The following is a 110,196-nucleotide window of genomic DNA, read 5'->3' on the forward strand; positions in this document are numbered from 1 at the left end:
GTGTGTTGATAAGTTGACTAATTTAAGATTTATTCATAGAGAATATTTTCATTCGTATAATAGGCTATCACCTAGTATGTTCTTATAATTCTTTATGAATAGATATAATCTATCTATGTATCGTTTTTGTTAACATATGAGTTTTTGGTCTAATCCCCATATTTTTGTATTTTTTTTTAATAATATTTTTTTTTCAAGTGATGGTAAATGATTGTTATTACTTGAGTGTCAACACAGTTGAGATGTCAAGTTGCATATTGATGTATAATATGAAAACATTTTAAAAATAAAATAAAATTATTTCAATTAATTTTTTAAAGACTAATTTAGAATCTCAAAAATATTAATAGCTAAAACCTCGATAATTAAGTTAAATATCAATTTAAAAATTGTTTTATAAATTTTAATAGTAGAAATCACTTTAGATACCAATAATATTTTAATCTATAAAATAATATTTAATTTAATTAATATGGTGACTAGTTAGTTATTGTTTTAATCTAAATTTAGTTGTTATTTAATTATTTTATTATAATGAGTGAAAAAAAAACCCTACAAACAACACAGTACATATTACACAAGAAAATAAAAAAACTACCAATAATTCCTTCCAACCATTAACCAAAACAAAACCATTTGTAATTGTACAACTAAATTACATTGAAAGCGTGTTCTGATATCAAGTTAATTAGAGTTACATATTAAGTTCAATTTAGTTATGTTATTTGGTTGTTAGAAATTTATAAAAAATTAACTAATATAGTTATGTTATTAAAAAATATTTTATTTAACTTGTTAGTTGAAATAATTATATTAATTTAGTTATTATATATAATATTAAATTTGGATGTTACACATAACATGATTAGAAAAGAAAGCAAAGGAAAACAACGATTTGAGTGCCCTCAATAACCTACCAACTAAAACAACTATAGAGAAGCACGTGTTTGACATTTCCACAAAATTTGATGTTTTTGTTGTCTTTTTTTCCAATGAAGTAGTTGATTTGGTTTGTAAATTATGAAACAAGTAAGAGAGATTTCGATTATAGATAAAAGTATTTATAATATATAAATGGGTAAATTTGATTTTATAAGTTGATGTTATAAATTTGTAAAGAGGGTTTAGATAGTATTTGAAATTGGTTGTACAATTGTTGAGCAATGATTCTCTTGTCCTTTCCTGTGAGTTTCTTTCCATAAATGTTCTGAAAAAGCTACTCCAAGGATAAGTAAGTACTATTTGTATTGTTGATTATGAGTCCTTGTTGTGATGGGTTGGACATCAATTATTCACTAACATGCATCGTGATTATTCATTTGTAGGGATATATATAGATAAAAGTATTTTATAATTTATAAATGGGTAAATTTGATTTTATAAATTTGTAAAGAGAGTTTAAATAATATCTAAAACTGGTTGTACAATTGTTGAGCAGTGATTCTCTTGCTCCTTCATTTGAGTCTCTTTTCACAAATGTTATGAAAAAGCTACTCCAACAATCAAGTAATTACTGTGTAAAGAGTGTATATTTGTAATTGATAAAACATACCCTACACCTTCGCGGAAGATTTATTTGTATTGTTGAATTATGAGTCCTTGTTGTGATGGATTAGAGATCAGTTATTCACTAACCTGCATCGTGATCACTCATTTGTAGGGATATATATATATATTAGTATATAAGTATATTTTTTGACTCGATCGGTCATCAAGTCCGAGACTGACTCGTATGATATAGATTGATACAATAACATAGAGTTAAATTTAAAATTTATATTTTATTAATAAAAAAATAAAAAAAAATAATTAAAGAGAAAAGTGAAAGAGTTTCAAATGAAGAGCCATCTTCTTGACCATCCCGATACAATGGACGCACTACTTTTCAACATGATGCACACGAGACAAGCTCCTTCATCATCACGTGCTATCACTTTACTACCTAATTTTCAACATTTAACAAATTCTTCAACTTATATACCTTTTTTATACATTTTTTTTTTCTGGAAAAAACCAACACAAACTCATATTTCTCTTCCCATGCTCTCAAATGTGATTTTATTCCATAAACTGAAAGAGATTCTAAAAATTTCAAATCACTATTTTTCATTCTTTAAATAAAATAATTATAATTTTTGGTTTTGTAAAATAAATTATTTGATTTTCATCCAATCAAAATGCAAAATAAATTTTTAAAAATATGTTTGTATACTTTTAAATATAGACAAACAATATTCATTTGAAAATTTTAAAATAGTATAAAAAAATATATGTTGACGGAATATAATAGAGCTAAACTTAAACTTATTTAATATTTTCTCCATATTCAATTATAAGAAAAGAAAAAGACACTGTAAATTTTTTTTACTTACTTTAACCATATTTAAAGATATCATAAAAAAAATACGCTTAAATTAAATGAAATTTTATTTAAAATATTTTTTAATTTTTTATATCATGTTTCAACAAATAGCACTTTAGAAAAAAATTACTTCCTTCCAAACTCAAAATATAAATGAAATTTTACCATGATTAAGAAAACTAGTAGATATTACTGATTACATTTTTTTTCTAAAGTTTCCTTCACTTAAAATTTAATATTAATAATTGGAAATAGAATCATAATTAATAGAAAGATATAGTTGAAAAAAAAAATATATAATAATATATAAATAAAGCGAAAACAGTTAAAATTTATCTATAGATTACCTTTAGAAAATTCTTTCTTGTAATTGAGTTGAGAGGAAATGTTTTTTAAATATAATCACTATTGAAAAATTATTAAATAATAATCAAATTTAGAGATAAAAAATAACTAGTCACTATATTAACTAAATTAGTTACTAATTTAGAGATAAAAAATTATTCATATCTAAAGTGATTTTTCTATTATTAATAAAAAATTATAAAATAGTTTCTAAATTTGTATTTAAATTAACTTTTTAAATTGTAGTGATTAATATTTTATATTTTAAATTAGTTTTTAAAAAACTAATAGAGATTGATCTAGAATATAAATGAGTAAGGAGTGAAATCTTCATAGATACTAATTTATAATTTTTTATTAATAATATAAACTACTTTAGATATAATAGTATTTTTAGTTTATAAAATAATCTTTAATTTAATTAAATAGTAATTAATTATTTTAATATCTAAAATTAGTTTTTATTTAATATTTTTTGTTTGAGTGAAGTAATATAAAATTAGATGATATATAAAGTAATTTGTAACTAATAAATAAATGAAGTAATTTTGTTTATATTTAGGTTACATAGAGTTTTGAAATATTGAGGGTGTTGTGGAGGTAGGTTCCATAGTTGTTTGCACATGTCACAGTGACACATGGTTAGAAATAATGCATATGCATATATATAGTTTTTAAAGATAGCAAGGTTGGAGAGAAGGAAGAAGAAGAGCATATGATGAATGAAGAGGGCTCAAAGGGAAAGAGCAAGGATGAAGAAGAGCATGTAAAGTACAGAGGGGTACGTAGGAGGCCATGGGGAAAATATGCAGCAGAGATTCGTGACTCAATGAGACATGGTCAAAGGTTGTGGTTGGGAACATTCACCACAGCAGAAGAAGCTGCTAGAGCCTATGACAGAGCTGCATATGCCATGAGGGGTCCCTTTGCAGTCCTCAATTTTCCTGATCAATACCCTCCTTCACCAGCTGCTTCTTCTTCTTCTTCTTCTTCTGTCAATGCTTCTTCTTCATCTTCTTCTGTACCCTCTTCTTCAAGCCATGGAAGAGGAAGAGGAAGAGGAAGGAGTGAAGAAGCAAGTGAAGTGTTTGAGTTTGAGTACTTTGATGACAAATTGTTGGAGGAGCTTCTTGGTTATGATGACAAAAATGAGCACGGCAAGTGAAATATGATGCATGTAGTTTTTTAGCAGATACAAGGTGTTCTTACCTTTTGCTGATATTAGTTTTTTCTGTCATAAGTACTGGGTTTTAATTCTTATTAATTTAATTTTTTCTGATAAAAATATATTTACTTTTTCTCCAAATCTCAATGTCCAAAATGTTTCGGGTATGTACTAATGATTTATTTCTCATGATTTATTTCTGGTTAGTAGTGCATTTACTGCTAGGGCTAAGGTTATGTGGATATTTAGTGATCAGTGGAACACTTGCCTTAATTACTATAAAAAAAATAAGATTTAAGGTTATTCATATTTTTCGTGAAGAAAATGCGTGTGCGGATAAATTGACTAACTTAGGATTTATTCATAGAGAATAATTTAATTAGTAGGTTTATATCTAATTTATTCTTAGAGTTCTTTATGAAAATATATAATCTACTTATGTATCGTTTTTGTTAACATATAGGGTTTGATATAATTTTTCTATATTTTTTTGTATTTTTTTAATAATAATTTTTCATGCGATGACAGATGATTGTTGTTACTCGAAGTGTCAGCCTAACTAAGATGTGAAGTTATAATAGTGTCTAACATAATTTTTATTTATTTATATATATATATATATATATATATAAAGTATGTACTAATGAAATGAGACACTCTTTATGGTATCATTCTTTTATGCTTTCACCCTTGAATAAGAAATGGATACCTTAAATATTTAAATAAAATAATTTAAAAAATTCATGTACTAGAATAAAGAAATTATGAAGAGCGGAATAGAAAATAAATTATCAAAGACTAAAAAAAATGTAAATTTTTTATTAAAGAAAGCATACACATGTTAAATTTACTAAGATGTTATTTAATAGAGAAATTATCTTTTAACAAATATGTGTAAATAACAGAGATTAAAATAGAAATAATTTTTTTTATCCAAGAGTAAAACTAAAAAAAAAGTATCGTGGATTATATGAGAACTTTACATGATGAACTGAAAAGTTGTTTAAGCTTATTGTATTAACCTGATTTGGTAGCTAAATAGTTCAGCTGGTTCACTACTTATGCCAAGCAAAGCTGGTGATATAATAGAAAATAATTAAAATAAATAAATAATTAAAATAAATAAATAATTAAAATAAATAATCTAAGTATGTGGAAGAATATCCTTCTAATTTTTTTTACCTGCATGAGTTTTTTTTTTTTTAAGTTGGAAAATCATACCAACATGACCCGATCTTATTGTGAAAAATAAAAAATCATATCACTCTGACACAATTTTTGTATAATTATTTTGAACTAAAGCTATGTTATATTAATACGATTTCATTTTAATATGATAAAAATATCTCATTTTGGCATATTTTTTCACAATAAGATAATATTACATTGATTCGATTTCTTTAATTTTATAATATTTTAAAAGTGATTACTTGATAATAAAGTGTAAAAATTGTCTAAGATTATACCTGATCTCATAATATTTAAAAAAAAACGATTCTATAATTTCCTAAAATAATAACTAAATATATATATTTTTTTAAAAAAATAACGATAAATTAATGTATTAACACAATATTAAGTGACAACCAATGTACTGATACAAAAATCAATACGTCCATATTATCATAATAATATTTATTATTTTTAAATAAATTGAGTGTACTTGAACAAGAGTTCACTAAAAAACTTTATGTTGTAATATTTGTTTTTCATATTGAATTATGTTGTTGACATATATTAAAGTTCTTCCACATTTCAATTGAATTACATTATTTTTTAATGTGTGATTCATCATTGTTTCCTTCTTCATCTATTTTTTAACTTTTTTTTTTTTTTACAGTTTACTATGTTATCGTTTTATTGTTTGTGTTGTAGACTAGTAAGTTTATTTGAATTATTCCAAAATATATTTTTACTTTTTTTAAAAAATATCAAATGGAACTAAAAGGGAACATTGGAAAATAATTTGCAGAAAAAACAAATACTATTGAAATTAAATAAATTTTTTTAAAAATAAGGGTTAAAACACTTTTTATCCATTAAGTCATTTCTAATTTTGAGGTTTGTTTAATCAGAATGCCTTAGTTATCTTTCTGTTGTGTTTTATTAAAACACATTCTGTATTCATGAAGATTAATATAACTGTCTTAAGATTTCCTTGTAGTGAACTTAAATTTCTTGATTTTTTTGCACCACTAATAATAAATTGATTAGAATTAAAAGTGAGAAATTAATAATAAATTGATTAAAATTAAAACTGAAAAAATTAATAAGCCCCTAATTGAATACTCAAATGATTTTTCATCATAAATAATAAATATTCTATCAACATTCTTCATTTTTCCATTTCACTTTTCCTTTCACATTTTGTCATCACTCACTATACTTGCATTTTTTTTAGCAACAAAGAATAAATAAAATAAAAAGAGACAATTCAGGGTGTCTCAACCCTTATACAAAATCCCAAATTACAAGATCCTAGAACCCTACCAATCAAGGATCTGACAAGCATTGTACAACATATCAAGGTAAAAACCAGACCAAAATATAGAAACCCACCAGATACCGTTGTCTCACCCCACCAAAGCGGTCACACCCTTAAATAAAGACATGCATCCAACAACAAAACAAGATCATTGTCATCAAGCTGAAAGACCTTACCCAAACTCACTATACTTGCATATTTCTCCAATTTCTCTTTCTCCATGTTCAAGAGCCACTTTTATATCAACTTAAATAAACACTAAAAAAATTTATTAAATAATAATCAAATTTAAAGATAAAAAATAATTAATCACTATATTAACTAAATTAAATACTAATTTAAAGATTAAAAAATTATTTATATTTAAAGTAATTTTTGTTATTAATAAAAATTTATAAAATTGTTTTTAAATTGATATGTAAATTAGTTACCTTTGTTTTAATCACTAATATTATAAATTTTAAATTAATCTCTAATATAATACATACTGATTTAGAATATAAAGTAGTAAGTAGTTAAAATTTTGGTAACTAATTATTAAATATCAATTAAGAAACCATTTTGTAAATTTTTATTAATAATAAAAAATTACTTTAAATACCAATAATTCTTTTAGTTTATAAAATGGTCTCTAATTTAGTCAAATAGTAACTAATTATTTTAGTTTTTAAATTTAATTTTTATTTAACTATTTTCTTTTAGTGAAAAGAAATAAGAAAAAAAAAATGAAACTGGGTTTCTTTGTAAGCTAAAGTTTATTCATAAGTTAAAAGTATAAGAACTCAAATGAGTTAAATGAAGTTTTATCTATTAACTTATGCATAAGTTTATTTTAACTTATAAATTAACTCATTTTACTTTTTTTTAGTCTTATTTTTCATTTATAAGAATATATGCAGAGAAAATTATCCTTTTTCTAGAAACCAGAAACTGTGATGAATCAACTTGTTGATGAAGTTGTTGTTATAATGTTTCAAAGGGTCCATGAATCATGAGTACTCTACATGTCATATGAGGAAAATGTGATTCCATAATTAACATGTGCATCAAAGTTCAACGTGTTTCACGAAAGAGAACAAACAAAACCAGTGTCTGGTTTTCATTATTCTGTATTTTTGTATTAGTAAAGTTTCAATCACCAACATTTTTTTTTAGAAAAAAAAACAATAATAAATGTGAAATATTTTAGAAATATTTAAAATTTATACACGATTTCAATATAACTTTCTTAAAAAACATGTCCCCAAATCTTACATCAAAACTCAATTAGATATCCCAATCAAATTTCTCACGGTAAAAAAATCATTAAATAACAATTAAATTAGAGATAAAAATATTTAGTTACACTAAATCAGATATTATTTTATATACTAATAGTTAAAATGGTTTCTAAATATTTTTTTAAAGTAATTTTTATTATTACTAAAAAATTATAAAATGGTTTCTAAATATTTTTTTTATATAAAAAGCTTTCATGTTAGGCATCACTATACTACTTGACATCTCAGCTGACACCTCAAGTAACAACACTCATTTGCCATCACATGAAAAATGTATTATTAAAAAAAAGAAAAATAATATAAAAACATGGGAAGACTAGACCAAAACTCATATGTTAACAAAAGCGATACATAGGTAGACTATACCTATTAATAAAGAATTTTAAGAACAGACTAGATGGAAGACTATTATAAAAATGGTTTCTAAATTAATATTTAAATTATTTATCAAGATTTTAACTACTAATATTTTAATTTATAAAAGATTAATAGAGACTAGTTTAGAATATAAAATAGTAAGTAGTTAAAATATTTAATGGTTAAATATTAATTTAAAAATTGCTTTATAAATTTGTATTAATAATAGAAACTACTTAAGATAGTGATAATTTTTTAGTTTATAAAATAATCTTTATTTTAGTTAAATAATAACTAATTATTTTTATATTTAAAATAATTTCATGCTAATTCAATCATTAAGAAATAAACTTAAGTAAAATTATTAGTTTATTTATTTTATCAGAAACAATTAAATTAAAACATTTAAAATATCTAAGAAATGTTCCAATATTATGAGCACACAGGAAAAATATGATGACAAATATTTAGCCATGTTCACATTAATTTGTTGTGATTAATGAGAAAGTGTGACATAGTTCAATCTATTTCAACATTTGTAACCTGAATAATTCAGAGAGCATCTTTCCGTACGGACAATTTGTTACCAAACAACACATTAAATATTGAAATTACAATTGTTTATAACACTTTGATATACAAGGTGTTATTAGGAAAATATTACATTTATTTTTATTCAACTTATTAATGAATTTAATTAAAATTATAATAAAAAAATAAAAAATAATTATCTCAAAATATAAATAAATAAATAAAAGTATATCATAAATGAATAATAAAAGAAAATAGTTCATCTTATTTTTAAGTAACTATTAACTATATTTTTTTAATAATAATTTATTTATTGATATTCTGGATTATATTTTAAATATATCAAATTATACACTCAGGAACTATGACATTTGTTAACTAATATTATTTACATTATGAATAGGTGATTCAATTTATTATTTAGGGATTTTTAATGAATAGGTGATAAAATTTAATATTATATGTTAGAAAATATATTTTTTAGCTTTTACGAATTAAAATTTAAATAAAAATTAAAAAAATATTGATATTTTATTTAATTTTTTTTTATCTTTTAACTTAAATGGGTATAATTTTTTGTAAAATGTCAAAGTATACTTCTCTTTTTCATCAATGAAATGAGTGTGAATTCGATTTCCACTTAACACACTTTTGAACAAAAAGCCAACTATAACTAAATATCTAACATATTTTTTTCTAGAAAATAGTTACTTCTAAATGTGGGGTATACATAAGAAAGTTGAAAAAGAAAAAATGTCTTAAAAAAAGATGAATTTCTTTATTAAATAAACGACTTTTATTATTTTCCTTTTTCACATTTTTCACAAAGAGAGTTCCATGTAGTTGGAAAGAGATATATAATATAAGAAACACAGAGAACATTGATGGAGAACCAAAGGCAAGCATATTCCATGGAGAAGATCGGAAAGGAAGATCATAAAAAGTTGAAGGAGAGAAGGATGGCGGAAAAGGTCCGGTACCGCGGAGTCCGGCGGCGGCCGTGGGGGAAGTTTGCGGCGGAGATCAGAGACCCTACAAAGCAAGGGTCAAGGTTGTGGTTGGGAACCTTTGAGACAGCTGAAGAGGCAGCTAGGGCATATGATCATGCAGCCTTTAGCATGAGGGGTCATGTTGCAATTTTGAATTTTCCTAATCAGTATCATTCTCATTCTCATTCTCATGTTAGGGTTTATCCTAAAAATTTTACATCACCCTCATCATCATCATCACCATCACCCTCCACCATTACTCATTCAAATGGTGGACAACAAAGGCAAGTTTTTGAGTTTGAGTATTTGGATGATAAGGTGTTGGAGGAGCTTCTTGAGCTTGAAGAGAAGAAGTGTTGAACATTCAAGTCTTTCTTTTACTTTTTTTTATCAGAAAAGAAAAAAAATAATTAAATGGAGTATTTTAGGGATACCGTTAGCATTTTTTTTTTCTTATTCTGACTGATGTCTTGATCTTCTGATTTGCTTGAATATGATTTAATGTTGATTTTGAGTGTTGGATTTATCCTCTGACTTTGGTCTTTGTTTTGTGCTCAAGGGATGAGTATAGTTTTGTATATGAGTTTGACCACCTCTGAAGTGGTTTTATTTATTTAATCCTTATCACTGATAAAAAAAAATGGATACCTCAACTATCAAAAGAAGAAACAATTTATTGTCCATGTGCTTCATTATAAATCTTAGCCATCTTCACTGTATATATGTTTGGTTATTTGTTTCTATATTGTAAGACATAAACATGCTACGTGTTAAGGACTTGTTTGTGGTTTGGGCTTTTGAATGAGGTTCTTTTGTTTTTTTTTAGAACTTATTTAGAATGCAAATCTAAGATTTTGAATGTCATATTTATGAAATTTGGAGATTGTGCTTAGAAATCATTATTTTTTTATTTTGATATTTTATTAGTTGACATGTAGAAGTAGATGATATTGTTAAGATCTATTGTATAAGGATTGAAATATTCCTAAAATACTTTTATTTTTTTTTTGTTGAAAAAAAAAATCACTCATTAAGATGCTACAAAAGTTACTTGATGAAGAGAAAGATTATAAAATTATAAAATCTTTAACTAGTTATGTGGATAATTGGGTACGATGTTTCTAAGTAATTGGGTTGAAATGTGGATATACAATTGGGTTAAAATGTGGATATACAAAAGAAAGTGTCTAAATATGAATCATACTTTATGAGTCATGTCTTTTTGTATAGATTGAATGTAATAATCTTTAAGATATTTATCCATGTATAAATAATATTATTTTTGTATACTTGTAATACTCTGAAATGTTCTTTTCTATTTTATTTTATTTTTTTCTTATAAAAAACACACTTTCTTAAGACACTGTATATATTGTTCTCAATCCTTTCATGATAATGCTATGGGTGTAGTGTATTTCAACAAAGGATGCTGATTATGATAAAGAAAAAGACAGGTTATGGTATTAATCATTTTCAGCTTTTGGGACCTATTTTGTAATGTTTGTCGTTATTGTGTTGAATGGTGTTGTTGTCGGTTGTTTAATTTATTTTAAATTAAATGTTTTTAAATATAATTAGGAGATATAATCTATGTAGCATAGATACTGATCCGGATATGAAGATACGTATAATCTCTAAAATGTAAAACACAAAGCTACATATAATCTATAAAATGTAGAACACGACTATACGGATCTATATATTATTAAAAAAGAGTGTTTCTTATTTTTATAATTATAATAAAAAATTATACAATAAATTTAAGTTTTTAAGAAATTAATGTATTTATCTTTTTTAAAATTGTGTTAAAACTCTGTTAAAATTGTTATAAATCTAACAAATATTTTTTAAATTTGATACTTTATTAATGCATATCGTATGAGTATCAATATCCAATACATGTATCCAATACAGACAGATAATTTAAGAGACGTGTCGAGGGTCACTTCTAGTTTTCACTCCATACCCAACATCCTCCGCAACCCACCAATAAATGTATTTAATTGTAAAATGTTTCCCTTAAATAAATAATACAATAAAAAATAAAAGGTAAAATAATTTATACGTGTATTATATTGTATTATTTCTTTACATAAAATTCATATAAGGAAAGGAATAAAGTTTTTAAAGTTAAAATACTTTTATATACTAAAATAAATTTGTCAAGTTATTGATAACAAAATCTCATAATAAAATTGTAAAAACAATTAAAATAAATAAATTTGTCTCAATATCACACTTAATCAAAATATTTTATTTAACTAAGACAAGAAAAAAAAAATTTACTAATTTTTTCTTCACAAAACTCATACTCATATGTAAAGGTACTCAATATAAAGAAAAACAACACAGATAAGAAGAATGAGTAACTATTTTGTCTTCGCTTTTTGTCATTAATCTTTTGTGCTTTGTAAATAATACCATGACTTTGACTTTGTTAAAAGATGATTTGATTATAAGAATGACGTGAGTGTTATATGAAAAATACCTTTGTGATCATAATATAAATCAATAAATAACAACTAAATTTAGAAGAAGAAAAAATTAGTCACTCTAATTTAGATATTAATTTAAAAATTAAAAATTATTAATATTTAAAGTGATTTATATTATTAATAAAAATTTATAAAATAATTTTTAAATTGATATTTAAATTATCTATCTAAGTTTTAGTTACTAATATTTAGATTTTAAATTAGTTTCTAAAATACTAACAGAGACTAATTTAGAATATAAAGTAGTAAGTAATTAAAACCTTGTAACTATAGATTAGATATTAATTTAAAAATTATTTTATAATTTTTATTAATAATAGAAACTAATTTAGTTATCAATAATTTTTTAGTTTATAAAATGATCTCTAAATAATAGTATGACTTTATAATTATTTGTGAAAGTTTATGAAAATATCCATGAATAAAATGTTTTTAAATTATTTTTGTAAGCTTTCTAAAATAACTCAAAAGGAATAGCTTCTGGGGAGTTTATAAAGAAAACTTACCTTTGATAATTGCCACGTCATACTCATAATTTACCATCCTAAAAACTATTTTGAATTTAGTAAAAAATCAAAACAAAAGTCTCATTTCTATTAACACCCCTACAACACTAATCTCATCCTGTGTAAGCCTTTTTAGTTTTCAGCGAAGAGCCCAAAAAGATTTTTCTATACTTGCACCACTAACTTTTATTTGTTTCTTTAGAATAGAGTCAATTTTTACAATAATTTTCAATTTCGTATTTTTATATATTTATATTAATTTATAAATCTGAATACTATTTCTTTTAACCATATATAATGTTTTGAATATATATATATATATATATATGATTCAAATTTTAAGACGTATAATTATAAAATATTTTAAACTTGAAAAAAATAATTGATGGAATTTATTTTAAATTTATTATTCATACATTTTAATGACAGTTTTATAATAGTTGTGTGGCGAAATTTTTATGGAATATTTTTAAAATTGTTTCATAAATTTTAAAAATATCTTATATAATAATAATAATAATAATAATGACAATAAATATTTACCTGTAGTTTATGTGATTGCGAGGGTATGTTTTCTGTTTGGTTCTGTGTGCTTACGTGTCACATAACTTTTATTCTAAGAGGGAGAAAATACACCTTTTTTCAAAAAAATTGAAATAATACATATTTTTTTAGTTTTTAAATAAGTACTCACTTTACAGTAAAGTGGAAGTTTCATTTATTTATTTAATAACTAATATGTTGACTAAATTTATATAAAAATATATGAAGAGATATAAAGAATTTTTTTAAAATAATAAATTATTATATTAATTTGGTTAAATATTGTTTTATAAATTTAAAAATTATTAATTACCTAAAATAAATTTTATTATTAATAAAATTTTATAAAATTATGTTTAGATTGATATGTAACATTAACCGTAATGATTGTAACTAAAAGATAATTAATATGAAATATTAATTTAAAAATCAATTTATAATGTTTTTATTAATAATAAAAACTATTTTAGATATTAATAGTTTTTTTTATTTTATAAAATAATATTTTAATTAATATAATAATTAATTATTTTTAGTATCTAAAAATTAATTATTATTTAATAAAAAAATAGTTTGAATTATAGTAAAAATAACAAAAAATTGTGAAATATTAAGGACAAAATGAGATTTCTGAGAAGCTGCATGCATATGGAAAAAGTGTTGAATTTCAAAGATGCTTATTGATGGATATGGGTTAAAGTTTGATATTGAAAGATCCTGAAAATAACAGTATTTGGAAGATTATTAAAAGCTTAGCTAAAATGTTAAATTTGGTGAATTTAGAAAAATGGGTTCAAGGGGAGTTGCATCTTTGGCGATTCAATGTACCCAGTTCCAATTGTGATTGAAAGTTATGTATCATATTTTCTATGGATAATCATTATTCATCACATACTTATTATAAAACACACAATAATTCATGCCTAAGGACCTAGATCATGGGTCATTTTCATTTTGGCTTCACATCATCTTCAATGAAACCTTTCACATTAACCATTTGTTCCCAAACTTAATAACATCCCAAAATTCACGTAAGGTAAAACAAAATAACTACAGCTTTAAGAAACATATCAATTTCCGCACTTAAATTGGTTTATAACTTAAATTGGTTTAATTGTCTATTTGTGGGAGATGCTCGATTAGAGATTATTATATTTCATTCTTTATAAGTGGGTGCAAAGCTCACATATTAAGTCAGTTTTTAAGGTTGAGTTAAACTTAAAATCCACTTCTTAACATGGTATCAGAGACATTTAAAGTTTATCCTAATGAGAGTTTGTTGGGTCTATCGTGTCACCCATTATTGGGTCGTTATCGGATAACTCATAACATATATTTCCACGTACAAGTTGGTAGCCTTGGCGTGAAAGGTGTGTGTTGGAGATCCACATCGATTGGACATTAAAATATTTCATTCTTTATAAGTGGGTGCAAACCTTATCTTATAAATTGGTTTTATAAAGTTGAGTTAAAGTTAAAGTTTACTTTTTAATACTATTTCATTATAGGTTATTTAGTTTTAATATTCATAATAAGCAAACACATTTTGAGATTAACTTAATAATAGTGGACTCAGATGTCAAATAAATCTATACCTATATATATTGTTGGAACTCATTTCTACATTCATAGAAAATATTTGAACATGAGTATGAGTGAGTTGATTTTTTAAATTGGATATAAGATGAGAATAAATGTATACATATCTATCATATTCTTATACACATTCTCATTTTAAATTAATAAGACATATAAACATTCCTAAACCCTTAAAATTCATGGCAGCCAAGCGACGAGAGCAAAGTGACTCGTCAGTGGAAGATTGATCAGGTGAGATGTTGACAAACATCAATGTTTTGGAGTCGCCACTGAGACAATGACTGCCATGAATAAAATAATAAGTTAAGGAGCATTAGAAAATAAATCAATTTTAAACTAAATTACTCTTTGATCAAATGTAAAGTTGATTATATTAAAACTAGAGTTACAATATTTTCACTTTTTAATTTGAATATGATAAAAACAACAACATCAATTCATCAATAATGAAAATTTTAGAATTCCTAAAAGAAATATGTTTTTCTTTCTTTCCTCCCAAAGAAAATATGACATTGCTCATAAACGTGACAGTAAATAAAATCATTGTTATTAAAAGTCTACAACTAGAATTGCATATAATTGCGTACAATATCGTAAACTCTAACCTTTAAAACCCAACTTTATAACCCTAACCTTTAAAACCCTAAAATTCCTAAACCCTTAAAATTCATGGCAGCCAAATGCCTATAAAGCGATGAGAGAAAAGTGACTCGTCAGTGGAAGATTGATCAGGTGAGATGTTGTCAAACATCAACGTTTTGGAGTCACCACTGAGACAATGACTGCCATGAATAAAACAATACAAGTTAAGGAGCATTAGAAAATAAATCAATTTTAAACTAAATTATTCTTTGATCAAATGTAAAGTTGATCATATTAAAACTAGAGTTACAATATTTTCACTTTTTAATTTGAATATGATAAAAACAACAACATCAATTCATCAATAATGAAAATTTTAGAATTCCTAAAAGAAATATGTTTTTCTTTCTTTCCTCCCAAAGAAAATATGACATTGTTCAAAGATGATAGACTTTTGTTGATAGCCAAACGTGACAGTAAATAAAATCATTGTTATTAAAAGTCTACAACTAGAATTGCATATAATTGCGTACAATATCGTAAACCCTAACCTTTAAAACCCCAACCTTTAGAACCCTAGCCTTTAAAATCCTAAAATTCCTAAACCCTTAAAATTCATGGCAGCCAAATGCCTGTAAAGCGATGAGAGAAAAGTGACTCGTCAGTGGAAGATTGATCAGGTGAGATGTTGTCAAACATCAACGTTTTGGAGTCACCACTGAGACAATGACTGCCATGAATAAAACAATAAAAGTTAAGTAGCATTAAACAAAAAAATTAATTTTAAACTAAATTCTTCCTTGATCAAATGTAAAGGTGATCATATTAAAACTAGTGTCACAATATTTTTACTTTTTAATTTTAATATGATAAGAGCAACCACATCAATTCATCAATAATGAAAAAGGTAAGAAGTTACGTCAACTTGGAATTCCTAAAAGGAATATGCTTTTCTTTCTTTCCTCTCAAAGCAAACATGACGCTGCTCAAAGAGGATAGACTTTTGTTGATAGCCGATCGTGAAAGTAAATAAAATCATTGTTATTATAATAAAAGTAGAATTATTGGTATGCTGCCCAACTTAATAGCAATGCAGATCAATAGATACTTCAGTTTCCTTCAACCAGTCTCTCTTTGAGAATCTTTCACTACCCGCAACATCAATCAGGTTAAAGACACCGAGGACTTGTTATTCAGGGTTCTATACAATAGAGCGTCAGTTCCATATTAAGAAAGCACTACTCATTTTTTCTATACATCTATACCGAAATTTATCAAAAGATTACTACAATTACATATAAGTGCGTATTGATCAGGTGAGATGTTGACAAACATCAACGTTTTGGAGTCGTCAAGCACATAATTGTTATTATATAATTGCGTACAATATCGTAAGCCCTTACCTTTAAAACCCTAAAATTCCTAAACCCTTAAAATTCATGGTAGCCAAATGCCTGTAAAGCGATGAGAGAAAAGTGACTCGTCAGTGGAAGATTGATCAGGTGAGAGGTTGACAAACATCAACGTTTTGGAGTCGTCACTGAGACAATGACTGCCATGAATAAAACAATATAAGTTAAGTAGCATTAGAAAAGAAATCAATTTTAAACTAAATTCTTTCTTGATCAAATGTAAATGTAAAGGTGATCATATTAAAACTAGTGTCACAATATTTTTACTTTTTAATTTTAATATGATAAGAGCAACCACATCAATTCATCAATAATGAAAATGTTAAGAAGTTAACAAACCTGAATAATCAACTTGGAATTTCTAAAAGGAATATGCTTTTCTTTCTTTCCTCCTAAAGCAAACATGACATTGCTCAAATGTATTCTAGTGCTATCCCACCTGGAAAGCAAATCTCTTCTTCTTGAGCTATAACTCCTTCCCAGTGTCATTGCAGCCGAAATATCTTCTTGAACTCTTATCTCATATATGAAGTATATTAGCTTTTTAATATCATTTTTTAAATTTTTATCTTTTGTAAAAAAATAAAAATATTTAATAAATATTTAAATGTTGTATGTGAGTATGAATATTTTATATTGGAGTGAATATGAGACACAAATTCAATTGGAGATGAGAAAAAAAAACAATATAGACAAACCCACATTTATCTTGTGATTAAAATGCTCATATACAATCATATAAAATAAATTGATTTTTTTAAAAATACAAAACACTTACTTTGAATTAAAGTGATAGAATCTTATTTAGAAAAAAAGATGAAAATTAAAAGTAAGAAATTTAGATTTAATGATAGAAGAAAAAAGTTAGGGGAAGTGTTTCTTTTGTTGAAGAAAAAAATAAAGAAAAAATAAAAAAGAAACTATTGGGGTTGACCCGTTGAAATTGTGGAAGTGAAAATGGTAGAGAGCTAGGGTTAGGTATGAGTGTTGGTGACAAGTTTTCAACCAGAAGTGAACTTAAACTGAACAAGTCAAGCAGAGAATATGGTAGAAGTTTGTGATAAGGTCCCCTCTAATCAAATTATGGGTTCATATGTTTATACAAATTCAAATTGATTTTTACACCTACAATTCTTTACATAATTTCGTATAATCATGACACTGAACTTTTGTGTCAGTGTTCATTGAACCACAAAATTTTAACATTTTCATTGATGGGATATTTTCATTCATGGAATAATCTCTTGTTTCTGCAAGATGGGAATGTGTGACTCAAAGTAGCATTGCATGTCTAAATGGCAACCATTTATAATGCAACATTTGTACTACTGTCAAATTTAGCCAAAATAAACCAAAGAATATGTCATGAGAAATTAAGAAATGAACTTATAGCAATTCAATTCAATAACAAGTAATTTTGATAAAGTGAATAAATTTTTATTAGGATGTACTATAAATGACTTAGTTATTATTTTAAGAAATAATTTTAAATTTAACTCAATTTTATAAAACCAATTCGATAAGAAAATTATTAAATAAAAACTAATTTTAGAAATCAAAATAATTAATTACTATTTGACTAAATTACAGACCATTTTATAAACTAAAACAATTATTGATATCTAAAGTAATTTTTACTATTAATAAAAAATTATAAAATAGTTTATAAATTGGCATCTAATCTCATAACTACCAAGGTTTTAACTACTTATTACTTTATATTCTAGAGTGGTCTCTATTAATTTTTTAGAAACCAAGTTAGAATATAAAATATTAGTAACTAAAATTTAAATAGTTAATTTATAAATCATTTTATAAATTTTTATTAATAATAAAAATCATTTTAGATATCAATAATTTTTTAGTTTCTAAATTATTATCTAATTTAGTTAATATGGTGACTAAATTTTTTTTGTCTTTAAATTGAATTGTTATTTAATAATTTTCTTGTAGCAATAAGGTGAAGTTAAATTGAGTTGCTATCTAATAATTTTCTTATAATTATAAGGTGAAGTTTACACTCAGTTATATTCGATGAGATGTCATTATATCTAGTCGATGTATGATATTCCACCATTAATATTATAATTTTTTTTTCCATTTTTTTACTTTACTAATTAATTAAGTGTATACATATAGTTATAATTGGTACTTTTATTTGAGAATATATAAGAGGGATGAACAGGAATCATACTATCATATATAAGATGCCAAAATTTAGTGTTAAAAGACACACATATATTGCAGGGATAATTTTCATTTCAAGTGTTTTTATTAATGGCTAATTAAGCTAACACTATGTTTGACAACTTAACTATTTTAATTAACTTTTAATTTTTATTTTACTGAATGAGAATTCTATATGATTTCATTAAGTAATGGTATTTAGTAAATAAACTTAACTTTAATGTTTTTAATACGCAATTAATGTGTTTTTGAATCTTTAAGATCCAGGTTTTAAAATTTTGTTTATTTTTTCTTAAAATATTTGTTAAATTTATTCTTATATTTGTTTGCATAAGGTAAGATTTTATTATATTTATTTTTTCTCTTCTTCCTACGATAAAATTTCATTATTTTTGTCTTCTCTTAATTACAAGGCAGGTTTCGATAATTTTATTCTTTTAATATATAAGATGTTAATAATCATAAATAATAATTTTATTTTGCTTTATTTTATTCGATATTTTTATATTATAATGTTTATTTAATCAATGTATTATTTTTAATAATATTTTTTACTTTTATATAGATGAACTATTATTTGAACCATTACATTATTTACAATATTTATTCAAAAAACAATTAAATACAAATGCTAATCCTTATATCGAACGATTAGATATACAAATAAATTAAAAAAGCTCTTATTCAATTAATCAATAAATAAATAATCTATAATACTACAATAAAACATTAATATAACTTCTATAATATTCTTGTCAACTCAAATAAGACGTTATTAGAGTCAGTTAGTGGATGCTAGAGTTACCTTAGCTGACTCCAATACATTGTAAATAATTTATAATAAGTTAAAAATTATAAAGTTATTTTAAATTTTTATGTCAAATTCATATATGAGTTAAATCAACACTAAATTGTAGAAAATATTTTAAAATAAAACAATTATGCATGTAAACTTAAGTGACTCTAATTATTTTAATTTTTTTTATTAATTAAAAAGGTGACGCCAGTCAAGCGATACTACATGACTATATTATCATTTATTTTTTTGTAAACAACGTATATATATAAAGTTAAAAGATTCAATAATAAAATTATATATGCATTATAAATTCATTAATGTTTAAAATAATTATCTTACAAAATTATGTCTATCATATTTTTTTTTCATTACTTTTAATTTATGATCCTTCCCATTAAAAAGACATTCAGTGGCCTACCACCATGACATTAATTACGTTCAAGTTTTCTAGACCATTTTTGTCCACTACAATCTCAAAACTACTAATGACACTTTGCTTTCTAAGTTTTAAATTGGCCAAACAATTAATTACAAAGAAAACAACATACATGATATGATATGATAGTGAAAATACCTAATTCACCTACTTAACGATGTTTATGAACTACTACTGAATAGTCGAAAAGATCGAAAGATTGAGAATGACTCACCTAATTTAAACATAGTTCGTAAATCTACCGTTAATCATATTTAAGTCAATTTAGTATAAATTGTGATTAAGGTACGATTGGACCCTCTTTTGAATCTGCGAACAAATCTATGACAATTGAGGCACATCCAAAAGATATAAATACCAGAGAAAGTCAAGCGTTTGCGGTTATTTTTCTCTCTCAGTTCACCTACATATTATACTCGGACTAACTTGATTGTCGGAGTAGCTTTGCATGTTCTCCACTCATTCGACAAAGAGGAAGAATCAATCAGAGATCATCGCACCTGAAGGCCTTGAAGAGGAAAAGCAAAAAACAAGAAAAGTCACTCTTAAAAAAATCACGACATTGTAAGAAGAGTTCATATAAAAATATTTTAATTTTCTTTGGTTGTTTATTTACGCATTTATCAATTATTGTAACTAATAAAGTACACTGCTATATGAGTTGAAAATATGATGCCAGTGTTTTTTTTTCTATATATTTACGTTTAATTAAGAGTAAACTTATATTAATTAACGTTAACCATTGAAGTTTAACCCTCTAAACTAGTCGTTTAGTTTTATGTGCTGCAGAAAACATATTTTTCTTACGAATAACATTTAACATAAATAAATGTTTTTAATGTTTAACCTATATTATAATTAAGTTTCTATAGTAAATATATTTGAATTTATAATTTTTTAAAATATATATATAGAAAAAAAATTAAATTTTGAATTTTTTTTTAATTATTTATAACTTGACAAAAACTATTGAAACTACACATAGAGATGGAGCTAAAAGAGAGTATATTAAAATGAATAAACACTTATGTTCCTACTATAAATATATTCAGAGGGAACCTCGACGAGAACTGTGTTGGTTTTTGATGAGAGGGGAGGTTTATTTGAAAATAATCTCTAATGCTTAAATCAAATGTTCCTACCAGAAATGAACTCGGGGAGTGTAACTCGACAAGGACAATATGTTCTTCAAGGAACGAACTTTCAGTCAGTCTTTGGTGAGAGGGTGGTCTACCTGAAAAAGAATTTACATGTTTAAATTAGTAGGAGTACAAAGATGATAAGTTCTTAACAATATTAAAGTTAAGAATATGAGACAAGATAATATAAGATGAACTTCCTTAAGAGTAAATATTTATAGATTTTTTAGGTGGCGGTCTTTGAGTTGGCCCCAACCTTTTGACGGACATCTACAACTTATACAAATAAAAATATGATTGAGAAAGATATTTTTTGCGACTACGATTCTTAAGTATATTATAATTGGTATTTTAGATGTGTATTCATCGACAAAAATTATATAACAATTTTACCGGTAAGAAGAAAAACTTACTTCAACTTATTCAATATTTATAACTATTTTTTATTAATATTATTTTATTTTCATAAAGAATTAATAATTAGAGTGTATTTCCAGATAACTTATATTTATATTTAACATTGCTTTTAGTTTTCAATATATTTAACACCTTGAATTCAATATCGATTGTTTTATACGTAGTTTGATCCAAAATATTTGTTCAATCTCTAATTAAAAGCATTTGGTGTTTACTAAAGAGTTTAATAAAGCTTTTTTAACTATAATATTAAAAAGTCTATGCTCAAAATCATTTAAATATTATTCTTTAACATAATATTTAATTTAATTAATATAATGATTAATTATTTTTTATTTTTAAATTTACTTATTTTTTTAATCAAAGAAAATTTAGCATAACATAATTTCCATATTATCTTAATATAAGCTCGTAAGACGAATCAAGTTTTTCATTTTTTAAGTTTTTCTGTATTAAACTAAATCATTTCGATAATACTTGGATTTCATTTTTCATCAAATTCTTAAAGTCAATATTTTATATTGAAATTAAAATATGCATATTAGTTTTATTCGAAGACTTAACTTTTACGTTATTCCAATACTTAACTTTTACGCTATGTCAATTATATATTATCAACTAAATTTAGCTATTCTTACAAAGATCAAATCTTATCTTTTAAGATTCATATTATAAGATAATACTAAAATATTATCAAGAGATTTTAGTGTTATCTCATACAAAGATATTCATAGATGATAATATCACGAGTAATAGTTATAATAGAAAACATCAATATATAAATATAAACACTTTTTGAATTCTTAGATCACTTTAACTATGTTAGAACATCATATTAAACTAAACATTACACATACTAATAAAACTTTTATTCAAGTAATTATAATTTTATTATATATATTATTGAAGTAAATCAAAATAATAAGATCAACTCAATAGTTTTGCAATTTTGTGTGCAATTACCTTTGATCAGGGTCTATAACATTTTGTTTCTCTTGTTTCCTTTAATTAGTTCCTACATGTATTTTTTTAAATTTTTTTTTTTCTGAAAATGAATCTGTATTGAGACCGATCAATTCGAAGTCCAACACCCAATCAAAACTTACCGAAATCATTACATCCAAGTAAAAGATTTATAAAACTAATAAAAGATCAATCATTAAGTAGTACATTCTTAATTATAGATTAATCCTTAATCATATTCACTAACAAACGATTCACACTAATTATATAAATAAACATAAAGTCTAATAATCAGATACGTTATCATTTAATATTAATTACACTCTGTTTGAGCTAAAATCTGACTTGATCATCAAAGAGTGAATATTTTTTTTCATTAATGGGAGACGCTTATAGATGGTACAGTGGCAGAACAAGATATTTAAAAATCAAATGAATCACATCAGGTTCTCAGATTTGACCTAGATTACGTATTCTGTTATTTGGCACAACACTTTTTAGGGTTTTCTTCCATTTTCTTTGACTCACTTATTCTCAGTCAAAAAATGTATTTTTTTTTCAGCCAATTCTTCATTCATTTTTAAAGGTTTCTTTTTAATTTTGTTTTTTAAACTTTATTATATAATTAAAAAACACACCTACTCATATAAATATATTTTTTAATTTTATATTATTAATTAATATTTTCAATAAAATTAATTAAATTAATTATTAATTTTATACGTTAAAGTCTTTTAATTATAATTTATAATTAAAACTTAATTTTTTAAATTATCTGCTTATTCAACTTCAAAATATGTTTTTAATCAAATGTACATAACAAAGTATTTATTATATATATAAAATTAGTTATAATTTAATCAAATGTACAACACTATATATTTTATTTATTTTAATCATCTTTTAAATATTTTAAAATAATCCTAAAAGTATATTCTCACTCTTCACCTCAGTATTTACATGTTTTATAAAAAAAATTACTTTTTATTAATTTAAGTATCGAATATTTTTTTTGCCTGTGATTTTGTTTTTCAGCAATTTGGAGAACAATTCGAAAAGCCAAACTCAGCCACCAAAATCACTACCTTTTCCATTTCAAAAGAGTAATACTCATTTCCAGAGTAAGAATCGAGATAACAAGTTATAATATTATTATTATATATTTATACCATTTAAATATATATTTTATATATATAATTGTACTTTCACAATATTAATTTTATATAGAAATTTACAGATAACAAGTTTTATTAACACTTTTATCAAATTCAATGACTTTCATAATTAATCAGGTGACATAGCTCTCAGTACTTTATATACTAGTCATACTTATTACTTTATATACTAGGTATATGTTCTCATCTATTTTTTTTTTATAAAATTTTTTTATGTTAAACATCATTAAGCAACTTAACATTTCAGTTAAGTAACAACAATCATCTGTCATCATATAAAAAAAATATTATTAAAAAAAAATACAAAAATATGGAAGAACTAAACCAAAAATGTTAACCATCAACTCATTTACTTCTCTATTTTTTATTTTTGTATTTATCAGCATTTTACACCATTCCATTATTAACCAATCTCAATCAATCATATTTCATAAAATAATTTCATTTAAAAAATATTTCTCACTACATATTACTATACAAGAAATAAATGAAATTTGAGTTATTCCTCACTAAATTCAAATTTTGCTACTGAAATTTATTAAGATCTTGCATTTTGCTATAAGAGTGTGGTTAAGTTCAAAAAAAAAAAAAAAAAAAGTTCATGATTGGAATTTTTTTTACACATTCATTATCTCTCACTACAATAAAACGAATAAATAATAATCAATTTTTAAGACAAAAATAATTATTTACTGTATTGACTAAGTTATATATTATTGTAGAGATTAATAAATTATTGGTATCTAAAGTGATTTTTATTATTAATAAAAAATTGTAAAGTAGTTTCTAAATTGATATCTAAATTAGCTAAATGTTTTAGTTAATTATATTCTAGATTTTAAATTAATCTTTAAAAAGATTAATAAAAAATAATTTAAAATTTAAAGTAGTTAGTAGCTAAGACTTTCAAAATTAATGTTAGATATCAATTTAAAATTAGTTTATAATTTTTTTATCAATAATAAAAATTACTTTTAAATATCAATAATTTTTTAATTTATAAAATATTATCTAATTTCAACAATATAATAACTATTTATTTTAATTTTTTAAAATTAACTTTTATTTAATGGTTTTCTTTTATAGTGTTTAATTTTCAAGTCCAATTGAGATATGTGGAAACTTTGAAAACCAACCCTTTTTTTTGAAAGTGGTTTTTTTCTTATGTAACAAGATTATTAGGTATATGAGCAAACCTAATTTGCATGTTAAAAATAATCATCTCCATTCTACGTGAAGGCCATTCTACCTCTTTTTAAAAACTAACAAATTAAGAAACAAATGTTACAATATTATTTCTGAGAGTGATTATTGACACTCTTTATAAAACAATACTGATTTATTGCGTTGGAATTATAGCCACAAATATATAAATATTCTATTAGAAAACATGATGAGATTTGACGAGCTTATATGAAATTTGATATTCTTCTCTTATTAATTTATTATAAATATAAATATTAAGAAGTAGACTTTAAGTCTAAGTCAATTTTATAAAACTTAAAAGAGATTTACACCCATTTATCCTCACGTCGAGAGTGACAACTCGTACGTGGGATAACATATTATGGGTGGTCCGATAACGGCCCAACAAACATTCGTTATGATAGACTCGAAATAACTCTGATACCATACTAGGAAGTGAACTTTAAGCCTAACTCAACTCCATAAAACCGACTCATGGGGTGAGGTTTACACCCACTTATATACAATGGAATGTTCTAATCTCTAATCGATGTAGGATCTCTAACACACCCCTCACACCGAGAGTGACAACTCGTGCGTGGAATAACATATTATGGATAGTAGTATTCGAGCTCGATAGTGGATGACCTGATAAACCCAACAAACAAGGTATAATATAACATTGGATAAAATAGATTTTAAGTAAGAATTTATATGGTAAATATTAATTTCTTTTGTCCTCCAAAAATAATAATATAAAAAAAAATATAGGAAACAGGGTTTGGGAATAGCCAACGGTATCACCTTTAATATATAATAAAAAAAATAGTCAAGATTACACCAATTCATTCATTCTCTTTTTCCACACTAAAACTGTTATATATCCTAAGCCACCTTTCCCATCACCTTCATCCAATTGGTTATATATAGATCATGGAGATTGATTCTAGAATAATAAACTTTTTTTTCTTTCATACAACACTTTAACAATATATATGATTTTCTTTTCTATTATTAATTTCATATATATCTTCCACTATATATATCATCCGTAGATCAGTTTATGTAAGATTTCAGTTTAATTAGTGATTTTACTTTCTAATCCTATATTTATAACTGTATTAAATAATTGAAATAAATTTTATTACATATAATAATGCTATCTAACATTTAATAACTTGTAATTAGATCCTATTTTTTTTCTTCAAAAATGTTCATTGAAACTTTTCTATGCATAGAATTCTTACGTCATCATATGTATGTATCAAAACTGATATAACATATTTTTAATATATATTAAAATAAAAAATATTTAATTTGATCAATTTTACCAAATAGAAGATATAAAATTATATATATATTATTGCCAATTTAAATTGATTTTCAGTTCTATTGTTTTAAATATATATTTTGTCCTAAAGTGATTTAAGGTTTATTTATCGAAGTGTGAAGTAGGTATAGGTGTTGACTCATAAATTTGATTGGCTATATATAAGCTAAGAGGCATGGGTTCAAAAAACTAATTCAAAACAGAGCAACTCTGTTACTTAGTATCCTCTGTTCATCATCTTCAATGGATTCTTCTTCTTCTTCCATTCTCTATTCATCAAACTCCCCAGAATCCCCAATGGGATCCCCTCATCACCATCTCCCTTTCAACGAAAACGACCCTGAAGAGATGCTTCTCTATGGGATGATCACCTCATATCAAGAGAGAAGCAGCTCCTGCAAACTCATCATCAAAGAAGAAGAGGTGAGTAACAGTAGTAGCAGAAAGAGTTTCCGAGGTGTGAGGAGACGGCCATGGGGAAAGTTCGCGGCGGAGATAAGAGATTCTACCCGACATGGCATAAGGGTATGGCTTGGAACATTCGACAACGCGGAGGCTGCTGCGTTGGCGTACGACCAAGCCGCCTTTGCCATGCGAGGCTCTGCTGCAGTTCTTAACTTTCCGGTGGAGAAGGTGAAGGAGTCACTCAGAGACATGGATTGCTCACTCTCTCAGCTTCAAGGCTGCTCTCCCGTTGTGGCCCTGAAGAGGAGACATTCCTTGGGACGCAAAATGGCTGCAAAGAAGACGAAGAAGAAGGAAGAGAGTGATGGTGGTGGTGGTGGTGGTGGTGTTAGGGTGGAGAACGTGGTTGTGTTGGAAGACTTGGGGGCAGAGTATTTGGAACAGTTGTTGATGATGTCTTCTGGTGATGCTTGGTGAATGAGATGATAGTGCAGAAGAACCATTGTTTTTAATCTTTTATATGTTGCACCAAATTAGCTCAAGCTATTTCTTATTATTATTGTTTACTTTTATTCATCTTCTTTACTTATATATTTCCTATGTTCTTTTTACCAAGGTGCTTAAGATCATTAGTAAACCCTAATTTTTAAATATTTATACAGGTTTTGGTTCCATCAACTTGTTTCTATTTTGTTATAAAAGTGGTAACTAATCAAAAAAAAAAATTGTGTTTATTGTAATTTATTGTTTAGTTATATTTTGCATGTTTTTATTTTTATTTATTTCTCATGAGACTCTAAGTCCTACAAGTTATAAAACTTAATATTTGGATTAGGATGATATCTCAAATAACAATAAACACATCTCACTAAAATATTATTGAAAGAAAAAAAAATACAATTGTGTTTGTTTTTATTTATTGTGTCGTTATATTTTGCATGGTTTTATTTTCATTTATTTTTTATGAGACCATAAGTCTTAAAGAGATTTCTACATAAATTTCTACAAAGTTATGGTCCTTTCAACTGACTTTTCTGTGGAATTAATTTTGTTTTCTGTTTTGTCATTTTGGTATCATCAAAATGTCATTTTAGAATATCAAATCACATTGGTTGAGTTGATGTTTTAGTTTTTGTTCCCTTTATTAAGTTCAAATTATGTTTTTGGGACCTTTTTCTTTTTAGCTGTCTTGTGAATATACATAAAAGAAAAAGCCATAGATAATACTTATATATTTTCATTACAAGTTTTGTACTTGTTTCTTATATTGCATGGTTCCATAAGAGATTCATGTAATGAGTTTATTGATTTTCTTTCTTTATTCTCTTTGGCACATGTGACTTACTTTAAACCTTTACTATAGAATGTGAGACTTTTATTAGGTATGTGCTAGGAATATGCTTGGGGATAAATTTGAAAAGAAATAAAATAAATTAATTTTTTTAATTGTATAATAAATATTCTATAAACAATTTATTTTCTCTTAATTTATTTATTTTTTGTCTTTTTTTCATTTAAAAATATAATTTTAAACATACCCAAGAGTATATTCTCTACTTGACAATCAAAGATTCATTCCTTCCATATAAAATTTCGATACTTCTTGGTTGCCTTTTTTGTGGGACTTTGATTTATTGGTATTAAATTCAAACGAAATGAAAACTAGGTGAAGAATTAAAACCAATAATTTGAGTATTAAATTCATGAACGTTATACAAAGAAAATCTTGTCTTTCGTACATTAAAATATAACATTTAAAAATTCTAATTTCTAACATTAAAAGAAACAATAAACATTAGAATTTAAAAATTCATCAAATAAAGAGTTTACTTTTCTATTAGTTGACTATTGACTTAGTTGTCATAGCATTTTAAGTCAATTTGTAAGGCCAAATTTTGCACGATTTAAGCCACGTGTAACCATGCACGAGGGTTTCTTATAACTTTTGTCTTCAAGGGAGCAAAACATTGAGACTTTGACAAATTTTCAGATTTATGAAGCAAGAAAAGAAAGAAGAGTTTTATGTGGATATAGTTTTATGGCGATAACGATCATAAAAAGTGGTGACAAAATTTCCAAGAATTGTTTGATCCATGATGATGCATGGTTTAGGGTCCCATGTTGATTTAACAATTGTATATTTTTAACATGGTTTATGACGTTGTACATGGTTCCTTTTCATGACAAGTATATATGTTCAAAACAAGTGGCATATATCTTCCCATGGTAGGAGGGTAGGTTTCTCTCCTCAAACCAAAGTCTCAATGGATATGCTTCATCAACAAGTCCATATTCTTAGTTTTGTTTATGTCAAATTTAATTTTACAAAGTGAAGTTTCTATTTCATTTAGTTAAGGCAAGAGATATTTAAGATATTGGATAACATTATAATTCCAACGAATTAAATTACGATTCATAATGTATTATTTTAGTGAATGAGTGAGTTTATATCTAATTTAATCTCACACAAATTCTATAATGAAATTTACACTCTATTTATATATTATAATTTGATCATATTTTCAGTTGATTTGAGATTTTCAACTGATAAAATAAACATAAATTTTGAGTTTTTAAGTAAAATTTAAGTTTTATAGATAAAAGTAATCTTTCAATCTTTTTGTGAAAATGAAGATGATGTTGTTCAAACTATTAAAAGGTCTGGACATCCTAGAAAATATTATAAGTTGTCCGCTAAGGAGAAATGAAAGTTCTTGATTTTTTGGAATCTTCATTTATAAGTGTTATTTTGGTTCTTTTGTTTGCTCCATAGTTTCTCTTTCGGATTCTTTCTTAAAAGTTTTTCAAATCCTATGTTCTGATTGGTCTAGCATTAAAATTATTTCTTATGAGTTTTGACCTAGTCCTTCATATTTTTTATTCTTTTTTAATAATACTTTTTCATATAATAACAACCAAGTCTAACATAAAGTTTAAAAAAAAAACAAAGGAAGATAAATAAGATGAAGAAATTTAAATAAAATTATTTTATTACAAATAGTTTATGCATTGATTGTATATGAAATAATTTTTATTTATAGATTTTTTTTGGTGCACAAGTTCTTCATAGCATACAAAATACAAAGTATTGTTGTTCAAAATATATTTTTTATTGTGAGACATGGAGGCAAGAAACCAAAATGTAATTGTGGGAAAGGGAATTAAAAAAAGCAAGAAAAGGAGAAAAAAAAGAGATTAAGATGTGATTAGCAAAATATTAAAGAAAGTGAAAATGAAAATGGAAAGGGCGAGGAAAGAGCCTTATTAAGTTGGTGGAATGTCCATAACGTTATCAAATCCAAACTTGGTTTAGTATAATATTAAACTTCTGGTCAAGTTTTGGAGTCCAATTTTGAGGCAAAAGAAGCTTCTTCTGTCAATTTATTTCTTTTTCCTAACTCACAAAATTGTTGAATCCAAAATCTTATGACTTATTTTCAATTCTAATTCTCACGTGGGTTTAGCTTCATTATTCTATCCCTCTTAATCTTCTACCATTTTCTATTGCTTTCTATAGAATATGAGTATTATAGAAATACAAAAATTATAAATTTATTACTTTTAGATTCTCATTTTGAGTTGAAGGCTTTTGTATGAATTTATTTTAAATTGAATGTATGGTTATGGATAACTTCGAAAGCATTGTTGGTTTGTTTCTCTTATTCGTATTGATGTCTTGAGTAATTGATTTGCATGAAATCTATTAAAAAATTTTAGGTGTAAGTTTTAGTGTTAGTGGAACATTTCAGTGTTTTGTAGTTTTATATTTGAGAGAGTAGTTGCTTTGGTAGAGTAGTTTTTTAAGTTTGAAGTTTGTCTCTGGTATGTTAGAAGATCTTCATATACTTTATTGTATAAGGATTGAGATATCCTGAAATACTTCTTTTATTTTTTTTCTGATAAAAATAATGAATTTACTTACAATCCATTCATACTAAATAATTTTGATATACCCTTTAAAACACTAAGTATGTTAAAAAATTTAAAAACTAAAATTAACATTTTTGTTTCATATATATATATATATTGTTTCATTTGCAAAACAATCACTAAAATCTATTTGCAATGTGATTAATAGCTATTAGTGAGAAATTTGATGGTCATGCTTTAGTATTAGGTCAAGTCAAGTGAAATAAATTACGGTATTTGTTTGACATAGGATTAGCATGATTAGTTTGGTATTTAGTAGAAACCCATGATTTAACTTTAATTGTTTATGTTTCCCATCTTCCAAGATTAAGTGAATTTGGCTAACATTTTGAAAGAGAAGTACAAATTCTCTAAGTATTCTCATTACATGCTAACCATCAAATCACTCATAAAAAAATTTCAAAAGCAAAGAATAATTAGAAGTTGACTAATGAAGTGTTAGTAATATCATCAAATATTTAATTGTTTAATAGATGTACCATAAGAAATAGACTTCACAAGCCCATGGGATATTCGACCCAGCCTTTTTTGGGCCACATGGTTCTCCAAATTGGCAATTGCTTCCTGCACCATATCACTGCACCCGATTCCAGCGGAAAAGACGAAACTATCCTAAAAAAATTTCCGAAATATGTGTTTCGGATTTTTTTTTCCGGAACGAAATTTTATATTATGGATTTTTTTTATCTGGAATGAGTTTTTCATTTTTGTTTCCGAATTTTTATTTCCGAAATACAATAATCTTTTTTCCAGATTTTTTTTTTCCAGAATGTATTATTTATCAATTCCGGATTTTTTTGTCTGGAATAGAATTTTAAATTTTGTTTCCGGATTTTTATTTCCGAAACTCAATAACCACTTCTGGATATATTTTCCGGAATATATTATTTTCAATTCTGGATTTTTATTTCCGAAATAAAGGGCATTTTTGGAATTTTTAAAATTGTGTTGGGTGCAGGTTAAAATGTGTTGGGTGCAGGGAGCATTTGCCCTCCAAATTTAAGAGTACATGGGCTTATTCTCATCACAATTTTTTTTCTAATTTCACCCCTTATATTGTTTAGTATTGTTTGAATTTATCTTACTATCATGCTCCTTCGATGTAAAGATGATATTAATATCTTACTAGAGTCATCATAAAAAAAATCTTATTTCTAATAATCAAGTAAATTATTATAATTTTTTAAAATATTTATATTTTCTAAAATAACCTTGACAGATTTATTGTATTTATTTAACACATTAAAAATGTTATTGTTATTGTATGAAAAAAGAGTGAATATCATATATTTCTTATTCGATAAGAGTGGGTTCTTACTCTTTTTCTATCGCAAGCTTCCATCTAATAAAGAATCTAAGTAGTTTTTTAATTAGATATTTATGTATTGATATATCTAAAGTTGTTATATTTTTTTAAAAAAGTTGTACATTGTCACAATATAAATATATATATATATTATAAGAAAATATTATATAAAAATTAATTTTAGAGACTAAAAATAAGTAGTTGCTATATAGGCTAAATTAGATATCATTCTAAAAATTAAAAAAAAAATTCTAAATTAGTTTATATTATTAACAAATAGTTTCTAAATTTATATCTAATTAGCTACCAAGATTTTAACTATTAATTTATTAAAAAATTTAATTTTTATTATTATTTTCATCTTAAATTAATTTAATTTTAGTTTAACATATTTATTTTAGTTTCTAAATTAATTTCTATTATTAATAAATAGTTTTTAATTTGGTATCTAATTAGCTCTCAAAGTTTTAATTATTAATTTATTAAAAATTTAATTTTTGTTATTATTTTCATCTTAAATTAATTTAATTTTAGTTTAACATACTTACCAAACTGTTACAGCTTATTTATAAAAAAAAAAAATTTATTTAAGATTTTTGTTATCACGAGTAGCTTATTTTTATTAAATGTAACTGTAAAGTATTATTTTGTTATTATTATTTCTTTTAATTTAGATAGTAATTTTAGTAACAAAAAAATGTGACAATTGACCCTTTATATAACAAATTACACTTCATTCAAAGAAAGGAAAAATATGAGAATAAAACTTCCATTTCCCAGAAGAAGAAGCTTAAGAGATATCACAAATAATCTAGTATGATAATAATCTCACCTATAAAATATACCAATAAATATTCAGTTTATATTATTTTCCTAACATGTTTTTTGTAAATTAATGAATAACTATTAATTTTACTGGTAATATTATCTATTATTAGTCTAATCAATTTTCACAAACAATTGTTCTAAAAATGAAGTTAAAAGAATATATCAATTAATGACAGCCAAGAAAAAAAATTCTTTCACGCGTCGACAAATAGCATAATAACATTTGTGATAAGATTAAAAATTTGTGATAAGATTAAATTCCACCGTTTCATACATTTCTTTGGCCCACACTTTGTTAAGTGCAAGCAAAAGAAAAACTAATAACTTTTATTTATTCATTAAATTTATAAAATTTTCAATCAATTCAAATAAATAATAAAAATAGTGTGAAATTATCAAAATATTGCTAGTATGGATGATACTAAACTAAGATTTATTTTGAAAAGTTTCAATTTGAGTCTTCTAAATATTAAATGTTTAAGAAAATGTGACAAATACATTGAGAGATTTTGTAATAGCATTTTTTCAAAAACTAATTTGAAATTATGTTATAAAGTTTAGGTATCAATTATTTTTATATACTTAGAAACTAAATTAAATTTTTGGTTATCTCAAGAACTCAATTGTTATTGGTCTACATAATTACGAACTAAATTTATCATTTATCCTAAAAAAGATTTCACTCAAATAATCACTAAAAATTCTAAGAGAAACTAACCATTTATAATGTATTATAATTTAAAAGAATGTATTAAGAAAAAATTGGTTAAACATTGTGTTATTAACCCTTCATGAATATATAGTTATTGATAACACATCGATTAGAAATTAAAATATTTATAAATGGATGCAAATTTTATCTTATAAATCAGTTTTATAAAGTTTAGTTAGATTTAAACTTCACTTCTTAGTATGGTATTAGAACCATTTCGAACCTATCATAGGTGCAAACCTCATCTTATAAATTAATTTTATGAGGTTAAGCTTGATTTAAAATACACTTCTTAATAATTTACATTAAACATGTTTAAAAGTACTTTGAATTTTTTTTTTTTTTTGGGTCTTTTAGAGGAAAAAACATATCTATGAAAAAATCAATTAAAAATGATTTGTTATCATTGATAGGACAAATTCTGTATCATAGTTAGAAAAAGGGTACTAGAAAGAATATATTGAACATTGTTACTAAGAGTCACTCACACCAGTAAATCAAACAGCAATTTGTTCTTCAATGGCTACCTTATTCTTCATTCATCTCTTCCCTCTACAACGAGTCTCTATTTTCCTAATAGTTTTTTTTGTTTAAAGTCTACTCTTTCCTCAGCCGAATATATTCTTGTCCTTCCAATTGAACTGCCACCACTCGTTTCCAACACACAACCAAAAGTGACCCTCAAAAGATTATATATCAAAAGCCAAGGCATTGATTCCCTCCTTAATTTTAGTTGAAGTTATGTCCCTATTGTTTTTCCCAATCATATGCTACTTATATAAGACTCAACAACATAAGTTTCCTGGTCTTTGTTTTTCCCTTCTTTCATTGTTGTTCTTTGCTTTGGTTGGTTGTCTTTGAGGGTAATGGAACTTGGGGTTCTTGATGGCATCATCAATAGACTGCTTCAAGTCAGAGGGAGACCAGGGAAACAGGTGCAGCTCTTAGAGGGAGAAATCAAACAGCTTTGTATGGTCTCTAGAGCTATCTTCATGAAGCAGCCTAATTTGTTGGAACTTGAGGCACCAATTAAGATATGTGGTATCTATTTGCCAACCCATTTTGTTTCCTTCTAATTGAATATGCTCTTTAGTTTCTTACTCAAATTTTTGTGCTAAAGAGATGGTGACATTGATGTTAGATTTTATAATCTCATGGTATTTAAATCTATCACTAGTTCAGCTGCATAAGTTTAGAACCATGTGATTTTGGAAGAGCTATTGACCTCAAGATTTTGGTTTTGTACTAAATAATAGGGAAATGATTTTGAGACATATTATTCATGGGAATATAATGTATATGGACACAGTAAAACAGAGAAATAGAAGAGGAAAATTGTAGGTATGATATGAATTTGAGATGACAGAAAAAGATAAATTAAAAGATATAACTAGTGTCATATGGGGGTGTTTGTACTTGTTAAGTGCTAAAAAAACTGTTAGTTATATATACATGAGGTAAAGATGATTATATATATATATGTAAGTTTTTTATTGAAAAATGGAACAACTAAACATTATTGTTGGATATTGCAGTGCTACTGATTGTAGAGTATCATGTTTAAATTAGAATATCTAGAACATGTATGTGTTGGTCTAAATTCAAGCAACACATGTCTCTTAAATATGTGGTCCTGAATTTTATCTTGAGATTTACATGTATGATAAAGAATTAATGTAGCTAACGGATATCTTTTTTATCACCTAACAATTGTTAAATCTCTTATCTGTTAAGTGGAGAATAGTCAGAAGTATACTCTTGGAAACCAAAAGAATTGGAATATGTCAGAATGTTGTATAACTTATATTCTTAGAACGTGTTAAATTTTACTTTTTGGGAATGTTAAGTTGTCACTTCTGATTCTTGTTTGTTGTGCAAGTTCTGAATCATCCACTACTTAAGTTTCTTGACTGCTTCACAAATTTTTTCTCAGTTCAACTTGAAATATTCTTACAGTTTTTTTATCTATTCCAACTACCCAGAAAAATAGAAATTTAGTTGTCATATTTAGTGAAGCCAAATTCAAGAAAAGAAAGATGTCATGAAGAAGTGAACATTTAGGGGATGAATATGCCTCTTGTAGTTTCTTCGCAAATTTATTGTAGATTTTCAATTGTAAATAATCAGACAAGAAATTTGCTTCTTCACAAGTTAAGTATCTCATGTTGATTGAGTAGCTTGTTTGTTGGTATTTCTTACAACAATGTACAATGCACCCATCTGTATCATCTAAGATACTCAGTTCAAAATATTTAAATGAAGGGTGTTATAGTCAATGAGTTTTTGAACTACATGTTTTTCTGCAGTTTTAACTGGAAAACCAAGTATAATATCCATGATTTTTATTGCCCTGTTTTAATGTAGTCTTGTAACTGTGCTGTTATTGTTATGTACTATACAAACTCTCGCTGGATAGACTCAAAAATATTTTGATACTATATTAAAAAATTGACTTTAAAGCTAACCTAATTCCATAAAATTGTTTATAAGGTAAGGTTTTATTTACTTATATACAATGATTTATCTCTAATCGATGAGGAATCTCTAACAACTGTGGAATTCATAAAGTTCTTTTGAATTCATAAAGTTTTTGCTTCCTTTAGGAACCAGTAGAATTTATGAAGAAAGTTATAGGAAATAATTGTGTTCATTGAATGTGTTCATTGATATATTTAGTACAGATTTTGAAAGCAAATCATCTCATACAAGTATAACTTCATCTCCTCCCCTTAAACAGAGATTGCTTTCTCTTTAGTGGAATATTGTGCTTAAAAGTAGTTGAAGTTGTCATATTTAACAGTTTCTTTTTACTGGTTTGTTGGACTTTGTTTGCTCTAGATCTCCTTGCTTGGTTCTAAACTTATTTTATATCTAGGACACATAATGATTTTGTTTACAGGTTTCATTCACTGATGCTAATCCAAGTTAACCCAATGTGATTATGGAGCTTTATCAGTGTCTAAACTTAAACTTTATATAGAAATTTCACCTGCATAATACACAGCAGCATATTGTTGTCGTAAGTGGCAACATACTACATTCATGTGTACATTAAGCTAGAGTTTTAAGCTTATTGTGTGATTTTCGTCTCCCATGTTGCTTCAATTAGATCTCCAAGTATATAGTATGTGAGCATTAAACTCAAAGTCGTCATCATTTTTATTTTAAAATTTGAATAGTCAATAATTATTACCTTTAATTTTAGTTTTAAATGTCATTTATACTATGGTTTTAAATGTAATTTATAATAAAGGTTTTATGAGAGATAAGGTAGAATTTGAGAAGTCTACTGTAAGACTATTTAGAGAGATTGCATTTTTATTTGAAAAAGTAGAAGTGAAATAAAAGTTATATTCTCTGTTCACATATTACATATTCAGTTTTAGAGAATTCACATAGATTATATATAAATTTCATTTTACAAGTCGGTTTTGTAGAGTTGAATTAGGTTAAAGTTCACTTCTTAAGAGCTAATTGTGTATGTAATAAGCAATTCTGAAGTTTTAATTCCTCACTCAAATGGAATCAACTGGTACAACATTGACTGATGATGTATCTAGGGACTAAAATTGTTCAATTAAGCCACTTTGTTATCAGTATAAGGTAGGAGAAGGAACTAATATCTTGTTTCATTTCACTATCTTACCAGGAGACATCCATGGTCAATATTCTGACCTTCTGAGACTTTTTGAGCATGGTGGTTTGCCTCCACGCTCCAACTACTTGTTCTTAGGTGATTATGTGGACAGAGGAAAACAAAGTCTTGAGACAATATGTCTTCTTTTGGCCTACAAGATAAAGTACCCTGAGAATTTTTTCCTTCTCAGGGGAAACCATGAATGTGCTTCCATAAACCGTGTCTATGGCTTCTATGATGAATGTAAACGAAGATTCAATGTGAGGTTATGGAAAATATTTGCAGATTGCTTCAATTGCATGCCTGTGGCAGCCCTCATTGATGAAAAAATATTCTGCATGCATGGAGGACTCTCTCCTGAACTGCACAGTCTAAGTCAGATAAATAGCTTGCCACGTCCAACAGAAGTACCTGAGAGTGGTCTACTTTGTGATCTATTGTGGTCTGATCCAAGTAAAGACACTGAAGGTTGGGGACAGAATGAACGTGGAGTTTCATATACTTTTGGTGCTAGCAGGGTCACAGAATTTCTTGGAAAGCATGATATTGACTTGATTTGTAGAGCACACCAGGTTTCATATGCATCTGCTTTTGCAAATTTTGAGTATACAATTGCAGAAGTGTTCAAGTGTTGGATAACATGCTTGTGTGTTTCTTTTTTAGGTTGTTGAGGATGGATATGAGTTTTTTGCTAACAGACAACTTGTGACTATCTTTTCTGCTCCTAACTACTGTGGAGAGTTTGACAATGCTGGAGCAATGATGACTGTGAATGAGACACTCATGTGCTCTTTTCAGATACTAAGGCCAGTGGAAAACAGAAAGCCTAAGTTTGGTTTTGGGAGCAAAACTACATTCAAGGCTAGTCCTCTCTACTAAAATCTTGTTTTTTTTATCAACAATAAACAATAAATTAAATATGATTCACTTCAAGGTAATCTAATCCTTATACAAAACCTAACAAACCACACAAACTAGCTCTAGAGCTACCCCACAAACATATATCACTCATACAAACCAATGGATTAAAGTACCGATCAAAATAAGAGAAAGAAACTGAGGGTGACTTAAAAGTAACTCAAGACCAAGCCTTTAATTGAATCAAAACGAACTGTTCTAAATCGTCAACCACCCCTTTGAAAATTAAGTTATTTTTATGCTTCCAAATCTCATTAACTATTGCAATCCAAACCGCTCCCCATACATTATTAACATAATCAGAAGCGTTTCACTGTCTAAATTGAAAAATGTTTTACAGTGGATCTCCCATACATTATTAACATAATCAGAAGCGTTTCACTGTCTAAATTGAAAAAAGTTTGACAGTGAATCGTTCTAAGTTGGTAGTTTCTTGTTGTTAGTTATAACATAAGGTGAGATTATTGGCACACAAAATGGTTCTAAGTTGTGTATCTTGTTTCTTTCTTTTTCAAGCAGGCAATTCTTGATGCTACAAGAGTACGTCCTCATTGAGCTGATTTAGACCTAGCTAAACTTGACTTGAACAAAGTGATAACTGTGTTCACTTCAATGTGAAGGAAGGTTTCAACCAGAAATGCAAGCTGAGGTCTATGAAGAACATAGGAAAATTTCTGTTTTTCTTTTTCCTTTTTGAGTATAGCTCGATGTCTTTTTATGTGGCACATTCTCAACATGTACAATGTTGCCACCACAACTTGAGGTTTTTTTCCTTGTTTCAGTTTTTTGATGTGAGATTAATTTCTGTAAGAAGAAAGAAAGCCCTGTTGTATTATAAATGGATGCACACATTTTGGTTTTCTTTTTTCTTACAGTAATCCATTTCAATCTGATAAATGTTGTCTGTACAATAAATATGCTACTTTTTTTTCATAACGACAGAAAGGTTGTGTTGTGCATAATGAAAACATATTTTCTGTACTCATCAAATCCATTTTATGTTACGTACTATGCACGATGAAAACGTCTTCTGTTTGAATATACAAAACGCATCATTTCTAAGTGGGGATGTAGATATGTGTAACCTGTTTTGGGATTGTAACGATGTAGACTAAGTCATATAATGGGTGTTTTGTTATGTGTTTTGTTATAAGTCATAATGAAGAGTAACAATGTAGTTTTGTATACGGATTGGGATATCCTGAAATATTCTTTTAATTTAATTTATCCATTGCTGATAAAAAGAAATACAAAACGCATCATTCTAACACAACAAAAATACGCATTGAATGTTAATAATCACCATGAAAATATCATTAAATAAAAATAAATCTTAAGATAAAAAATAATGTATATAACTCTTAGTGTGACGATTTAAAATATATATATATATATATATATATATATATATATATATAACAAATGATAAGTTTATAATTAAATTATATGAAAAATATCAAAATAATAATATTATTAATTATAATATATATAGAGAAAAAATGTTGATAGTCAACATTTTATGGTCCTATTGACTAATAGTGATAAGGGATTAGAAAGGTTATTTTAAAAAAAAAAAATTGAGAACTAACAAACAAAATTTAATTTGAAGAAAAAAACTCAAAATTAAAGCAATAAAAATATATTTAAGTCACAATTACGTAAATTTACTATTATGTTTTGATCAATATAAATATACTATGAATAAAATATAATTATATCACAAAATAATTTCAAAAAAATCGTATATATATAGTCCCTACTAATCAATGTTTTTAGTAAATAAATTGTTTTTAAGTGCCCTCAAAGTATCATAAGAATGATTTTGTTTGTCATTTTCACTTAATCTTTTACATCAAATGCGACTTTTATTGATTGTGATGGCAAATAATTTTTTCTGATGCGTAGATAAACGTTAAGATATTTTCTTGCAACTACAAATAATTTAATAAAATGGGGGCTCATGATTTGACTCGAATAATATGACATAAGTAAATAAATAGTTGAGATATGATAGGGAAAATAATAAATAATTAAAGAAAAAAAAATATAATTAAAGGACAATTTTTATTTATTTATATATTAGTGACATTATTTTTATATGTTCTACTAGTGGTCCACATGTAAAAGAAAACAAAAACAAGTATGTGTTTGAAACTTGTACGTTTTGTACTTGTCTTTTTCTTAATTTGGTATGTTAATATTGTTTAGTAAATAAAAAATTGGTTTTAAGTTATTATTTGTGTTATTATAATATCTATAAACTTTTACATAAATAACTTCATTTTAAAAAATTGAGTGACAAGTTAACAATTTCAAGAACTAATTTCTGTAATAAAACTGAATTTCTTTTATTAAATATATAGCTTACTGTTTTTATATTTCTGCTTACTTTTTTTTAAAATTTTGTATAATTTTTCTCTATTTTTTTTTGTTTCTATAATTTTGTAATATTTCTGCTTATTGCTATTAAAGTTTTTAATTGTTCTTACTGCTATCATGTTTTCTTTTATTAACTCTTTGCTTATTGTTTTATATTTAATTTTTTCCTAGTATTTTATTTTTTTTCTTATTTTTAATTGTTTATAGTATAAAAGTTGTAATTAAAGTATGACGTATTAATTGCAATTGAAATGTAAAAACTATACTTATAAGTGAACTTTAATTGTTTGTTCTTTTTACTTATGATAATTTCTACGCCATTTTAATGAATTTTTAATTATCTTTATACCTTCTTTATATATTTTCTGATAGAAATTTTCATGTAATTAGTAAAGTCTTAACTAATATGGAAACTTTTGGGTGAAATTTTTCAATATGAAAAAAATTAATTTAAGTAATTTTAATATGAGAACTTCTAAGTAAATTTTTTATTATCAAATTGACATGATTTAAGTAAAGTATTTTATTGTATGGTAACTATAGTATGAATTGACTTATTAATTATCACCCACTAATCATATCTTAATTAGTTTAATCTTGTTTAATCGCAAACTCACGTGGAAAACCATAAATGTGAGACAGTTGCATCATTGCACGTGTCATGTTATGCAAATCTTAGTTTGTTTTTATCAACTTGGGATCAAATTTGCTCAAATTTTCTCAAAAATTGAAGAACTTCTAATTTATATTTTTCATTCTCTCATGTTTAGAATTGTTTTTAAACTAAAGCTATGAAGTTTTTCTTTCCAAAAACTTATTCTAAAAAACAATTATTCAAAATTGATTTACTAAAACCATTTTTAAAAACTAAAAAACCAAAATAAATCAAACATATGTTGAATATTTTATAGGAGAATGGAATGTGAATAAAAAACCATAAAATAATTGCAGTAAGAGTAAAGTTGGATGATAGTTTATACATATCTCTTAAGACAGAACTACTGTCTTTTAAGAATAACATTATAATAAAAATATTAAATTTCAAAAGGAAAAATAGTTCAAATTCTAATGTAAGGGATTTGATGTGGATGTAGAAGACATAAATTTATCTCAAACATGATATTTCACTACAAGAAAATCATAAAATAGAAACCAATTTTTAGAGATCAAAATAATTAGTTACAATAGGAACTAAAAATAGACCATTTTAGAAACTAAACAAAAAATTGGTTTCTAAATTAGTTTATATTATTTTCTATTATTTTTAAATAGCTTTTAAATTGGTATCTAATTAACAACTAAGGTTTTAACTACCAATTATTTAGTTTCTAAATTTGGTAGCAAAAATTTTGGTGGCTAATTAGATACCAATTTAGAAACTATTTAATAATAATATAAACTAATTTAGAAACCAAATTTCTTTTTAGTTTCTAAAATAGTCTCTAATTTAGTTACTATTGCAACTAATTATTTTGGTTTCTACAAATGGATTTATATTTCATGATTTTCTTGTAGTGTTTAACATAAAAATGTATTTCTATGTTGAACAAACTTACCAGAATAAGGATTAGATAAGGATAAATAAAAACATCCAACATGTGAGATTTGATAATATCTTATGCAAATTTATTTGTTTTTTCTGATAAAAAATAAATAAAAATCTTATGCAAATTTATTTCGATTAGTGCATGAAAAGCTAACTACTACATGGAAAAGGAAGATTGTTCATTGATTTTTTATTTGTTGGAGTCATATTCGGATGATGAAAAATGATCATTGAAGACTTGAAACATTTAACTCATGTTATTATGCAATAATCATAAAGAGTAAAAATACACTCTAGTAAATATTGAAATGTGTTACCTATATCCAGAAGAATGTAATATCCGCTAAAATGATGACTCTTATCTAGTTAGTATATGATGTAGTAGCTATATTTGAATGAACCAACTTACCTGTTACACTAAAATAAGAAACCAGTGACAAGATTTATTTTCATGCAACTTTTAAACAAATAATTATTATATATATTAAAAGTTGTCTGACCTCAAGATACATGAATGTAGTGATCTTGTTCCGCTCCTTCCATTTAAAATATTTGTGCTAGCCACAACTCTAATTATAATAAGGACATATGTTAATCATAAATACACTTATACTTGTCCAATGTAATGAAAAATGTTAAATTTATTCTTATAATTAGCTTTTCATTTCTTGACTAGTTTTCTTTGAAGCAAACAAAATCACACTACTATGTAATTCTTTAGGTGTTGTTACAACTAGTTACTACCAAGAAGACCTACACTAAATGATAAACAATTACTTAGTTATATACTTATCGTATTTTCAAACAATCAAAAACTAACAACAAGGTAAATATATCTTTGTGAGTCATCCATTTTTGCAAATAATGTTGGATCTATTTGTGTTCCCAAATTTCTAGATAGATTGAACCTCTACAAATTCACATATTTTTTTTAATTTGTCTTGCTTCACACACTAAAAAAATCATTAAATAGAAATTAATTTTAGATAAAAAATAATTATACTATATTATTAACTAAATTAAATACTATTTTAGAGGAAAAAAAAATATCAGTATCTAAAATATTTTCTATTATTAATAAAATTTATAAAATAGTTTCTAGTATATAATTAGTTATCAAAGTTTTAACTAATTAAACCATACCTATCATATTTAACCCTAATATTATCTTTTTGCTGTCTTTTACGACTTTTACAAAAGGTGTGTATTCCTCTAAGTGTATTAGAATAATAGGTTGGTGCAGGCTATCATTAAGTGTATTAGTTGTATTTGAGGAATGAAAAAAATGATAATCAAACTGTGAGTGAAAGCAGTTATGAAATTGTTTTCTGAATTTGTGATAACAGGTGGGGAAACATAAATACTGGTTTGCAACTAATACAAGGGTTGATGAATTATTAAGTTGTTTCTTTCTCCAAGTAGGATCAATACCTGGTTGACAAAACATAAACTAACATTTTTTAATGTTGTTTTCTGAAGAGTTGACATAGAAGAATGTGAAAGCTGAAGCATATGCTGTAGATGCTGAGTTTATTCTTTTGACTCTGAAAGCCTTCAATTCTAGGGATGGTTGCTACTACGCTATATATATGTGTGTTTGTGAAGCTGCACACAGTGCCATGCCATATTCTTCATCTCTGCAAAATACCTCTCACTGCTTCAGGTTTGTGCTCTCTCTATATATCTCTCTTGGTTAGGTTGAAAATTCTTCTGTTTTTCTTTTCATGTAAGGAAATGGAACTTCAAAGAGAGTTCCAATAGCAGAAGCCAAAATGTGTGATTTTCACATCACTACCAGCTTCTGTTCTGCTAAATTTCTGCATGATATGTACTCTCAGAATCTTCAATATGTGTAATATTTTGGTCTCTGCACCTTTCATCAGTGACATTAACTGCACTTGCATTACATGCTACCAGTATACATAGTTCTCCCATAAATGAGAGAAATGTATAAAAACAAAGACAAAAGTTTTTATTAACATTGAATAAATACATTTGACATTGTTTATAATAATATAATAATATTTTTAAATTAAAAAATAATAAAAATAATAATAAAATATTAATTTTTAAGATGTGTGAAGTGTGTGTTTTTATTTTTGAGGGTGATAACATATCAGCAACTAAAAACAAAAGGCATGTTTGCCTTTTTTTCTGTATTTCAAAAGTATATATAATATTTTTTTTTTCAAAATACTCCATATAGAATAATTGCCTTTAGGAAGAGTCACTTATCTCAATATGATCATCACTAAAAAAAATTAAATGAGTGATGATATATATATATATATAGGTAACCTTAAATATTTTTTATTAAAATAAAATAATTTTAAAATTATATTATATTCTATTTGTAAATTGATTTCTTTGTTGTTGTCATATTAATATTTTTAGAAATTTTAAATAAGAGTTTATCCATATCTTACATAACCCCTTCCAATGGTCAAAATTAGCTGCAAGATTTTTCCAAACTATCACTATAGATTGTTATTTAGTACCCATTTTCTCTTTATGCTCTATTATATTAATTAGGTATAATTATAAAGTATAAGAGCCGTACAATTTTGAATTAATGAAAAATGGGTAATGAGTCATAAAAATAATTCACATCGTTAATATTTGTGATGTGAATTCTACTATTTCAATATAACGAAGACTATTATATAGCTACTTTATTTCTCATGAATTTAACATTTAAGAAATGATAAAATACTTTAACTATGTATAAGTGTGTATAAGGGAAATCATTACAATTTTTTGCTCAAATATTAAAAATAGAATGTAACATTTTAATATCCTACCCTCAAGAGCACATATATAGTAAATTAGTATTTATTTTTTTTACTGATAAAAAAATATATAGAAAATTAGTATTCATAAATTTCCTCTTGTAATCAAATATTAAATCACTTTATTCTTTCCAAAGATGATCTTATTATATAAGCATGTTATCAAAGTAAGGGTGCTCTACATAATTTTTTTCAAGGATATATTTGCAACTCTGACTTTTACTAATATTATAGATATATTCAACATCGTGAGCTGTGAATTTTTTTAATCAGAAGTTATGTTTTGATATTCTACCAACTAGTGAGCAACTTATTTTTTGGACTAATATAGTCATTAAAAAAATATAAAGAACAATAAATTATAAAAAATTAATAATGAATAGAATGTGAATGCAAAAATTTATTGAATGTGAAAATATCATAATATTTTCTTTATATATTTCTTCTCTCCATGTCAATTCCTATAAACTTTTGATATTTGGTAAGAAAACTGTGTTATTTTTATTCCGATAATAAAGGAGAAAGAATATTGCATTAGAATTTCTTACTTTTATATATATATATATATATATATATATATATAATAAAATGTTATTAAGTTTGTTATTTTTTATGTTTGATTAATGATATGATTAAAATATATAAGAGGATAATTTTCACATTATAAATCATTTTGATGAGATTAAATAACATTAAATCTAAATTTTAAGGAGGTTTAGAATTTATTTTGTTCTTATATATATACAAATCAAATTACAGCAGGGTGTAATTTGTAATTTTTATCAAATATTATATTATTTGTAATTTTATATATAAAAATTTCATTCTATTGATTTAATGGTTAATTTATATATGTCAAAATTAAATGATAATAAAATTATAAAACGATTTACATTTTGATTACAAGAGTAATTATATCTGCTTTTTATTTATATAAATGAAACATAAAATATTTTTAAATTTATATATAAATTATGTGAAAGGAAATTTTAATTTAATAATGAGTTTTGAAAAATAAATAATATATATCAATGAAATTTCATTCTTTTAATATATATATATATATAAGAAAAGTGAGATACTTTATCATTCATGCTTATAGAAGATCTAGACTATTACATTTCATATTTCATAAGTGAGTAATATTTTATAAATCTATTTTATGAATTTGAGTTAAGGTTAAAGTTGATTCTTACCCAAGTAGAAACAAATTGAAATAGTAAGATATTTTGTTTGCATGTGCAGGAAACTTGTACTCATCTCTTGTAAAGTAAGACTGGGAAGAAGTTTTAGTAATGGCAGGGCAACTAGGAGTGTTGAATGCACTTGATGTGGCAAAGACACAATGGTACCACTTCACAGCAATTGTGATAGCAGGAATGGGTTTCTTCACTGATGCCTATGACCTCTTCTGCATTTCCCTGGTTACCAAGCTGTTAGGGAGACTCTACTACACAGAACCAGGTGCACCAAAGCCAGGAAGTCTTCCTCCAAGAGTTCAAGCCTCTGTCACTGGTGTTGCACTCTGTGGCACCTTAGCTGGCCAACTCTTCTTTGGGTGGCTTGGTGACAAATTGGGGAGAAAAAGGGTCTATGGTCTCACTCTTGTGCTCATGGTAGTGTGCTCCCTTGCCTCAGGCTTCTCCTTTGGCTCAACTCCAAAGGGTGTCTTGACCACACTCTGCTTCTTCAGGTTCTGGCTTGGATTTGGGATTGGTGGTGACTACCCTCTCTCTGCCACAATCATGTCTGAATACGCCAACAAAAAGACTCGTGGAGCATTCATTGCAGCAGTGTTTGCCATGCAGGGGTTTGGAATTTTGGCTGGTGGAGTAGTGGCCTTGATTGTTGCATATGCATATGACCAAAAGTACAAGCTTCCCACTTATGAACAGGATCCACAAGGATCCATTGTGCCTTCATTTGACTATGTTTGGAGAATAGTTTTGATGTTTGGTGCTCTTCCAGCTGCAATCACCTACTACTGGCGCATGAAAATGCCTGAGACTGCACGTTACACAGCCCTTGTGGCCAAGGATGCAAAACAAGCTGCTTCAGACATGTCTAAGGTATTGCAAGTGGAGCTTGAAGCTGAAGTGGAGAAGGTGAAGAAACTGGCAGAGGAAGAGAGCCACAGGTATGGTTTGTTCAGCAAGGAATTTCTCAGGCGTCATGGCCTGCATTTGGTTGGAACCACCACCACTTGGTTCTTGTTGGACATAGCCTTCTACAGCCAGAATCTTTTCCAAAAGGACATCTTCAGTGCAATTGGGTGGATCCCTCCAGCACAAGAAATGAATGCAATTCATGAGGTAATACATAAAGTTAATGAACTAGTGAACTAGTGACAAAATTTAGGACCTATTTACTTTTTTTTCATATTAAGAAGTGGACTTTAAGCTTAACTTAACCTCATAAAACTGGTTGGCTTAAAGTCCACTTCTTAATATGGTATCAGAGTCATTTTTGAGTCTATTCTAGCGAGTGTTTGTTGAGTTGATCAGACCACTCGCTATCGGACCATTATTGGATCGTCCATAATATATTGTCCCACACAGCAGGAGCTGTCACTCTTAATGTGAGGGGTGTTATAGATACCACATCGACTAGAGACTAAAGCATTTCATAATATATAAGTAGGTGCAAACCTCACATCATAAACTAGTTTTATGAGGTTGACTTAGGCTTAAAGTTTTCTCCTTAATATTTCATCATAATTTTTACTTTCTGTTTCTATTTTTAGATTATAAAATTGTCATTTGCTTAAAAATCTGCACGAGAAAAACCAAGTTTTGAACATTTCCTATGCAAATGTTTGTAAATAAAATAAAAGGGAAACATGAAATGAAAGCAAAATCATGTATATATATAAATTGTTTTGGCACTGATTTTAATTTTTGTTGTAGGTATACAAGATTGCAAGAGCACAAACACTGATAGCATTGTGCAGTACGGTGCCAGGTTACTGGTTCACAGTGTTTTTGATTGATCACATGGGCCGTTTTGCTATCCAATTGATGGGGTTCTTCTTCATGACAGTGTTCATGTTTGCTTTGGCTATACCATATGATCATTGGACTAAGAAAGCAAACAGAATTGGGTTTGTGGTGATATACTCTCTCACCTTTTTCTTTGCCAACTTTGGTCCAAATTCCACCACATTTGTTGTGCCAGCAGAGATCTTCCCAGCAAGGCTAAGGTCAACTTGTCATGGAATCTCTGCTGCTGCAGGAAAGGCTGGTGCAATTGTGGGAGCATTTGGGTTCCTGTATGCTGCACAAAGCAAGGACCCTTCCAAGACTGATGCAGGGTACCCTACAGGGATTGGGATCAAGAACTCACTCATTATGCTTGGGGTAATCAACTTCTTTGGAATGGTATTCACCTTGCTGGTTCCAGAATCAAAGGGAAAGTCACTTGAAGAGTTGAGTGGGGAGAATGATGGAAGTGAGGATCCTAAGCCTGCTACTACAGTTCCTGTTTGATTCAAGTTTTAAGTTTGTGTTCAACAAAGTGGTTCAAATTAGTGTTGTATTTGTACATTTTAATACTTTGTTATGGTTGTGAGATATGTTTGCACAAATTAATTATGTAGTAGCTACATGATTTAGGGGTGCTAGTTTGTATGTTTTGTGTTTGTTCAAGATTGAAGGTTGGTAACCCTCTTTTTTTTTTTGGATAAATAAAATAAGAAGAAACAACATAAAGTGTAATACACTATTACACCATTTTAAATGCAAAATCTTGAATCTCCCTTTTTAGAAAGTTTATTAATATGTTTGATAATTGCCTTAGTATTTAAAAAATATTAATTTATTAATAATATTTAACATCTTTTGATACAAATTTTGCTTGGACATCAACAAGTGAGGACTCCTTTTGCTTGGATAAATTTCTCTAATAAAAATTTTAAGAAAAAAATTAAAAAATACATATTTTTACAAAAAAATAAATTAACTTATACATAAACTAATCTATATGAACTTATATTAAACAAATCATATGTTCATGGGCACAATGATTTCTTTGTATATATGCACACCTTACCATTCTTCCATGACCAATTTGCTGAAACACTTGCTCTCTATACACTTTTTCCCTATAGTCAGTGTAAGAGAAGACATTTCTATACAAACACCAATCATGGGTAGCTGTAAGAGGTACATAATTTAACAGAAACAAGTTAGCAACTGAAGCAAATGCTTAAGAATAACTTATATCAGCACAATCTTAAATAACTACACTAGCTTATAAGCCAGCCACATAACCATGATGATTAAAACCATCTACAAACCTGACTCCTTTATACTATTGGGTAGACAAAGAAAATCCTGAGTTTGAGTATGCATCTTGTCCAAGAGAATCATTTCTCATCCTTCACTTTTAAATTATCATGGGAAAGTTCATTTCATTTTTCCTTCTTCCAGAAGTTGTTCTGGAAAAGTTTATCCAATAAACCCTTACAACTTAACAATATTTCATAACTCATAGTAAAGAAGGAAGGAAGAGATAAGATAGGTGTATACTTTTACCCTGAGATCAGGTTAAATATGTTTGTCTGATGTTTCAATCCAATGTTATTCTATTTGGATTTCAAGATCTTTAAGCCTTTATTGAAATTAAGCATGTATGCATATTAATGTGAGACAGAAGATATAAGAAATTAAACATATATAGACTGAAAACATCATGAAACTTAAATATGGTTTTCCCTAGTGAGAAGTGTAACTAATACTTTACACTACATTTATGATTGCAAGCAGCATCACCCTCCCATAGCTCCTGCATTGCAATTGTTAACTATTAGCAGCATACCAATACAAACATTTTCCCCCAAGAAATAACACAAATCCGAATAGTTTAGAAGCTTTCACGAACTGCTGAACATACTTGATGCAGCATCAACACTATTCAATGAATCATGTGTCCTAAAGTTTCTCTTTGTTTAAAACTGTCTTTTAATTTCTTTTACCCTTTGAAAACATCACAAATACTAATCACTGGTTTTTTTTTATCGGCAAGAAACAATATATACATAATACTAATCACTGGTATCTTCATGATACTGGTTAAGAAACTGAGAGTTGAGATTTAGTAGTGAAAGCATCACAATTTCTTTTAATATTTGTTTTTTTAAGTGAAAACATGTAGTGGTGTACTCAACGTTCCCAAGGAACTCCTTAGATCCTTGCATATATACTTATACTTACCATCTTTGCTTGAACTAGTTTCCATGTCCAGCTGATCTTGCCATGAGCACCTCATATTGGAAGATGAGGAACACTGTTGAGGGACAGAGAATGAATAAGTGCTTGAACTCTGCCTCATGCAAGAAGATTCAGCTGTGGAGGAAACCTCTCGATCAATGCCTGACACTCCAGTATCCTTGCTAAGATTTTGTGAACCATTCTGCTTCTGATTGATCTCTGCCATACATTTTAATCTCTTTCTACTAGGAGGATCACTCTGGGGGTGGTGAAGTGTTGGCACCTTCTGATCATTAGATGAAGAAGTGGCAGGTGGAGCCTTGTCCTTCAAGAAAACTTTTGGAATGGCCAAATTTTCACTTTCATCAACAACTTCATGTCCTCCTTCTGAGCCAGACCCTTTTGAAGCTGCCTCATTTTCCCACATCTTGAAAATAGCTTCTGTCAATTGTTGTCTTGCCATATCTATGTCAATGATTGGTTTTGGATAGTTTTCTCCCAACTCAACTCCCGATGCTCTTAGCACAGTAAAGGGTGCATTCCAAGGATGGTGAATCCACTCAGCTGGCATTCTTGCCAACTCAGGCAGCCATTGACGTACATATTCTCCTTCTGGATCAAATTTAGCCCCATGAATCTGTTCCCAAAGTGATAAGAAATTAGAGAAGTTCTAGTGCAAGCTGTAATGTGTTAGGATTTTCCAATGCCTTGAGTGAGTACCATTTTCTCCTTGTTACAAAACAGGATCTTGTTATCTTATTATAAAACCAGATATAGTCACTTCAAAAATTTGTAAGTAAATATGAACAGATAAATTTCTACAGATACCAAATGCATTAAAGAAAATCTGAATTAAAATCTTTACTTCCACTAGGACCAAATAAATCTAGGAAGCAATTTGTCTAGTCAAACTCAGATTTTGAATGGTGACACATGAGGAAGTAAGAAAACAAAGTAAAGTAGAAAAAAAAAAAGGAAAGAAACTTCACTTCAGCAAAATCAAATACAACAACAAATTCTGATATATTATATAGATTGTGTTGATCATACAAGCATAAAAAGTAAACTTTAAGCCGAACTCAACCTTATAAAACCAACTTATAAGGTGAGGTTTGCATTCACTTATATACTAAGAAATGTTCTAATCTCTTGTCGATGTAGGATCTTTAACAAAATATAAATTATGAATGTCAAATGATTGGATCCTACTGCTATCACAAAGAAAATATTAAAAATTTACAAGAAAACATGACATACCGCAGGATCATCCAAGCGCTCAAGCTTGTGCCCATCAGGTAAGCAACCTGAGATATACTGCCAGCCCAAGATATCACTTTCAAGGTCTGCATCCAAAAGTGTGTCCCAGAAGTATTTCATTCCCCATCTCCATGGTATGAGCAACATTTTCACTGCAAAGCTAGAAACTATGACTCTTATTTTGTTGTGTATCCACCCTGTTGCCCATAGTTCTCTCATTCCTGCATCAACTAGAGGATAACCAGTTCTACCTTGTCTCCAAGCCTTAAAGTTAGCAGGATCAGTTTCCCAAGGAAAATATGTCAAGTTCCCAAGCAGTGGCTTCTCCAATGTGAATGGGAAATTGAAACAAAGATAACGTGAGTACTCTCTAAGTCCAATAGCCCTGAGAAAAAGAGTTACACTCTCTTCACCAGCACTGTTTCCTTCGTTTGCCCATAATATCTGCTTGGTACGTGCCAAATGAAAAACTTTCCTCACACTGAGTTCTCCAAAATGAATATATGGTGACAAGAGTGAAGTGGAATCCCCACCAACCTTTAACCTGTTTTTGGAGTAGTGAAGTAGGTGATGTTCAACAAATTCTGTTAAAGCCTTGTCAGTTTTGCTCCAACCTGGACACCATGCTCTTCCTAACAATGCATTGCTGGATTTCTCTGATTCATCCTCAAGACCCAGTTGTTCAATTGAAGATTTCCCAACTTTTCCTGTCATTAACAGAAGAGAAGCAAATTCTCATCTGAAACTTTTTTTGTAGTTCTAGTGTTTCATGTGTACAATTATATTTCAATATCTAGACAGAATGGTATAGTAACAGAAAAGCATCATCACTTAGCTGCTAGCTATGAGGCTCGAACACACGTATCAGGACATCGACACTCGTAAGACAGGTGTCGGTGAAGTGTCCAATTCAATAAATATTTGTTGGATTTCTGACAATTCTAGCACGATTCTAACATAATTTAAAAAAAAAAAAGAAATATATTAATTTTTTAGAAACTCAAACTTATTGTATAAATTTTTATTATGATTATAAAAATAAGGAACAAATTCTTTTGAACCAGCCATGAAAAACATCTTTTTGCTACAAAGACGGCTAGTTGTCACAAGCAGTTATTATATGTTCTCATTGATTTTAATATATAAACTCTGATGAAATCCTGATATTAATTATTATATTGTCAAGAAACAATAAAATCACAGTAGCTTGATTGAAGTGGTACCTTCAGCTAGGATTAGTTGACAAGAAGGAATAGATGAAATAGCTTGCATTTGCATATGCAAACATTTGTTCCAAAAGGGATCAAAAGCTGTAAAAGCATGTCCACTCTCGTCATATATATTCCATGGCTCAAACAACAAATCTCCATTGTAGCTTTGCACCTTTATACCATGTTCCACTAGTTTTTCTTTGATGCTGTGATCACGAACAAGAGAAACTGGATCTGACAAAAGAATAGTGATCATATATCTTGCATTTAACTTAGAAGAGATAGATCATAATGTTTTTTTTTCTTTCTCAGTATGAAGCACCCCTCACTAGTGGCATTGACAAGAAAAATAGAATTCTTCATTTGCACTAATAAATTATTCAAAAGTTGAAAGGCATTGCACAAATATTTTAAGCACAAAAGTAATGTTAGTCACATGCACAACTTGGTGGTTTTTATAGCTCAATCGAAAAGACAAAGCAAACATTCAAAACGAATCCCACCTTCCAATTAAGTCAAAGCACCATCAATTTTTTTAATAGAACCTACTTGCTTCCTCAACTTTTGGGGTATCAAATATTTTAATAGAAATCTACTTGCTTCCTCAACTTTTGGGATTTCAGATATTTTAACAACATAAAAAATACATAATACTATGAAGCAATACTAATATGGCTAGAACCTTAAACAAACAAAGTAATTCTGTAAAAAGCTATATCTTGTTGGACAGCAACACTTACCATAGAGATGGTTGAACACTACTTTTGTTGCTTGAATTGCATTTGCACATTCCAAAAGAGCCTCAAGAGTACTATCAGTTTTGATCAGCACAAGTTCAGCTCCAAGTGATTTCAACGAATTATCCAACTGAGCAAGAGACTGTTTCAGCCACCACCTTGACACTCTGCCCGGATAAAACTGCCCTTCATCTTTAGGGCACCAAATATAGACAGGGAAGACAGAACCTTCCCTAGCAGCAGCAGCTAATGCAGGATTGTCCTCAATTCTAAGGTCCCTCCTAAACCAAACAATAGTCTTGCTCCTACCCATAAAGGATTCCCTAGATTTCACATGCCAAAGCCTTAACCCTCATCAAGCTACAACTACTTCACCTTAAAATTCCTTCTACACACAAACAAGCAAAGGGCTCACCTTCAAAACTTTATGGTTTCCTATTGAATATTCTTACCAGCACAACACAACACAGAGCAGCTGAAGACCCTGGCACTGGCTATAAGACCTTCGATCTGGAATTTTCTCAATAACACAAAGCTATTTATAGCATCAAAACCAGCACCAGAGAGGCTCAAATCACTGTCAAAAAGGACTTGACTTTCAAGATATCAGACCAACAGCTTGATTATCTTATCTAATCTTCAATTCCAACTTTCTTTGCCTCTTTGTTTTCTGTATGCCATGCAACCTAAACCCAACTCAGAAACATTTCCCCACATGTCTCACACACTCATCAATCTAAATTCTAAACCCCACCAATGATAAAAACGTGTAAATGGGAAATCTCCAATTATCAACCAAAAGAGACTAAAGATGAATAAGAAGGTTCTGGGGCATGTAAGGCACGGTTCACCTCAAAATCATGAACAACAAAACAAGAAAGACTGCATAATCAGAAACCATGGAGCTGAAAAAGATTAGCTGTTCATAAAAACTCTTAAATTTCAAAACTTATGAGGTAGATGTTCAGCGTTTACCAACCCATCATGAAGTTTTGCTGAAGGGTCATTGAAAGACAAAATCAAACCGAATTTAGTATGAATTAGGCTTACCTAGTGAGGTAGACTGTAATGTGGATTGGCATAATAAAGTCAAAAGTGATTGAATCATGAAATTGTCTTTTTCCATAAATTGTAAGGTGAGGATATGAGGTTTATGTGTGGGCTTTAAGCCTAACTCAACCTCATACAACCGGTTCAATAAGGTGAGGTTTGCACCCACTTATATATTATGAAAGACTCTAATCTCTAGTTGATGTGGAATTTCCAACACACCCCTGCGTCGAGGCTACCAACTTGTGCGTGAAGATATATGTTATGGATGGTCCGATAACGGCCCGATGGCGGGTGGCCTGATAAGCCCAACAAATACTCGCTAGGATAGGCTCGAAAATGGCTCTCGTAGCATGTAAAAAAATGATAAAAAATGGTAAGAAGAAGAGATGTTTCTTATTCTCTTATGTGTATATTACATCACTTTATGTATAAGAAATATATAGGGAGTTTCTCTCCCAAAAATATTAATCATGAGATTTTATAATTATTAAATTAATTGTATATAATTGGGTACAATATCGTGAAATAATTGCATATAATTTGATAATTATTATTTCTTTAATACGATTCTAATACAATTTAAAAAATAATAACTATATTAATTTTTTAAAAATTTAAATTTATTTTATAAATTTTTATTATAATTAAAATAATAAAAAATAAGTTCTTATTAATTAATGTTCGTGTCAATGTTTCTCGTAATTGAGTGAGATCCCACAAAGTCTAAGTTTGTGGATCACGTGTGCTATATCACATTGAAGGACTTTGGTCGTAATGCGCCGCAGGCACAACTCATGTTTCATTTAATTTCCTAAAACAGTAGAAGTGATATGATTTTTATATTATTTAATAGAAGAATAAAAAATCATTTTCTTTTGTTTGGTTTAAAAAAGAGAGAGAAAATGTTTATATAACAGTATAAGTATATTTAGTAAAAATAAAAAAATAAAAATAAAAATATAATTTAGTAGAAGATGAGTTGTATCAGTTTTTGTATTAGGTAATTTTATATTTCCAATTCTTATATCCAAAAACTATTGTTTTAAGAAAAATTATACTTTTTGAGAACCGAGAAAGTTATATACATGGGAGAAGAAAGTATTTAACATGGGAAATGATGGCCCAATTTAATTGGACTTGAATTGGGTGAAAAAGAAGGCCCAAAGAACATAGAAGATAGATTGTTTCTTCCTGCACCTCCATAGAGTTTTTCGTCACTCCATATACGTGAAAATACCTTTTCATCCTTCTTGTACACTAAAAATTGGTTATGTCCACTAAAAATATGTATTAAATAATTTTTAAATTGATATCTAATTAGATATAAGTTTTTAGATACTAACTCTAAAATTTAAATAATTGATAGTTAAAACTTAGGTAACTAATTAAATACCAATTTAAAAATTATTTATCAATAATAGAAACTAATTTAGATATCTATAATTTTTTTAATCTCTAAAATAGTATTTAATATAGTCAATATAAAAATTAATAATTTTTTGTCTTTAAAATTAGTCTCTATTTAATGATTTTCTAGCAGTGTTAACACTACAAGAAAATTATTAAATAAAAATTAATTTAAAAATTAAAACTAATTAATCATTATATATTGACTAAGTTGTATTATATATCATTTTATAAACTAAAAAAATATTGATAATGAGTAAATTTTTTAAAATACATTCATTTTAGTATTTATTTATTTTTGACTAAGTAGAAGTGTACCTTCTTGAACAAGCAAGTAAGAAACTCTAAGAGGTAGTAGTGTGTTGGACGAAATTGTTTCTTAGAGAAAAATCCAAATATGAATTGTAGTTGAGCAAGTAGAATAAAGTTGGAATAATATGTTTGAATAGTGCTATTAACAAACTCAACTTTGTTCATGCAAGCCTCATCTTCTTCCCTCTTTTCCCAGAATTTGTCTGTAGTTGACAAATCAAAGCTAATTATGATGTTGAAGGGTTTTGTAATACCATTGGTTGCATGAACATGAATATCACACTGAAGGTGCAGGTGGATTCATCATATAATTCAAATCTTTAACTTTCACTCAGTTTTTTTTTGTCGAAAATGTTATAGTTTTCTTGGGTCTAAGACTAGAAAAATATGTTTTTCATTTTTTTTTTGTTTAAAATAACATAAAACGTTTTTTTAAAATGATTTTTGACCAAAATTTCCACCAAAACATGCTTAAAAAAAGTGAAAGTTTAACATTTTCAAGTTGAATTAACTAAATTTATAAATAAAGAAAGGAAGAGAAAGAATATGAGAAGGAATATTTTTTTTCTCCTTCATTCATTCAAACACAAAGAGTCTGAATATATATAACATTCCTTCTAGGTAGCTAAAGAGACAATGTAAAATAAAAGAGTTAATAAATACTAAAATAAAAAAACACAAAATAAAGACTAAACATATATATAAGAAATAGTTAAAAATTATAAAAAAATATTAATATTAATTTTTTCTATAAATCTTGTATTTTTATTTTTTTATAAAAAAATACGTGTTACTCTTGTCAAAACATTTAATATGGAAATAGATTAAAAAAGTTACTAAAATTAATACATTACTCTTTCAGCTTAGAGAAATTATATAAACATTCTTAAAAGTATTTTTTGCTGACCAAAACAAAAATAATTATTATTAGGATTTAGTTTTATTAAAAAATTATTGAATCATATTATATATATTATATATAGATAGAGATTGAAAATGATGGGTAGAACTTGTTGCTTCATGGAATAATTCCACATGCATGTATGACTAAGTCGTGACTGCATGTTTCCGAAGTCCACATGCATGCACATAAAAGAGATAAATAAAACATTGTTTTGTTAATTTTTTTTTTTTAAAGTGTTATAATTTAAGTGAGAGAGAAAGAGGTAGTTGTTGGAGATCCCACGTCAACTAGAGATTATGGCATTTCATTGTACATAAGTGCTCATCCCATGAGACGGTTTTATGGGTTTGAGTTAAGCTTAAAGTTAACTTCGTAATATGGTATCAGAGCCATTTAAAATCTATCCTAGCAAGTGTTTGTTAGGTCGTTATTGGACCACACCTAATATGTTGTCCCACACACGAACTGGGTGCAAACCTCATCCCATGAGCCGATTTTATAAGGTTGAGTTAGACTTAAAGTTCATTTTGTAATAACAGTATTGTTAGGTCAATCAACGTATATATAATGATTGATAGATCTAACAATGTTATTCGGAAAGAAGGCTTATTTATTTTTTTACATATATATTTATATATATTTATGATTATGTGCCTTGTTTTTGTAATAATATGCATGGTTATATAGCTTCAGGTTTAAATATTGTTGGATAATTTGAAATTATGTAGCAGACATGCTAACGTTTATTTATAATGATTTTTTAAATTGATTGTTTTTCAAATACACGTGGTCGACTAAATTAAAAATTCTGAAAATAAAATATTATTTTATGAGCATTCCAACAAGATGCATGCACTTAAAAAAAAAATAAAAGCTAACGACAAAATATTATTTTACCCTTTCACGGAATCTCATTATCTTTTGGAGAAAAAGCAAAGCAACATGAAATAATCTCTTTATTGTTTACAGATCTTGGAAAAATGGTCAAAATTTATTTATTCCTTCTCTTTTGTTTATTGTAACTTTTTATTAACATGAAAATGGTTTTTTTTTCATAGACACTCTCAGCATGCCATTATATATTACTCTATTCACAATTATTGGATTTGATAAAAAAAAAGACAATTATTGATGTTGAAAAAAAGCAGCAAAAAAATTCCACAATAACGGCAAACATTGTCAAGGCAAAGATAACTTTTCACTTTTTCTTAGTTTTTAATGAAAAGGATAATCATCAAACTATGATACAATCTACACACTTTGGCTTAATCGATGTTCAACATCTATAGCAAAAAGCTACTAATTAAATGTTAAATAAATAATTTCATTTTAAGTTTATATAATTGTGAAGTCAATCATTATAGTTGAGATATCGTTTGTTTTAAAAATAGTATTCTCTCATAGTTTTATTTTTAAAAAATCTTCAGTTAATTGAAAGAAAAATAAATATATGAATTTTCTTGATCTCGACTTCTAAATGATGTGAGACTTATATTGATAATAGAAAAATATAAACTAATCATAAAAATCTTATAACACTACAAGACAATCATGAAATAGAAATCAATTTTTAGAGACAAAAAATAATTAGTTGTTATAGTGACTAAATTAGATACCATTTTAGAGACTAAAAAAATATTTGTTTCTAAATTAGTCTCTATTATTGTTAAATTATTTCTAAATTGGTATCCTATTAGCAACTAAGATTTTTGCTACCAAATTTAGAAACTAAATAATTGGTAGTAACTTTGGTAGTTAATTAGAGCAACTAATTATTTTTTATATCTAAAATTGGTTTCTATTTCATGTTTTTCTTGTAGTGTAGATTATTTCACGATTTATATAAAATACAAATACTTATGTTATGCAATAAACTTAAATAAAATATAAAAAATTCAAAACGCATTCTTATTACAATGATATTTTTTTTAATAGATTTAAATATTCTTTTTATTCTCTATAAAATAGTTGGATTATGATTTTATTTTTTATATATTTTTTATCTTTCTAAAATTTGCAACTATATTATTTTTAATCCCTATACAATAAATAAACTTTGATTTTGTTCTTGGAAAAGTTTTTTTTAAGGTAATAAACAACACTACTCATTTTTAGAGATAAAAAATTAAAAGTGTGAAATATTAATATATAGTATTACAAAGACTGATATGTTTTGTTTGGAATTGTAGGATTATTTTCTATTAAATATATAAGCAATTAACAAAGTCGCGTAATCATAGAAATAAAAAACAACGATTACATCACTTTTGAGAGATGGAAACTGAAAATTTAAGAGATATTTTGTAAACGTTAAAATCAAAATTGACTTGTTTCAAAGAGACAAAATATATATTTAATTTTTAATTAAGTAAAGAAATCACCCAACATGCCATATTTAAACTAAAACTAAACTACTCTTTCTATTACCCTTCTATTTTTAGTTGAAAAATATTAGTAATATGTCCTTCAACGTTTTACTAATTAGTGATACTTTCTTTTATTGAGAGTGTCACTAAATATATTAATCTCATTTTTATTTATTTGGTTGGCATGTATTGAGATCAAAATAATGAAATTTATATGGAAAATAATTAATTTTAATTTTAATTCCTATAATTTGTATCATGTTTTATTCCCGTTTTTCCATAAATAGTTAGTGTTTCGATTTGTGTTAATCACCGCATTTGATGTATCCGTTTTGAAGATCGATATTTCGTTACGATTTTGTTTTTAAAAGACGTTTTTATAGGTTAAATGAAAAATTTGTATTTAAACTATTATTGACCTCGACTTTTAAGTAATGTGAAACTATATTTTGACCGCTAGGTTATTTAAAGACACCGTACAAACTTGATACTATAAATAATTTATAAAAAATTATAATATCATTTTCAAATGTTAGTTGTAAGTATTTTTTTATAATATTTTCAATTTCCTTATTTTTAATTAATGTAAGATTGACATTGGTACTTTGAAATGTAATAAAAACATGTCTATGGTTGGTAAATTTATTGTTGTTTATTAAGTTTTAAATTCCTTTCTTGAGTAACATATTATATTCATGATCATAGTTCATGCTTGTATAAACTTTCCTATCAATATTATTCTTAATAAGGTTAAAAAAATAATTTTAAACTATACAAAGTTGCATTAAAAGCAGATTATAATAGTTCAAGTTGATGCAATTCTAAAAAATGGTGGGCAAAAAACAATATTAATCAATGCATGGCAACACAAGGTCATAAAAAGTACTCTTGACGGCAAAAAAACTACAAAATAGCTTCTCATACTCAGCTGTGCAAATCTTTGGCATGTCAAATATTTATTTTTAAATGTTTTTAAAGAATTTGGTCTCAACGAGGCTGTAAAATGCAAATGGCCAACTTGTAGGGTCTTTTATAAATAATATAATTTTATTTAATATTTGCTAAAATTGACAAAAAAAAATTATTTTAAAATTAGACAAGCTGTATTTTTCACCAAGTGTGATTTTAGTTTAAACCCTAAATTATAAACCTTACCATTATTAAATGATACATTTTTTTTTTTATAAAAACTCAGTTAGATATTATTATGAGACTTGACATATCAGATAACAACAATCATCTGCTACCATATGAAAAAATATTATTAAAAAAATATGGTAAAATTAGACTAAAATCCATTTATTAACAAAACGGTACATAGTTAATTTATACATATTAATAAAAAAAGTCTAAAAAAAACACTAGATAAAACCTATTATACCAATACAAAAAAATACTGTGTATGAATAAAGTCTAAGTTATCAAAGTTATCAGCATATACATTTCTTTTATTTATATCAAATTTCACTCCATTAGTAATCATTTATATATTTTCCAATCTCAAAATAAATAAATAAAATATGCATTTCGGAATTTTAGAAAAAAAGATATAATAATGGAAGCAGAAATGAAGGCACTTGAATTCAAGATTGGCTTAATATCTAAGAGTGCAAGGCTGTCGTTTCTGTCTGATGCATGGATAAAGCAAAACATTCAACAAAAGCTGTTTCATTCTGTCCATGCTCTCTTCTTTTATTATTTTTTAAAAAATAGGTTTAAATAGTTTTGTTATGAGTGTCGATACATTTATCAAATATTTCAATTTATTTATTTGTCTAAAAAATAAATAAGGTCAATTTAATTTTAAAACTATATAAAGGCAATCATATAAAAAATGATGCATTTCATAACTAATTATTTTTATTTTTTTACTAAGTATTATATGAATATTTGGTTGAAAATTAATTTATTTTTGTTTATGAATAAAGCAGTAGAAAGTACACATTTATATATATAAGTCAGATAAGTATTTATACATCAATTAAAATGTATATAAAAATTTAAATTTGTAGGTAAATATTAGTAGTTTACATAAATAAATTCTTGTAGTGAAAGTTTGTACATGGAAGGGCTATAATGTAAGGGTTATAATGTAAGTCTATAATTTCGAAAGAGTAATATAAAAAGTAAATTAAAGATTTTTTTAGCGTGCAAAAAATAAACAACACATGATTTAACATGGTTTTGCTTTTCAGTCTAAGAGATAACATTGTTAGGTCAATCACCGCATTTGAGGTATTGTCTACTTTGAAAGTTGATACTCCGTCACAGTTTGTCCTTAAAAGTCATCTCAGTGGATTAAGGAAAAAAAATGTATTTAAATTGTCTTTGACCTCGTCTCCTAAGCAATATGAGACTATATTTTGACTATTTCGGAACAATTATAAACTAATGAGTTTTTTTTATCTTTTATAACAATTCATCTGATATCCTTAACAATTTGAAAGTCGATACTCCATTACAGTTTTATCCTTAAAAGTCACCTCAGTGGATTAAGGAAAAAAATATGTATTTAAATTGTTTTTAACATCGACTCTAATTAATGTGATACTATATATATTTTGGCCATATCAAAACAATTTTAACATCTCAGTTTATTATTTTTTATAACAATTCATATGATATCTTGTCATGATTTTGAATTAATTAATTAAGAATATTAAAAAACTTTGATGAAAATAATAGAAGCAAGTTAAAGTCTAAAAATTGAATGTATATATAGAAAAGATAGCATGATTGTATTAAAGTAGATGTAACATTTTAGACTTTTAAATGATGAAATGAATCCGCACAATAAATGTCACTTGCAATCAAACACAGAGAGACCTTTAAACTATAATATTCAACCCAATTTTCAAACTATCACTTAAACAACAAATCTAAAAATCCTACAAAATTCGTAATTAACTGGTTTTCTAAAATAAAAATTTCTTTTATTTTTATAATATAATTTGGGAATATTTTAATCAATATAAAAATATACTTTGTGGTGTTGGAAATAAGACATTTCACATCTCAAATAAAATATTTTCAAGAATTCCGATCAAAGTCAACAACAAATATCAAAATATACTCCATTACCGTTTTAGAATGTAAAATTAAGTGTGTTTGTATATAAAGACAAAAATTAAAAACATAAAAATATGAGGTACAAAAACGTAAAAAGCACAAAAAATAATAAAGAATACATGTATATAACATTTTTGGAACAAAATAATTAATTTGTGAATGTTTTATTAATTTTTACATATTTTATCCTAAAAAAATATTAAATAAAAACTAATTTCATAGACAAAAAATAATTAATTACTATATTAACTAAATTAGATAGTATTTTAAAAACTAAAAATTATTAATATCCAAAAATATTTTTTATTATTAATAAATTTATTAATTAGTTTTTAAATTGTTAATTATTTAATTATTTATTAATTTTTTAATCTAAAATAATTGGCAATTAAAAGAAACTATTTTAGATATTCATGATTACTTTAATTTTTAAAATATTATCTAATTTAGAAATTAATTTAAAAATTTTATTATTAAAAGAAAGTACTTTAAATATTAATAATTATTTTAATATTTAAAATAGTATTTAAATTGATTAATTTTTTTTTAAATTGATTTTTATTTAATGATTCTTGTAGTATTATATATATATAATAAGTTATCTTTTTGTGTTGTTAATACTTATTTATTTTTATTATAATAAAATAAATAGTTAAAATAATAAATAATACTTTCTATTTATTTATTTATTTAATTCAAACAATTTTATTTTCTATTTTTCCACTCTCACTTTTCATAATTAAATTTAAAAAATTATACAGGATAAATATTCTTATTTCAAATATATTAAGATAATATTGTTATATATTATCAATTACTATGCATTTTTATCCAAAAACAATTCTTATAAAATGTGTTTAATTAGTGAAAAGAGTTAACTATGATTTATGTGTGACTTTTGAACTCTATATTATATTAAATGATAAATATCATGTCATATAATATTTTAGATTTTCAGTTCCATGTAACTGTTTTATCAGTTATAATTACTCTATTCATTATAACTATAAATCATAATTGTTTTATCCGTTTTTATTATTTTTTATTTTTTATAAATATAATAGTTTAAGTGAGTAATAATTCTTGATAAAATATATTTCTTTTTTCTCTTATCTCATATATATAAAACTAGAAACACAGAAAATTACATGTATTTTAATAATACTTATAGAGAATTTTGTTTGATTTAGTGTGTAGAGAGAAAGAGAGAGAGAGAGAGAAAGTGAAAGGTGGTCGATTTCGTGGAAGGTGCAAAAGGGTGAATGGTTTGAATATGAAAATGGTTTGTGTTGGACCATTCTGGCTCCTCACAGTGGCGTGCTCAATATCCAACCATGTATAAATACCATATTCTCCAACACAAACTTCAAACACAGATAAACTTCACACACAGAAGAGTAAAACCAAATCAGAACTTGATTAGTTTTGAAGATGGTTAGAGCTCCTTGTTGTGAAAAGATGGGATTGAAGAAGGGTCCTTGGACCCAAGAGGAAGATCAAACCCTAATCTCATACATCCAAAAACATGGCCATGGAAACTGGCGTGCCCTTCCAAAGCTTGCAGGTACTTCATTCATTTCTCATCCATGTTTCATTTCAGCTCAAGTTCTTCGTTCATTACAAGAAAATCATTAAACAAAAACCAATTTTAGAGACGAAAAATAATCAGTTGTTACATTAACTAAATTAGATACTATTTTTATAAACTAAAAAAAATCTTGTTTTTTAAATTAGTTTTTTATTGATAAATAATTTTTAAATTGGTATCAAGATTTTAGTTACTAATTATTTAAATTAAAAATTTAGTAGTAAAAACTTTGATAGCTAATTTGATACTAATTTAGAAACTATTTATCAATAATAGAAATTAATAATTTTTTAATCTCTAAAATAGTATCTAATTTAGTCAATATAGTAACTAACTATTTTTTTTTCTCTAAAATTGGTTTCTGTTTAGTGATTTTTGTGTAATGATTTTTATCCTGTTTATTGATTCTATTGTTCTGGGTTTTTTGGCATCATTCTCAGGGCTATTGAGGTGTGGAAAGAGTTGCAGACTGCGATGGATTAACTACTTGAAACCAGACATCAAAAGAGGAAATTTCTCAAGTGAAGAAGAAGATATTATCATCAAGATGCATGAGTTGCTGGGAAATAGGTAACTTCATTTCTTCCTCAGATTAATGCCATTCATCATATTTTTTTTTTCCTTCATGGAACTAAGTTCAATAATAACAATGATATAATTGGTTTAATTTTCTGAAATTATTACAATGTGTGATTCTGAAAGTGAATTTGGCTTTTAATTTTTTGGTTCTTATCTCTTCCTTGATTTCTTTTAAATGTAATCAAGATTTAGTGGTGGGGCAAACAACATTGATGTTAATTATAAAATTATAAAGGAATTGGGTCCATTCACTACTTATTATAATATAGGTAAAAACATCACTCTGAATATAAGCTTATCTTAAACCGTGTGTTTATGGGTACACGTATCGGACACTATACTTGTAGAACACTTTATGACTCTCGTAGGACATTTTATGACACTCGTAGAACACGTATTGATAAAATGTCTAATTCAAAAAATATTTATTAAATTCTTTATCATTCTAATACAATTTTAACATAATTTTAAATAAATAAAAAATACATTAATTTGACACGCACATGCAAATAAATAACTATATTTATATAACTTTGTTTTTTTTGTGAATCACTTTAACCTAAAAACTGAAACCAGAATCTGATGCATATCTAAGAACATTATTAAAATCCTTGTTTTGTTTTCAGGTGGTCAGCAATAGCAGCAAAACTACCAGGAAGAACAGACAATGAAATTAAAAATGTGTGGCACACTCACTTGAAGAAGAAGCTGCTGAATTCAGAACCCAAAAGGGTTTCCAATCCAAAAATCAAACGATCTGATTCCAATTCCAGCACCCTAACTCAATCAGAACCCACATCATCATCATCACCAAGCACAACTTCTTCCAGTGAATTTTCATCATTCAGTGACATGAACAACACCACCATGATCAAGAGTGAAGACACAGAGTCTGAGGAGATAACCATGCCTCCAATTGATGAAAGCTTTTGGTCAGAGGAAACAGTGATGCCATCATCAAATTCTTGGACAGTTTCAAATGATCACCACCAATACCAATTTGATTCAGTGGAAACCTTCCAACAACACAGTTTTGGCTATAATGGTTCAAACTTTGATGATGGAATGGATTTTTGGTATGACATATTCATCAGATCAGGAGAGTCAATAGAATTGCCTGATTTTTGATCATTTTTTCATCAAAGGGTATTATTAAATTTGGCAGGTAGAAAAATAATAATTATATTAGCAAATTAAATCTGACTGTTTCAAATTATTATATAAGAGAGCTAGAGTCATTCATTGACAAAAGAAAGTAGCATAAAAAATGGACAAAAACCACTGACTTTGTTTTATGTATATTGTGCAATACTCTCATTTTTTGTTTAAGAATGTTTCATTAGGTTAGAGCTATTCAAATTGTAATGGCAATAAATTATGAAATGGAGTATTCAAATTTTTTTACTTCTCTTTGTGTTTTGTTGTTTATTCTTTCTGCTTGTCTTTGTTTGGATTTTTCTTTGAGAGCATCACTTCACTCATGTTTAAATTTGAAGTGGTCCACCATGAACTTGTACATAGTTGCAACTTGCAAGGCACTTTTGGCTGCTTTGAAAAGTAAATTTTGTCACCCAAGGATGCTTAAAATAAATGAATTTCTATTTATTGAAAGATAAATTTGATGATCATTTCATTTGAAATAAGATAAAAGAGTAAAATATGTTGGTAGTTATAGATAAGAATAAGATTCGTATACATAAAAGTAAAGGGGGGAAAAGAGTTTTGTAAACTCAGATTCATTCCATAGAGAGTAATTTAGCTTTTCAAGTTATTTAATGTTTATGACTGATTTGTAAATTTGACAATATTAGGAAAAGTATCAAAATGAACACTACACATATTTGTAAATAGTGTTATTGCTTTGTGCTTGGCCACACATCGATATCGCACTTAAAATAAAATAAACATTAAATACTAAATAAATGACACAAAAGCTACCTATTTATCCATGTAAGAGAGTGACAGAGATACGTATAATTTTTATAATGTAAAACACGAATATACGAATCTATATATTATATAATTATGAATTATATAAATTGAAAATAAATATTTATATACATAAGTATGTTTCAGTTTTATTTTTGTAGTAGAAAGATGTTTTTCAAAACTTATTTAAAAGGATTTATTCCTTATTTTTATAATCAAAATCCTTATTTTTATAATCATAATAAAAATTTATACAATAAATTTAATTTTTAAAAAAATTAATATACTTTTTTTTTTAAATTATGTTAGAACTGTGTTAGAATTGTTAGAAATTCATCAAATATTTTTTGAATTTGACACTACACTAACGTGTGTATAGTACAAGTATTATCAGTGTCCGATACGACACACAATTTAAATTTAAAAGACGTGTCCAAAACTCATATATATACACACGTATGTTTCTATATATATTCTTAAAAATTAAGATGAAGACTTCAAGAAAACGAATAATGCCTCAAAAAGAATATTTTTCCATTACTTCTATCAAATCTATATATCTATAATTATGTATATAGCATAGTTAATTTTATTATACAAGTGATTTATTATTCTAATAATATCCACTTAAAACATAAAGTTAATCACTCTTATATGTTTCAATGACTAATAACATTATTAATCACAACAATATATTTTAAAATTATATTCACTATTCTTAGTCAAACAAAATTATCGAATTTGCATACATACTTACCCGTGCATAAAAGTTAATAACCTCATGCTGCTAACAAAACTATCAATATTTTTCATACTTACACATAACTATCCCCATAAACATTAATAACCTCCATAATCCTAGTTTTATTAATCATAATTTATATTGATTAATATATAAGACCCATATAAATTTGTGCACGTAAATTTGTAGATTTTGTTTATTATTCTAATAAAAAGGTTTTCATTTTGGTTCTGTTGAGGTCGAGGTGTTAGTTAAGTGATATCAGTTTATTTGGATTTTTATAAAAAAATCTATTTTGGTTCATAAGTAATTTCATTGTAGATCTTAATAAATTTTTATGTGACACGAAAATTTGAATATGTAGTAGTTCAAATGCCATGACTAAAACTGTAAGCTCAAATATCCTCCTAAAAGGATTAGATGTTGTTGCAATACAACAAGTAATGCCAATGAAAAAGTACACTCTCAGCACTCATAGTTCCTTTGTGTCTTGGAGAATTATTCAAAATTGAAGCTACTTCTATGGCAAAACATGATCCCAACCTACAAGGATGGATCACAAAAACCAATGTGTCTAAGAGAGGCATGAGTAGGCCAATGCCTTCTCCTCAGAAAGCTCTTCTCCTGTCAAGTCCAACTTCTTCCTTGAGTACTCGTCAATTGGAAGTCCTGAGTAAATTATTGGACAAATGAAACAAGGATCAGATGTATTCATTCAAGTTAGAACAAGTGGTTGTTTTGAGTAGTGTAATTATTTAATGGAAAAACAACAAAGCCTTTATTCAACTAAAGGTGATTCTTCTCAGTTAATTACAAATGTTATCTGTCAAGAATAAACATTCTAGAAACTCAAACTGGCAAGGAATTTTAGTTGCATAGAAAGCATCATCCATATAAGAGATTGTTCGAGTAAATATTGTTTCAGTACAATGGTGATGCATAATATGGACAAGTAAAATAGTAATGAATATACTATCATATCATGTGACAAAAACTAACCTTGGACGATTGTCCATTCCCCATTGGCACAAGTGACAGGGAATGAATAGATGAGTCCAGCTGGAACATTGTAAGAACCATCAGAATATACTCCCATAGACACCCAGGTGCCCTAAAATAGCAAGGCAAAAATATACAATTAGCTTAGCTGGAGACACATACAAAACCTGAATTAGAAATCGAACAAAAGCCTAACCAACCTGAGGAGTTCCAAGAACCCAATCTCTAATATGGTCACAAGCAGAACTAGCAGCTGATAGTGCACTTGAAAACTTCCTAGCTTTGATAATTGCAGCACCACGTTGTTGAACAGTTGAAATGAACTCCCCATTCAACCTTGATGATGAAAAATTCCAGCAATGTTTCAATAAACACAATCTTAAAAAAAATACTAGTCATAATTGACAGTATTTGTAACATACCAGGCATCATCAGCTACAAGTTCACGAACTGCTTTGTCCCCAGATGGGGTTGTAACAGTTGCATGGTTAACATCGGGATACTGAGTGGATGAGTGATTACCCCAGATTATGACATTCTTCACGTCAGAAACCTGAACACCAAGTCTTTCAGAAATTTGCCCCAGGGCCCTGTTGTGATCCAATCTAGTCAAACAAGAAATGTTTTTCTCTGGAATTGATGGAGCGAATTCTTTCAAGATCAATGCATTGGTGTTTGCTGGGTTAGCAACAACCAGAACCTGCAGGGTAAGAGTAATGCAAATCCCTTTATAAATAATTCAATAAAACGCAACTGAAAAAACATGTTTTTGAAAAAATTAACATACAGTATACATTCCATGAATAGAAAGTTAGGTTTTATTAAGATGGAGTCGAGAAACAAGAACTTTACCATATATACAGTACACTTGCACATATATGAACTAGATGGAGTTTATTCCATAATACCTAGTTCATGTTAAGATTCGAATCTCCTAAAAGTGGTCAAAGTTCAACAAACAAGTACAAAAACTAACATTAACGGGGATACATATAAATTCACTGCAACTCCAAATATCTTAATGGGACCAAAAGCTACAAGTAATATCATCAGAACTGCTTATATTTTCATTGGACTTGTGTGAAACCAACAAATTAACAGTTTTCAATTATAAGACAAAATCAACATGTCCCAACAAAATATAACAAGTTTTGTCATAAAAAAGAACAGTTGAAATAATTAAATCTAGTTAAGAGGGACTGCAGATTCAGATGAAAGGGATTACCTTGCAGTTGGCAGCAGCATGTTCTTCAAGGGCAGAAGCCTGAGACTTGTAAATTGAGACATTCTTAGACATCACATCTTTCCTCTCCATACCCTCTTTTCTTGGAAATCCACCAACCATCACAGCAACATTGACACCAGTGCATGCCTCAACCACATCAGTTGTTGCAACAACACCTGAAACAAATAATCTCACACTATTGATGATATGAGCCACTAAAACAACCTATCTCAACTCTAAGATCGATTTTTCCGTGTTGTTTAAGCAAGATTCAACAAGGGCATCATGTCAAACCTTTAAGAAGAGGGAATGCAGCATCCACCAATTCCATTTTAACCCCGTTCAATGCCTCCGCTGCTGGAGGAATATCAAGCATGTGGAGGATCACAGGCTGGTCAGCACCCAACATCACTCCTCTAGCAATCATAGGGACAAGAGCATATCCAATTTGCCCTACAATTGATAAAAACACTTTATTAGGACATCAACATGATGAAAAATAAATTCCCATGCATCCACATGCAGACCAAACTCAGTTTAAAGCAACAACTCATACCACCATAAAACCCCACTCACTCGAAAACATCATTGTAAGTTTTTAACTAGGTCAATAAATAACTTAAAACAACACATCTTTGCATAAAAAAAGGAGAGAGTAGAGAAACACCATTTTCAAAAAATCAATAGAATTGTAAATAAAATAAAATAAAGTGCACCACCAGAAAAAAAATCAAATTAACTAAGGCTTGTATAACTGCAATTGTGAATTATATTCTATTATCACCGATAATCACATTTATTAGACATTGTGGAAATAAAAAGTTATAAATTTGTCATCACAGTGCTTTATAATTAGATACTTGATGAGTATAGGTAAAGTATGCTAGAGGATCGGACACGTGTCAGACAAAAGTATCGGTGCATCATAGATAGTAAGTCAACTTGCCACACAGAATGTCACAGAATCAGATGTTTCTCATTCAATCACAGAGAAGAAACATAACAAGACACCAGCAGATGATAAAAGAAATGCAGAGACTACTAGTTTCAACTTTCATTTCCTGATGAAACATAAAACACGATCCATTTCTGAACAACCTTAACAAAAAAAAACAACCTTAACAAACAGTTAAATCAGAATCACAAGCCAGACTTACAAATCAAATCAATGAAAAACAAATCTACATAAAAAAAGATCACAAAACACAGAAACCAACCATCACCGTGGTTCATCACAGGAACAGATCTGACACATAAGCAGATCAAGATTCAAACACAGCCAAAGACATCATTTTCATACAGACCCATAATTTAAAACCATCAGACCAATTCAAAACAACCGTCAGATCACAGATCTCGCATCGAAAACACAGAAGGGTAAAACCAAGCGATCGTGACGAATCTAAAACATATGAACGGTACAAAAGAGATTCTGGATATTAGATGATTACCTGCGGCACCGGTGACAAGAACACGAACTGGGTCTTTGGCCATTTTGGAAGAAATGGAACGAATCGAAGGAACGAAGAGGGTCTAGGCGATGAAGAACTGTGAAGGAGTTACTGAAAGAGTGAGGGTGGACTCGTGAATTTATTTCTGTGGAGATGGTTAGGACTACGTAAAACGACGCCGCTTTGACGGTATATGTCCAACGTAAAAGATGCAAATAATGTAGAGTATTTATATATATTTTTAGAGGAAAAAAAACTTGTATATAAATTAATTAGTTTATGTATAAATTTATTTGTAAAATTTCATCACATTAATTTTTTATGTAAGACATTATATAGTTTATAGAAAAATATACTCTTTTTTTTAATTTTTCTTCCGTAAAGATTTCTGGATAAAGTTAATGTGGACCGTACTAATGTAAAAAATTATATGAATAGAATAAAAATAAAATTAATATATTTAGTACAATTTATATGAACTTCATCTAACAGGGAATGTGTAAAAAGAAATTGTTAACAGTGAAAGAGTTAAATTTAATTTATTTGAATTAACATATCACAGATTAAATTAGTATCTATGCTAGATAAATTTTAAAATATCACAAGAGTGGTGTAAAACTTGTGAAATAATAAATATAAAACGGAAAGACGATATTCTGTGTAGATGCTTAACGGTGTGAGTTAAAGAGGTTGAGTGGTCACGGAGCATCCGTAGACGTGGGGTCCACGCACGGTATGAAGCGTGGAGGGAGGCATCATCGACCACATGTGTCGTAAAAGGTGGACCTTAGTTGTTAGCTTTTTCAAAGTTAAGAATCTATTTCCTAACCTCATAATTTTTTTTCTTTTTCTATATTTTCTATAATATTATTATTATTATATATATATATATATGGAGTGAGTCGGCCAGCATTCGAATCATTTAACCACCTAATCATGATGAGGTCATATGACGACACGTGACCGACCAATCCGTGACGACGTTCTATGGATTGATCAAGTCAGCAGAGTTAATCCATAATTAAGGGTTGTTTAACATAACTCTAAACATGAATCTATCTCCTAATCCGGCTCACCAGCAAAAAGCCCACTAATATAATATAAATAACACAAATTTCAAGGACCAGGTACATCATCATCTATAGTAACTTGAGCATTTGAGTGTTTTCTGCATGTACCACCCCATTTGTGAGATCTGACGACCGAAAAAAGAAAGGAAGAACAAGAGGAGTGGCAATAATAGACCGAAGGGAGTGGTAGTTCTCTATACCCTAACACCGTTTTGAGAACAATTATCAAAATATATTCATGCTTCATATTGGATTAATGAAATAACAATTCAATTAATATGTCTCTTATTTGACTGACATATATATTAATGTTAAGTTATACGTAAGAATAGTATATTTAACTTTATATTTTTCATACATATAACATATATATATATATAATGGTTTATCTTTTCATCATTAGAAGGCAAATTTTAAATTAATTGGTTAAGAGACGTTATACACCATTCTTTTAGGTTACTTTAAAGGTTAAAATTCATTATAATTAAAGTTTTATTTTATTTTATTTTATTTTCAGTATTATAAGTTATAATATTATTTTTATTTAATAATATTTCAGTATTATGATTTATAAATAAAAATAAATATATTACTTTTATAAGAAGTTGAATGAGATTTCAAACAGTTTTGGAGGTTTTTTTTAGAAAATAATGATTACATAATACAAGTATTTTTATTCTCACCACTTATTTATAATAAGTAAGTAAAGTTGCTTTTGGTTATCTATCTTATCTCATTAAAATAAAATAAAAACATCATTTTTTTAACTTAATTAAATTTTAATTAAGTAGTCAATTTAATTATTTTCAATTGAGTTTTTATTAAAAAGTTTTATTCTATTAGGTGACAAAATAAATTATTATGTTTTAAGTATATTGTAAGTTGATTTGTTACTATTAAAATAACATAGTTGTTACTTTCATCTTCCTATCTCAAACTCCCCACTTAATTTATATTTCATTTTCAATTTCTTCTAACTCAATAGTCAACTTGTTTTTAGAGAGAAAAAAAATTAGTTTATCGATGAGTCGAAGGAGATTAGATAGGACAACAACAAGTTGATTAGTAAGTTGAAAAAAAAATAACAATCACATTTTCACATTGATAACAAAAATTAAACAAAATGGTACTTAAATGAAAATAAAATTATTTTAGTCCAATAGGACAATTTTTTTAAGTAGAAACTCAATTGAAATTAGAACTTAAATAATCTTTATTATTTTTGGGTTGTGTCAATCATGGTTATCCTAAGTATTCTTTATCTAACTCTTATGACTTAAAACAAAACAAAAAGTTGTTACAAAATTACATGGATAACTCTAAAGAGAATATATACAAATAAGACTTTTTTTCAAGATAAATACTTTATAGAGTGAATGTTTTACAATGAAAGAACAATTTTTATATAGTTTTGTAAGATTTTCTAGAATTTTTGTGTGCATAAAGCATGTGTACAATAAGTTGATATTTAATTTAATGTAAATTTTTTAGTTAATTTTGTATGACAAGTCTTCCATTTATAACCATGTTAATAAGATAACTATGAATGACATGTTGATATTCTCTTTCATATGTTGGAATAAAATATAAATATTATTTGTTACTTCTATCTCTTAACTCTTAACTTAAGGATTTGTTTAAGTATATAAAAAAATTTCACACCACTTAAAAATTAAAAATTCAAATACAAATAACTATATTAATATTGTTTAATAAACTTAACATTGAAAAATATTCATACAATAATACTTTTACAATTTAATTAACCTAATTTTAAAAATGTTATAAAGTATATTCTATGCACATCTAACAATATGTCTTTCTCTGGAATATTTTTACATCTTCCCAAGAAATTCTTGGATCATTCTATTTCATCCTTAACTTATTATAAATAACCTTTTAATTATTAATGAGTTATTGCATCCATTATTTATTGATTGTCAACACAAGTGAGATTATTAGAAATCTTTTAGCCTTCATCGAATAAAGAAAATAAAGAAAAAAAATGGTAAAGAAATGAATGAAAAAGTAGAGAAACAAATAAGAAATGAAGTAAAATTTATCTTGTTAAAGAAAAATGAAAAATACAAATATATAATATTATTACTTTTTATTTTTTGAGAAAATGAACATTAAAACTGTTTCAATTATATAAGTATGAGCATGTATTGAAGTTGTGCTAATTGTAATATTTTATCAGCATAACTTTTATATATATATATATATATATGATTAAATTAAATATCATAACTTTTTAAATATGTAATTTAAATAACCTTATCAAAAGTTGGTCGTTGTAGTATAGTGGTGAGTATTTCCGCCTGTCACGCGGACGACCCGGGTTCGATCCCCGGCAACGGCGATTTTTTTAAGTTTTATAATTTGTTTTTTTTTTTTTTTCATTCTCTACTTTCAGGGTTACATTCACTTCATTTACTATATCTTTTCTAACATGTTTTGTTCTAAATTATTTAAAATTTCCAATTGCATTGTCTTACAAATAATTAATGTTAATTGACTAAAAGAATCATTAAATATAAATTAAATTTAAAGAAAAAAAATAATTAATTCATATATTAACTAATATGTATTTAAAGTGGTTTTTATTATTAATAAAAAATTATAAAATAATTTTTAAATTAATTACTAATATTTTAGATTTTAAATTAGTTTCTAAAAGACTAATTAAAACTAATTTAGAATAAAAAGTAGTAAGTAATTAAAATATTGACAGTTAGTAGTTAAATACCAATTTAAAAAACTAATTTAGATATCAATAATTTTTTAATTCATAAAATGGTCTCTAATTTAGTCTTATTTTTGTCACTAATATAGTTTTTATTTGATGATTTTCTTGCCGTTATTATATTAATATTAATAATTATACTATTGCATTTATATATTTTTAATTATTTATACACTAAAATTAACTACAGTACTTGTGAGCTGGATGAGTTTGATAGATCCCAACAACTCACTATTAAAGCAACTGAAAATAATTGAAATTAGGAGAGAAAATGGATGCATGTGGACATTGGACAAGAACAAACAACAAATTGAAAAGAAAAGCAAAACAACTAAAGCAAATGTTTTCACAACAAACATAAAGTTTAACAAAACTCCCAAATACATTGTATACACACTTCATTATCTATCAGATTACAAACACAATGCACAATCCATCAGATGCTTATTTTCAATCAAAAGAAGAAGAATGAATGCAAATTATGTTTACACAAGAAAAAGGAAAAAAATCCTTCACAAACCCTTCTTTCCTATACATCTTCACACAAACAACTACTAAGCAATTATGTGCTCTGCAGAATCCAAAATGAAATGAAAAAGAAATTATGTATACACCAATCTTGTGTGTGTCAAATTAGAAAAATGAAATAGTTGTTGAGATCAAATCTATCTAGGCACTTCGTGCTAGCATCTCTTGAAATTCAAGCATTGATCTCTCTTTCTGAAGCCTCATATCTTCACGAAACTTGCCGATGAATTCTTCTGCCTTTTGATCTACATGTAGTTGGGGAGACTTAGCAACCACAGCCTTCCATGCATCCTCTATAGTGTTCAATCCACTACTCTCACTGTTTTGATTCTGGTTGTTGTGATGCTTATCATGTAAACTTCTCTTACCACTACTTTCACTGTGGTGATTTTGGTTACTATTACACTCAGAGATCAAATTTCTCTTTGAAATGGTGTGACTTTGGTTGCAATACTCACCAACAAAATGACCCTTTGGAATGGAATGCTCCTCTTTGTCTTTCCCTTTGCTTATTTGCCCTTGTGCATGAGCACTTCTCTTGGTGGTCATGGAGACAGAATTAGCCTTGTCAAAGAGGTCATCTATGTGTATGGCTGTAGAGTGCCTGTGTTGAACATGGTAGAAAGTAGTGGCACGTTGCCTTGTAGTGGAAAGTGAGTGATGAAGTTTAGAGTGTATGACATGGCCAAGGGAGTGAAAAGCTGAGAGGAGGAGTTGCAGGGTGGTTCTGAAGGACTTGGGGATGTTCAGCTTGTGGAGTTTGTATTGGACTGTGTTGGAAAAGCTATTCCATGCCTTCTTGGCAGGTTGAAGCTTCTTACCAAGCCTCATGGGAGACATCACAAAGTGAAGGGTGTTTTTGGTTTGATGAGAGAAAGAAAAGAAGAAAGAAAGTAAGAATGTGTCTCTAGAGTAAGGGAAGGACTATTAGAAATGGTTCTCAATCTCATGAAGGAACCTTTGATGCCCCCATTTTAGTTTATAAACAATAAATTTCTTCTGCAAGTTCCTATCATCTTTTTGGTGCCTCAAATTGGCACAGTTTTGTCACAAGAATTACTCAACTGCCACTACTTTGATTTCTACATTATTTTGTGAAAATTGCACATTGATGGCATGAGTTGTAATAGCATGAAATCTTGATCTTAAGGGTGTAATTATCAGTCCTAGCTCAACACTTTCGGCAGAATTGACAACATAAAAGCAACCAATATAGTGAGAGTAATGAGGAAAACTAAACTCTGCAAAAGAAAAGTCAAGTCCATCACTGATCAGAACCCCACTCCCCATTGCAAAAAAGAAGAAAAAAAAATGACATTTTCTTCATTTCAGTTGGATTGCCACTGCATTAAGTTTGTGCAAAGTTATGAACATAACATTTTTTTTGATAATATTAATGCTTCACAGTCTTAATCTTCATCCTAACTGTGTCCTAATCTGCAAAAGAAAAGAAAAAACAATAAAAAATGAGGGAACTAAGTTCTAACTCACTAAGAAAAAACTTACAAAAGAGGGTGCATTATCCCCAGAGTTAAAGTCATGACTCAAGTTACCATAAATATTTTTTAAATCTTATGGTCAAATCACTTTATTTTTATGATTTCTTAAAACCACTTTATCTACACTAAAGTCTAATCACCCCTCTCTGATAATGTGAAATTCAGATTTCTAAAGATCACTCTATCTTCATGTTCTTAAAATCAGTATCTGCACTTTAAGTCTAATCAGCTCCCTCTCTAATAATTTGAGTCTCGGTTGAAATACATTAAGTAATTATGAACAATTTATGATGAAAAAGTTAGGATAAGTGGTAGTACTAACTCTTCATCTATCTCAATCTATCAATGAAATGGCCATTTTATGGACACATCTGCTTTCATTTTCCAAAGAAGACATTGAGAATTTTGAATGTCCCCTGTTAAATAGACTAGACGATTGAAAATGGATTGGCACTGAAATTTTACACCACTCTTTTTTCATTTATTTTGGAAGCATTATGATTAGACCATGTTTGGCATAGACGGTATAATGATTATTGATTCACCACAAAACTTACCACCGTCCACTCAACTTTGCTTAGAAAGAGATAACAACAAACAATAGAGTTTGGATATTTTTCATAACACTATTATGATCCTGTTTAATGAAAATGAAAATGAATTCAACTTATTTCATAAATTAAAATAACTTATGTACATTTGGTTTTAGAAAAGTTGGATGAAAAATCTTCTATAAAAGTTAAGTCATAACATATAAAACTTGACTCATTTTACATTTTCTTTATAAATGTTTGAAGAAATTTATTTAAATATAAAATAAGTGTTGAATGGATTTACATAACATAGCTTTTTTCTTTATGTTAAAACTGGAAACACACTTTATTTAGTATATCCTTTTTATTTTCAATCTTGTGCTCTCCTCATTCGATTATGTGAAATCGAAACAGGGAAACGCACCTCCAAATGGAATCGAAGCAGGGCAGCGCACCACAGAATTCAACCAGGGGAACAATCCTCGTATTAGAAACCTAAATTCGAAATTCTCAATTTGAATAACCTAAACCCTAATTCAGTATTCACTAAAGTAATGTAAGCATCATCCACGTAATTTACACGTGTTTGCCACATAAGCACCACTTAACACCGTTTAGTGATATTTAACAGAAAAAACCATTTTGAATACATTTTAAAAAACTTAGGGACCAAATTGAATTTTTTAAAAACCAATGTACCAAATTGACTATTGACTATAAATATAAGGACGAAAAAGGTAATTAAACCAAAAATATTTATATATCAATTCTATAATATTAGATATATCTATTAAATGTTTTTAAAGTATAATTACATTTCAATTTCACGTTTGTTACACATTTTTATTATTACACATTTTACCAGTAATTCCACATTTTTTACTGTACTAACCAAAATTAAAATAATAAAAAATAATTTTATCCCAATTTTATTCCAAAATATATCTGACCCAAACCCCAAAACCTATAAACAAACCCTAAAATTAAAATTTTCCAACCTAATCGCAGACCTGAACGGGGCTGCAACGAGGAGCGAAACCAACTCATCTCTCTTTCTCTCTGGACTGCAATGGCGAAGAAGCAAGAGAAGAAGGTGAACGTCTCCGGCAAACCGAAGCACTCTCTCGACGTTAACCGCAGCAATGACTCGAAGAAGGAGAGGCGCTCCGCCGCCACCGTGCGCCGCCTCAAGATGTACAAGACCAGGCCCGTTCGCGACCGAAAAGGCAAAGTCCTCTCCAACGAGTTTCAGTCCAAGGATCTTCCCAGCACACGTATTCAACCTGATCGCCGATGGTTCGGTATGTCCAATTTCGTAACAACAATCACTTAAATGCTTAATGTAAAAATAATAATTGCGTTTCATCCACTTGAACTTGCGAATATTACAATCCGCAGGGAATACGCGTGTTGTGAATCAGAAGGAGCTCGAGTTCTTCCGGGAAGAGCTGCAGAGTCGCATGTCGAGTAATTACAATGTGATTCTTAAAGAGAAGAAACTGCCGCTGTCATTGCTCAATGATCACCAGAAGGTTTGTTTGCTAGGCTCTACGTTTTTGGTGAATGAGTTGTGTGCGTTTTTTAAAATAAAAATGATAATGAATTTAGTAATGGTTTATGGATTTTGAATGTAGCAAGTTAGAGTTCATCTGCTTGATAGAGAGCCTTTTCAAGATGCTTTTGGACCTAAGACCAAAAGAAAGCGCCCCAGCCTCTTGGCTGCTGACTACGAGTCCTTGCTGAAGAAAGCTGATGGTTCTCAAGGTAAAAGAATGGTTTCTCTGTGAATTTGTAGGTTGGATGAGCAACGGGGTTGTGTTGTTATCTTTAAAAGTTTAGAACCTGTTTGCTGGTGTGTATGTTCTGAGAAAAACTATTTTTGAGTGAAAAATTCATAAAGGTTACATAAGTTTCTCCGAATAAGTAAATCTCAAGAACAAAGAAGTTTATTTATTTATGTCTTGTTAATTCTTTTTCTAAAGTAGTTTGCTATTGTAAAAGTTATCTGTCCTACATTTCACCAGATCACTTAAGAAAACAGGAGATGGGAAATGTTTTTGTAGAAGTTAGAAATAATAGCTCAAGAAGTTATATTATTAAATTGAGATTCTGTTTCTTATCCAAGCACCCCTTGGTCTATTACTTGTTTTATGATGGTGCACTTAACAGATTCACTTAATTGAAACTGAATAGTAACTTTTTTGTTTATTTTGTGGGAATTCTTGTTTTATGTGATCTGTAGTTTCTTTCTACAGATTAATTGTGCTTTACTTAGTGTGAGATTATTGTCATTCCTTCTTTGCTATGGTATTTTGCAGATGTTTTTGAACAGAAGCGTGGTTCCAGTGCATCTGGAGAAGCTGATGATGGGGATGGATTTAGAGATTTAGTGCGACATACCATGTTCGAAAAGGGTCAAAGTAAACGCATATGGGGCGAGCTTTACAAAGTGATAGATTCATCTGATGTTGTTGTACAGGTAGCCTCTCCTTTTTCTTTAGATTTTCTCGTGTCTATGTTTCTGCATGTGTTTGTTTCAATTAGATATGATTGTGCCACAGAAAAAATGTGCTCTATGATAGGCATTTATGATATGTTGCCCTGTCAGTGTAAGGTCACTTTTAGGTCTTATTTCAAATTTGAAAAAATGTCTTGGTTAATATTTTCCATTTTTAAAGCAACTTTCTTTTTTGTGTTCCTTTTGTGCTTTGTTTAGATAAAGGGTCTATGGTAGGTCAGATTTCTTTGAACACAAGTCCTTGAAGTTGTCCAACAGATCCATCTTCTCTTCCTCAAAGTTTGAATACTTTATGTATCCTAATGCAGGTTCTAGATGCGAGGGATCCACAAGGCACAAGATGTTACCATTTAGAGAAGCATTTGAAGGAAAATTGTAAGCACAAACACATGGTGCTTTTATTGAACAAGGTTAGTGACAACATGATTTGTTTTTAACATTACTCTAAAATGTGAAGTGCCCTATATTGCTATTATGTGACTTAAAGCAAACTTAATTTTATTTCCCCCTTTTCAGTGTGATCTAGTTCCTGCTTGGGCAACAAAAGGATGGCTTAGAGTTTTGTCTAAAGAATTTCCAACTCTGGCATTCCATGCAAACATTAACAAGTCCTTTGGAAAAGTATTTCTGATACACTTGATCTTCATTTAATTTGTTTGCTTCATGTGCCAATTTTGTTAATTTATGAAAGAAATATAACTGAAACATGATATAGCTATTCTGCATCTCCTGCTATGTGCTATTTTCTTATTTGTCATTATTGTGCGTAGGGTTCTCTTCTATCTGTACTTAGACAATTTGCACGTTTGAAACGGGATAAGCAAGCAATATCTGTTGGATTTGTTGGATATCCAAATGTTGGGAAGTCATCAGTAATCAACACTTTGCGTACAAAGAATGTAATAATTCTATCTCCTTTAATGCTTCTCATTTTTTGCTTAAGCTGTTGTTTATGCATTTATGTGGACATGAATGCAAGCATAGAATCACTAATCTTGTTTAGTTTTAAATTATTGTTGTGGAATAATCACTTTAACAAATTGACTAACATGTATCCAATTATATGTTATAAAAGGTCTGCAAGGTTGCTCCAATTCCAGGGGAAACGAAAGTCTGGCAGTATATAACGCTTACAAAGAGAATCTTTTTGATTGATTGTCCAGGTGTAGTCTACCACAACAAGGATTCTGAAACAGATGTTGTGTTAAAGGGTGTGGTATGTTACCTTCTGCTTTCTCTAATTTTGGTTGTCAATGTGCTTTTATGAAGAATGTTTTGTTTTAGACTATTTTTTTAGTGGTAATTTAATTAGTGTTAATTTAATTAATAGATGTAGTCCTTTAATCCTTGTAGGCAATTTCAGCAATTGAGGAAAAGTTTCATTGTTGTAATTTGCTAATAGTGTTGAGCAACTGTTTAGGGATATGGTTTAATGCAATCTAATCAACCTAGTTGTCTCCTGTGATATCATCTATTTTGTTTGGTTGTTTTATTTTATTTGTTTTGATTTGTTGGACCATAGTCTAGGAAACTTCTTTTATTTTGAAAGGCTGAATGACTAGTATATTACTTAATTTGGTGTTATATCCAGGTAACGACACACTAGTTATTCTGTTAAAAAACTTTGATGTCATTAAAATATGATGGTGGTCAATTTTGTTTCTCCCTTGTTGATTTGTCAGAATGTTGGCTATCCATTGGTGATATATGATAGTATACTTGAGTGAGATGAAGTTAGTTTCAATCTGGCATCTCCTGAACCATCATAGCTTTTATTTGCTCACGTGATATTCTATTGTCATTTTTAGGACTCGCTTTTTTTGCTTGTTCAGTGGATGATTTACTCCTTGCTTTTGCTTGTAGTAGTGGAATTAATTTTGCCGTAGTTGGTAATTATATTATTATTATTATTAATCAATACAGTCATGCTAATACATGTTACTTTCAGGTGCGTGTAACTAATTTGAAAGATGCTGCAGACCATATTGGTGAGGTTTTGAAACGTGTGAAGAAAGCACATTTGGAGAGAGCATATAAAATAAAAGAGTGGTATGGCTCTGTCTCCTGAACTTAATGGTGTCGACCTGGTTAACTAAGCGTGTCCTTTTGTATTCATGTGTTCGTTTGATGAAAATATCCTAAGTTTGCCAATCATATGATCATTCTTCATCTCTGATAGGAGCTGTAGTAGTTGATATTTTTATGCCATGGTATACAAGCAAAATTATAGGCAAACGAAGACTGACAGTATTATATCATGGCAACTTTTCACCCTGTTTTTCTGTTCTGGCATCTCATCTCATAAGATTTTTTTGTTGCTACCAGGGCTGACGAAAATGACTTCTTACTGCAGCTTTGCAAATCAAGTGGCAAACTTCTGAAGGTATTCTTTTTTAGTTAATCTGAATTCTTAGTTTAATATCTAAGTTTTGGCTCTGCTCAATTCGGCCAAGACTAGATATGTGCATACTCTTCTTAGTATGGGATGCCTATTGAGAGTCAAAAGCCAATAATGAACCGAAGGAACACGTTTCATCTCTTCATAGTCTGTTTCTATTGTATAAAACGAGAGAGATGTAATTAATTACCCCCCAAGACAGCAGTTTGCCAAGTTTTAGGGGGGAAGTTTACAGACAGGCTGTAAAACCCGCAATCTTGCATTCAAATTTTTGTTCATGTGGAGAGTAGAAGACCCATTAAGAAGTGTAAATCAGATGAAGGGTAGTTCAATAGTTAGAGGTAGAGGGAAACCCAGAAAACGTGTCGGCCAAATCATCAAGAAGGATATAGATTTAAATGGTCTGTTCTTCGTCAATAGATTATAATTATGACATGATATTGTGGAATTGTTTGATTCTTTTATCCAACCTGCTTGGTGTTTTTTCTTGAACCTTTTTTCTCCGCTACTGAACTGAATGGTGTCTTGTGATCCTTTTAACTGACCCCATCCAATGGATGAGACTTCTGTTTTAGTTTATCTCTCTCTGAGCGAGATAGGATGTCGTACTTCTGTGTGACTGTTTCCTATATTGGTTGTTTCAGGGTGGTGAACCTGACCTGATGACTGGAGCAAAGATGGTACTTCATGACTGGCAGAGGGGTAGAATTCCGTTTTTTGTTCCTCCTCCTAAGCAGGAAGAAGAGTCTGAGGAACCGAATGTTAATGGGGTTGACATAGATGATGCAGTTGATGGCAATGAAGCATCTGCTGCTATTAAGGCTATCGCAGATGTTCTTTCGTCACAGCAGCAAATAAGTGTCCCTGTTCAAAAGGATTTATATAGTGAGAATGAGTTGAAGGGGGAGGCGACTGACCAAACTCCTAACCACAATGCAGAAGATATTCCACCTTCTGATAGTGACACATCTGAACAGGACCCAACCACTGAGTCATAAATTTTGGTTGCATTGGAGTTATAGCTGTTAGGAAAATTTTATGTAAATTATAAGTTGGTTCTATTTCCATCCTCTAAAGCTTGGAAGAGCACAGCTCCTTTTCCTTTCGCATCATTTCTGAGGCCAGCTTATTTTTGGGACTTCATCTACCTCACAAAGATGGTTGTCAAATGCATCGATTTTTCTTTCTGGAATGTTGTTTTGGCAAACCTGATGTTTGTATTCGAGAGACATATGCAGAAGATTTTAGTTTGTTGAGCATTGGTTTTATTTAGTTATTATTTCAGGATTAATTTTATCGATATAGCTTTGTTCCTTAGTTGAAATTTTGTTTTACTTCTTAAATATACCATTATATGATTCAAAGTTGTAAACGTGGATGATGCAACATTTCTATAGATTATGGTGACTTTTGTTGGCATCAAGCAGTAACACTGGAGTGTGGAAAGGTATATCATAATTGTTTTTTGGATTTGAAAGTGTAAATTGTTAAATTTGATTATACATTAAAGAAAATGGATGTCAATGCAGTCTGCAGAAAACTCTTCGTCCTTATGGAGAGTCCATGGCTATGGATGCACAATTTATGACAATCTTTATTATACAAATTGCATAATTTGATACTTACCATGTTACATGAAGAAATTGGTGTAATTCTATCATGAATATGAATTACATCAATCAATAAGTATCTCCCTCCTACCATTTCATGAGTCAACCAAACTTTTACTGTCTTTGTACGTAAAAAAAGAAATTGTATACTGATACAAAATATAAGTAAATCTTAATCACCTTTCATATTGATCCATAGTTTATAATTTAGTTTTTCACGCAAAGGAAAATGAATAATATAAAAATAATCGTTTTAGTATTTGTAACTTTAAAATTGTTTATTACCCTGTAGGATTTTATACTTGATAATTAAATTTTTTATTTATATAATAATTAAATAAGAAAAGTTTTTTAGTCAATGTCTTTGCACCAATTTTCATGTGAGTAAAAGAATTGTGAGAATTAGTCAGCAGACAGACGTTTTGTGAATCATATGATATGTCATTATTTAACTCCAGAATTTGGTGAGCCACGTGATTCAGTTATGTTATGTTTGCAACATTTTGCCTAACACTAGCAGACAAAAACGATTATGTTGGAAAAACAACTGGCTCTTTTGTTGATACTACTTTGCTGTGTTTCTTCTCATGTCCAAAATTGTCTTGGATTAGAAGATGGAATCAGCAGATCTCAATTCCCAAAAGGGTTCCTCTTCGGAGCATCCACTTCCTCCTACCAGGTAAATCTTTTACTTTACCTTTCCCTCCAAATTAACGTTGGAGTTACACAGGTTGCTTACTTTTCCTTTTCTGTTTCTGAAATACTTAAATGTTGGTGTTTTTATAATGGGGTTTTTCCTTTTTTTCTTCTCAACATAAAAGATTGAGGGAGCACCTCTTGAAGATGGCAAGGGGTTAAGCAACTGGGATGTTTTTAGTCATATTCCAGGTAAATTGTGTCGGTTGAATATGCAAAAAGTCTATCTTCATTTCTTGTTGTGCATAAAGTTATGAAATTATGATGATGAACCTGAATGATCATCATGGAATTTGATAAATTTTCAGGAAAGATAAGCAATGATGAGAATGGTGACATTGCAGATGATCATTATCATCTATATTCGGTAAATGTCAGCTTCATATTTTACCTGTTTTTGTTATAATATAGCATCGTTGACTTACTTAATCAGTGTCCTTCTTACTGACAGGAAGACATCAAGTTGATGTCCTCTCTTGGGATTAACGTGTATCGATTTTCTATTTCATGGACAAGGATTCTACCTAGTAAGTAATTAACAATAATACACGTATACAGTTCTTATGATCTTATCATAAAAAAATTTCTGATCAATTTGGTCTTCATTAACAGGAGGGATATATGGGGACATAAATCCAAGTGGAATAAAGTTCTACAACAAAATCATAGACAATCTGCTGCTTAGAGGTGAAGTAAAATTGCCCACGTTGTTCTTTATATTCTACAATAATGCTACTTTGTTTTGACTTCAGATTGATGGCATTCACTTTTGGCAAGGCACAAGAACTAACTCTCCTTAGAAAAGAAAACTACAGCTGTTTTATGGAACTTCATATTTAATATTTATGTTTATAACCGCATGACATTATCCTAAGTTGTACCTAAATCTGAAGATGGTGTGCTTATTCCAGGGATTGAACCATTTGTGACGATTCACCATCATGACTTGCCACAAGAACTGGAAGAACAATATGGTGGTTGGCTTAGTCCCCTGATACAGTAAATGCGCTGACCATACTATTTCAGCCCTATGATATAAATGCTAGAAATTTTGGAAATTTGCCACTTCTTCTAAGAAATTGTCCTCTAAGCTGATGAATTCCTCAGCATAACTGAAGCCTGAAACTTAAGCTAAGTTTACTGTAAAACTTTGATAACCGTGTATTCTTTTATTGTAGGAGAGATTTTGTTTACTTTGCTGAAATTTGTTTCAAGAGCTTTGGAGACAGGATTAAGTACTGGGCTACCATCAATGAACCAAATCTATTTGCAGACGCTGCCTTTATAAGAGGAATATATCCCCCTGGTCACTGCTCCCCACCTTTTGGAAATTGCTCTACTGGTAACTCTGATGTTGAGCCTCTTATTGCCATGCACAATATGTTACTTTCACATGCCAAGGCTGTTGAGTTGTACAGGAAGCATTTTCAGGTATTTGTAGTCACATTTTCTAGTTTAGGGGAGAAAGGATTAAAGGCTAAGATGGGCTTCTAATTGGTAAACTAATCCAGGAAAAGCAAGGTGGAATCATTGGCATTGTTGCTCATACCTTCATGTATGAACCTCTTAGAGATGAAGAATATGATAGACAAGCTGTGAAAAGAGTATTGGCTTTTGTTGTATCCTGGTAAGTTGTGTTAATAAGTACTATCATAAATTATTATGTGCTTTATTAATGAAAAGATTAGCAGCACAAGAAAATTCTGATATTTTGTAGGTGCTTAGATCCCTTGGTTTTTGGTGAGTACCCTGCTGAAATGCGCTCTATTCTTGGAAGCCTGTTGCCAAAATTCTCTCCTGAGGAGAAGAATCTCATAAAAGGAAGCTCTGACTTCATTGGCATCAATAACTATGGAACTCTTTATGCCAAGGACTGCTCCCTCTCTGCTTGTCCTCTAGGAGCAGATCGTCCCATAAAAGGCTTTGTAGAAACAACCGGAATAAGAGATGGCATTCCTATTGGTGATCAGGTTCTCCTCTGTCCTCCATCTGTTCAAACCATTGTGTTATACTGTTTACTTAAATGTTTGATAAAGGAGACATTCAACATAATCTGTGATACATTTTCTTTTGTTCAAGTAGACAGGAAACCCAAGGTTCTTTGTGGTTCCCAGTGGCCTGGAGAAGATTGTAGACTACATTAAGACAAGATACCATAACAGGCCCATGTATATTACAGAAAATGGTGAGCTAAAACTATATGCCTTTCATGATCTCATTTTCTCCCATTTTTTCATTTTCTTGGGTTGTTGCTTGCTTGACCAATGAATGAGTAATGTGATCTCAAACATTTTACCTTGCATCAAGGGACAAGGAACCTAAACTATTGACGGTTGTTTTTGTGAAGGTATTAGTTAATAACTTATGGATGACCACATGAAAATTGTTTCAGGATATTCATCACCACCCAAACCGGATGTGACAATGAATGATCTACTACAAGATTTCAAACGAGTAGATTATCATAAAGCTTACCTTGCAGCTCTACTTAGAGCCATAAGGTGAGTGATGGGGAATGGAATAGGAGTAGCAACATTGTTTAAGGCCTATTCTTAGTTACTTTGTTGACAAGGAGGGATTTTATTATGTGCAGGAAAGGTGCTGATGTAAGAGGATATATGATATGGTCATTGATGGACAACTTTGAATGGGCAAGTGGCTATGGCATCAGATATGGTCTTTATTATGTGAATAGAGACACTCTTGAGCGGATTCCCAAACTTTCTGTTCAATGGTTTTCTAGTTTCCTCAACAACACTATCAACACCAACAAACAAGACTTGAGTGAGCAATATGTTAGGAGCAAAGATGCAACAATGACTTCTGGTTTCAAAGTTATTTGAACTAGCTGGAATGCATGGATGCTAAACTAAGATAATTTTTCATGTTAGAATACCAGCAACATATTCTTTACGATATTTAATTGTTGATTGAAATTTGTTGGAATTTTACAAGTTCTGGAACTTGGAAGTTCCATAATTATCTTTCTATTTATAGCATGTTTTGTTGAAGAATATGAAGCCACAACCACAACATCAGCAAGCAAAAAGGGTCTTGTAGGAGAGACAAATTCACAAATTTGAACCACCATAGTGCAAATGTTTGAATTCATTGTTCAACCTAGACAATGTACTGCAAGCTCCTTCACAACTTTTATTTTTAAAACACTTTCAGTATCTTTTACCAAAATATGCTTGAAATCTCTTATATTCCAAAGAAATTAATGGTAGTTTTTGAAGTAGGAAGGATTTCTAAATGCATATTTTTCTGAGACAATTTAGTGTCTTTTTCTTGGCTAGCAGTATTTCTTCACCTTCAAGAAGAGAACGAAATTTTAATTAAAATAAATAAATAATACTTTTTAAACATATATATAGCATCAAGCTGGAATAGCTCAGTTGGTTAGAGCGTGTGGCTGTTAACCACAAGGTCGGAGGTTCAAGCCCGCCCTCCTTCTAGCGATTACCATTTTATTTTTCGTTTAATGGTTCAGCCAAATAATTATACACAAAACAATTTTGTTATAATTAAAAAGTAACTTTTTCTTAACGAAAAATTGTTTATTATTTTTCAAAATTTATATATATTTTTTTATCTTGATATAAAATTATTTTTTAAAATATAGTTTTTTTTTTTATTTCATTCTCTTTTCCATTTCCTTTAATGTAAACCAAAACAAATGGGAAATGTTTTGATAAGTTTATTGTGAAGCAAGTATTTGAAAATTGTATCAACACGTAATTTAATACAATATTTATCTTGACTAACATATGTTGATTTGCATTTGTATTAAAAATGATAATAGACAATGTTTATTGATATGAAAAGAATAATAATAATTAATATATTATAAATCTTTTTTACGCTATAATCCTTATGTTGATGTTATAGTTACTGTATGAATACTTGTTATTATACTGAAATATTAAGATTGACAATATATGTTATATGAAAAAGGTATATTTTACTTAATTGTTGAACCCTCTCTATGTGACAACTGAAATATTTCGAGTTCTAAATGAGGAGGTTTTTTTTTTTTTTTTTTTAATATGACAATAAATTTTATTTAAAGAATTTATTTTACTGTTTAAAGTTTATACACTAAAAATTTATTTATAATCCAAAATTTTAAATTCAAGTTACTTTTTAAAAATAAATTAATTAGGGCTTATTTTTTTTTTATAAATTATATGCGTCTTTATATTTTTAAATTGATGAATTTAATTTTGTTATTTTAAAAAATATTTGTATTTTCTTTAATTGGGCTTTCAGGCCCATTTACTAACTTAACTGGGCCTCTAATTTACTTATTGTCGCCAAAAAGAAATGTTCTCAGCATAAAATAAAACCCTAGTTTTTTACAGTAATTAGCCTAATATAGTTTTTCTACAGTTGAGAAATGTGATTAGGAAGAAGGTAATGGCTCACTATTCTCTTCAGCATTTGGAGAGGTAAGAGATGGTCCAGTAATTGTATTTTTTGTGGGTGGTGGTGGAATGTATTTACTATACACCTTATCTTTGTTTTGGCTCCACCATTCTTCTGCTTCTTGTTCATTGAATCTTCTTTTACTGCAAAACCCCCCAATAAATAAATAATTAGAGATGGTATTAAAGACACAAACAATTGAAATAAAAATCAATACCCTAATTAATAGTATAATATAGAGCATTATAATGTTTCAAAGTGTTAAACTACTGCCATCAAACTAAGTAGTAAGTTGAAAAATCAAAAACCAAATTAGCAAGAAGATAAGCCGGTTTTATGAGGTTGAGTGAGACTTAAAGTTCACTTCTTAATATGGTATCATAGTCATTCGAGTCTATCCTAACGAGTGTTTGTTGGACTTATCAAGTCACCCGCTATCGGGCTGTCATCCATAATATATTGTCTCGACATGAAGGAGTGTCAGAGATAAGCCGATTTTATGAGGTTGATTTAGACTTAAAGTTTACTTCTTAATAAGAAGCTTTATATATAATCATGGTAACATTTGCCTTTCTCATGCCAATATCCTAAAAGAAAAGAACTCTTTCTAAATCTATCTATCTAGTGACAAACGACAAAAAAAAAGTTGAGAAGCTATCAATACACATCACTACCTTCAGAACAGCAAACTGATATCATATAACATGATTGGTGGTCTGAATGGAAATAGAAGACCTTAAAAGATTTCAACTTCTAGTTACTATTTTAACCAAAAATATAAAATGTTACATGCAACCCCCACATTACGAAGCAGGATTTTAATGAAACTGGTAAAAAGAGATCAACATATACAATGACAAACATAATGACAGAGAATATGAGGAAATTGGTATGATAAGAAGTAGTTCTTGTACCTGAATCTAATTCGTTTGAAAACTTTGTAACCACTAGGTAGTACAACGAGGGTGACATAAACACCTGACTCAAATTGTTCAATGACTGATCTTTCTCCTTCTGTCACATGTATACTAGGGTCCCTTAATCTTGAAAATTTTCTTGAGGTTGCTGGAATCACTACTGTACTAGATGTAGATGAGTTGCTGATTTCTTCACAAGTTTTTTCTTCATCTGGGGATGGAACAACCCCAGAAGCATCATCATTTCCTTCCATTCTTCGCCCTTCTAGCTTTAAAGAGTTTTGTGGCTCAGACTCTAGGCTCAGTGAGGAGGAAGAAGGTTCCAAATGTTTTTCTTCATTAAGAAATTCTTCAGCTTGAGCATGCATGGTCCTCAAAGTATCATTGTCAGGAATCTCAGATTGCAAAGTCTCAATCACTTCCCTCAACTAAATAAACAAATGCAGAAGCAAGTTTAGCTTGATAAAAACTTCTCAACAAGCAATAAAGGAAAGCAGATAATATAAATCAACGAGATAAATATATTAAACATTTTGCATATGGTAAAATCAACTTGCCCACCTTAACTTTTTCATTAGTTTTTGCAGCTAACTTCTTCAAAAATCCCTATAGCTATAAACTTATAAGGGGCATTTGTTTGTTAGGAATCAAATACTTGTCTCAATTGAAAAGCTCTCATAAGCTAGAAGCTAATCTAAACCTTAGTATGATAAAGGCGTATTTGGACAAACTTCTCCAAAGGATTTTTAGGAAAAAAATATGCAGAAAAAAATAAAATTAACTTCTCCACAAGTCAATATTAGTTCATATACAAGTTAAAAATAAAAATTTAGAAAAATTCTGAGATAATTTCTACAAATTACCTCATGCATAAGCTAATTTTAACTTAAGGAGTTTTTTCGGAAAGTCCGTCCGAAAAGGCCCTAAACCATATTCTGATTAACTTCCTTTTCTTTTCCCATCATCTTCAAACATTAAGCTTATCATAACAAGCAATGAATTCAGTTAATCCAATTCATTACCAGTCAAGGTAAGTACATTGATGATTATCAGAAAAGAGATGAGTTATAAATTCTAATACCGTATCAGATTTTAATTTAAAACCAGTTGACACAAAGTAAATTGTCTAACTGATATTTAAGTCACACTTCAAGAATTGAGACAAATGATATTGGACTTCCCATCAATTCAAAAATACTGCTGCCGAAGGTCACAAGACTTGTAACAAATAACAAGTTCATCAACTTGATTTGAATATTCCTAGTGATTAGCTACTTGAAGATACACATAACTTGGTATATATTTGCTTGAAGGTGCAACTAGAAATGCTTCAAAGATTTCAGTCCCCCTACTAGTATGATTTTTCATTCCTGTTTCTTGACATTTTGGATAAAACATTGTTCCAAGGCTCAAGCAAGAATAATTTGAATAAACTTGAGTTCAACTGTTAAGTCAAAATATAGAATTATGATACCTTATCTGTCATGGACTTAATAAAATACTTTGCTTCTCTAAGCTTAGAAGATTCCTCTTCAATAATTTTCTGAAGCTCCTGAATCGTCATTTCTTGTGTGTCATTCTTCTGCTTCAAACATTTATTCTATGCAAGAAAAGAATCATACACAAATCTTATTAATTGGGACAAGTTCTTCTCGGAGAATAAAGAACATAGTGACTAAATATGAAAGTGGTATGAAGTATGAAATATACCTTGTTTTGCAATTTTGAGACTTCTTGATTGATATGATCATTTTTCTTCTTTAAATTATCAATAAGGCCTTTTGAAAATCCAGGGGAGGTAGAACGAGGTGGGCTTGGTGGTCTTTTTTGAGCATATGGTGAGATAATTCTTGGAGTTAGTGGAGGTGGAGGTTGAGGTTGAGTTGGCTGCATAAGAGGCTTGAAAAAATTCTGTGCAGAACTCAGCGAAATTGGAAATGCAATATCTTTCAATTGCAAAGTCGTAGGAATTTGAGATGCTCGGACAATGGAAGAAGTGTCATCTATATTTCCATGCTTAGTATTCCTAATCTCAAGATACTTTATTGGTTCTGTGATGGGAGGCAAGAGAACTCTGGAAGACTTGACCTCTCCCCGCTCAAATTTGTCCCTTCCATATACAGAACTTGCAGGACGACTAATTTCTTTAGTTAAAGTTGAAGCATTATCAGAACCTTTTAGCTTAGCATAACAAGCATCACACACACGATGTGGTTTGCTAGGTGTTGGAGCCAATGCTGCTTTGGAAGCCTTTTTTGAACTACAAGGATGGCAAAACACCAATCCACAATGATAGCAATTATGCCTTTTCCGGGTAAAACCAAATGGTTGTCGACAATCAGAGCAAACAGATTGGTCAACACCAGATAGCCATTTATGTAAGCATATGCAACATGTAAAGGTAGAGCCACATGAGATATTCCTAACATGTCTGTCTTTCAAGCCTTCGACCAAGGTTGGAGTTTTCTGGTCTTCTGTGTCTCCATGTCCAAGTCTTCCATTGGCACCTCTACCCCAAGTATATAGTTCACTTCTTGAAGTCAATACAGCAACATGATTTGCTCCGCATGCTATTTCCTCCACGAATTCACCTACCAACTTATCTCGGACTAGAACTGGGACTTTTCCATCAGAATTTGGATTTCCTAGTTGACCATATGCAGTGCCTCCCATTGTAAAAACATGACCAGATACAGTGAGTGCAACAGTCATAGTGTAGCCACATGCAATCTGGATAAAACTATAATCAGCAAGGGCAGCTACACAAGTTGGTTGAAGGTAGTTTTCCTTGTTGACATGACCCAAACGATACTGGTCACCATCACCCCATGTGAAGATCTTCTTGGATGAAAGGTTTGAAGCAGAAGAGTCCATAATCTCTATGATAGCTGCTGAATGCCACATTCCACATGCAACCTTAATAGCCTTGTGTCCACTCAATAATTGTACCTGCTTTGGATATGATACACACTCTCGATCTCCATGGCCTAATACACCAAATCTTCCATCACCAAAGGTGAACAATTTCCCATGGGAGGTTGCTAATGCTGAATGCCATGCGCCACATGCTACGGATACAACCTGATGTCCCTCTAAAGGGCCACACACCCTCTTTGGTACCCAGTAGCTAGCATCACTGCCATGACCAAGAAGTCCTGCACAAGTTGTAGCATCACCCCAGGTGAACAAGTCACCAGATAGAGACACGGCACATGAATGATATTCACCACATGCAACAAAAGTCACGTTGGTAATTGCTAGGGACTCAACAAGATGAGGTCGACCAAAATCTTTTTCACAGCCATGTCCGAGCCTTCCACAAGAGTCCTCTCCCCATGTAAAAACCTCACCTTGCCTTGTAACTAAAGCAATGTGACGAACACCGGGCCCGATCTGATTAACATCAAGAACAACATCAGATTCTAATGGCTTAGGAATCAACACATCAATCTTACCAGTAGTTTGACTCCCCAATCCATCAGATGAACTGCCATCTCCCCAAACCTCTCCCCATATAAAAACATCACCAAGAGATTCTATGTCATCTATTCCTGACCCCACACTACTTGAGTGGCTAATACTTGATATACTAATACGAGAACCATCTCCAACACTTGTCCTCAGAGGCATATTTGTATCGGATCTGGACCAAGACGTTGTAGATTCATGAGATACTGATTCAAAAGAAAACCTGCTACGGCCAATGCTTGATGCTAACTCTAGTGTTCCAGCAACAAAGTCAACACTATCCTGCAAAAGAGACTCAAAACAATTACTTCACTAAAATGCTCTAAAAACATAGGTGTTAAAAATAATACACACACATACAGCTTCAGCTTTAACAAGAATTTTAATGGTTTCCTCGACCAAGTAGTTAAAAATTTGATATTTGTTTCCATGACCAACTTAGATTTTCATCTATGAGAAATCGAAGGAATATATAGGAAATAGCAACTGTTATAAACTAAGATAAGTTGAAAATAAACTCTCATTTAAATAATTTCTTTAAACTCACATTGCTTAAATCACTTATTCCACGCCTAATAGGCTGTCCAGTGGAAATTAATGCCTTGAGGCTTGAAAACCATATCTCTACCTCTGCTTGGTCCTTGCAGATCTAACAATATGAAAAGGGGAAGCAACAGATTCAAAATTTATACAAAAGAAACAATTTTAAATTCAAAATGATTGTGTTTTCAGACCAGATCAAGTGATCGTTCCCCCTTCTTATAAATCAGTGAAAATGACAGATAATCCTTTTCAGGACGCAAGTATCTTCTAAAGACAGCCTGCAATGAAAAGGAAAACCATTATATATTTATCAGAGTGCTAATATAACCATGAATCTAGCCTTCAAAGACCAAACATATAACTCACTGTTCTCTGTCCAGGGAGGATGTGTGAAACATAAGCTAATTTTAGATTCTTTTCCTTTCCATGAGAAATCCAAATCAGTTTTGTTTCATCCTGCTAATACCATAATATGAAATCATTCATGAAGAGATATGAAATTCAATATATATGATACGCGTGTACCATTGTTTAGACAATGCTGAATTTTCTTCACCATAAATACTCACCGATGAGAGTCTGAAGGAACAAAATTTCGGCTTCCCTTTTCGACTATACTTTACTAACTGAGTGCCCTTCTTTAATGTAATGAACGCCTTCATAAAGAAACAAGACAAAAGATAAATTAAGTGGAGCACCGAAGCAGCATAATCTCTAGAGAATCATATCAGTGACAATTTCTATTCCAGAAAAAAAAAATCCTTAGTATTTTCCCCGATTAGATAAAGTGATTTTGATGGTTACTCAATCAAAAAACACTTGAAAGGAACAATATCATGACCATGTTCAATGAATGTTGTCTTCCCCATGCATCCATGGTTTTAGTAATTACTCAATTTTCATCTACTTCCATTCAATAAATGATTCAAGTTTTTCCTATCACATTGCCTGCATATATTTTTATTTTTTGACACCATATCATTGAAGGGCAATATCCACTAGTTTTGTTAATGACTAATCCCAACTGAAGAATCTGATTAACCATCTTTAATAGAATCTTTCCTTTCAACACATTTTTACATTTGCAGGGCTCAAACTCAAGACCTAAGGTAAAGAAATCGAGTCCAGTATCACTCGAACTAATGATCTGTTGGTTTGCCTGTATATATAAAACCAAGGCAACTCAGCATCCTTTTCATTGCTTTCTTTTGCTTATCTCCTACATCAACTACAATATTGTTCACCTTCTAATCAAGAGTACCAAGACTACTTTTCATATATAATGCATGAAATGTTTTTTACAAAATACTTTCCATACCCTGATTTTACCCTAACCTTTTATCCCTGAAATGAACCAAACTGTAAGCTATGAAGGCATGCCTTATCTCCAATTACACTTCTTCTATCCAGGGCAACCCATATACATTTTAACTAGAGTTCTATAATCAATACACCATAACAAAAGATTCCTCAATATTTCGATTATTCTTTTCATGATAACAACTTCGAAAATGAATACTCACTTGAAACAAACAAGCATAATCATGCCCAATGTGAAATATTTACATAAAATAACAGTTCTAATATTTTTCTGCTACAAACCAAACCAAACATTCTTTTAAATTTTTCAGACAAAAAGCTTAATTTGGAGGTGAAACTAACTTGCTCATCACGCTCAGAACTTCCATAGCTAGAAAGATCTGCCATTCCATCTGAAAGAAATTGTAAGGAAACCACAGAAGAGGACAGAGCTCAAGCGTCATGCTTTCTACTTAGGCCTCTCATCAAAGTCTCCGAAAACCTCAAGATGGAAATTTTCCCTCAGATATTGGACAATGTTAAAGGAAAACGAAGAATAATGGCAGTAGTGGCTGCACATGATATGTACTATAGAATCAGAATCAGAGAATGACCCACATGACGATTAATCATGCCACTGCCAAAAAGATTGAAATTTTGCAAAAGGGTGTGAGAAAGTTGCATCAACATGTGTGTGATCAGTTTCTGAGCAAAATTGGATTGAGCAATTGAGAGAGAGATGCGAAAGTTACGTAAAAGGAAAGGGAATGAGATATTGGCGCCCTTCTTAAACTGCTTCCATGTTCCCCAACTAAGGACATGTTTGGTTTTAAGTTCAAAATTTACTTTTAAAACTGAAAAAAAAAATAGCTAATTTTGGACTAATAGCGTTTATATCATTTTATTTTAATAGTTAAACCATTTTTCTTAAATAAAATAACCTTTGTAATATTTGACTTCATTTATTTTAAATTTAATTTCCTTTATGAAAAAATATTATATTGAATGAAATTTATAGAAAAAATAAATTAAAATCCTTTTTAAAAGATAAGATTTGCTTTTTATGAATAAATTCAATTTAACTTTGGGTTTTTTACATTTTTTTATTAATTTTAGTTTTTTTAAAAAAATTATTACAATTCTAGTAATATCGTGTAACATGTATTTAGATATTCCATGTCCTATGTTAGGTAATATGTTCGATACATTCCACCTTACAATTTAATCATGGCATGAATTTATTTATTTTTAAATATTTGAATTTAAAATTAAAAAGTCTACGATAATTTAAAAACGATGTAGTTCTAGTAATATCGTATAACATGAATTAAGATCCAAAAGTATGTAATTTATGTGTATTTCTTTTTTTTTTAAATTGTGTTAAAAGCATAGTAGAATTGTCATAAATTCAATAAATATTTTTTGAATTAGACAGTTCACCCGTGTCCGTGTTGTATGAGTGTCGATGTCCGATACGTATGTCTGACACGGACACACTATTTAAGAAAAGTGTTCGAACCTCGTTGAAATTTATCCATTTTAACGAAATGGTTGAAAAGTCCTTATTTTGAAAATAAAAATAAAAATTGTAACACAAAATGTGTAACACGTTTTAATAGAAAAATATAGAATAAATTTTTAGAATAATATCTGTTATGAGTATAAGAACATAATTTTGGAACACATGATAACATAGTTGAATGGTTGTATACGACAACCTAGTCTATTAGTTTTTATACTAACATGGCAAAGTGCTTTATTTTTATACATTTTTGAAGAAACTAAAAAAACTTATAAATGTATAAATTTACCTGTTGAAGATGCAAGGACTGACATTGCTGAAGACGTGAGAAGGCATGATGTATACAAAATGAACAGGAAGAAGAAGAAGTATTGAATCTGCATATTAGATTCAATATTGCAGATTATTATTAACTTTGCGTTTAATAAAGAAACACCCAATGTCTTTCTTAATTGAAAAAACTGTAAGGCCTGATAACATTTCTGTAGCTGAGGAAATGAATACATCAGTTTTTATAAATCCTAGTTTCATTGTATTGATTCAACATGCACTCAAGTTTTAATCATGACAAAAAGAATAGAGAGATGAATGAGGAACATGGTGAATGAATGGTGAACTTGAGAGGTAAAATAATCAAAGGATTGCAGGATCTTTGTATCTCTTGAAGATATCTTCAATATCTGCCATGACTGCTGCTGGTAAGGGTCTCTCAGTTGATGTAAAAGCATCAATGTCCTCTTTTAGCTGGTCCAGAGAGGTTGCACCAATAATTGAACTAGTCATGAATGGACGATCTCTTGCAAATCCAAGTGCAAGCTCAACAGGAGTTAGACCATGCTTTTTGGCCAACTCAAGATACTTTATAGTAGCTTCCTGAAATCCACAAAATCAAAATAGGGAGCTTCTTTAGTATTGTCATGTCACCATATTTCAGAACATAGTCTGAGACTTTATGGATAAATTTTGCTGCCAACAATTATAGAAGAAAATAAAAAGATAATATGAACTAAATTTCTCATATAAGATCAAATAAATGTATGTGCTTAACTTCTACAAAAGTTCTCTATTTAGCTTTTCCAAAACTTATGTGCATTAATTGATTTTAACTTATTGGTGGGTGCACTTTAGTTCATTTTCTCTTCTTTTCTACTTTTACATGTATTTGCAGAGAAGTTTATACAAACAGAACTAAACGCCTAATACAAGAGCTAGATGGTGTACCCGTGCCACTGATTTGTTATATCTTTCCATGTAACCGGGAAAGAGGTTCAACCTTCCTGCTTTTGCAGCTTCAGAGTTTATATCTATATATTTTCCTGTGAGTGATCCACCTCCAAGTGGGGAATAGGAGAGTAAGCCAATATTGCAATTCTTTGGATGACAAACTTCCACGAGATCAGCTGCAAAAAATTAAAGGAAGAGAGAATTTTAAAAAGCTTACAAAAGGGAAAAAATTACAATCCCACCCTCCAACTTAGAATCATATATGAACTTTTATCCTTAAATCATGTGACCATTTTTATAGTAAAGATCCAAGTTATCCCTTTCATCTTAGGTTCAAGTGCACTTATGACTCGAGCTCAACAAATTTGACCACTTCTGTTAATGTTGGATTGAAATGAAAGTTGGATGGAATGCCTAAAATGCTATAAAGACCATGTTACTCAGGTTCCTGTTACTCAGGTTAGAAGGACCAAAGGCCACATGACCAAAAGTTCAAGGGGCTAAATAGGAACTTTACAAGAAAAAAAATCCTTAGAAGCAAAAGTGAGTGCAATACTTTGTATCTTTTGGACTCTTTAGGAATAACAATGTATAAGGGCACTATGTGATTTGTAATGATCATTTAATAAAAATATTAAATTATCAAGGCATCAGAAAGTGAAATTTGAGAATAATTTAACCTCATAAAACTGGCTTGGCAAGTTAAGGTTTACATCATCCACCTATATATTATTATTTTGTCATATCTTTAGTTGAATTAGAATCTCTAACATACTCTTTACACCAAGGACTAGACATGTAAGACTAGGGGGAACCTGACAACTGATAACGTCCAACCAATTTGACTAAGATAGACTCCAATACCGTCTTAAGAAAATGGAATTTAAGTCTAACTTGACCTCATATATTATTATTTAGTCAGATTTTCCGTCGATGTGATGTGAGATCTCTAACACTTAATATTAGTTTAGGTAAAAGTTTATTTGATTTTGCTTCTTCTTTTTTTCTCTTCTAAATGTTCTCGGTGAGAAATCCATACAAGCCTTTGGCGAATGTCACAATCTCACCTTCAAAACGACATCTAACAAGCAAACTGTAGCTGTTTTGGATACTGACAATCTTTGGAAGGCCTTCAACTTTAGCTGCATGGACAAACTCCATCACTCCATAAGAAGTCTCATTTGAAACACCTATGTAGCGTACCTGTAATGCACACAGAAATCTCAAGAGACTGAATCCCAATCTCATGCATAAGAGAATAAACATGACATTGTGATCAGAAGAATAGAATTTCATGTTACAATTGGCACACATTTCTTGGAAAAGTATGCATAAGAGACAGTAAATCCTAGCTTGATTATGGGTTCATGCTTCCGACCGAGAGACATACAATTGTCTGTTTTTATTTACCGGCTTGTAACAGGATGAGACATTGGGCACATAACATAGCAAATTAATCTACAAAAATGGTATGGCCATCTCACCCTCTGCTCCAATCAAAACTTTTGAGAGACAAACAATTTATTCTACCCTTCCTCAACTTCATTTTCTCCGTAAAACATAACACTAAAATTAAGCAAAGAAAGTTACAACTTACAAGCAAATATCAATAATTTCAGTTGGAATAAATAGGCACTACCAGAAAAGCTAAAGTATAAAGTGAATTGATAGACATCAGTCACCTTTCCTTCATTGATAAGTTCTTGAAAGGCTTGCAACTGCTCAACAAATGGCACACTGGGTCTCCATTTGGAAGGATCATAATAAAATTCACCAAATAGTGCAACATATCGATCTGGCCTATAATGAAGCAGTACACCGTATATTAAAAAATCAATAGTTCAAAATCTTTTAGCTTTCAGTTTCAAGATGCAAATAGGGGAATGCTTGCAACTTTTTTATCACACAAATACACAAACACATAACACTTCTGTCAATATTGATAATAAAGATCACATTCTAGGTCAAGTACATGGAGGTGAAACTAGGACAAGTCTGACCCTATATCACTACTAACTAACAAAGATTCCTAAAATAATAAGAATCATAATATTTTAACAATGAAAACTATAAACAAGTTTCCCACTGATCTACACAAGTTTAAATTACATACACAACTAATAAAGTAACAAAAAAGATAAGTGAGACGCTGATGTTTAAGCTGTGTAAACTCACCAGTGAATTTGCAGCAAATCAATATAGTCAGTGCCAAGGCGCTTAAGGCTTTTTTCCACACTTTCTCTGATATTTTCAGCATCAACTCGCAAAACATTTGCATTCTCACGCAAGTAACTCGACCTCTCAGAATAACCACATACTTTTGTAGCCAAAATAATCTATTCACAGAGATGTTACACAAATGGTTTCAAATTCTTAAGAGTAGACTCAGTAAAAACCATCCAAAACAGTTGAAAGCCAAATCTCAGGGCATATACGGCAAAACTATAATGCACTGATACCATAAGTGTATCGGATGATATGCGTATCCGTCAATATGCTAATAACAAGATTCGATAGATACATGACAGATACAGATTTAAAAATATATAAAATTAGTTAAAACATAATAAATATATAATTTCAATTACACGGATCTAAATTAAAATCACATTTCTTAGACATTGATAAAATAAATAAAAAATTATAAATTATAGTTGTCATAAAATTATTAGTACTTCATAGATTGGATACTTCATCAATAGATAATGAATTTTAGAGGGTCGGAAACAAATATGTGACACAGATTGAAGTATCAGGACATCATAGTGGCAAATCAAGCAAAGTTAAAATTTATTTCAATGAGCATTTTTTTCTCAATGCAAAAGCGACTTAACAAAAGCTCCATACGTTTGCAAACAAGACAGTCTAACTTTAGTAGCATTGTTTCACATTGAAAGTAATCATGAACTTTGAAGAAACCTTGTATCCAAAGCAGCATAAACAGAGTTGAGAAATGAGCATTCAATACCTTGTCACGAGGTTGAGACTTGAGCCAACTACCAATATAGAGATCAGTTTTTCCTTGTGTCTCTTTCTTCATTGGAATGGGGTACTGCAATCAAATACCAACGGCTCATTATTCAATAGCAATGAATGGTAATGATCAGATCATTATGCAATCAAATAGTGAATCTTGCATAATATCAAAACATCATATCATATTTGAAAAATACTAAATTAACTAACTATGTGATAGATGGTAAGAGTTAATCCGGGTCATATAATCATACATTATAGTTAAAATTATTTTAATCTTGATTATCCATTTGATTATATGGTTTAGATTTGCTCTTCTCACGCTACCTGGTATGTGAGATGGTTTCAAAAAATTTTAAAAAATTACTTAAGTAGTCCTAAAATTTCATGTTAAGTAATCCTTCCAATATTACAACATCCATAAGATTTGTTGCAAAGCCCCTTAGGTAGTTGTTATCTCTAGCTTGCCTTAATTGTGACCTCTTTGGAATTGTCTTAATTATAACATGAATTAGAGATATGACTTAATTGAAGTTTACAAAGCTTGGACAATCTCATTTTACATCCAAATTCTAAGAAAAATCATCTCTAAAATCCATCAACTTGACGAAAATTCATTTGGGCAGTTTGGCTTCCATAAGTTTCTAACCTTTCCTCTCCTACACACACTCCATGCAATCATATTTTTACAGTAATTGATTTCTTTAACACTGTTCTAATTTATAAATCAATTAAATGGAAACAAACAACAACAACAAAATCGAAACATTTCAGCAACATCATGGCAAATGCAGATGAAGATTGGAAGAACAAAACTCACAGCCTCAGCAGTATCGAGAGCGTTAATGCCGCGCTCAAACGCGTACCCAAGAATGTCGTGAGCTTCTTTCTCCGTGTTTTGCTCCCCAAAGGTCATCTGAAGTCAACAACGTCGTACCAACCAAAATGAAAACGAACAAACGAATAACGATAACAATAACAATCTTGTTCCCTTTTTCGAAAGTACGAGAAAGGATGACTTACAGTACCAAGAGTGATTTCGCTGATATTGAGGTCGGAGTCTCCTAGGTTCCTGTACTGCAACGGGTTGTTGTTGAGGGCACAGAACAGAGGCCAAACGCTTGCAGTGCTCTTCTTCTTAGTGTTTCTTGGAAGAGTGAAAGAGTGAGTGAGAGACAATGGTAGTTTGAGAGGGTGAGAAAGAAAATGGTGTTGGCATGAAGAAGAAGAAGAAGAAGCATTGAAGGAACACAGAGAAGCCATGTTTGGGCTTATCCTTTTCACACACTCTCTGCTCACACTGAGGCAGAGATATAAATTATATATACTTTTAATTTAAAATAATTATTCTATACCATATATAGAGAATTTCTCACTATAATAGTTTTTTATGTACATAATTTTTTTTCTAACTCTATTTTTATTTATAATATTTCATTTTATTAATATAATAAAAGTATTTTATCATTTCATAATCTATCTATATATAAAAAGATTTTTCATTATAACTATTTTTTATATCAATTTTTTATCATTCTATTCTATTTATTATATTTCATTTTATTACTATAATAGAATATTTTATCATTTTATATAAATTATTTTTTATTTTTTAAATTAATATTAATATTAACAGACAATTTTTATATACAAACTAATTTTTTACTTTTTTCTTAATTCCTAATTTTATAAAATAGAATAGTTTTCATGGAGATTTTTTTTCATCAGTAATTTGTGTATAAATTTTTTACCTTTTTTTATCCTTATAATCAATAATTCTGATGGAAAAAAATGTTTTTATACTATAATTATAATAATTAATTAAATGAAATATTTGTATACATATTTTATTATAATTATTTTACTTCTAATATTTTTGGAAAAAAAATCATCATCAATCTTTTTATTTATATTAATTATTTTTTATCATCATCAAAAAATTAAACATTCAACACAAGAGATTCTGTGTGTTTCACTGAATAGGTTTTTTTTTAATATCTTTTTTGTTCATTTGAAATATTAGTAATTCGATATTTGTTATTAATGTTTTGTTGATGAAGGTAATATCACACTAAAAAATGTTAAGTCAATAAGATATATATATAACCTCAAGTGTTTCGTAAAATAATAGATTTCACCTATTACATTGTCATTTAATAAAAATAATAGTGAAAACTAAAATAGAAAAAAAAAAACATTACAGAACGAAACAAATTGAAAAGGTTTTCAAAGATTAACATAATAAAACCAATATATTACGGAGACCATAAAAATATTATATAATATAATTTCAACAATTATAATTTGATAGAGTGGAATTTATTAAAAAAAACACAAAATTTTAGGAAAATTGTTCTATGTAATAGTTTTTTCTCGTTTTTTAAATTTTTACTAAATTTTAATCAATAAATTATTTTTATATTTTCAAAATATTAAATTTTTTCGTTTAATTCTTTTTTATAAATTTTAGGTATGGTGAAAAAAAATATATAGGTGAATTTTTATACTAAATTTAGTGATAAGATGAGACATTCAATGAGTGACTTTTTTTACTTGCAATGCTATTTGTAATAGATAAATTGATTTTCCAAATTTTGTTAGACTCTTTTAAAAAACATTTCAGAATTTATGGTTACTTTTTTATTTTCATTTTTTCAATGAGATCAACTAAAGTTATTTATGTGATCCCAAATAAATACTTCTCTCCTCTTAGTTTTTTCTCACTTATCTTGTCTTTTGCCTCTTTAATCCTCTATTCTATTTCTTTCTTCTAATTTTATGACCTATTTCACCTTATTAAGTTTTCAAGTAAGATCTCTTATTCTTTATTTATTTATTTTTAAATTTGATCATCAAAATTTAAGGGGTTAGTTGAGAAAAGTGATCATCTCACTTTTTTCTCCTGTATACTAAAGTTTGATTATATTACGATGCTTTATGTTAAGTCCCATATTTTGAGTTTATCATACCTAACATCAAATTTTAAAAGGTTGCTTGAAATGCGAGCAATTCAGGTAAGAAAAGTTGTATATAACCTTAAGATAGTTGATTTAGACAATAAGTTAATATAGTAACTGTATTATTATGCATGTTAAGATATAAAGTTAGTTAAACTGAAATTGATAATGGCTTGATGAGTATATGAGTTTGAATAGTTGAGATTGTGTTGAAATGATTGAATGATGATGTTTGAACGAATTTTAGTATGGATATATATTTTTTAAAATGTTTAGAAGTTGTATGGATATTGGGTTGTTTTTAAATTATTAAAAAAAATCTTTCTCATTATTTTCTTTTCTTGTATATTCGATGAATTTGATTATATATGATCTATTATTCAATTGAATTGTGAATTTTTAACTAATATGGATTAGTGTAAATGATAGAATTAATGCGTATGAGTTTGAGATATTCGTGTAATTAATTTTAGAATTCTTAACTGATGTACGATCAATTGAATAGTGTAATCTCTAAATGATATAGATTGGTGTGAATGATGGAAGGTGTCTGAAATTGAAATATATGTGTAATTAATTTGAAAAATCTTAAATGATGTATGAGAGTGATTGATATATTTGTATGTGAATAATATGTATTATATGTTGTATGTGAATGATAAGAGCTTGTATGGACTTTACGTCATAAATTTAGTATAATGCATGAGATATTGTGTATTAATACATTAAGTATGGAAAGTACATATCTTAACAAAGATCATTTAACTTCATCAATGATCTAAGTCGTATAGACTACGATATTAGTTGGTGGGTTGCTGATGAGAAAATTTACAAAGTATTGAATGTCTGAACTTATCATAATATTTTCTCTTATATTCATGTGTAAATCTAAATCTTGAATATTTTATAAATGATAGTATAAGATAAGGACATAGTTAACAAGTTTCGGTGTTGTCTCTAATGAAAAGTGTTAAACACAAATACAAAAAAGAAATAGGATTGAAATATTTTATTATTTGAGGAGAGAAAACATTGAAAAACATATGCTGAATTGGAAAAAATATGTATTATATCAACTAAAATAAAAAATAACATAATAAATAAATTATTATAACAATTGTACACTAAATAAATATAATAAACACTTATTATATTAATTCTAATTTTAATTTATACAATAAACCATAAACCTTAACCATTTTTAACATAAAAAAATAATGAACTTTGTTAATTAATTTATTATTGTATAGTTTGGCATCATGCATGTCAATTCAATCCATAACATCACCATTTGGTATGTTTTTGGAATCCCTTAACGGCATCCATCAATTCATCATTATTGAAACACGTAATTGTGCATTGTTTTCAATTTAATTTATTTATCAAATATATAAGTAATAATATATTACTATCTCTAGTATACATACAGAAAAACAAATACCTAATTTATTAAATATATAAATAATACATTTAATAACATTATTCATAAATTAATAAATTAAGAAATAAGTTTGTATGATTTATATTCTTGACAATTTTTCATGAAATTTATAAGTATCTTTTTGACAGATTTAATATTTTTTTTATACATTTTATAAACCTGGCACATTTTTATTGAATTCTTATAAAAAAAATTGTTTTATCAAGTATTTAAAATGTTTTTTTTTAATTTTAATCAAATACTTTTTATTTGATTTTTGACATCGAAAGATGACTAGTTGTTACTCTAGTTTTATTTTCTTTAATCCATTGATGAATACATTCATTTCCTTTTCAAAAATAAATTTACCAACAAGTTTGGAAAAATTGAGCAAATTGAATAGCAAGTTAAAAATAAGAAGACAAAGATAATAATTATATAATTTTATTGGCATTATAAAATCAAATCGTAATTATACTATGCAACTTGACATCTCATTTAGACTGACAGATCAAGTAACAACAATCATCTGCCATCATAGGAAAAAAATATTATTAAAAAAAATACAAAAATATGAGAGGACTAGATCAAAACTCACATGTTAACAAAAACGATACATAGGTAGACTATATTTATTCATAAAGAATTCTAAAAAAAGACTAGATGAAAATCTATTATACCGATAAATTTATAAATTACTTCAAATTTAATTAAACTTAAATTTTTTATATGTTTGTTATAATCAAAATAATAGTTTAAAAAAGTTACAAAGTCTAACCTAATAAATAAAATAAAATGCAATTTTTTTGCAGTCACTTCAAAATAATGAAGTGGTGGGTGGTGTTATAGTTGTGTGAGAAATGATCGTGTATCCTTGTCTACCTACAATAAGTCAAATCTATATCCAAAATGTTAGCTTGTTCATATAGGAAATGCTCACTATGGAAACCCTTTATCATGGATCAATCACTCTAATCTATTCAAGTATTGGAAGATTCATCACATGAAACTACTTAACATTTCCAACCATGTTTGTTATGTCAATAGTTTATATTATATTAATGGAATCTCTATTCTTTTCAAGAATATAAATGTGAAATAATTAAGTTAAAAAGAAGGGGCTAAATAAACCAAATCACTTGGTTTTTTATTGGTTTTAATGTAAAAGAAATTGAGGAAGTGGAAGAGAGAAAAAAATTGAAAATTTGGTGAAAATATATTGTTTAATTGAAGTGAAATATAATAGCTTTTGTAGTAATACATTTTTAATAATATATGAGTATGATCAAAATCTCATTTTATAAGTCAGTTTCATAAAGTTGAATTAGACTTAAAATCCACTTTTTAATATAGTATCATAGTCATTTGAAGTTTATTCTAGCAAAAATTGGTTTGACTCATCAGATCACCCACTATCAAGATCATTATCAGACCGTCCATTAGATAGTCATGCTTGATAGTCTTGATATGGGTAGAGTGTTGAAGATTTCAGATCGACTAAAGATAAGACATTTCACAATATATAAGTGAGAAATATAAATGTACATATGTTTGGTTTGAATGAAAAAAGAAGAAGAAAGGAAGCAAAATAAATTAAATCTACAATTTTTTCATAAAAAATAAAAGTAAATTAATGGAGATCCCAACAAATACTCATTAGGATAAGATCAAAATGGCTCTGATACAATATTACGAAGTGAACTTTAAATCTAATTCAACCTCATTAAACCAGCTCATAGGATTGAGGATTGCACCCATTTATATACAACGAAATGTCCTTATCTATAGTCGATGTGGATATCCATCATAAATTTATCTCTACTTCGTGTATGAATTAATGTAAAATATTGTAATTGATGTTCATCTTGTTTCTTTCATTTTTCTTGTTTTTTCCCCATAAATTGAACTATTTTTTTCCCTTTCTTATTTCTATCCTAATCAAGAAGGGCTTAGTGAGTTCAGTGGCTGTGAAAATGAAAGGAGTTGAGAGTGAAACTCCATTTTCAACACTTTGAATACTCGAAGACTGTAATTTGAATCTGAATATCATGGTAAAAAACGAGTAGAATTGTTTAAAAAGTCACATGTTTATTAGTGTTTTTAACCTGAATAATTAAATAAAGAAAATAAGTCACTATATAAAAACTAAAAATATGTAAAAATTGAAGTGATTGAAGTATATAGTAATTGCATAGTGTGAGTGAGCAGTGATGAACACCTGGACCGTACCATTTATATAGCAAATGAAATAATGCATTTTACTTTTAACTGAATTTTCAAAAAACATCACTTTTTTTGGGTTTTCCTATGAGGAAGATGAAGATAATGAATCATTTTAATTTCTTCATTCTCATCATCATCATTATTGGATAAGATTCTAATCCCAAAGAAACTGAGAAGAATTCAAACTAAATAATGACATATATTATAAGTAAACTATAGTTTTAAATATTATTTATTTATTTCAATTTTTTAATAGTTTAATCCATTTTCTTATTTTACAAATGTGTCTCTTTAGAAAAACCAATTAAGTTTTTCAATTTTACAGGTTCTATGTTTATTCATGTGACTATCTTCGATTTATTAATATTGAAAATATTTATAATTATATTAATAATAATAAATAAAAATATGTAGAAGTTTTTCTTAATTTCTTTTTAAATTGTTTTTTATTTATAAATTAATTTTAACTTATACTAAATTAGTTTTTTCAATTTCTTTTGCAAAAGGATTAAAGAGTAAGTTTTTTTTTTTAATATCATTATAGAGCTGTCGACAGCTAAAAGCACTTATATTCCTATCATAAATAGTTGAATGCACTTTGTTCTAACCTCCAATCAAACAATTAAATTATACATATATATAGTTTTAGTTTTTTTTATAATTTTTTTTAAAAAAATAAGTTTTTTAAATGTTTTTTTAACATCTATAAGCTTCTAACTAACTGTACTAATGAATAATATAATATGTTAGAAAATATATAATTATTTTTTACTTTATTATTTCTTCTAATATTAGTTGTTTTGGTATTAAGTGCAATATTAGTACTTTACATCACATGTATATCACTGTAATAATTATTACTATTTAATATAATTTATACATCATATATATAGATAAGTATATTCATATTCAATCAAGGTATATTTACCTATCAAAACTAACATTTTGTAATACTTCAATTAGATAATAGACAAGAATTATTAATTAGAATTCAATTATTTAAAGTACTTTGTATCCTCTCAATTTTTCTATCAAATATTAGTATTTGGTTTACTGTAAATATTTTTAGTAAAAAAATAATCACAACTTCTTGTGTCAAGATAATTCTTTATACTTATTATAAAAAATCCTCATAGGATAATCTCTTTTAATTTTGTATAATTTGATGTTTTAATATACATAATCATATTTATTAATATTGAAGTAAAAAATATTTGTTTTTATCTTTAATATTCACAACAAAATATATATATATATATAACATTATTCATATAATCATTTATATCTCACATACATCTAATTATACACATTACAATGTAGATAATACCTCCATAAAAGTATTCACATATCATATAAAACATTATTTACATATCTTATTATCATGGAATATCAACACTTAACCATCAATTATACATTTAAACATACATGGTCCTTCAATGACAAAAATCACAAAGTTATGATTTCATTTGAGTGATTTAAGAAAAGAGAATTATCTTCACTCAATTTTGTTTAGTAAAAATACAGTAAAATAAGAAATTATGCAACATTTCAAATAGGTATCAAATATATGCATACCATCTCAATTGCTTATAAACAATTTAAAATACTAGTAAAAAGACATTTTTTTTCTAATATAAATAAACTCATTTAACATTTATAGATTCAAATATCATTATTATTCTCAAATAATAACACTTTATAAAAAATCACTTTAATATATGATAATATAATTCATTAATTAAATAGACATGATTAAATATAACTAAAGTTGACTTATAAACACTAAAAAAAATCATGAAATAGAAATCAATTTTAGATAAAAATAATAATAATTAATTGTTATAATGACTAAATTAGAAACTAAAGAAAACGTTGAATTTCTAAATTAGTTTCTATTATTGTTAAATGGTTTATAAATTAGTATCTAATTAGCTACCAAGGTTTTTTCTACCAAATTTAGAATCTAAATAATTGGTAATTAAAACTTTGGTAGCTAATTAGATACCAATTTTTTTAAAAAAATAATTTTTAAAATGATATATAATTTAGTCATTATAACAACTAATTATATTTTGTCTCGATTTTTATTTTATGATTTTTTGATAGTGAAAAAGTTTATTTAGTTAATCATCCATATATATTGATTCTTTGAATGCACCCCACTTTCTCATTTTTATAAGAGGACAACATAATTTATTATACTTTACTTATGTTAGTAAACTAAAACTAAAACAATGTAATGTGAATGTGAGAAGAAATTTAAAGTAGTCATAAACTTATGAGAAGATTAAATTTGAGAGTGTGGAAGAAATTTAAAGTAGTCATAAACTTATGAGAAGTAGTTCTTCCCTTTGAAGTGCTTAGCACATAATCCATCAAGTTCCACAATTAGCTATTAATCTAATGAAACCTTTTGATGAATGATTTCATGGTTGAATTGAAAGGAAATGATTATGATCTGCAACAGAAATCTCTGGGGATTAGCATCTTGTTGAAATGCAATGCATGAATGAGGGTGCATTTTTTTTTTCTGCAAACTCTGCATTATTATTACAGCACACACTGTGCATGAATGTTCAGGTTTTGGGTGATGATGATCCCACTCATGAAGTAAAGTTAGTCATATCAGACATGGAAGGGCAAAGTTGTCATTTCAGAAAAGGTGTTGTCAATCAACCCAAAAGGAAGGTGCAACAAAATCATGTTATTCCCTCATTTATTTTTTTTCTCATATTTTTTTCACCCTTCATCACTTTATGCTGTCTGCATCAGTCACCTTTCACTGTCACTATCAACCTATTTTCATTTCCACAAAAGCCCTAAAGGCCAAAACACACCACCCCTTCTTTCTCA

General features: G+C 28.3%; 13 protein-coding genes and 2 non-coding genes across 18 annotated transcripts; 10 read left to right on the forward strand and 5 right to left on the reverse strand.

The window, feature by feature from the left end:
* The first annotated feature begins 3,422 nt into the window (after positions 1-3,422).
* LOC137828535 (ethylene-responsive transcription factor ERF096) lies at positions 3,423-3,997 on the forward strand. The gene has a single exon (XM_068635153.2). The coding sequence runs from the start codon at positions 3,423-3,425 to the stop codon at positions 3,870-3,872; it is 450 nt and encodes a 149-aa protein (XP_068491254.2). The 3' UTR covers positions 3,873-3,997.
* Positions 3,998-9,366: 5,369 nt separating this feature from the next.
* On the forward strand, positions 9,367-10,044 carry LOC137828420 (ethylene-responsive transcription factor ERF098). The gene has a single exon (XM_068634990.2). The coding sequence runs from the start codon at positions 9,410-9,412 to the stop codon at positions 9,872-9,874; it is 465 nt and encodes a 154-aa protein (XP_068491091.2). The 5' UTR covers positions 9,367-9,409; the 3' UTR covers positions 9,875-10,044.
* Positions 10,045-26,451: 16,407 nt separating this feature from the next.
* LOC137827494 (ethylene-response factor C3) lies at positions 26,452-27,298 on the forward strand. The gene has a single exon (XM_068633652.2). It carries the CDS (start codon positions 26,526-26,528, stop codon positions 27,162-27,164), a length of 639 nt encoding a protein of 212 aa, XP_068489753.1. The 5' UTR covers positions 26,452-26,525; the 3' UTR covers positions 27,165-27,298.
* Positions 27,299-33,949: 6,651 nt separating this feature from the next.
* Positions 33,950-39,001, forward strand: LOC137827495 (serine/threonine-protein phosphatase PP1). Its single transcript, XM_068633653.2, has 4 exons — positions 33,950-34,504; positions 37,113-37,672; positions 37,764-37,961; positions 38,538-39,001. Exons 1-4 carry the CDS (start codon positions 34,330-34,332, stop codon positions 38,571-38,573), a joined length of 969 nt encoding a protein of 322 aa, XP_068489754.1. The 5' UTR covers positions 33,950-34,329; the 3' UTR covers positions 38,574-39,001.
* A 4,232-nt stretch (positions 39,002-43,233) lies between these two features.
* LOC137827497 (putative inorganic phosphate transporter 1-3) lies at positions 43,234-48,474 on the forward strand. The gene is made up of 3 exons (XM_090305463.1): positions 43,234-43,606; positions 45,978-47,044; positions 47,639-48,474. Exons 2-3 carry the CDS (start codon positions 46,028-46,030, stop codon positions 48,215-48,217), a joined length of 1,596 nt encoding a protein of 531 aa, XP_090161589.1. The 5' UTR covers positions 43,234-43,606; positions 45,978-46,027; the 3' UTR covers positions 48,218-48,474.
* Positions 48,475-49,317: 843 nt separating this feature from the next.
* Positions 49,318-54,303, reverse strand: LOC137827496 (cryptochrome-1). Of its 2 annotated transcripts, XM_068633657.2 has the most exons (6): positions 53,148-54,270; positions 52,420-52,641; positions 51,734-51,903; positions 51,197-51,640; positions 49,943-50,576; positions 49,318-49,514 (listed from the first exon to the last, which is right to left on the reverse strand). In XM_068633657.2, exons 1-6 carry the CDS (start codon positions 53,455-53,457, stop codon positions 49,498-49,500), a joined length of 1,797 nt encoding a protein of 598 aa, XP_068489758.1. In that variant the 5' UTR covers positions 53,458-54,270; the 3' UTR covers positions 49,318-49,497. The 2 variants fall into 2 exon arrangements, with proteins under 2 accessions (XP_068489758.1, XP_068489756.1); XM_068633655.2 differs by having other exon boundaries at positions 51,197-51,903; positions 53,148-54,303.
* Positions 54,304-63,438: 9,135 nt separating this feature from the next.
* On the forward strand, positions 63,439-65,824 carry LOC137827504 (transcription factor MYB15). The gene is made up of 3 exons (XM_068633665.2): positions 63,439-63,819; positions 64,284-64,413; positions 65,049-65,824. The coding sequence occupies exons 1-3, from the start codon at positions 63,687-63,689 to the stop codon at positions 65,548-65,550; spliced, it is 765 nt and encodes a 254-aa protein (XP_068489766.1). The 5' UTR covers positions 63,439-63,686; the 3' UTR covers positions 65,551-65,824.
* A 1,620-nt stretch (positions 65,825-67,444) lies between these two features.
* On the reverse strand, positions 67,445-70,981 carry LOC137827503 (malate dehydrogenase). The gene is made up of 7 exons (XM_068633664.1): positions 70,769-70,981; positions 69,612-69,770; positions 69,318-69,493; positions 68,515-68,792; positions 68,293-68,428; positions 68,093-68,204; positions 67,445-67,762 (listed from the first exon to the last, which is right to left on the reverse strand). The coding sequence occupies exons 1-7, from the start codon at positions 70,809-70,811 to the stop codon at positions 67,668-67,670; spliced, it is 999 nt and encodes a 332-aa protein (XP_068489765.1). The 5' UTR covers positions 70,812-70,981; the 3' UTR covers positions 67,445-67,667.
* A 3,147-nt stretch (positions 70,982-74,128) lies between these two features.
* TRNAD-GUC (transfer RNA aspartic acid (anticodon GUC)) lies at positions 74,129-74,200 on the forward strand. Its single transcript has one exon. It is a non-coding gene; the product is annotated as a tRNA-Asp (tRNA).
* Positions 74,201-74,947: 747 nt separating this feature from the next.
* On the reverse strand, positions 74,948-76,062 carry LOC137827505 (uncharacterized). The gene has a single exon (XM_068633667.2). It carries the CDS (start codon positions 75,950-75,952, stop codon positions 75,254-75,256), a length of 699 nt encoding a protein of 232 aa, XP_068489768.1. The 5' UTR covers positions 75,953-76,062; the 3' UTR covers positions 74,948-75,253.
* Positions 76,063-78,080: 2,018 nt separating this feature from the next.
* Positions 78,081-83,316, forward strand: LOC137827498 (nuclear/nucleolar GTPase 2). Its single transcript, XM_068633659.1, has 11 exons — positions 78,081-78,445; positions 78,543-78,676; positions 78,779-78,908; positions 79,463-79,623; positions 79,971-80,072; positions 80,179-80,283; positions 80,433-80,561; positions 80,738-80,878; positions 81,611-81,711; positions 81,988-82,045; positions 82,705-83,316. Exons 1-11 carry the CDS (start codon positions 78,214-78,216, stop codon positions 83,056-83,058), a joined length of 1,647 nt encoding a protein of 548 aa, XP_068489760.1. The 5' UTR covers positions 78,081-78,213; the 3' UTR covers positions 83,059-83,316.
* Positions 83,317-84,050: 734 nt separating this feature from the next.
* LOC137827499 (beta-glucosidase 18) lies at positions 84,051-87,365 on the forward strand. 2 transcript variants are annotated; one of them, XM_068633660.2, is made up of 12 exons: positions 84,051-84,349; positions 84,492-84,558; positions 84,675-84,733; positions 84,818-84,893; positions 84,979-85,053; positions 85,278-85,365; positions 85,545-85,797; positions 85,878-85,993; positions 86,084-86,336; positions 86,449-86,551; positions 86,759-86,867; positions 86,960-87,365. In XM_068633660.2, the coding sequence occupies exons 1-12, from the start codon at positions 84,203-84,205 to the stop codon at positions 87,207-87,209; spliced, it is 1,596 nt and encodes a 531-aa protein (XP_068489761.1). In that variant the 5' UTR covers positions 84,051-84,202; the 3' UTR covers positions 87,210-87,365. The 2 variants fall into 2 exon arrangements, 1 of the variants encoding a protein (XP_068489761.1); XR_016523299.1 differs by having other exon boundaries at positions 84,120-84,349; positions 86,092-86,336.
* Positions 87,366-87,749: 384 nt separating this feature from the next.
* Positions 87,750-87,827, forward strand: TRNAN-GUU (transfer RNA asparagine (anticodon GUU)). The gene has a single exon. It is a non-coding gene; the product is annotated as a tRNA-Asn (tRNA).
* Positions 87,828-88,657: 830 nt separating this feature from the next.
* LOC137827506 (PH, RCC1 and FYVE domains-containing protein 1) lies at positions 88,658-95,877 on the reverse strand. Of its 2 annotated transcripts, none has more exons than XM_068633668.1 (9): positions 95,385-95,877; positions 94,292-94,378; positions 94,089-94,181; positions 93,914-94,000; positions 93,727-93,828; positions 91,422-93,461; positions 91,186-91,311; positions 89,709-90,139; positions 88,658-88,937 (listed from the first exon to the last, which is right to left on the reverse strand). In XM_068633668.1, exons 1-9 carry the CDS (start codon positions 95,427-95,429, stop codon positions 88,772-88,774), a joined length of 3,177 nt encoding a protein of 1,058 aa, XP_068489769.1. In that variant the 5' UTR covers positions 95,430-95,877; the 3' UTR covers positions 88,658-88,771. The 2 variants fall into 2 exon arrangements, with proteins under 2 accessions (XP_068489769.1, XP_068489770.1); XM_068633669.1 differs by having other exon boundaries at positions 94,089-94,178; positions 95,385-95,846.
* Positions 95,878-96,903: 1,026 nt separating this feature from the next.
* On the reverse strand, positions 96,904-102,053 carry LOC137827500 (uncharacterized). Its single transcript, XM_068633661.2, has 8 exons — positions 101,767-102,053; positions 101,564-101,659; positions 100,736-100,819; positions 99,943-100,103; positions 99,450-99,567; positions 98,835-98,970; positions 97,765-97,943; positions 96,904-97,416 (listed from the first exon to the last, which is right to left on the reverse strand). The coding sequence occupies exons 1-8, from the start codon at positions 102,004-102,006 to the stop codon at positions 97,177-97,179; spliced, it is 1,254 nt and encodes a 417-aa protein (XP_068489762.1). The 5' UTR covers positions 102,007-102,053; the 3' UTR covers positions 96,904-97,176.
* Positions 102,054-110,196: the final 8,143 nt, after the last annotated feature.

The sequence above is a fragment of the Phaseolus vulgaris genome, chromosome 7 (assembly GCF_051622355.1).
Source record: "Phaseolus vulgaris cultivar YP4 chromosome 7, ASM5162235v1, whole genome shotgun sequence".
Taxonomy (NCBI): domain Eukaryota; kingdom Viridiplantae; phylum Streptophyta; class Magnoliopsida; order Fabales; family Fabaceae; genus Phaseolus; species Phaseolus vulgaris.

Excerpts from the sequence above, each read along its gene's own strand:
- LOC137827505 (XM_068633667.2), bottom strand. The coding sequence starts at position 75,952 with ATGTCTCCCATGAGGCTTGGTAAGAAGCTTCAACCTGCCAAGAAGGCA.
- LOC137827500 (XM_068633661.2), bottom strand. The coding sequence starts at position 102,006 with ATGGCTTCTCTGTGTTCCTTCAATGCTTCTTCTTCTTCTTCTTCATGC. Across the intron at positions 97,944-98,834 it reads TGTTAGATGTCGTTTTGAAG|CTGATCTCGTGGAAGTTTGT; the intron begins GTGAGATTGTGA and ends AATTTTTTGCAG. Across the intron at positions 97,417-97,764 it reads ATAACAAATCAGTGGCACGG|GAAGCTACTATAAAGTATCT; the intron begins GTACACCATCTA and ends TGTGGATTTCAG.
- LOC137827499 (XM_068633660.2), top strand. The coding sequence starts at position 84,203 with ATGTTGGAAAAACAACTGGCTCTTTTGTTGATACTACTTTGCTGTGTT. Across the intron at positions 86,337-86,448 it reads GCATTCCTATTGGTGATCAG|ACAGGAAACCCAAGGTTCTT; the intron begins GTTCTCCTCTGT and ends TTGTTCAAGTAG. Across the intron at positions 86,552-86,758 it reads CATGTATATTACAGAAAATG|GATATTCATCACCACCCAAA; the intron begins GTGAGCTAAAAC and ends AAATTGTTTCAG.
- LOC137827503 (XM_068633664.1), bottom strand. The coding sequence starts at position 70,811 with ATGGCCAAAGACCCAGTTCGTGTTCTTGTCACCGGTGCCGCAG. Across the intron at positions 69,771-70,768 it reads TCTTGTCACCGGTGCCGCAG|GGCAAATTGGATATGCTCTT; the intron begins GTAATCATCTAA and ends TATCAATTGTAG. Across the intron at positions 69,494-69,611 it reads TGCATTCCCTCTTCTTAAAG|GTGTTGTTGCAACAACTGAT; the intron begins GTTTGACATGAT and ends TATTTGTTTCAG.
- LOC137827506 (XM_068633668.1), bottom strand. The coding sequence starts at position 95,429 with ATGGCAGATCTTTCTAGCTATGGAAGTTCTGAGCGTGATGAGCAA. Across the intron at positions 94,182-94,291 it reads GTTCCTTCAGACTCTCATCG|CAGGATGAAACAAAACTGAT; the intron begins GTGAGTATTTAT and ends TTATGGTATTAG. Across the intron at positions 94,001-94,088 it reads TCCTCCCTGGACAGAGAACA|GCTGTCTTTAGAAGATACTT; the intron begins GTGAGTTATATG and ends TTTTCATTGCAG.
- LOC137827498 (XM_068633659.1), top strand. The coding sequence starts at position 78,214 with ATGGCGAAGAAGCAAGAGAAGAAGGTGAACGTCTCCGGCAAACCGAAG. Across the intron at positions 80,284-80,432 it reads TTAACAAGTCCTTTGGAAAA|GGTTCTCTTCTATCTGTACT; the intron begins GTATTTCTGATA and ends TATTGTGCGTAG. Across the intron at positions 80,562-80,737 it reads ACACTTTGCGTACAAAGAAT|GTCTGCAAGGTTGCTCCAAT; the intron begins GTAATAATTCTA and ends ATGTTATAAAAG.
- LOC137827494 (XM_068633652.2), top strand. The coding sequence starts at position 26,526 with ATGGATTCTTCTTCTTCTTCCATTCTCTATTCATCAAACTCCCCAGAA.
- LOC137827495 (XM_068633653.2), top strand. The coding sequence starts at position 34,330 with ATGGAACTTGGGGTTCTTGATGGCATCATCAATAGACTGCTTCAAGTC. Across the intron at positions 34,505-37,112 it reads GGCACCAATTAAGATATGTG|GAGACATCCATGGTCAATAT; the intron begins GTATCTATTTGC and ends CTATCTTACCAG. Across the intron at positions 37,673-37,763 it reads TGATTTGTAGAGCACACCAG|GTTGTTGAGGATGGATATGA; the intron begins GTTTCATATGCA and ends TTTCTTTTTTAG.
- LOC137828420 (XM_068634990.2), top strand. The coding sequence starts at position 9,410 with ATGGAGAACCAAAGGCAAGCATATTCCATGGAGAAGATCGGAAAGGAA.
- LOC137827497 (XM_090305463.1), top strand. The coding sequence starts at position 46,028 with ATGGCAGGGCAACTAGGAGTGTTGAATGCACTTGATGTGGCAAAGACA. Across the intron at positions 47,045-47,638 it reads AAATGAATGCAATTCATGAG|GTATACAAGATTGCAAGAGC; the intron begins GTAATACATAAA and ends TTTTTGTTGTAG.
- LOC137827504 (XM_068633665.2), top strand. The coding sequence starts at position 63,687 with ATGGTTAGAGCTCCTTGTTGTGAAAAGATGGGATTGAAGAAGGGTCCT. Across the intron at positions 63,820-64,283 it reads TGCCCTTCCAAAGCTTGCAG|GGCTATTGAGGTGTGGAAAG; the intron begins GTACTTCATTCA and ends CATCATTCTCAG. Across the intron at positions 64,414-65,048 it reads CATGAGTTGCTGGGAAATAG|GTGGTCAGCAATAGCAGCAA; the intron begins GTAACTTCATTT and ends TTTTGTTTTCAG.
- LOC137827496 (XM_068633655.2), bottom strand. The coding sequence starts at position 53,457 with ATGGGTAGGAGCAAGACTATTGTTTGGTTTAGGAGGGACCTTAGAATT. Across the intron at positions 51,904-52,419 it reads TCAACTAATCCTAGCTGAAG|GAAAAGTTGGGAAATCTTCA; the intron begins GTACCACTTCAA and ends TGTTAATGACAG. Across the intron at positions 50,577-51,196 it reads AGCGCTTGGATGATCCTGCG|ATTCATGGGGCTAAATTTGA; the intron begins GTATGTCATGTT and ends CTTTGGGAACAG.
- LOC137828535 (XM_068635153.2), top strand. The coding sequence starts at position 3,423 with ATGATGAATGAAGAGGGCTCAAAGGGAAAGAGCAAGGATGAAGAAGAG.